The sequence below is a fragment of the Sceloporus occidentalis genome, unplaced genomic scaffold (assembly GCF_023333645.1).
Source record: "Sceloporus occidentalis isolate IW3139 unplaced genomic scaffold, rSceOcc1.0.p SCAF_3, whole genome shotgun sequence".
NCBI lineage: Eukaryota > Metazoa > Chordata > Lepidosauria > Squamata > Phrynosomatidae > Sceloporus > Sceloporus occidentalis.
In genome coordinates, this window is record NW_028316983.1 from 6,155,812 (window position 1) to 6,299,990 (window position 144,179).

General features: G+C 42.7%; 2 protein-coding genes across 5 annotated transcripts; one reads left to right on the plus strand and one right to left on the minus strand.

The window, feature by feature from the left end:
- The first annotated feature begins 39,353 nt into the window (after positions 1 to 39,353).
- On the plus strand, positions 39,354 to 45,912 carry FNDC11 (fibronectin type III domain containing 11). Of its 4 annotated transcripts, none has more exons than XM_089518453.1 (2): positions 39,354 to 39,487; positions 44,902 to 45,912. In XM_089518453.1, the coding sequence occupies exons 1-2, from the start codon at positions 39,379 to 39,381 to the stop codon at positions 45,837 to 45,839; spliced, it is 1,047 nt and encodes a 348-aa protein (XP_089374579.1). In that variant the 5' UTR covers positions 39,354 to 39,378; the 3' UTR covers positions 45,840 to 45,912. The 4 variants fall into 4 exon arrangements, with proteins under 4 accessions (XP_089374579.1, XP_089374580.1, XP_089374582.1 ...); XM_089518454.1 differs by having other exon boundaries at positions 39,377 to 39,487; positions 44,897 to 45,912; XM_089518456.1 differs by lacking the exon at positions 39,354 to 39,487 and adding an exon at positions 39,642 to 39,777 and having other exon boundaries at positions 44,897 to 45,912.
- A 5,231-nt stretch (positions 45,913 to 51,143) lies between these two features.
- On the minus strand, positions 51,144 to 98,289 carry HELZ2 (helicase with zinc finger 2). The gene is made up of 19 exons (XM_089513524.1): positions 97,292 to 98,289; positions 94,922 to 95,105; positions 93,847 to 93,954; positions 92,410 to 92,930; positions 89,764 to 90,414; positions 86,923 to 87,709; positions 82,821 to 82,896; positions 77,195 to 80,702; positions 75,983 to 76,068; positions 75,309 to 75,440; positions 69,811 to 69,969; positions 68,256 to 68,403; positions 67,046 to 67,162; positions 64,515 to 64,710; positions 62,731 to 62,865; positions 60,686 to 60,904; positions 57,974 to 58,130; positions 56,569 to 56,736; positions 51,144 to 55,611 (listed from the first exon to the last, which is right to left on the minus strand). Exons 1-19 carry the CDS (start codon positions 98,287 to 98,289, stop codon positions 55,490 to 55,492), a joined length of 8,472 nt encoding a protein of 2,823 aa, XP_089369650.1. The 3' UTR covers positions 51,144 to 55,489.
- Between the last annotated feature and the right edge of the window lie 45,890 nt (positions 98,290 to 144,179).

The following is a 144,179-nucleotide window of genomic DNA, read 5'->3' on the forward strand; positions in this document are numbered from 1 at the left end:
ATTAAATACAGAGAAATGTACGGTATTGCACTTAGGGTGGAAAAATGAAATGCACAGATATAGGATGGGGGACACCTGGCTGAATGAAACTATGTGTGAAAGGGATCTGGGAGTCCAAGTAGACCACAAGTTGAACATGAGTCAACAGTGGGATGCGGCAGCTAACAAGGCCAATGCGATTTTAGGCTGCATCAATAGAAGTATAGTGTCTAGATCAAGAGAAGTAATAGTGCCACTATATTCTGCCCTAGTCAGGCCGCACCTGGAATATTGTGTCCAGTTCTGGGCACCACAATTCAAAATGATGTTGAAAAATTGAGCATATCCACAGGAGGGTGACAGTGAAGGGTCTGGAAACTATGTCCTATGAGGAACGATTTAGGGAGCTGGGGATGTTTAGCCTGGAGAAGAGAAGGTTAAGAGATTATATGATAGCCCTGTGTAAGGCATTTGAAGGGGTATCATATTTAGGATGGAGCAAGCTTGTTATCTGCTGCTCCAGATGGGCCTGCAGATCTCTGGGATACCTTAGTGGTCTCCTATCCAAAGTCTAAACAGTCCCAATCCTGCTTTAATTCTGAAATCAGACAAGATTAGGTCTGTTTGGTTTGATTTAGCACTACGTCCAGCCTTGGTTCATTGTTGATGCCAAGAACTATCTAATCCCTTTAACCTGCCTTTGCTCTCCCTCTGTATTAGAAAATTAAGCTTCTAATGGAAAGAGGACATGTTACTTTAAGAGCTGAACTGTGAGAAGAAGTCAAGGGGTAAAACCTTTCCAAGCACTTTATCTTTAGGTAGGACCTATTGGTTGTTGCCTGTCGTATGGTTGCTGTTATTATTCAATGAAGAAAGTGTGACAACTCTATGTCTCCTGAGCAGTATAATTACAGAAGCAGTTGAAATCCTGTTTTCAGGTAAAAGCTGGATTCCAGAAGGTTAACATAAAACTGAAAATGTTGTTGTTGGGTGCCTTCAAATTGTTTCCAAGTTATGGCCACCCTAAGACAAACCTGTCATAGAGGTTTTCTTGGCAAGTTTCTTCAGAGGGGGGTTGCTGTTGCCATCCTATGAGGCTGAGAAAGTGTGACTTGCACAGGGTCACCTAGCCCAGGGTTTCTATGGCTGAGCTGGGATTCAAACCCAGGTCTTCTGGTGTCATAGTCCGACACAACCATTCCACTACACTGGCCTTAACTTGAAAGAGACTGAATAAAATGACTGAAATATTTATAAAGTATCAGACCTTTCTGCTTCCTCAGTGAGATAGAGAGCAAGACAGACAGACAATTTTCCAATAGACATCACTGTGGAAGCCAGAAGCTAAAATGTTTCATGCTTTTGATAAACTTCAGACTTCATAATATCCTTCTGGGATCCAGGTTCTTTCTGAAAGCAATTCTGTTAGATGCTTTTTTTTCCAACTAGGAAGAGGGAGTTATTTTATATTTCTTTACATTTATGAATTATGAATTATCCATGGCTGGAATCCTGTTGGGGCCTTATAGCTTCATAAGTGGACTTACATCTACAGGAATTAGAATTAGTTACATAATTTCTAGTTCCAATAGAGGGATGCTCTTATGTTACAACATAGGAGAGTTGGAAAAGTGCCCAACGGGCATTGATGTACATTGGTGTATGGTGCTCATTGATACGCAATGTGCATCAGCACATGTCATCCATCAACACGCATTGGGCTCTCTTGCCGGCATCCCATTGTGCATCTTGGCAATTCAGTAAAGGGATTTCTTAACACCTGTGCCACATAGCTAGGAATACGTAAAGTTACATAATGAAATAGGTCACATAGGTTTCCGGTACACATCTGGCTAAATCAATTGATAGATAAAATGTGTATATATAAATTTATCTCTGCCTAGCAATAGGGATACATAGGTATAACTCATTTAACCTTAAGGTGAGATTGACAGAAAGCAAACTTTATATACCCTGCTTCCAGCCGGGGACCAGGAGAGTTACCTTGGCAACAGGAGCAAGTTTGGGTAGCAACACATCAGTTCCAACCTGGTGGAAAAGCTCCTTCGAACTCACAAATCAGCTTCATCTTTCCTTGCATCCCACACAACTTGAGCAGACTCTTTCCTGGCATCATGTGGAACAACTCCACAACAAAACCAGGACTCTTTCCTACAGCTGGCGCTTGGTTCTGTCCATTATGTTCTTTTAACAGCTCCACAGCTGGCAAAAACTCCGCAAAGCACTCCCACCTGCTGGAAAGAAACTTCACCTTTTGAATTTCTGCTTACTAATCTTGGTATTAGAATCATAGAATCCTAGCATTGAAAGAGACCACAAGGACCATGAGGTCCAACCCCTTCTACTATGTAGCAGTGGCATCCCTGGGGTTGGTGTCACCCGGTGCAGTAACTCGTGGTCTCGACCTCCTCCCATTTCACACCATACTAAATCCCTAGTCATCCTTTTTTCCATTAATGTTACTTATGAGTAATTGCAATACCCATAAACACTACCAATGCCATGCTCATTGTTGTGACATAAAGAGCTAGCAAAATTAACATTATATCTTCAAATTACAATATCATATGCACAACCTAAATGTATTTACATATACATAGTGAAGATTTGGTTAAAAGGTGATTTTTTAAAGAAAATTTTAAAAGAATTAAAAAAATTAAAATTTTAAAATATTGGTGGCATAATGGTTAAATGCTTGTAGTGCAGCCACTCACAAGTCACAAGGTTGTGAGTTCAATCCCAGCCAGGGGCTCAGGGACAACTCAGCCTGGCATCCTTCGGTGGTTGCTAAAATGAGTACCCAACTTGTTGGGGGCAATTGGCTTACACATTGTAAACCACTTAGGGAGTGCTTAAGTGCACTGATAAGTGGTATAGAAATGTACTTGTTATTGTTATAATTTTTTGTAATTTAAAAATTTTGAATTTTGAAATCTTAATTTTAAAAATTCTGGGGCTTTTCTTCTCCCATTGAGCTTCACCTCACTCTCACCGTCTCTTAAAGTATTTTAAAGGGAAGCAGATGAATGCCAGAGCCCATTTCTGCCAAAAGGTAGGTGTTGGAGGAGAATTGGTGTCACCCTCCCTTATAGTGTCACCTAGTGTGGTCCACACACCCCTTGTGAGGCTACTGCTATGCAGGAATACACAACCAAAGCACTACTGACTGATTACCTTCCGGCCTCTATTGAAAAACCTCCAAAGAAGGAGACTCCAGCACTCTCCGAGGGAGTGTTTTCTTCTGCCAAACAGCTCTTGCTGTCGGGAAGTTCTTCCTAATGTTGAAGTGGAATCTCTTCTCCTGTAGTTTGCATCCATTGTTCCATGTCCTGTTCTCTGGAGCAGCAGAAAACACGTTTGCTTCATCCTCAATGTGACATCCCTTCAAATATTTAAACAGGGTTATCATATCACCTCTTAACTTCCTCTTCTCCAGGCTAAACATACCCAGCTCCCTAAATCTCTCCTCACAGGGCACAGTTTCCAGGCCTTTCATCATTTCGGTCGTCCTCCTCTGGACACGGTCCAGCTTGACAACACTGCAATAGCAATAGCAGCAATAGTACTTTACATTTCTACACCACTTCCTAGTGAATTCAGCACTCTCTAAGCACTTTCCAATGTGTAAGACAATTGCCCCCAACAAACTGTATACACATTTTACCAACCTATGAAAGAATGGAAAGCTGGTGCACCACCAGGGCTCCTTTTTGAATTGTGGGCCCAGAACTGGACACAATATTCCAGGTGAAGCCTGACCAAAGCAGAATAGAGTGGCACTATTAGTTCCTTCAGTCTACATTCTAGAATCCTATTGATGCTGCCTAGAATGATATTGGCTTTTTAGCTGTATGGATCACACTGTTCACTCACACAGTTGATGCATTGTTTTGGTCAACTGTATTACTAAGAATTGTATGTCACATCCAGCTGATCTCTTGGACAAAAACACTCCACTGATCTTAAGATGCAACCGTATTTTTTTAATTTTTGCAGCTAAACTCTTGCAGATTATTATCATAATGGTTAAAAGGCGCCTTGCTGAAAGAAAGAAACTTCTGTATAGTTTTAGGTCGGGGTGGGAATCATGTGCCCTCCTTGATGTAGCAAGACTACAAATCCTAGCAGCCTTAGCCACCATAGCCAATGGTAAGGAGTACGACTCCAAAAACATCTGGCAGGCCACATAATTCCAATTCCTGTTTTAGAGAGAATGAGGTAACCATTTAATGCCAGTAAAAGTATCTCATATTAATAAAAATTCTTTCCCTGCATTGGCAAGGATGTAATCAATAAGTTTGCCTTGGTTGATGTGTTCCTTCAGGTTGTTTCCAACTTATGGTGAGCCTAAGGTGAATGTATCACAGAGCTTTCTGGGGCTGAGAGTGTGTGACTTGCCCAAGGTAGCCCAGTGGGTTTCCATGGCTGAGCAGGGAATCAAACCCCGGTCTGCGAAATTGTGGTCCAACACTCAGACAACTACACCATGCTGACTTTCTAATCAAAAATGTACATTATTACCTTTAGGGCTCACATGTCCTAAAATAACAGCCTTCTGGCATCAAGTACTAAATCATGTAACTCAAATTACTAAACAACAAATAATGGTCATAATCCTGTTGGAAAGTTATGTCTTTGTAAGAGGATTTACATTTGCGGGAATTAGAAATGGGCAGTTTGGTAATGTGTGCATCCAGTGGAGGGCTGCTGTTGTGTTCCTATGTAACACAGCTGACAAAGTGACCACTTCACAATGGGACTGATGCATAATGAGACCAAGGCACTTAGCATTGCGTTGGTCTTGATGCGCATCACATCAGGCACCAATAAGCATGTACACTTTTGCTGCTGTCCTGTTACATATTCTCTTACACTAACTGAAGTTGGAGAGAAGGGCAATGGATATCCCTTTTGGTTTTTTAAACACTGACAGAAAAAATCTTGTAGTTATTAATAATGAAAAATGTTGATTGATTTAGCAACAACAACAACAGACATATTCTGTTGACAGCTGCAAAAGTGGAGTTGTAAAGTAGCTCATTGTGGTTATGTACTGCACATTGTACATTGCATTTGTTCACTGTGACCTGCACATTACACAGCAGCACCTACTCTTCAACATGTGTTGCACAATGTCACAATTTTGCATGGTTGTTGCATAGTGCTGGTGCAATCAAACTACATACACAGATATTCACGCTAATCTGAGGCATTATTGTAACCTACATTGTGCATAATTGAGCATTGCACAATGTGAGATGGTGTGCATGGCTGTGCAATGCACAACCATCTCACATTGTGCAATGCTCAGTTATGCACAATGTAGTGACAATTATGCACTCAGATTAGCACAAATATCTGTGTACATATGCAATGCACAACCAGACATAATGGCACTACATCTGGAACTCCACTTCTGCAACCTTGATCTGCATACAACTATTGCATGTTGATGTAAATGTTCAACATATAACAGGACTTATATCTGCCAAACTCTCTAGCTGCTTGTGTTTTTGGAGCAAGGGGGGGGGGGGGGAGAGGAATTGTTGTGGTTGTTGTTAATTTACTGTTTCCAGAAACACACTTTCTTGTGTATAGGTATCATGGGTTTTGCACAAAAGAATACCTTTTTTTGTGTAAAACCCCTAGGTGTGTTTCTGGAAACAGTAGGGATGTTGGGGGGCAAAAATTATCATTTCCACATTTAAAAAAAGGATTTCTGTGCAGAATAATCTCCTAAAGCACTTTACGATATGCAAATACAATGGAGGAAAGCTGTCTTGAAATTTTCTCATGCATTGGGGAGAAAACTAGAAATGTTTCATCCTTAAATGCAAGGAGGAAATGTTCAAAGACTGCCATCCTTTCTTTCTATATCCAGCCTCATTAAACTAGCTAGGGCATGCTGTGAGTATGCATAGCCAATGCCCCAATGATAAGCCATTATGGATGCACTCATAAGTATTTGCACACCAAGGGAAACTTGTATGTTCTTGCCACCAGTCCTGGCTCTAATCAAAAATGCCCTTTGTTCCAAGGCTGAATCAGATGCTTAGCCTATGCTCGTGCTTCCCCCTTGTGGGCTCTCAAATAACTCCTACAACTGAAACATCTATTTTGGCCCTCTTAAAAGACCACGCAAGAGACAGTGTGGTGTAGTGGTTTGAGCACTGGACTGCAGCTCTGGAGACCAAGTTTTGAATCTCTCTTTTGGCCATGAAAGGAGTTTTGGTGGCATAGTGGTTAAATGCCACTACTACAGCCACAAGGTTGTGAATAAGATTCTAGGGCTCCACGGTTGACTCAGCCTTCCATCACTTTGTATGTTGGTAAAATTAGTACCCAGCTTGTTGGAGGCAATTGGCTTAAAGATTGTAAACTGCTTGGAGAATGCTGAGTTCACTGATAAGTTGTATAGAAATGTAAATGAATATTGCTATATTGCTGTGAAACCCACTGGGGACTGAAACAGACAGACCTGAAGGAGTGGCTTCACACCACCCCTTTCATTGCCAGGTTGGGGCTGCGGCAACCGCATGCCATGCCCCCAACCCGGCATTTTCCCAATGCAAAAAGAAGTGGCAGATAGCCACTCCTTTTTGTGCCAGGAAAAAGGTGGCTTTGCCACAGCAATGGCGGTGGCAGCAGCAGTTTTCTGGCATTTCTGCAGCACGGCGCACAGAAATGCCATGCCACAGAAATGCCATTATGCCGCCCACTGTGTGGTCAGCAAGGCGGCACAATGCTGGCTTAGGGGCAGTATTGGGGCATGCACCATGCGTATGCCATGCCCCCACACCACCCTGAAGCCATCATTTTTTGCCAATCTATTTTGGCCCTGGGGGACCTTGGGCAAGTCACACATATTGTCAGCCTCAGGGAAAGGCAATGGCAAACCTCCTCTGAACAAAGCTGGCCAAGAAAACCCCATTATAGGGTTGCCGTAAGTCAGAAATAAATTGAAGGCACACAACGACAACAAAGGATGGCTCACTGATTAGAGCACAAACTTTTAGATGATAAGAAATTGGTTAAGCTGAGATTCTAAATCACAGTCTATGTTTAGAAATTTTACAAATTCATGGCTCCCTTGCAGAAACACCAAAAAAAATCCATCATTGAGTTGCAAAAATGTTGGTCCGGACACCAAAAAGAGTGCTTCAGTGTACATTGGACACTTCTGATGCACATCAAGCACTCCTGTTGTACCCTGGCACTTTCTAGCCAGAGTCCAGATATATCTTGGGAGGACTCTAATGCACATCACTCACTCCAGGTTCTGACAATGCACAATGCATACCCATACATTGCAGTGTCATGGCAGCCTCTGTTGTTGTGTGCCTTCAAATCATTTCTGACTTATATGACCCTAAGGCCAGCCTATCATGGGTTTTTCTTGGCAAGATTTGTTCAGAAGAGGTTTGCCATTGCTTTCCCTTAAGGCTGAGAGAATGTGACTTGCTCAAAGTCACCTGGTGGGTTTCATGGCCAAGCTGGCAATCAAATCCTGGTTACAGATGTTGCAAAACTACTCAATGCAGTTTTGCATTCACATAAGACCATTTATGAAGACCCATACAGAATGGCAGCCGTAGTAGTTTAAAGCATCACTGGATTTTTAGAGCTTGAATCATATTGTTATATCAACTAGAGCAGACCCACTGAATCAATTGGTTTTACATATCTGTTGATTCACTATTCAACAGGCAATTCTATGGGTTTAGTTGGGACCAAGCAAGAGAACTTGATCGTTTTTACTGCAAGATTCTTTTATGTTTGAAAACTGCTCCCTCGGAATGTGGTGGAGTCTCCTTCTATGGAGAATTCAAAGATATAGCTGTGTTAGTCTACAGAATCAGTACATAGAGAGATCTTGTAGCACCTTTGAGACTAACTGAGAGAAAGAAATTGACAGCATGAGATTTCTAAGGACTTTATCAGATTCACACACAAAGAAATCAGGGGATTCAAAAGGCATTATCCAAGGAAAGTTGCTAAGATTGGCCTGGTCCAGATGGGCCTATAGGGCGCCCTCGTCACATGCTAGGGATTGGCCAAGGGGGCTGCACCCACACGTGCCTCAGTCCTAGCATGTGATGAGGACATCAAAATGGTGGCACCCTGTACAGATGGGCACCACCATTTTGACACGACGTATGCCTATTGTCCACATGTCGCGGTGCCATAATGACATTGCGAGTGGCATCATTATGGCACTGCAAAAAGAACCCACTTTTCATGGGTTCTTTTTGCTCTGTGAGGAAGCCGCGCAGTTTGTCCGCTGCAGCTTCCTTGCGGAGCAAACCAGGGCCCCAGCAGACCGCCCTTTTTGGGCGCTCTGTACCGGGCCATTATCACACATAACACAATTAGTGAGGGCTTATCCTGGGAACAACCAAGGAATAACCAGCAACAAAAAGCTGCGATCGTGTGGTTTTCCCTGGATAATGCCCTCTGAATCCCCTGATTTCCCCCATGTGATAAAGTCCATAGACTTCAGTCTACTTCCTCAGATGCATTTGAAGGTCTTTCTTTGGAGGTCTTTAAACAGAGGCTAGATAGCCATTTATCAGGGATGCTTTGATTGCAAGTTCCGACATGGCAGGGAGTTGGACTGGATGACCCTTGGGGTCTCATCCAGCTCTAGGATTCTGTGATTCTATAAATTGAAAACACTAGCAAGAGGCTGGCTGATGATATATTTTATAGCAAAGTAGATAATGAGCAGAAGCTGGAACTAAAACTAGGAAGAAGACGTTCAACTTTTCAGTCCCCTAGTAACTCCCATCATCTCCCTACCTGTCTGAGGTTGATGGGGGTAGCAGACAAGCCCCTCTGGAGGGTGCTGTGCTGGAGAAGGCATGGTAGACTTCTCTTGGCCACTGGACTAATGGTTGCACTTTTTCTAGAGTCCCACAATAATGGCAAGGAAAGTCTGGAGAAGACCGGAATTTTCTTGGTGTATCGCACATGCATAGGCTCCCCAAAAGAAATGCCTGTACATTTTTGCCCAGTATGAAATGGAAGGATGCTGACCATGATCCTTTCCCGATTTTGAACCTGTTCCTCTCTTTTTTGGGCTACAATTTGCAGCAGCTCTCCTTGCCAAATGCAACTTGTTCTGGGAGTTGCAGTCCAAGAGAGAGAATGAGAGAGAGAGATAGGAAGGTGTCTAAGCTCTGCTACCTCATCTCCATTTTATCTTCATAACAAAGAGGAATGTGTCTAAACTCTGCTGTTTCATCTCTATTTTATCTTCATAACAGCCCTGTGAAGTAGATACGGGTGCAGGTTGGCAACCAGCCCAAGATCCAGAAATTCCTCCCCTTCCATATATGCCTATTAAGGATGCTTTTACCCTTCTATTTCCTTTCCAAAGAACTGGATGGAAACAGCTTGAACAACATGGTATGGCTCTAAAGGTAGGCGAACTTTACAGGAATCAGCAACCAAAGTAAGACAGGTGGGTGGATTGGTGGAGGAACTTGTTTAAAGTTTTGGATCCATCAAGGGAATGAGACTTTAATTGTCTCATTTGCTCTCGGCTTTAGTTGTTCTCTGAAGAGATAGCTAACTCATAGCACGCAGGCAGAGCAAAGAGCCAGACCATTAATCATGGATAGAAAAGGTGGGGGAGAAGGGAAGAACTCTGCTAAGGAACTGTTGTATCATCAACCCTCAATGTGAATCACCAGAGACCTTTGTTTTTATACAAATCTCCACAGTCAAACTTCTTGGAAGGACTATCCGTGCCCTCCAGGTGATCAAGCTGGTGGCTAATTCAAATCACAGAATCATAGAATTGAAAGAGACCCCAAGGGCCATCCAGTTCAGCCCCCTGCTATGCAGGCAGACACAATCAAAGCATCCCTGGCAGATGGCCATCCAGCTTCTGCTTAAAAACCTCCAAAGAAGGAGACTCCACTACACTCCGGAGGAGCATTTGCCACTGTCAAACATCTCTTACTGTCAGGAACTTCTTCCTAACTTTTAGGTGGAACAGGGACATAGCTAGGATTTTAGGAAGGGGGGTCCAGACTAAGTGCCACCATTATAATGGGGCTTGGGTGCAGCGGCGCAGTGGCACAGCAGCACGCACCATTCATTTTATCTAACAGAAGGGGGGGTCTGGACCCCAAGAACCCCCCCCCCTTGGCTACGTCCCTGGGTGGAATCTCTTCTCCTGTAGTTTGATCAGTTAACAAGATACTCATTCTACAATGTTGTAGAACACATTTAACTACTCATTAACGTTTTGAAAAATCTATTGCCTACAAGTATGTTTACACATGAGAATACAATCCTCCATGCGCTTGTCTCTGGAGCAGCAGAAAGCTTTATCCTCAAGATGGCATCCCTTCAGATATTTAAACATGACCATCACATCACATCTTCACCTTCTTTTCTCCAAGCTAAGCATACCCAACTCCCTAAGCCACTCTTCATAAGGCATGGCTCCCAAGCTTGCTTTATTCCCAAAAGGAAGGACAGGAATCGGGACAAATCCAGGATTCTGCCCACTGAACCAAACCCTCCCTGTTGAGCTGCCAAGATTGAGGCAGAGCTAGAAGAAGTGGCAATGACAGAGGCAGCCAGTCCATTCATTGCCATGGGGGCAGCAACTAAACTCTTGGTTTTGCATCAATTCCTCCTACAACTATTCTGGGTTGTAGGGTGTCACTATGTTACCCAAAATGCAAACAACGGGCAAGCTCACACCTTGGCAAGGGAGATCTTTGTTTATACAAGTTCCACCATCTTCCTCTGCTGACTCCCATTAACTTCCTCCACTGATCAAAGGGATTATGCTGATGTCTCTGGGTGATCTATTGTGGTGGGTGCCTTCCTCTTCCCTGGGGCTGGCTCCAACTGGTCTAGGACCAGATGTCCTGCTATTGGGCAATCCAGGGCATTCAGAGGACACCTTCCATCAGAGTCCTTTTTAAAAATATGAAGTTGATGTTAAATATACAAGGGTTTATTTTGGTTTCCAAACATGGGCTAACAACCAGGGGTATGAGGGGAGTTCAGGATGCACCAGGTGACACCCTGAAGGGGCATGACACCACTGCTCCCCAAACATCTGCCTCTTGGCAGAAATGGGCGGTGGCGTTCACCTGCATCCCTTTAAAACACTGGAGAGATGGTGTGAGTAGAGTGAGGCCGAGTGGTAAGAGAAAGGAGAGGCCTCAGGGTTGTTGTCTTTTTAAATTAAATTTAAAAATAAAAAAATGTTTTTAATTTTAACTTTTTAAGTCCTTTTAAAACTTTCTTAAGTAACATCCCATCTTAATAAATGTTCCCTTTAACCTCATGAAACAAAGTTCCTGTAAATACATTTAGGCTGTGTCTACAGTATAGTAATTTAAAGGCATAATTTTAATTGTATGTGTACCTTTAATTTAAACATACATCTTATTGCTATTTCCTACTTGTTTATGTCACAACTATTGCCATTGCATTCAGTGACATATGGGAATTATGATTTATGACTAACCTTAGTGCAAAAAACATTACTAAGGATTCTGTGTGGTGTGGTATGGGAGGAGGTCAAAGGAGAGGGATGACACCAGGACACAGCTCCCAGTGCCAAACCCCTGTTGGGAATCAGGTGCAGCACTTGCATGGGGCTTGTACAAGCCAGAGCAAATGGAGAAGCAGTTGCAAAGCTGAGAGCTGATGCACCATCCCATAGAGACACCAGCTGACCCTAACCGGCATGAGACACCATGTGCTCATTCACTCTCTGCCCTCAACAAAACCTGGAGGGCCTTTCTTTCCCACATTCAATATGTAGAGAGATCTTGTAGCACCTTTGAGACTAACTGAAATAAAGAAGTTGGCAGCATGGCCATTCGTGCTGCCAACTTTTTTATTTCAGTTAGTCTCAAAGGTGCTACAAGATCTCTCTACATACTGATTCTATAGACTAACAGGGCTATATCTTTAAATTGCCACATTCAGGCATCCTTCAAGAGCCAGAGCCAGAATGCCTTTTGCAACAGCTAGCGCACTTCCTTGAAAATAAGTGCATGCATCTTTGTTTAGGACCCTTGTAATTTCCTTGTGATCAACCTCTCATGTAATTGAGAGATAGAAGGCTTGCTTTGAGGGGGCTGATTTTTCATTGCACAGCACTATGACTTCTGCCACACTGCAAAAATAAAGCAGTTTGACACCACTTTACCTTCCATGGCTCAGTGCTATGGAAATTTGGGATTTTGGTGGAGGCACCAGAGCACCCTAACAAGGAAGTCAGAATAGCTCACAAAAGTATTAATCCCAGAATTCTATAGCATTTTGCCATGAAAGTTAAAGTAGTGTCAAACTGGATTATTTCCACAGTGTGACAGCAGCCTAAGTCCACTCTAATCAGGTTTCTACATGCTGCCATGTTCAATGAATTCTGAGTCCCAGTTTTTTCTGAACAGTTGCTTCCAACATAGTTATTTCAGGGATTCTCTCTCAAATCACTGATCTGAGAATTGTTTCTCTTATCATCCTATTGGACTTTTAAAAGGGAAGTGCTGTTAGAAATCAATGAGAACTTATATTCAGTATGTTAACACAGATCCTCCCTTTTCCCCATTGTAATTGCTCTGCTTCAAAAATCAAAGCTGCTCTAAATATTCAATCTTGGTGGTTTGAAGAACAGAGCATTTATCTCTATATTAAGCTAATGCCAGAGAGAGCTCAGTGGAGGAGGACATCAGGACACAAAATGTCTCCTAAGAATTAGTCTTAGGCACTACTCTTCAAGTATATCTTACTTCAGAAGATGTTTTAGATGCCCTGATCCTCCTCGTCCTGGGCTGTCATTCCCCAGTGACATTGCCAAGCATCTGAATCTTCCCATATCTTTGAAATAACTACAGTTGGCCCTTCGGATCCACAGGGGTTGAGGTGCAGGGAAAACATGGATTTGGAAAAATATGAATAATTATTAATTACCTCAGCATGTTTGTATTCCTGCCACTGGGGAGTGATGATCTGCAGATGATTAAATGATCAATGGAACAAGCTTGTTTTCTGCTGCTCCAGAGAATAGGACCAGGAGCAATGGATTCAAGCTACAGGAAAGGAGATTCCACCTAAACATTAGGAAGAACTTTCTGGCAGTAAGAGGTATTTGACAGTGGCACTCGCTCCCTCGGAAAGTGATGGAGTCTTCTTCTTTGGAGGTCTTTAAACAGAGGCTGGATGGTCATCTGTAAGGGATGCTTTGGTTGTGTGTTCCTGCGGTCTCTCCCAACTCTTATGATTCTGTGATTCTATTAATTTGCAGATCTGGTTGGCAAATCTAAAGGGCCAGCTGTAGTTACAAATAGCAAATCACTTGTTGTTTCCACAGACACTACGATTGTAATATGGTTAGCTGCCAATTGTAACCCATTGTGGGATACCACCACTCCTTTTGCAAAGTAACAGAATTTAATTATTTGGGATAGCATTCTGTTTGGGATTTTATCTTTTTAAATGGCAGCCAGTAGTTTCTAATAGTCTGGTGTTACTTGTTCTTTTTAAAAGTAACCAGAAATAACCAATAAGTAACTTTTAAATGAAAAAGGAAAGTGTGTGTGTGTTTTAGGTGCTTTACCAATACCTAAATGTCCTTTGGAGACCTTGGGATGCTAACTGTAACTAGTTACTTTTTGAAAATAACTTTCCAAGCACAGCTCTTGCTGTCACTCTGCTCCCTGCCACTCATTTTCCATGAGAGCAAAATGTTCTGCGTGGATTTATGTTGTTTATAAGAAGGTATATTTGAGGCAATAAATTAAAGTCTTAGCTTGGATGATGAGAGGAGGAATAAACAGCATTTCACAGAGAGCTGTAAATTAGGAAACAGGAGCTTTGTTGGAGGCTTGAGCTTAGCCTGGACTCAAAAGGGTTGCTTTTCAACTGGTTATGGGTTTCTCAAAACAGAGGCAGTCACCTAGACCAGTAAACCATTTTGGATTTCAGTTCCCAAAAGTCCCAGCCAACTTGGCCCAAGATGAGGATTCTGGAAGTTGAAGTCTGAAACATCTGGAAAACCAACACTTGAAAACCACTATCCTGAACTACTGTATGTAGTTGACTATAAGTCAACCTCATGTATAAGTTGAGGGTGGGTTTGGGGGGCAAAATTATGGATTTTGATATGACCCTTGGATAAGTCTAGGGTAAAACTTATGGACATGCAACAAAGGATCTAAATGATGAAGCAAAGGAAAACAATGCCAAAGAACCTACAATATTTTGGCAGGCATAACCATTTTGGCTCACACTAAAGGCTGGATGGAAGAGAGAGTAGAGGAAGCTCAGTGCTTTCAGGACAGATTGCACTCTTGCCTTTCACCAGGGGATGGTTCCCTTTTTAAGAAGAGTTCAAGTATAGTGTTTACATTGAGCCATGGATAAGTTGCCTTAGCTTTTTGGGGTCAGTTTTTTGACTAAAATTTCTAGACTTATACATGAATGAGTATATATAGTATTCATCTTCTACCTAGGTGGATCTCTCAAATCATGTTGCAGGAGTCGTCCTTTTTAAAAAAAAGAAAGTGTTCAATGCACATTTCTGGTTTTTTATTGATATATCTAGGTGTGGGCATCAATATTAAAATCACTCCACTGGCTGCCAGTTAGTTTCCAAGCAAAGTACAAAGTGTTGGTTATTACTATTAAAGCCCTACATGGTTTGGATCCAGGTTACCTACAGGTTCGCCTCCTCCCATATGCTCAGGTCCTCTGGAGGACATTTACTTCACCTGGGCAGAACTAGGTTGGTAACTGTAGCCCAGAGGACCTTCTCATCAGTTTGCCCCAAGACTGTGGAGAAATTCAACAGTTAAACATGCTCTCTGAATTTAAAACAGTATTAAAGATCTATCTATGAAAGTCAATGTGGCATAGTGGTTTGAATGGTGGACTACAACTCTGGAGACCAGAATTCGATTCCCAGCCTGGTCATGGAAACCCATGGAGTGACCGTGGGCAACTTACATGCTCTCAGCCTCAAGGGAAGGCAATGGCAAATCTTGCCAAGAAAACCCCATAATGGGGTCTCCGTAAGTTGGAAATGACTTGAAGCCACACAACAACAGCAAAGACCTGCCCCTTCCAGCAGAACTACCCAGTTGGTTTTAAATTATGAATTTTAAGTTGTTATATTTTTAATTTTGTGTTCTGATTATTTTAATTTGTTTCATGTTTTGGTGTTTTAACTTATGTGTTTAAATGGTTTTATGTGTTTTAATCTATACTGTACAACTAAGAAATGAAAGTTAATATTTAATGCAACTGCAGAGGCAAACAGCAGCCAAGAGAGGATGGATGCACATGTGTGCACAAAACATTTGGTTTCTCTAGGTACCTGACAGCAGTTGCATGTATGGCCACCTCGATGTCAGACTGCAGCTCCCATTATCCCTTGCCTATGCTGGTGAGGGCAGCTGGAATTTGCTGTCCAACCACATTTCGAATGCTGCATGATTCCCACCCTGGACAAACCACCACCACCCCAAGAACTGTTGTTCACAGCATGCCGCAAAGTTAACTTACAGATAAAAATACTTTCAGAACAATTCCACCTATCCTGTTCTTCTCTTGGTGTTTTCTTTAGCACCAACTTGCTTTGCTGTCCCATAAACTCAACTGACATGAACTACGAGGCCAGAGATTGCAAGAGACTTTTAATTTGGCTTTGGCTAGTTCTCCAACCCCAAGCTATTGATTTCCCATGAAGATGAATCCTGGCTGTCTGGACCTGTTTGACAAGTGGTACTTGGCTGTTTTGCTTACTCCTGGCATGTGGAAATAAAATGTTTTATTAAGTGTCAGATCAGAGCAAATGGGAACAGAGGCTGAATGGGCAAAGGGTAATCAATTGGTTCCTTTATACTTTGATCCCAAAGACAGAAACGATGACACGTGCTTAATTTTGATTGCAAAAGGTCAGGAGGAATTAATGTTCCCGGACAACGGAGCACTTTGCTGATGGGGGAAATCTTGCCTGATAAAAGAGTACTGTGGAGCTTGACAACTTCATATAAATTTATATTTGCATTTCTTTCTAGAGATTAATAGCCTTGTACATTCTGCTTGGCCAAGTGGCTCTCTGGTGCAAGAGCTATGGAGTCTTTTGTCTTGTGCACAATTTGCTGTTGTTATTGTGTGCCTTCAAGTCATTCCCAACTCATGGCGACCCTAAGGTGAGGGTTTTCCTGGCAAGATTTGTACAGAGAAGATTTGCCATTCCCTTCTCCTGAAGCTGAGAGAATGTGACCCAGTGGGTTTCATGGCTGAGCAGGAACTGAACCCTGGTCTCCAGAGTCGCAGCCCAACACTGAAACCACTATGCCACACTGGCTGCCTTCTTGTGCACAATATGGACCCTTTATTCCATATTGCTCAGAAAGATCTTTGACTCACCTTAACGTTCACTGTTCACTGTTCACTTCTTACAGAGATTTCACAGAATCACAGAATTGGAAGGAACAATTTGTCTAGTCTAGACAGACAAGGAGTGCATCAGCGCTGTAGAAATAATGCAGTTCAACAGCACTTTAAGTGCTGTAGCTCCATCCTATGGGCTCCTGAGATTTGTACTTTTACAAGTTCTTTAGCCTTCTCAAGCAGAGAGGCCATGGGCCTGAGCTTGCAAGACCTGAGCAGAGCAGTGGAGGACAGAGGAGAAGTCCAGAGGGTCACCATGAGCTGAAGTTGTCTTGAGGGCAGTGAAGAAGAAGAAGAAGAAGAAGAAGAAGAAGAAGAAGAAGAAGAAGAAGATGATGATGATGATGATAGAAGGCAACAGGAAAAGAGGAAGACCACATTCTCAACAGACAGATCCAATCTAGAAAGCCATGGCTATGAATCTGCAATACTTGAGCAGGGTGGTCACAAATAGACTTGGAGGACTTTCATTCATAGAGTCACCCTAAGTTGAAGTCGACTTCACATTAAACAACAAGAGTAGCCCCATTCAATCTGCTGCTGAATGCTGAATTATTTATTTGCAAAACAAAGTAAACTTTGTCATATAATGTGGGCCTAAATCCTATTCTTAATTCCAAGTGGAGCTGAGACATTGGGCTAAATGTCTCAACTCTAGTTGCAGCTAACAATAGGATTTAGGCCCATGTTATATGATAAAAATTACTTTATTTGGGAAATATTCTCAGACTTTTTCAGGGCCAAGGATGGGCAGGCACAATAGTTGGGGATGCCAGCACCTGATCTACTTCTTGTAACTGCTTTAAATTGAAACTTAGCTGATTATTGGTGTGATGTTTTGTATTTGCCCAGTGCCACCTGTTTTGGAGTATCTGGGGTGGAGTGTCTGGGGGGGGGGGGGAGGGAGGCAGGCAAATAGCAATGAGTGTTGAAGTAAGAAAGGATGAGATGCACCTCACAAGATGCTTACTCAGCCAGACAAAACATTGGTTTCTGGAGCATAGAGGAATCTGTTGCTTTTGAAGGATGCTCCCACATCCCACCAACATCCAGAAACATGCTTCAAACTGTCAGTTGCAAAGATAATGAGGATGTCTCTGGCACACCAGCAATATGTGTGGGAGCTCTGGCAGATATTTTCTCTCTGCAAACAGCTTACAAAACAGCTACCACTATCTCTGACTGCAAGCTGCAAGTTGAGGTCAACACGCAATATATGCAGGGCTCAATATCCACTCAACCCCAGCACTAAGCCGGATGAAACCCAAGAGGCTAAATTTCCTTTTGCAATACTGGGAGACATAGTTTTATTAGTGTACATATCCCCTGTGTTGTGTTGTATATATTAAATACACATGGCAGCTGAGGAAAGAAATACCACAAAATGAAAAAACAGCAACCAGTAAAGCAATAAATCAGAACAGGATAATAATAATTTTTTTAAAAGCAAAACTTGTCCAACTGAAGATAAATCAGAAATGAACCTCAGAGATGTAAACATTTCCACAGTGACCGGAAAACTGATTTACGGGTTTATTAAAAGCATAACCATAACTCCCCATATGAGCCTGCCTGGACCCTGAGAGCCACGAGGCAAGGTCTTCTTTCACTCCCACCATACGATATGAGAGCCATTTTTAAAAATCGGAAGGGATGTCATGTAGAAGATGGAGCGAGCTGCTCCAGAGACCAGGACCAAAGCTGTTGTGTTGTTATGTGCCTTCAAGTCATTTCCGACTTTAAGGTCTTTTTGGCAAAAAAGACCTTAACTGGGTCTTTTTGGTAAAATTTGTTCAAAGGTGGCTTTGCTTTTGCCTCCTCTGAAGCTGAGAGAGTGTTACTTGCCCAAGGTCTCCCAGTGGTTTCCATAGCCAACCAGAGAGTTGAACCCTGGTCCCAAGAGTCATTGTTTTGTCCCAAGAGCAATACTATGGACTTTGGGTGTAGTAAGGCCTCTGGCTCTCGGGATCACAGCCAGAACAAAAGACTTGTCCACAAGTTTCAAAAGCTTTACTGGTTATAAACACAAAACATGAAACTGATTTCTTCTCTCTCAATAGTCCTTCCTAAATACATTGTTCTCTTCTTGGTGGATTCTATCTTTCTTCTTCTGAGGACGATCTTTCTCCTTTTGTGGACTTATCTTTTTGTCAAAGGAAAATACTCTCTCCAGGTCTGACTTGGCTGAAATCTTACTACACACTGAAACTAACTAGAGGGAGACAGCATAAGACCCTGGGATTTCCCACAATCCTGGTCTTCCTTAAAGCTGTAGATCTCTATTTCCCCTCCTAAACTGATACATAGAAAAGCTAATATAATCTCAACTAAATATATGTCTCAAGAGCATCAAAGATGCTCTGGAGGCATGACAGTCATCATCCAGCATTCAAACTACTACTCCATGCTGGCTGTAATGGATTCAAACTACAAGAAAAGAGATTTCACCTAAACATTGCCAAGAACTTCTTGACTGTAAGAGCTGCTCAGCCGTGGAATCGACTGCCTCAGAGAGTAGTGGACCCTCCTTGTTTGAAGGCCTTTAAACAGAGGTTAGATGGGCATCTTCCAGGAGTGCTTTAATTTTGTATTTCTGCATGACAAGGGGGTTGAACTACATGGCTTTTCCAGTCCCTTCCAAGTACTCTATGATTCTATGTCTCTTCAACACATACAGTTTGCCTGATCTGTCCTGTCTCCCCCGCAAGTTGTCAGAGGAGATCACTGACATGTTTCAGTTAGCATTCAAAAGTACTATAAACTATGCACACATGCAAGAGATACAGACAGAGGATTCTCTACCTTTCTTTTGCTATGGAGATGGAGGAGGCGGAACAAGCATACCTCAAGCTAGCTCTCCGAAGAAGCTGTGGGTTGGAGGTGAAGGGCATCAGGCACATCCAGCAAGAGCTTTCGAACTGACTAATGTGCATTAAAAATAAAAGGAACCTGGTGGGCGCGTGGCTCAGGAATAGAAAGGAAAGCATCTCCCAAGTGGTTTGGAGGGAGAAAGGTGAAGCAGGCGGAGCTGGAGATGGCATGGCAGAGTGGCAGGTCTGCAACGGAAGCCATTTTAGGGAGCTGGGGGTGGTAAAAAGAGGTATTAAAAACAGCGTGAAAATTCTAAAATCTCCTTAATTTTGGCTGCAGGGGAAATTACTATTTTGGGTGCCCAAATCTTAAGAGAGGCACTGGAAGGTAAAATTAAATGCTAAAATGCTGCCTGGGATCTGGCATCATGAAGAGAGAGTGCAAATGTATGTTTGGGGAGTTTACAGCAGATGTGCAACACCACCATGTTAGCCAATTGCAACACAGCGTAATGGAATGCACAACCAAAGTCACCATGTGTCTATACGGTGGCAATGCACCTACATGACCATCCACATTCACACACTATGGTTAACCATGTGCAACATAAAATCACACACAAGGACCCTCCACAAGAACAACTCTGCCTTTGCAACCTTGAACCTAAATATGGCCATTCTGCTTCAGATAAAAATGCCCAACCAGTTATGGGGGGGGGGGGGATTATGATTGTATGAGACATGAACAAGATTGAAGCCATAGATGATCACTTCAACCAAGGCACATCCTTGTTACCACTAAGAATACCATCATGCAGCTATCCACAATCCAGTACTCTCTAAATGTGACAGATTAGAACTCCCTGAATCCCCTTGCCATTCAAGGAGTTGTAGTCCAAGACATTTGGAGAGCAATAGGTTTGAAGATATGGGTTATAATTCCATCAAGGCACAAGAAAAAAGAAGGGATCTAGATTTAGGCATCCACAATTGGATGAGCATTTCTCTCCTCCCTCTTCATGACAACTCCTCCAGCAAACTGAAAAATGGTACACAGAAGATCAGGACCACTGAATGCAGTGTTGGTTGGTGCCTCCCATGTCAATGGGGGCAGAAAATCCAATCTGGGTACTAGCCCAAAGGTTAAAGGTCAACATAGGTTTCTCAAAAACAAATCATGCCAGACTAATCTGATCTCTTTTTTTTTTTTTTTTTTTGATAGAGTTACAAGCTTGGTAGATGAAGAGAAAGCTGTGGATGTAGCCTATTTTTATTTCAGGAAGCCCTTCAGCAAAGTCCCCATAATACCCTTGCCAAAAAAAAAAAAGCTAGTAAACTATGGACTAGACAAGGCTACTGTTAGGTGGATTTGTAGTTGGTTGACACACCCAATTCAAAGGGTGCTCAGCAATAGCTCCTCTTCATCCTGGTGAGGAGTGACCAGTGGGGTGCCACACGGTTCTGTCCTGGACCCAGTGCTATTCAACATCTTTATCAATGACTTGGATGAAAGAATAGAGAACATGCTTATCAAATTTGCAAATGATGCCACATTTGGAGGGGTAGCTATTGCCTCAAAGGACAAAATCAAAATTTAACATGGAGAAATGAAAGGTACTATATTTAGGCCAAAAATAATTAGATACACAGATATAGGATGGAATGCACCTGGCTTGACAGCAGTACATGCAAAAGGGATCTGGGGGTCTTAGTATACCACAAATTGAACATGAGTCAACAGTATGATGTGACAGCTAAAAAAAGCCAATGTCATCCCAGACGGCATCAGTAGAAATATTGTGTCTAGATCAGGGGAAGTAATAGTGCCATTCTATTCTGCTTTGATGAGACCTCACCTGGAATACTGTGTCCAGTTCTGGGCACCACAATTCAAGAAGGATGTTGAGAAGCTGGAGCATGTCCAGAGGAGGGTGACAAAAATGCTTCAAGGTTTGGAAACTATTCCTTATGAGGAGCAGCTTAGGGAGCTGGGTATGTTTAGCCCTCTGTCTAGAATGACAGAAGGGGGTTGGAGTGAATGGTCATTGGGGTCCCTTCCAATTCTAGGATTCTGATTCTACGAGGAGCTTCCCAGTATGCTGAACCTGCTTTGGGAAGAGAGTTCAATACCTTGGATGGCTCATTTAATGTTCATGTTAAATCCCAGAGAGGTTTCCTTGCCACATTGATATGGACATCACCAGCCACCAGTGGCTGAAAGAGTGAGCTGAGGTGTGTGTGGGGGACGGGGGGGGGTCCTTAAAATCACACAGATGCAGCTTCCACCCATAAAAAGAGAGCCCTTCCATCCACTGATGACAAACTTTTGCAGCGCCATGTCATGAGAGCCAAGAAACTATTTCACCCTCTAATTCACTGGTTCTCAAACTTTGCTCCTCCAGTGTTTCAGACTTCAGTTCCCAGAATCCCTGGCCACTCGCCAAGCTGTCTGGGGTTTCTGGGAGCTGAAGTCCCAAAACTGTGACAAACCAAAAGTTTGAGAACCACTGAGTCCAGATCACATTAGCAGTATGACTTAAGTAAAAGAGCTGAGCTCTCCACGGCCGTTGTACTTGCACCTATATTGAGATGGATGTTGTGTATGTGGTATCTTGCATGAAAAGTCCATCAGCATTTTAGCTGAGCAGACCGAGCTGTGCTTGAAGAAAAATATGAAATGGAGATTAAAATTATGTACATATCTTCCCCCTACACACATTAAAAACTTGTGCATGGAAGCTTTCCTGGCCACTCTGTCAGAGACCTAAGGAACAGTCATCTTTTATGAAGATCAATTCTGGCTGATTTATTTGTTTCAATTATTTCAAATATCTATGCTTTCCAATCCCACTGAATTCTCAGAGCAGCTTAAGTGATACAAAAATAATATAAACACTTGTATGTTTGTTTATGTTTGCTTATGTGAGTTTAAAGCATTAATAAAATTTTAAATTTAAATAATAATAATAATAATAATAATAATTAATAATAATATAAACACTCATAAAAGAATAAAGACACAGGTGGGCAGCCCAATGCCTCAAGCCTAGGTAAAACTAGAATCAACTTTAATTCTAAAAGGCTTAGGATAAACAAATCAGGGTCACCTGGGTTTGAAAAGATGTCCAAAGGTGATGCCAGTCAACCTTTCTAAGAAATTTTGAATGCCATCACCAAAAGGAACCTGTCGCTGGTCTCTAACCAACCTAACTAACATTGGAAGGAAGGGTGAAAAGCATGTAAGGAACACCTTAACATACACATACAGTTGGGCCTCTTTATCCACGGATATTTTATCCACGGATTCAAGCACCCATGGCTTGAAAATATTCCCAAAAAGTATAAATTCCAAATAACAAACCTTGATTTTCCATTTTATATAAGGGACACCATTTTGCTATGCCATTATATTTAATGGGACTTGCGCATCCATGGATTTTGTTATCCACAGAGGGTCCTGGAACCAAAACCAAGCGGATAACAAGGACCCACTGTAGTTTGATGAAGAAAGTTGTGGAGGCCGGTTCCTGAAGACAAATGGGCTACTTCCTACTTTCTAGACTCAGTCTGTCCCCTGCCAGACCATTCCTGTTTAGTTCGTTATTTGTAAAGTCTATGAGGTTGCTTTAATGTCAACTTACCACTTAGCCATCTCTCCATTTTGTCTCTGGAGGACTCAACACAACATTCCATCCCTATAACGATATACAGGCACACAGTTCCCAACCTTTGGTCCTCCAGATGATTTGGACTTCAGCTCTCATACTTCCTCACTGTTGGCCAAGTTGGCTGGGGCTCCTGGGAGCTGAAGTCCAAAAGAAATGGAGGACCACACGTCATCTAGAGGAGTTAGACTTCAGCTGCCATGATTCCTGATGGCCAAGTTGGCTGGGGCTTCTGGAAGCTGAGGTCCAAAGCAAATGGAGGACCCTTTGTACCCAAAAGGTACCCTCAGCATTTTGACGGACCAGGTCAACAATTGTTGCCATAATTCTGTGCCTTCAAGTTGCTTCCAACTTATGGCAACTCCAAGGTGAACCTACCATGGGGCTTCCTTGGCAAGATATGTTCAGAGGGGGGTTTCCTTTGCCTTCATTTGAGGCTGAGAGAGTGTGACATGTCCAAGGTCACCTAGTGGGCTTCAGCAGTCAAGCAGGGACTTGAACTCAGCTCTCCAGAATCCTAGTCCAACACTCAAACCACCATGCCACACTAGCAACAGTAACAATCCATTAATTCCTGCACAAGAAAGATGATCAGCATTGTATTGAGGGTGGAATAGAGATGCTCTAGATCAGTGATTTCCAAATGTTGGCCTTGCGAATATTTTTTATTTCAGCTCCCAAAACCCCTGACTCTTGGCCAAGGTGGCTGGGGCTTCTGGTGAGCTGAAGTCCAAAACAGCTGAAGGACCCAAGTTTGAGAACCACTGCTCTAGATATTTCTGTGATTTTTTAAAAAGAAGGTAGCCATCAAGGCTACAATCTGGAAGGGAAGACCAGCATGATCAGACTCGAGACACCTTCCTCCTTTCCCATCAGCAACAGTAGACTTGGTGGCATAACCTAGGGAGTAGGCACCCCAAAAATAAACAAATACTGCCTCAGAGAGTAGTGGAGTCTCCTTCTTTGGAGGTTTTAATCAAAGTCTGGATGGCCATTTTTCAAGAATGCTTTGATTATGTATTCCTGCATGACTGGATGGCCTTTGGGGTCTCCTCCAATTCTATGATTCTATGTTTCTATGAAATGAGGAAAATTGTCTTCAAGCGCAGCACAGCACTGCCCTGTTAAGGCTTCTTTTCACATGATATAAGCTGAGAGGAGAACTCTGGAGAAAGGCATTTTGTCTTCCCAAAAGGAAATGGCATTGCTATCTGAAGAATTAACACATACATGGCGTCATAAAACTGTGAAGCCCAGGGAGTATTATTATCACTGTCTATCCTCCAGCAAATTGAATGCATGTCCAAACATTTTTTACCATTTGAGGGAGGAGTGATTCAGTGGAGGTACTTTGCTGGGAGGCCGGGATGTCTGGTTTCCCCATTAGGAGGCACGTAGTTCTGCTCCGATGTTCAGTCAAGAAGGTAATCACCTACGACCATGAATGCGCCTTCTGTAAAATGATATTAATTAGCTCTAAAGTGCAACTGGAAGCTTTTGCTTTCTAATGAGCTAACAAGGCCACCCATCGTGTAATTACTCCAGCTGAGTGAGTGCTTTGAGTCGCTGGGGAGATGAGAGCAGGCCAAGAACATCGTGCACCAGGGAGCCTTTCCCCAGACAGGTTTAAAGTCTGTGCCAGGGTTATTTTCCACCACAGGCATCAACCATAAAGATACACTGCAACACTCCCATATGCAAAACTCTGCTGGATCAAGATGAAAGAGCGTACTAGAATCAGAGTTGGAAGAGACCTCAAGGGCCACCCAATCCAGCCCCATTCTGCCATGCAGGAAGACATAATCCAAGGGTGGCTGACAGATGGCCATCCAGCCTTTCTTTAAAAACCTTCAAAGGATACTGTGGCACACTCCAAGGCAGCATCTTCCACTTTCCATCAGCTCTTACTGTCAAGAAGTTCTTCCCAGTGTTTAGGTGGAATCTCTTTTCCTATAGTTCGAATCCATTGCTCATGTCCTAATCTCTGGAGCAGCAGAAAACAAGCATGCTCCATCCTCAATATGATATTCCTTCAAATATTTAAACCTGGCTATCATGTTACTTCTTAACCTTCTCTCCCTCAGGCTAAACATACCTAGCTCCCTGAGTAGCTCCTGACCTAAGATATGGTTTCCAGACCTTTCACCATTTTGGTCACCATCCTCAGGACATGCTCTGGTTTGTCAATATCCCTCTTGAATTGTGGTGCCCAGAACTGGACACATTCCAGGTAACGTCTAACCAAAGTAGAATAGTGGTCCTATTACTTCTCTTGATCTAGATACTCTACTTCTATTGATGCAGCCTAGAACCACATTTACTTTTTTAGCTACTGCATCACACTGTTGACTCATGCTCAGCTTGTGGTCTACTAAGTATCCTAGGTTGCTTTCACACGTACTGTTGTCAAGCCAGGGGTCATCTATCCTAAATCTCTGCATTTCATTTTTTTCTGGGTTTAGCCCAATATTATCACACAGTGGCCACCAAACTGTATAAAGCAGCAGGATGTGGTCTGAGTGCAACTACATCTTTTATCTTACACTCCTCAGTAACAGTATGTTAAGGAAAAAGCAACATGGGACATACAGTGATTGAAATAAAACTTGTATGTGAGAGTCAGGGTGACTCAGCAGAAGCAAATTAAGAGCCACACAGGTGTAGAAGGTAATGTAATTAACAAGTCCTGAATGCCAAGGACAGAAATGCAAAGTGGATAATTGAACACACCTGAAAATTGTTAAGTGGTCAAGGCTGAGATGATGAAATCATTAATTCTGGGTAGAAACAAGAGAACCAATGAGAATGGATGTACACGCCCACTGGGTGGATACTGACAAGAGTGGGTGGTATGATCCAAGGACTATAATAGTGGCTATGAATCCTAATGTATTGTGTGGGTAGCAGTTGGGTAGTAGCAGTGAGGAGTATTGTTGTGTTGGATAGTTTTGGAGCTGTATATAGTAGAATAAAGTAGATCTTTTATATAAGACTACTGAGTTGTCTGGTGTCTTGGGTGAAGATACAAGAGCCAGCTGGATCCTGAAGAAGTGGGAAGACTTCTGTGGAAGCAAGAGTGAGAAGGCTTGGAGAGTTTGTCAGGGTCTTCAGCCTATTCTCTGTAACTCTGCTGCTTTTGAAGCAAAGCTTTAACCACTGACCAAAACTGGTCAGCGCCAGTGCGTAACAAGGTGGTGAGTTCGAGCCAGAGGTGAAGAGCTACAACTCCCATCATCCCTGACAAGGGTTACGGGCCCAGTTACTGCAGCACCCAGCATCCACAGAAGCTGAAAGTTCCAGAGAGTGGAATGCAGATCAGAGCAAGCTGTTTGCGCTGCACTGATAAGCTCCGTGAGTAACTCCTCCTGTGTTTTGATTAAGCCCGAAAGGGGTCAGCTGTGCATACTCAGAAGGACTGTGTCAATTGAGTCACTGCACAAATTAAAATGGAGATTTTGAAGTTTAGTAAATTGAATAGAAGCAACTACTCCACCTGGAAGATTTATGCCCAGTCTCTGTTAGTAAAAGAAAGTTTATGGGCCACTGTTCAAGCCGGGCTGCCAGCCGCAGCAACTGCAGCTACAAAAGAGAAAGATAACAAAGCCAAAGCCTGTCTTTTCCTAATGCTGGAAGAAGACTTGATTAATGATGTCAGAGATAAGGAAACCGCCAAAGATGTGTGGGACACTCTGCAGAGACTACACACTCCTTCTACTGCCTTTGCAAAAATGCTATGGTCTAAGAGAATTTATAGGCAGAAGATGGCAAAAGGCCAGTGTGTGGTAGAGCATTTGAAAACGATGCAAGACTTGTTTGTGCAGGCTGAGCTAAGAGGAGTTGAAATAAGCAGAGAACAGCAATGCTACATATTAATTGAATCATTAGACCCTTCTTGGGGGAACATTACTAACAGCCTTCAAAACTTACCTGAAGCAGAGCTGACTAGAGACTTAATTGTGGCCAGAATTCTGGAAGAAAACCAGAGGAGACAGTCTGAGAGAAATGACGCAGCAACTTCTAAGACTGTGCCAAATGAGCAAGCCAAGCCTGATGTGCGTGGGCTGGAGCAGGCAGCTTCTTCGAGGGAGCAACGGAGATGTTTTTACTGCAAGAAGATAGGACATCTACAGAGGCACTGCAAGCAGTTGGCTGCTGATAGAAGCAAGCAAGAAAGCAGATGGCAACCACGGCACGACCAGAGGCAGAAGCAATCCAAGCCACCATTTTTGAAGGACAATAGAAATAACAATAATGAGTTTGCCACCATGATAAAAGAAAAACGAAATGCAAACTCTAAATGGCTAGTAGATTCAGGAGCTTCGTCCTCCATGTGTAATAACATTAACTTAATTAGTGAAAGAAAGCCAGCAAATGTAAATGCTGTAGTTTTGGCTGATGGGAATGAGCTCAGTACTGTAAATCAAATGGGAACAGTTTACATTCCAGGGCTAAAAGAAAACTTTAATGATGTTTTGCATGTAAAAGAATTAGAAAACAACTTGTTATCAGTGAGCAGATTAACAGACAGAGACTACATAGTCACATTTGAAAAGAACTTGTGTAAAATAAACTTGAATGGGGAATTGTGTGGTATAGGTTTGAAAAAGGATAAGCTTTATTTCCTGGAAGAAAATGTTGATAATTACAAGGTTGAGAATGCTAACAATATTGATAATGTGCCAATGCACAAAGACTGCATACATGAGCTCCATAGAAAGTTTGGCCATGCAAGTTTTAAGTGTTTAAAGAATTTAATAAGCATGTGTCCAGATTTAAAAGTGGCAGAATGTAAAAATCATTTAGACTGTACTGTTTGTAATCAAGTGAAGGTCAGAGCTTTTCCAGTAGCTAAGAAATCTAAGAGAATTGCTCAAAGACCATTTCAATTTGTACATGCTGATGTAGCCCAAGCAAACTGTTTGTCATTAGGAGGAAGCAAATATTTCCTAGTAATTGTGGATAGATTTTCAAGATATGCTTTTGTAAGAATATTGAAGAATAAGTCTGATGCTGGGCAAAGTTTGAAAGCATGGGTAAGGATGATAGAGAGACAATTTGATAGCAAAGTAGGGACAATTGTTACAGATAGAGGTGGCGAATTTTTAAACAACCAGCTGTATAATTGGTTTCAGAAGGTGGGGATAAGGCATGAAACCACTAACCCTGCTTGTCCAAGTGAGGATGGTTTAGCAGAAAGGAAAATCCAAGACATTAAAAGGATATCTGCTTGCCTGATGGCAGATGCAGGAGTAGGTGACAGTTTCTGGGGTGAAGCTACTCTGACTGCCATACATATAAGTAATAGATTGTTTCATTCAGAGATTGAAGACATTCCCTACAGGGTCTTGTATGGGAGAGTGCCAAACTTTAAATATTTAAGAGTTTTTGGACAATATGCACATGTGTACATACCTGCTTGTTTTAGGAGAAAAGGAGAACCAAAAAGCAAAAGGCTTATGTTCCTAGGATACTCAGGGAACAGTTACAAATTTCATTTAGGAGGCAGAGAAGTATAGTACTCCAGGTCTGCAAATTTTGAGAGACATGCTGGCTGGGACAAGCTGCATGCCAATAAGGAAGTGTTCTTGAGATTAGGTAGCTCAAGTGAGCAAGAAGCCCAGACTGAACCAACTTCAGGAAACGGAGGGGTTTCAGTCAAGCCAGAAGCCTCTACTAGCAGTAGTGGTAGTACCTCAGATGGGGAGACACAAACAAGACCAGTAACCACTAGGATGACAGAAGACAAGAGATTTAGCAGAAAGACAGCATCTTCTAGTGCAGACAGTGATGAAGAGAGAGGCAGAACGACAGAATTCATACCCAGGCGTAGTCACAGAGTTAGAAAGTCACCAGATAGGTTTGTTGTGACACAGGCAAGAGCTTGTACAGTTATAGAAGAGCCTGAGAGTTTTGAAGAGTTGGAAACCTTTTCTAGGGAAGAACAGGAAAGGTGGTGTGAAGCAATGGATAGTGAATTTAGTTGCTTGGTGAACAAAAATGTGTTTGAAGTTGTGGATAGACCCAGAGATAAGAAAGTGATTGGTTGTAAATGGGTGTATAAGAGAAAGGAAATGCCTGATGGAAGCATTAAGTACAAAGCAAGATTGGTAGCTAAGGGTTTTGCACAACAGCAGTATGAGAATTTTGATAAGACTTACTCTCCAACAGCAAAGCCAGAAAGTTTGAGAATGGTGTTAGCTGTAGCAGCAAGGAGGAATTTAGTTGTAGAACATTTTGATTTTGAAACAGCTTATTTAAATGCAAATTTGGATGAAGAAACTTTTATGGAACAGCCACAAGGTTTTGAAGAGAATGGAAGTCAGAAGGTTTATAGATTGAAGAAGGCATTGTATGATTTAAAACAGAGTGCCAGAGCATGGAATTTGTGCATTAATGATGAGCTGGTTAAGCTAGGATACAAAAGAAGCGTGGCAGATGTTTGTGTTTATACAAAAGGAGATATAGTGCTAGTGATTTATGTGGATGACTTGTGCGTGGCAGCAAAGTCAAAACAGGACATTGAGTCAGTGAAGAGAGAATTGTCAGAAAAATTTGTTTTAAAAGACCTAGGTTTGTTGAAGTCTTATTTAGGCATTAATGTTGAATGGACACAAGAAGGACATTGTTTGTTAAGTCAGAGAAAGAAGATAGAAAACTTGATTGAAAAGTGTGGTCTACAGAATGCTAAAATAGTTAAAGCTCCAATGACAACTGGTTTCGTATCTGAGCCAACAACCAGAGATTTTGAGGACAAGACCTTTTTCAGGAGCATCATAGGATCTTTACAATTCATTTCTTGCCACACTAGGCCAGACATTTCGTATGCCGTTAACATTTTATCTAGAAGACTTTGTGATCCTAAGGTTGAGGATTGGACAGCTGTGAAACATTTATTAAGATATTTGAAAGGGACTATAGACAAAAAGCTAATCATCAGAAGCAGCAATGCAGATTTAGATTGTTTTGTAGACAGTTCGTTTGCATCAGAATCAGGAGACAAGAAGTCAGTGACAGGAATGATCATCAAGTATAGTGAAAGTCCCATAGTATGGAGAAGCAGAAAACAAACAAACGTAGCATTAAGCACATCTGAAGCAGAATTTGCAGCTTTGAACGAAATTGTGAACGAGGTACAATGGCTTGAACAACTGTTAAATGACTTGAACGAAAATTTCAGAGTACCTGTAGAAATTCAAGAAGATTCGCAATCATGTATAGCGATGGCTGAAACAGAAAGTTTGAAAAACAGAACCAAATATGTGGGTGTAAGATACCAAAATGTGAGAGACATGGTTCAAAAAGGAGAAATAGAATTGAGATACATAGAAACACAAAATAACATTGCAGATTTGTTTACAAAAGCTCTAACAGTAGAAAAACATGAAAGGTTGACACAAATGGTTGGAATGACATTGTAAGCCACATACAATATTTTATTTCGGAGGGGATTGTTAAGGAAAAAGCAACATGGGATATACAGTGATTGAAATAAAACTTGTATGTGAGAGTCAGGGTGACTCAGCAGAAGCAAATTAAGAGCCACACAGGTGTAGAAGGTAATGGAATTAACAAGTCCTGAATGCCAAGGACAGAAGTGCAAAGTGGATAATAGAACACACCTGAGAATTGTTAAGTGGTCAAGGCTGAGATGATGAAATCATTAATTCTGGGTAGAAACAAGAGAACCAATGAGAATGGATGTACACGCCCACTGGGTGGATACTGACAAGAGTGGGTGGTATGATCCAAGGACTATAATAATGGCTATGATTCCTAATGTATTGTGTGGGTAGCAGTTGGGTAGTAGCAGTGGGTAGTAGTAGTGAGGAGTATTGTTGTGTTGGAGTTGTGTTGGATAGTTTTGGAGCTGTATATAGTAGAATAAAGTAGATCTTTTATATAAGACTACTGAGTTGTCTGGTGTCTTGAGTGAAGATACAAGAGCCAGCTGGATCCCAAAGAAGTGGGAAGACTTCTGTGGAAGCAAGAGTGAGAAGGCTTGGAGAGTTTGTCAGGGTCTTCAGCCTATTCTCTGTAACTCTGCTGCTTTTGAAGCAAAGCTTTAACCACTGACCAAAACTGGTCAGCGCCAGTGCGTAACAAGGTGGTGAGTTCGAGCCAGAGGTGAAGAGCTACAACTCCCATCATCCCTGACATAGTATACAGAAACACAACACCTCTAATTTAAAAAGTGACATACAGCTATTGTGACTTGTGCCCACTGATGGCCCAAGTTAACCATAAATCTATTTAATCTTCTTTCAAAGCTGTCCATGTTGGCAGCCATCAAGACTTCCTTTGATCTGCCCCGAGTTTCCCATTGCTCAGTTTCAATGGGTGATGCCCTTGCTTTTGCTCCAGGTTCTAGCATTATGAAAGGGGGGAAACTCTCTCTCTTCTCCCCACCAACATTCTCTACATCTGAGTGGGCAATTTGTGGTCCTCCTGATGTGCAACATCCATCATTCCTAGCCAACACAGCTAATTTTCAGCAATGCTGGGAACTGCAGTCCAATGACACCTAGAAGGCTTCAAGTTGCCCAACCCTACCCTACCCAATGCTTCATTTAATACATCTCTATTGCATTGTTCTCTACATTCATGTCGGTTCCGACTTACGGCAACCTTAAGGCAAATCTATCATGAGGTTTTCTTGGCACAATTTGTTCAGAGGTTTGCCATTGCCTTCCTCTCAGGCTGAGAGCATGTAACTTGCCCAGGGTCACCCAGTGGGTTTCATGGTCATGCGGGGAACTGATCACTGGCCTCCAGAGTTGTAGCTCTGCACTCAAATCACTATGCCACACTAGCTCCTTATCTCCATTTTTTGCCATTCTTATGTCCCTTCCAACGTTTCTGACTTATGGTAAGTCTTATTTGATGGTGTGTTGTGTTTTGTTTTGTTTTGCAAGATGCATTCAGAGGGTTTGCTTTTTTGCCTTCCTCTGAGACTGAGAGAGTGTGACCTGGCTAAGGCCACCCAGTAGGTCTCCATGGATGAGCAGGAAGTCCAACCTCACTTTCCCACAGTCCTCCATGATCTCTCAAACCACTACACCACACTGGTTCTGACTACCTTTTTTTCCAAGGCAGGGATGGGCAAATTATGGCCGGCAGACTACCTGAGCCCCTTGAAGGACCCAAACTGCAGTCCATGAAATGTCAAAGAATCCAGAACCAACCTCCAAATTTTTCAGGCCATTTTTCTCTCCAATTTTTTTGCCCTTCCTGAATCACTCATACCCCAAATTTTTGTTGCACCCAAGGGGGGGCACAAATGCAGTGATTTACTGTGAAGTCAAAGGCTTTTGTGGCTGGCATCCATTGTTTTTTGTGATTTTGGGGGCTATGTGGCCATGTTCTAGAAGAGTTCTCTGAAGATGCCAGCCAGATGCTGGCAAAATGTCAGGAATAAACTTTTCTAGAACATGGCCACATAGCCCAAAAAACCCACAAAAGACTGGGTGGTTTACTTTACCTAAAAGCCACCTCCCAAAACCCCAAAATAGCAAAGGCGCCCCCAAATTGGCCAAAATAGCACCTGAAAGTGAGAAGATATAACAGTACAGCCTGCTATGGGGGGAAGAAAGGAATGGCCTCCACCCCTTCCATAGTTCAACTCCTTGTTCTAACATAAATGGACCCAGGCATTAGCATCTTTCCCCTCATCAGGACATGGCTCCAGTCCCTTGGTCATTAAAATTGTCCTTCTCTGTACTTTGCCAGTGTCCTTTTGCACAGTAATATCCTTTTGGAGCCCATTAAATGTGGACTGCTGCACCAAGTGTTGTTTGATACAATTGCAGCATATCCTGTGACAGAATACACTGTATGCTTCTGTATTTTGATGGAGGGATGTATTGTTCCCCCATTGCGTGATAACTCTTCTCACCCCTGGCACAATTGCATGGAGGGTCTCCATGTCACAAGCATCTGTTCCCGGTAGCGTTGGCATGGAGACTTTACACACAATTATGCGGAAGCGCATCATAAGCTGCATAAACTGTTACGGACGCCCACCTGGATCACTACCCCATGACGTGGTTTCTAGTCACTTTCTTGTGGGGGAAGCATTTGCATCGGCCTTAAAATTAAATATGTGTGTCACACAGAAGGAAAGAGAGAGAAGAATAAAGCAGAGGAAGTACATTTTAATGTTTTAAACAAGAAAATTTCCCAGCCATTCTTTTAAACTGCACTGCATTAAAAACTGCAATATATTAAAATTTGAACTTCCAAACTCCAGTTCCAAATCACTAAGGTTTGTGAGGACATTTTCCTTAGGCAATTCACTTACATCATAACCCAAGTCCTCCACTGTTGTTCCTGTTGTGTGTCTTCAAACTTATGGCTCACTGGGTGACTTTGGGCAAGTCACACTCTCTCAGCCTCAGAGGATGGCAATGGCAAACCCCCTCTGAAGAAACATGTCAATAAAACCCTATGACAGGTTCACCCAGGGTCCCCATAAGTCAAAAATGACACACAACAACAAAGGCTTGGCAAGTTTTCTTGGCAAGATTTGTTCAGAGAAGGTTTGCCATTGCCTTTCCCTGAAGCTGAGAGAATGTCACTTGCCCAAGGTCACCCAGTGGGTTTCATGGCCAAGCAGGGAATCATACCGAAGAATAAAACAATCTGTAGGATCACTGCTTGGATCTATTTTTCACCCGCGGTCATTTTCAACTGCAGCCACCAGATATTTTGGGGAAGCACTGAAGCCAGGTACAAAAGCAACAGCTCTTTCACATTTTAAGCCCCCCAAAAACTGGTAATAAAATGTATTCTTATTGTCTCTAATCATGGATGTGAGACTGAGCTGTCATGGTTAACAGTAATGATTTGAAAGAGAATTATTTCAAAGTGATGCATAGGTGGCACCTCTCTCCAGGCAAATTGGCACAAATAGATAAACATATTAAAAGTAATTGCTGGAAATGTAATAAAGCCGTTGGTTCTTTCTGCCGTTAATGGTGGGGGTGTAATAAGGCTAGAAAGTATTGGCATAAAATTGGGAAAAGGATAAATAAGAAACTGAAATCTGAAACAGAACTTAGACCAGAATTGTTTATTTTAAATAAAGTGAACCTCAGTAAAAAACCAGAGAGAGAATATAGTACCTTGATTTGCTATATGATTACTGCAGCATGAATATTGGTATTGGAAGTATTGGAAACAGATGGAATATCCCAAATGTTGAGGCGTGGGCAGAAAAACCATGGAATCTGGCCGTCTCAGATAAATTGATCAATTTATTGAAAGGAAATTCAATACAAAACTATTTGCAAACTTCACCACCTTTTATAAATTATGTTTAAATAAAGAACTGGAGATAATGTGATTATAGGTTTTAATGTTTAGATAGGAATACTTTTCTATGTAATTATAGATGGGGCTATTTTTTAAATAAACACTTTTTTCTTTTTATTCTTTTTAAATTATAGGAAATTGTAGAAAGGTTGGTTTATAATAAGTTGGGTTAATTATATAGGTTTAATTAGATCCTATATTTAACAATCACAGGAGTTGAGTGGGAAGTCTGCTTAGAAAGGTAAGAGGACTGGGATGGGTGGGAATGGGGTTTGGTATATAGTGATATATATGTTGTTGTTGTGGTATTAAGTCTACACTTTCTTTTTTCTGTATTTTTGTATGTTGTTGTCTTTTGCCAACTAAATTTTGACTTTTAAAAATAATTATTTAAAAAAAAATAACCACAGGCAGAACTCTCCTTTTCCATGCACCTAATCTCATTATATTGAATTAACCGACAATTATAATATTTTAAATCAATGCAAAATTTATTTGGATGGAGCAATGGGAATTGGGGACTCTCATTTAGGGCTGCCAGAAAGAAAACTGGAAATGGAGCCTGTACTTCTAATGACTGTGTAGCAGTATTGCTTGACACACAACCAGGTAACAAGCAACACCTGCTGAAATACCCTCTTGAACACAACCATTGAAGGTGCAGGTGCTAAAATGAGGATACAAACTGGATTTGAGAGCTAAAATTAATTTATTTCATAATGAATAGAACTACGTACATACTAAGACTGCACTGTGCATAGTACTGTAATTGGAATAATGAATAAATTAATCATAGGTCAAAAGGTGGGAAGCAGGAAATCAATTTTAATAGTTATAACTGTAATGTTAGTTTTGTATTCATGATAGTGTGTTATATGTGGGTTAGGTGCTGTTGCTTTTATTTTTGTTATGTTGTCTTATTCCTTGATGGTGATGGTGGCATTATTACTGTTACCCTATTTTTGTTTTTATGTGTATGATGTGAATTATTGTTACTGAGATATTGCCAAAATGGACAGATTGACGAGATTGATGTCTGATGGAAATCTAAAAAGCTTTGAAAAGGATTGGGAGTACGTGAGGTCATTTATGACGCATAAATGGGCCGATTTAGCAACAGATGGGTTTCAAGAATAGTCGGTGAGATAAGAGTAATTAACAATGAATAACGATGATTAAGATGAGGAAATAGTAGTCACTTTAACTACTGAATTAGGCATCACGGTAAGGAAAGCGGATTACTGGAAGAGATATAGACACATTTATTACAAATGAAATGCCAAGGAATGTAGAGAAGGAAGTAAATGGATGGAAAGATAAAGGAATGGATGAGTTTGATTAAATTTTATTGGATTGTTAATAAGGAAGGGAAATACAGACAGCACTACAAAGGAATATCGGATAGGGAGAAAAGGTTAAAGATGAGAAGATGGTTAAGTATGTAGACAGAAGGTAGGAAGGATGTAGAAAGGGGGTTAGAGAGGAGAATTGTAAGAGAAGGAAATAGAGAAGGTTTGATGGAAAGAGTATGAAAAAGAAGTTCTGGTAGGGAAGGAATTGGGGAAGTAAAGAGAGACTGAGTGAGAGAAGAGGAAGAGAAGAGCGAGGGAAATTCAAGAAGGTTGTGAACTTGTAGGGCTGTTTATTATTTTAAAGTAACAAAATGAGAAGAGATATTAGGTAAAGAACACGATTTTAGAAGGGCTGAAAATGGGTTAGGGTGGTACTGAATGATTGGTTTAAGGGGGAAATTTTATTGGATATGTGGGTTATAAGTAAAATATATGCCAGTGTCTGATGTTTAAATATGTTTCTCTGTAAAATTCAGGAATTTTGTTTCGTATGTTGTTTTGTAAGTTGTATAATAACCCAATAAGCATACATTAAAAAAGAGAATGGTTTTTAATCATGTAACATATTAACGAAGACGTATTTTTACAAAAGTACAGGGCCTGTCCCTGGTTTTCACTCTGGCAACCCTGCTCTCATTTCAAATGCTAAACATGTAAATCCATCGCTGAAAAATATTTCATATTTTGAAATAGATTTCAAATTTATGCCGAGGGTTTGTTCCAGCGACTGCTTCCTTTCTGAGTGGGCCTGATGCCATAAAAACACTGCATGAAAAGTGACTTCCTTTCTGAGTGGGCCCGATGCCATGAAAACACTGCATGAAAAGTGACTTCCTTTCTGAGTGGGCCCGATGCCATGAAAACACTGCATGAAAAGTGACTTCCTTTCTGAGTGGGCCCGATGCCATGAAAACACTGCATGAAAAGTGACTTCCTTTCTGAGTGGGCCCGATGCCATGAAAACACTGCATGAAAAGTGACTTCCTTTCTGAGTGGGCCCGATGCCATGAAAACACTGCATGAAAAGTGACTTCCTTTCTGAGTGGGCCCGATGCCAAGAAAACACTGCATGAAAAGTGACTTCCTTTCTGAGTGGGCCCGATGCCATGAAAACACTGCATGAAAAGTGACTTCCTTTCTGAGTGGGCCCGATGCCATGAAAACACTGCATGAAAAGTGACTTCCTTTCTGAGTGGGCCCGATGCCATGAAAACACTGCATGAAAAGTGACTTCCTTTCTGAGTGGGCCCGATGCCATGAAAACACTGCATGAAAAGTGACTTCCTTTCTGAGTGGGCCCGATGCCATGAAAACACTGCATGAAAAGTGACTTCCTTTCTGAGTGGGCCCGATGCCATGAAAACACTGCATGAAAAGTGACTTCCTTTCTGAGTGGGCCCGATGCCATGAAAACACTGCATGAAAAGTGACTTCCTTTCTGAGTGGGCCCGATGCCATGAAAACACTGCATGAAAAGTGACTTCCTTTCTGAGTGGGCCCGATGCCATGAAAACACTGCATGAAAAGTGACTTCCTTTCTGAGTGGGCCCGATGCCATGAAAACACTGCATGAAAAGTGACTTCCTTTCTGAGTGGGCCCGATGCCATGAAAACACTGCATGAAAAGTGACTTCCTTTCTGAGTGGGCCCGATGCCAAGAAAACACTGCATGAAAAGTGACTTCCTTTCTGAGTGGGCCCGATGCCATGAAAACACTGCATGAAAAGTGACTTCCTTTCTGAGTGGGCCCGATGCCATGAAAACACTGCATGAAAAGTGACTTCCTTTCTGAGTGGGCCCGATGCCATGAAAACACTGCATGAAAAGTGACTTCCTTTCTGAGTGGGCCCGATGCCATGAAAACACTGCATGAAAAGTGACTTCCTTTCTGAGTGGGCCCGATGCCATGAAAACACTGCATGAAAAGTGACTTCCTTTCTGAGTGGGCCCGATGCCATGAAAACACTGCATGAAAAGTGACTTCCTTTCTGAGTGGGCCCGATGCCATGAAAACACTGCATGAAAAGTGACTTCCTTTCTGAGTGGGCCCGATGCCATGAAAACACTGCATGAAAAGTGACTTCCTTTCTGAGTGGGCCCGATGCCATGAAAACACTGCATGAAAAGTTACTTGCTAAGATTCCTGGAAACAAATCCAGTTAAGAAGCTGATCTTGGAGAGGAAGGAGACGTCTTTGCTGCCCTCTTGCGGGAAAATGAATGGATTCACTACACTGTGAGACAGGAGCCAAAACTGTGTTTGCATCCTGCAAGCAGTGATTCCTGCACCGAAAAAGATTACAAGCAGTCTTGATATAGATTCAAAAGCCATACAACAGAAGTAACTACTGTAATTATCTTATCTGGAAGTACAGTGGTACCCCGGGATACGAATTGATCGCGTTACGAAATTTCCGGGGTACGAAAAAGTTAGATTGGAAAAAACTGTTCCGGGTAACGAAAGATTTTTCGGGTTAAGAAATTCATTTCAGCGCGAAATTTAAATGCGAAGCGCGGCTAGCGGCTTTCCAGCGCTAACGGAAAGCCTTTTCGGGTTGCGAAATGTATCGGGTTACGAACGGCGCCGCGGAACGAATTAATTTCGTAACCCGAGGTAGCACTGTACTCTGATACAAAATGATGGCTTCATCTGTCAAATATTACTGTGTCAACGCATTCTGGACTAACGGACAGAGAATTGTGAGCAGTATGAGAAAGGGAGGAGAAAATACAATCCATACCCTGTATCTTCACTCGCAGAGAGAAAGAACCAAATTTAGACATTAACAATATTTTTGCAATCTTTCTTAACATTAACAATACTTTTTAAAAGAACCGAGGGGTCAAAATGCTAAGATCAAACTGAGAAATGGGACAAGGAGGAAGGGCAGTGACTAGGAGGGCCCTGGCCCATCCATTTCTATTCTTAAAATTAGTCTTATTCTCATTTTGCCTCCTCTCTGTGGCAAACAAAGAGTGAACGTCTTTTAATGTTGTACTGTTGTTTTTGTATGCTTTCAAGTCGTTTCATGGCAAACATGTCACAGGGTTTTCTTGGCAAGATTGGTTCAAAGGAGGTTTGCCACTGCCTTCCTCTGAGGCTGAGAGAGTGTGGCTTGCCCAAAGTCACTCAGTGGCTTTCCATGGCCAAGCGGGGAATTCATTCTTACTATTATGGTTCTTATCATTCTTTTGATTCTCATTTTACCCCTGTCCCCCCATTGATTCTTATTCTTATAATCATTCTCATTTTGCCACACATACCCTGGCCTTGGCCATCCATCCATTCATATTCCTCTCATTATCTTTATCCTCATTTGGCTGCCCCCCCCCCCCGTGCCTGGCCCTGTCCATGCCCCTGCAATAACCAACCCACCTCACCCCCAGGCCCCCAATATCTCATCCTGAGACCCCACCCCACATATTCTCCCCCATTATAGCCTTGGAGTGGGGGGGGAGGCTGCCAACCCAGACATTTAAGCCTCCTTTCCCCTCCAGCCCCCCCAACCTCTCTCTCTTCCCTTTCCCTCCCTAGCCCTGTGTATGCCCCCCAATAAGACCTCATATCACCCCCAGCCCCCATACCTCCCCCATTATCTCCTTGGAGTGGGGGGGTCTGCCACCCTTCCAGACCCCCAACCTCTCTCCCTCCCCTTTCCCTGTATGTGCCCCCCAATATCCCATCCTGAGACCCGCCAGCCCCTCCAGGGCCTAGGCTCAGCCTCCCTAGTTCCAGCCCCCCGCCCCCCCCCCACAAGAGCAAGATGGCGGCGCCTGGGGCTCCAGAACGCCGCCGCGTGGAACAATGCGTCGCCATGGCGACGGGCGCGGCCTACTCGCAGCCCCGGAGCCTGGCCCTGGCCAAAGGGGCCAGAGCCAATGGCTGCCCCGGGACCAACCCTGCTCAGCCCCAGGTAGGACCTCCTCCTCCTCTTCCTCGGGAGGGAGCGAGAGAAGGGGAGCAGCGGGGCCGAGCGCCCTCCTCCCAGGCCCTGGCCCTCCGCCGCCTCCTCCTCCTCCTCCTCCTCCTCCGGGGCTTCCCAGGAGCCTCAGCCATCTTGACCTTGCAGCCAAAGCCCAAAAGGCCAGACCGTGGTTAAGAATCCCTGCCTCTGAGCCCAAGGGAAGACAGGCTGTCTTGGGAGAAGAAGAAAGAGTCCTACAGTGTGTCCTTGCCAGGGGATAGATGTGTGTGTCTGTATATGTGTGTGTGTGTGTATGTATATATATATATATATATATATATAGAGAGAGAGAGAGAGAGAGAGAGAGAGAGAGTGAGTACTGGCAAATCTACATCCACACTGCAGAAATAATCCAAGTTAATCTATTACTGGACTATTGCTGTAGCATGGATGCACGTGTGTGTGTGTGTGTGTGTGTGTGTAATTTATATCAACCTGGACTATTACTGCAGCATTGATGCAGGTTTATATATATATGCATCCAGACTGCAAAAATAATCCAGGTTAATATAAGTAGTATATATGTTATATATGCATCCACACTGCAGAAACAATCCACATTGATATAAATCTTTATGCCTGCACCCACACTACAGAAACCCACACTGCAGAAATAATCCAGGTTAGTAAACCTGCATCCATGCTGCAGTAATAATCCAGGTTAATAAAAATTACACACACACACACACACACACCTGCATCCACACTGCAGAAATAATCCAGGTTGATATAAATAATATATGATGGGTATGTTTATCCTGGATAAGAGAAGGTTAAGAGGCGATATGATAGCCCTGTTTAAATACTTGAAGGGATGTCATATTGAGGAGGGAGCAAGCTTGTTTTCTGATGCTCCAGAGACTGGGACCCGGAGCAATAGATACAAACTTCAGCAAAAGAGATTATCCATCTCAACATCAGGATACTCTCTACATGGGCACATACAATGCTTCATCCACAAGCGCACCACTGACATTGTTAGTGTGTATATTTGGGAATATTTAGACATATACATCACGGCATTTCTTGCAGATGGGGCCCCAGTCTAAACTTGAAATCATGTTTCACGTACAGCTTATACAAATTCCCTGAAGATAATTTTATACACAGTATTTTTAATACTTTTTGTGCATGGAAAAAAAGTGTGCGAACACTGAATCATCAGAAAGCAGTGGTGTCACTTTATTAGCCACTCATGTGGACAATTTTGGAGTTTGGAATAGTTCAAATTCTGGAATTTGGGGTAAGGGAAACTCAACCTGTATTAATTTTTTAAAACTAACATGGAGCATCTTCGCCCTAAATTTATCCGTAAGCAAGCTTTGGTGTTCTTAGCTCTTGCACAACAGCGATTAATATCAAGTGGCGAAGGGCCTGAACTATGAACCTGAAGGTACTTTACACAAAGGTTGCCATGATCTACAAAATGAAATTGTAATAGTGGCCCCTCTTTAAAGGTTATAAGGATAGTTTGCTGTTGTCACGTGCCATCAAATCCACTTTGATTTGACTCTGTGCCCACCAGCAGCCCATGGCACAGCATCTGAAAAACTGGGTATATATTCACAAAAACTTATGCTAAAATAAAAACCTGTTAGTCTTAAAGGTGCTGCCATATTTCTCCCTCCCCCCCCTTTGCTCCCTTCCTCCTTTTTATGCTGCAAGAAACTAACACAGCTAATTGTTTGAAAATTGTGAAAGGGAGACCTCCAAGGGACCCTGTTATTAGTAGCCCTGTTCAGGTCTTGCAAACTGGGAGCCAGGATTTCTTTAGTCCAAAACACACTGCAGAAATAATCCAGTCTGAGACCGCTTTAACTGCCCTGGCTCAGCGTTAGGGAATTCTGGGGACTATAGTTTTGTAACTGAATTCAAAGATATGGCCGTGTCAGTCTGTTGAATCAGTACGTAGGGAGATCTTGTCATACCTTTGAGACTAACTGAAAGAAAGAAATTGGCAGTATGAGCTTCCGTAGACATCTGAGGAAATAGACTGAAGTCTATGAAAGCTCATGCTGCCAATTTCTCCGTTTCAGTTAGTCTCAAAGGTGCTACAAGATCTCTCTATGTAGTTTTGTGAGACATTTAGCCTTCTCTGTTAGAGAGCTCTGGTGCTACAATAAACAATTCCCAGAATTCCCTAGCATTGAACCAGGGAAGTTAAAGCGTCGCAAACTGGATTTGTGAAGTCGAAGGCTTTCATGGCCGGCACCCACAAAAAACTATCAAACTAGATTATTTCTGCACCTATATAATAATAATAATAATAATAATAATATATATATATATATATATATGTAGGGTATATCCCACCTCAATCCTCAAAAAGGGAGAGGCAGGATACAAATAAATATTTTATTATTAATAATTAATTATTATTGTTATTATGTTTATCACACAGTTGTACATCATATATACAGGTGAAATTTGGGGGTACACATACAAAGTTATTTCCTCATTTCCACTTGCCTGCTTATATCATGAAGACTGGTTTACTAACGTATAGTATCATTATTTTATTTTTATGATTTTATTTTCTTATATCCTTTCTTTCTCATAACATAGGTACTCAAGCCAGATTTAAAGCAATACAATTTAAAAACAATACAACATTAAAATGTATAAATACAATTTTAAAAAAACATTTAAAAAGTTAAAATGGTTATGAATTAAAATAGATTGTATTAAAAATACAAACCTTAAAAATTTCATTAGGACAACATTCCTAGCCCTTATCAGTTAGCAAAGGCCTGCCGGCACAAGAATGTCTTCATCTGCCGCCGGAAGGACAGTACGGATGGGGCCATCCTGGCCTCTCTAGGGAGAGAGTTGCAAAGCTTGGGAGCAGCCAAACACACCTGAGAGGGTGGTAGAACAGAGAAAAGGGCCTCTCCGGATGATCTCAATACTCTAGTCGGCTCATACAGGGAGATACGGTCCTTCAAATAGCCTGGACCCAAGCTGTATAGCATCCAACATGTATACCAATTCCAAATTATCCTACCTTTGTATTTTTAAAAGGAAAAATTTCTCTAGACCTAATGGTTGAGGAGATGAGGAAAAAAGCTGAGAAAGACACTGAACGACTGCACAGTCTCTTTCCCCTGGTTTACTTTTTTTGTGGACATCATTTACAGATGTCTCTGGCTTTCCCTTCCTTCATTCCTCTTGCATGGCTTTGTAGTTAGCAGAAAGCAACTAGCAAAAGCTCAAGTAGACTGCTGTTGCATCTGTTTATATGGAATGAAGCCTAGCTAAGAGCAGTGGGGTATTGAGCATAAGTGCATAACATCTTTGAGTTAGTAATGCCCATGCAGAAAGCGACCACTTAGGTCATATTTTTCACTGACAGTAATGTTTTAATGTGAACATTTTTTGAGCTTCTATATCACTAGGATGAGAGCCAGTGTGGTGTAGTGGTTTGAGTGTTAATACTAGTAATCTGGAGACCAGGATTCAGGTCTCCGCTTGGTCATGGAAACCCACCTTGAGCAAGTCACACTCTCTCAGTCTCAGGGGAAATACCGAACAAACTCGCCAAGCAAATCTCTGAACAAATCTCGCTAAGCAAACCCTGTGAGCAATTTGCCTCATGGATCACCATAAGTCAGGATCAACTTGAAGGTTCTGCCGTGCAACACATACCCATGAATCCGCCTTCCATCATTTCTTGGTTCTTGGTCACCTCATACCCATCTATCATTCCCTGTCCACATTACTAGTTTTGCCCACTCTGCAGTTGTTCTTTTCCTTCAAGTCGCTTCCAACTTATGGTGATCCTAAAGCAAACCTATCATGGGATTTTCTTGACAGGTTTCTTCAGAGGTTTGCTTTTGCCGTCCTGAGGCTAAGAGAGTGTGACTTGCCCAAGGTCACTCAGTGAGTTTCTGTCGTCAAGCTGGGATACCCCACTCTGCTGTGTTACCTTCTGACTTTGCTGGGTTTGTTCACCTCAGTATTATACTCTGTGTCTAGCAATTAAATACAGCCTACATTATATGTGCACCTAGGGATATGATGATGGTGGAAGTGTTGATGATGTTCTGGAATGCCACAATGCCAGAAGAATTCATTCTTCATTTCCCTTGGTTCAGCTGCTGGATCCCCAATGGTCACTCTTTGTCTATTGGCAGAACAGCCTTTTCCCTTAAGAATCTCTGGTGTTGAACTGAACTTACTATACTTACTTCTTAGTGAGTGTATAGAATGCTTTGGGGGAGTCTCCAGTCTGATCTACAGTCGGCCCTTCTTATACACAGATTTTTTATACACGGATTCAAGCATACACGGTTTGAAAATGTTCCAAAAAAGTATAAATTTACCTTGATGTTCCATTTTTTATTAGGGACACCATTTTGCTATGCCATTATACTTAATGGGACTTGAGCATACACGGATTTTGTTATACACGGGGGATCTTGGAACCAAACCCCAGCATATAACAAGGATCCACTGTACATGTATTATCTCAGGGTTACAGCTTAACATTAAGAAAAAAATGGTTATAGGAAATTTGCATAACTTTAAACCTGGTGATAAAGACATCAAAATAGGGGAAGGTTTTCTATAGCTTGGTTTAATCATTGCCGGAACTGTTCAGATCATATCGCATAGGAAACTTTTTGGCCATTCAGGTGCTTTGGAATCCCTCTCTCATATCTTACCATTGGCTTTGATGGCAAGTGTTTCTGGGGACTGTAGTTGAAAAACCCAGGAAGGTCAAATGTTCTCCATTCCTGTCATATAGAGAATCAGAAGGATGAATGATTTAAGGGCAAAGAATGGGAGAACCACTGGGCCATGGGCCAAATCCCCATCCCATCCTGAGATCCCAAGGCCCTGCCCTTTCTACCTTAGTGATGAGAGTGGAATCCTGCTGTTAGTGCCAACAATTCTGATCTGAACAGTGCTTGCAAGAGCCATTCCTTCAACCATTGGCTGAGTCTCTCTATGGCAATCACTTCAAGTGACACACAAAGCAAGGATATGACTCATCAGGCAGTTGCAGGAGACAAAGACCAAACATAGGAAGTGAGCAGGGACCTGGTAAAGCAGGAGGTATGGGCTGGAGTCAACTACTAGAACTTGTGTGGACTAGGGAAATAGGATTCCATTAGGGAATAGTCAAGACGAATTTCAGGAAAAGAAGGTGAGCAGGAGGAATTTGTGGTGAGAGGCTGCAAGGGAAGGGCAGAGCAGGAACTTCAGAGCAAAGGAACATGAGGTTTCCCTGTTTAGCTGAAATTGACTCCAAGCTTCAGACAATAAAGTAAGTGGGAATTAGAGTTCACCTTCATGACCACCTTGCAACTGACTGGCTTTCCTTTGGTCTTTTTTCCCCTTTATTTTTTTCCCCAGCCCAGGCATGAGAAACATTGGAACTATTGACGTTTATTTGAACAAGTTAGGATCCAACCTCCAGACAGTGGTGTACAGTGATGAGGAGCAGGAGAATGAAGCTTGGAGGAGGTACGTGGAAAGAAAGAACGTCGTGCTGGAATTCCTGAACTCCGACTTAAGCCTCCACCTGCTCAAACGCCACCACAAGCGGATTGAGCTTCTCAAAAAATGCTCCTATTACATTGAAATCCTGCCGAAGCACTTGGCACTGGGGGATCAAAACCATCTGATGCTGCCCACCACCATGTTTCAACTGATAGACCCCTGGAGGTTCCAGAGGATGAAGAAAGTGGGGACCATCCAAACCAAAATCCAGCTGCTGCTTCTGTCTGACCTGTTAGAAGAGCTGGAGAAGGGTCGGGAGGAGCTGGTCCACTTCCTGGAGACCTATGACATGATGACTTTCCTCTCCAGGTGGGACACTATTAGACAAAGGGTGGCGAGTCTCTCTGAGCAGATGGATTATTTCCTTGCTGTGTTGGTACCTGGAAGGTTATACGTCAAGCACCGTCTGATATCAGATGTTGGGATTACCAAAATCCCACACATCAGACTCGTCCTTAGCACAAAAATGCCAGTGATGTTTGATCGACGGGAGTCGGTGGCCCACGAAGACTGGGTGAGTCTCAAATGGTTTGTTACTAGCCAGCAGCCACAATTCGAACAGTACGAGCTCCGCTTTAAGCTGCTGGAGCCCAGAACGCCCCAAGAGCGAGTCCACTGTGGAATCATGCCCGTCACCTCAAACACATGTGAAATCCACAACCTCCTGCCTGACCGTTTGTATAGGTTCAGCGTCAAAAGAGCAGAGACTTACACACTTGTTTATGAACAATGGCATGATTCTGTACTGCTTAAGACCAAACCGTACCTTGAAGAAGAAATGGAGTGCCATGTCTGAACCCTGACTTTCCCATCTTAGCAATTCACAAGGAATGTAAAATGAGTCAAATTAAAAACTTATTTTTAATGTTTTTGGCATCACCGCATGAGCTTTTTCTTGTCTTATTGTGGAAATTGGACAGAAAGGTGCCAAAAGAAACACTGCAGTCAGTAGGCCAAGCAAAGCTGAAGTCCTGTTTGACCTGTTGGCATTTCTTCCTGTGAGAAATTGTTGGAAGGCCCATTCTCACTGAGGGCAAAACTTCAATTAAAGATTTCATTATCAAAAGCACATGGTGGGCAATTGGGTTAAGTTTAAAACTGGACATTAAATTGACAACAAGAGTTTTAGAAAGTACTAAACTAATGGGCATAAGGTAGAGAACGTAAATATCTCTTCTCTCAGATAGAATATAAATGGCAGACACCAAATTCCCAGTTGACCAATATTTAATATGTTGGGTCCATTATCAATGTCAGAGTGGAAAGGAGTGTTCATTCTGTCCTGGTATCTCCATAAGAAGCGAAATACAGACAGAACACCAATAAATTTAATACATTTAATGGGTATCTTATCATGTAGAAAACAAGGTCTTATCATTCTAATTAAATATGTGAATTGGTGATATGCATCAGTATATGCCACCCACAGGTACAGTTGACCCTTGGTATCTGCTGTGGATACCAAAATCCATGGATGCTCAAGTCCCATTGCCCTCAATGGTGGCATGGTCATGCCACCATTGGGGACAATGTGATTCCCCCCCCCAGCCGCCCAAAGTCCACCTGGCTGCCCTCACCATGGCAGAGGGCTGCCTACTCCTCTTCTTCCTCCCCCGACGCCAATGCCCCTTCCTCCTATTCTTTCTCCTCCCTCATCATCTTCAACCTTCCTCCCCCCCCCCTCGCTGCGGCAGCCTCTGACAGAATTGGAGAAATTCAGCACAGAATAATTAAAAATCTAGTACAGGAATACCTTGCTAATCTAAATGAATATGAGTCTCCAGGACCAGATGAACTACACCCAAGGGTATTAAAAGAACTGGCAAATGTAATATCAGAGCCGTTGGCAATAATCTTTGAGAACTCCTGGAAAACAGGAGAAGTCCCAGCAGACTGGAGGAGGGCAAACGTTCCCATCTTCAAAAAGGGGAAGAAAGAGGATCCAAACAATTATCGTCCGGTTAGTCTGACATCAATACCAGGAAAGATTCTGGAGCAGATCATTAAACAGAGAGTCTGTGAACATCTAGAAAGCAATGCCATAATCACAAAGAGTCAACATGAGTTTCAGAGAATCAAATCATGCCAGAAAAACCTTATCTCTGATGAAGGGAATGCTGTGGATATAGTATATCTTGATTTCAGTAAGACCTTTGACAAAGTTCCCCATGACATTTTTGCAAACAAGCTAGTACAGTGGAACCTCGCCTTATGTGGAGGATCCATTCCACCCGCCCACCCCCCACGTAAGGTGAATTCCGCCTATGCTTGAGGTAACTATTCCATGGATTTGTAATTGATTGACTGGCTGAACCCAAAGGGTGCTCAACAATGGCTACTTTTCATCCTGGGGAGAAGTGACCAGTGGGGTCCCACAGGGCTCTGTCCTGGGCCCAGTGCTATTCAACATCTTTATCAGTGACTTGGATGACAGAATTGGGGGCATACTTATCAAATGTGCAGATGACACCAAATTAGGAGGAATAGCTAATACTCCAGAGGACAGGATCAAAATTGAAAATGACCTGAATAAACTAGAAAGCTAGGCCAAAGCTAACAAAATGAAATTCAACAGAGAGAAATATAAGGTACCGTACTTAGGGCGGAAAAACGAAATGCACAGATATAGGATGGGGACACCTGGCTGAACAAAACTACGTGTGAAAGGGATCTAGGAGTCCAAGTAGACCACAAGTTGAACATGAGTGAACAGTGTGATGTGGCAGCAAAAAAGGCTAATGCAATATTAGGCTGCATCAATAAAGGATAGTGTCTAGATCAAGGGAAGTAATAGTGCCACTCTATTCTAGTTTGGTCAGGCCCCACCTGGAATATCGTGTCCAGTTCTGGGCACCACAATTCAAAAAGGACATTGAGAAATGAGCATGTCCAAGGGAAGGCAACTAAAATGGTGAAAGGTCTGGAAACCATGTCCTATGAGGAACGACTTAGGGAGCTGGGGATGTTTAGTCTGGAGAAGAAAAGTTTAAGAGGTGATATGATAGCCCTGTTTAAATATTTGAACATCCAAAATCCATGGATGCTCAAGTCCATGGATTTTGCAAGTTTGTTTTCTGGTGTTCCAGAGACTAGGACCTGGAACAATGGATACAAGCTGCAGGAAAAGAGATTCCACCTCAATATTAGAAGGAACTTCCTGACAGTAAGGGCTATTCAACAGTGCAACAAACTCCTTCGGAATGTAGTGGAGTCTCCCTCCTTGGAGGTCTTTAAGCAGAGGCTGGATGGCCATCTGTTGGGGATGCTTTGACTGAGAGTTTCTGCATGGGAGGGGGTTGGACTGGATGGCCTTTGTTGTCTCTTCCAATTCTATGATTCCCCCGCCACCACTGCTTCCTCCTCCTCTGCGTCCCCCCCCCCCCCCCCCAAATTTGGGCTTGCCATCTACAGATGCTGGAATCTGCAGATGGCAAGTCCACGGATACTGAGGGCCAACTGTGTAATGCATTATTTTCCAATGAAGATTAATCTTACTGGGCTCTTGGTGCTATTGTTGTGTGCCTTCAATGTGTTTCCAAATGATGGTGACCCTAAAGTGAACCTATCATTGGCTTTATAGAATCATAGAGTTGGAAGAGACTGCAAGTGCCATCCAGTCCAACTCCCTGCCATGCAGGAAATCACAATCAAAGCATCCCCAACAGATGGCCATCTAGCCTCTGTTTGAAGACCTCCAAAGAAAGAGACTCCATCACTCTCCGAGGGAGTGTGTTCCACAAATCAGTTAAGATTGGGGTTGATTTACTCACAGTCTCTCTTCCATAGCGCTCAGTTTATTGCTTTTTTTTTCAGAGAGCCAAACTGGCAAATATTTCTTCTTATCCACAACATCAAAAGTAGAGATATGAGCTGGCTGTGAAAGATTTTGATAGCATTTCATCTTTGCTTTCCTGACCACTGGGGCACTAACATCCCTGGGGAAGTGCTGTTTGACAAGGTGATTAAAAGGATAGGATTTTACTGAAGGCCAGCATGGTATAGTGGTTTGAGCATGAGACTACAATTCTGGAGACAGTTTAAATCCCTGCTCACCCATGGCAACCCACTGGGTGACCTTGGGCAAGTCACACTCTCTGAGCCTCAGAGGATGGCAATGGCAAAGCCTCTTGGAAGAAACTTGCCAAGAAACTCCCATGATAGGTTCCCCTTAGGGTCGCCATAAATCAGAAATGACTTAAAAGTACACAGTAACAAGGATTTGACAGCCCATCAAAAGGCAACAGCTATGCCATCCCTTGCACTATCTACATAGAATCACAGAGTTGGAAGAGACCACAAGGGCCATCCAGCCCAAGTCCCTGCCATGCAGGAACTCACAATCAAAGCATCCCTGACAGATGGTGATCCAGCCTGTTTAAAGACCTCCAAAGGAGGAGACTCCACCACACTCTAAGGAAATATAGATTGTAAGCCTGAGGGCAGGGAACCGTCTAATTAAAAAGATTGTATGTACAGTGCTGTGTAAATTTACAGCGCTTTATAAATAAAGGTTAATAATAATAATAATAACAACAACAACAACACTGTCAAACAGCTCTTGCTGTCAGGACGTTTCTCCTAATGTTGAGGTGGGATCTTTTCCTGTACCTTTCATCCATTGTTCTGGGTCCTAGTATCTGGAGCAGCAGAAAACAAACTTGCTTCATCTTCACTGTGACACCCCTTCAAATATTTAAACCGGGCTATCATATCACTAACCATTTCTTCTCCAGGCTAAACATACCCAGCTCCCTAAGTCCTTCTCATAGGGCTTCATAGTTTCCAGAGCCATCACCATTTTGGTCACCCTCCTTTGGACATGCTCCAGCTTCTCAACATCCTTTTTGAATTGTGGTTCCCAGAACTGGACATAGTAGTCCAGGTGAGTATTCATTACCAAAGCAGAACAGAGTGGCACTATTCTGGTTTTCTTGGTAAGATTTGTTGAGAGGTTTGCCATTGCCTTCCCATGAAGCTGAGAGTATGTGATCTGCCCAAGGTCACCCACTGAGTTTCAGGGCCAAGCGGGGAATTGAACCCCTGTCACAGTCCCAACACTCAAACTACTACACCACATTAGCTTTCGGTGACCAGAGTCATTTCTGCTAGGTAGTCTCTGCTCTATCATCCCTGGATTTTTTGAGATTCTTAAGAGGGAAGTGTTACAAAGTGTGCTAATACATTGTCACTTGACAGATGTGTGACATCGTTATGAGATTATGTTTTGGAGGCTACTGAGTGGACCAGAAAGCCAAGAACTGTAACAGTGAATACGTACGTTGAAGGAGGTTAGCCTCAAGGAACAACACTTAGTAAAATATTGCTCAACTTCAATTTAATGCACTGCCTAATAGGTGGTTTCAAACCACATCTAAACGCCAGTGTATCAATGTGCCTGTGTATGTTAAGCTAATTTGTAGTACAGTAGTCTTATGGTATATTGACATGTAATGGTAATTCTCAAGATTTGTCTATAGGAACTGCAGGGAACGTTTAATATTTACTGAAAGAACTTAAAGCAAACTTCCTCCAGTAAATGGCCATCTACAGGTACAGTTGACCCTTGGTATCTGCTGTGGATACCCAAAGCCACAGATGCTCAAGTCCCATTGCCACTGTGATTTTGCCCCCCTGCCGGCTGCCCAAAGTCCACCTCGCTGCCCTCACCGTGGCAGGGGACTGCCTACTCCTCCTCTTCCAATAAAAGTGTAAATATTGAAAACAACATAGAACATTTCATTCCAGAGCTAACATTTTACAAATGTATTGTTCACCAGGTTTTTGACATTTAATGTAACATGTGTCTACCCAGAAAGACCTCTTAGCTGCAAGTACTTATTTGCATTTTGGACTTTGGAATTTGCACCTGTACTTTCCATAGGGCTTTCAGTTTGCAGGTTTAGCTTTGGAAGAGAAAAGATAGTGATGGCACAGCTTGACGTAGTAGAAATGATTGCGTCTGCCAAGAGATTCCTTAGCCTCCTGTGAGTTAAATTCACTTCCACCACTATAGAAAATAATGCATTGTGACTGTAGGTGGCATAAGCTGATGTATATCCTAAATTTGAACATGGATGTTCAAGTCCCATTAAATATAATATAATAATAATAAAATCTTTATTTATATTTCCCGCCTCTTCCCATGGATTGAGGCGGGAGCACAACAGATAAAATCAGCATTAGAATAATTACATTTTTATAAACTCACAGGTTCCTACAATATATCAATTAATCAATTATAAAAACAAATATAAAAATGTTGTTACAATCTATGTGCATATCATCCACAGGAGGTAAGTATTTTCAGGGTTCAGTCATAGTAAATCAGGTGGATAAGCCTAATTAGTACAGTATAGTATAGTAAAATGGTGCCCCTTATATAAAATGGTAAAATTAAGGTTTGCTTTTTTTGAATTTATATTTAATATTTTCAAACTGTGGCTCGTTGAATCCATGGATACGGAGGGCTGACCCACCCTTTTTGCAAGAGCAGCATTGTTTTGCAAGTGCTTCATAGCGCTTAATTGTTCCTCAGAAGCACCTACAAACAGGTGGGTCACTAAATTCTATACAGTAAGAATCAAATTGGACAAGGCAATGCAGGCCTCATTCTGCTGCATGCTTAAGACCATCCCTCCCCCCCCCCCAGCATAATCAGACTTCAGAAACAATTTTAATTTTATATAATACAAACAGCTTCACAGTATTTAATTAAGAAGAATGGTTCATATGAATATGGTAAATATTTTTAAGCAGTTCCAAATGGCAAAAAAACAACTGGATATACTAAATCTCCATAATTCATAATGATGTGAAGTCAATGTATTGTCCCACTGTAGAGATGATTACTGAATGAACAGTCAACATTTCTGAAAAATTTATTGATTCAACAGGTCTGCTCTAGTTGAGATTAACTAAATGTCCAGAGATTCCATTTTTATTTGCTTCTGTACCTCCCTATGAAAATGGTCCCCAAGACAACATACATATAAATCTGGTTTTTAAAAAATCCCACTATAGTCAAATACATTAAACAAATATCATTAAAAATACTCATTAATTCAAGACTGCTTTTAAAGACACATATTGTATTAAAAAGCTGATCAGAGCTCTAACATTTTGGTCCATTTCACAAATCAATATTCAACCCGGCACAGTCCCACAGGAGACTCTCACAAAATGACAATCTTGCAGTGTGGCATCTGTAGAGAAACTCCTGCTGGACGAATGTGGCCCCCATTCATAATTAGACATTATTGCACTAAAATCCCATTTTAAGAAACATTATAAAAAAGAAATATCTTGTCTACAGATAATACAAAGTTTTTAATGATCTGAATTGCACATTTTCCTCTAGAAGAAAAAGAAGAAGTTGATTGTATCTGGATAAATGGCTATTTTTCATAGAAAGTATGCTTATTCAAACAGCATATTTTCCTGTATTCTTGGGTTAGAGTAAGGCATGAGAAAAATTAGGTTTTTGGACAAGAACAACTCAGTGGCTGTTTTACTTTGGGGATTATGGGAGCTGTACTCCCAAAAGGCTTTTTGCAAATATAGTGGAAGCATGTGGAGGCAGCTAGGTGAAGAAAAATCTAATTTTCAAGGCAGTCTTAAGAATCTGTAGATTCTGTTGCATAAGGAAACAGCAAGTCAGCACAGGGGTGCTATTGTGTCTCCACAATGACATGCTCTTCCTTTATGCACCAGCATCAGCCAGTAGGAATGCAAGACAAGCTCTTCTGTCCTAAACTGTTTCTCTGTTCCAGACTGAAATTATCCATGCAGCATCAGGGGTGTGGAGAGAAAGCAGCTTTGTTTGCAATTTTAAAAATATAAAACTTTCCAATGTAAGATTACTGAGGTGAACCACAGGAAAAGAACTACTTCCTTCCCCTTCCATTGCTATCGAGATCCCTGACAATAGGTTTTCATTACAGGAGAAGGTCTCCCCTGCTGACCCAGAGCTAAAATAAAAACCAAAGGTTTCTTCATGGAACAATACATTCAAATTGTACATACACCAGGTTGTACAGTTCTAAGACACTTCACTCCCATGCCCATTAGAAAAAAGCAATTCCATCTATTACAATAAATCAGATGTGCTACAATTTTAAGACAAAACAGGACAGAACATCTGTGTAGAACATCTTGATGCACATATTCCCACAATCTGGCGATGAGGAAGAAGTCCAGCAGCATCATCTTGTGTTGGCTTTGCACAGTTCGAAACGGACACCACAGAGATGACCATCCACTGGAACAGTTGATTCAGCTACTACTGCTACACAATAGTAGCCGAATCCCATACAGATCGAGTCTTCAAAGGATGCTAACTCTACATCCCTATGCATCAAGTTTCATTAAGGTTTTCGTTTTAAGGCAGGTACTTGCGATACTGAGAACTAGAATCATTTTTAAAATGGAAGTCCTCTTTCCTCTCAGACTCCACAGCACTCAACCTGTGGAGGAACTGTACTAGCTACACAAAAGTGTGAAAGACTGTTGCCCAGCTTTTTGCACCCTGGAGCCCTCCAGATGCATTGGGACTACAACACCCATCATCCCCAGCCAGCTGGGCTCTGACAGACCTGGAGTCTGCCACAGTGGCACAGTGTGTAAGCCCATGTCCAGGTAAGCTGTAATGTAGGTGTAATGACATAACAATTGTCCTAGAGGCTAACTTTCACAAAGCAAAAGCCATCTTGCAAAATGGCATTGCTTTTCCTGGCACACAGCTGCTACTTCTCCACATACTAGGTCAAGTTTCTTACAAGGTGCACCATGTGTATATTTAGAGTTGCTGGTAAAACCGAAAAATGTGGAACAAGGAACAGCAAAGCTTTTGGCAGATTTGTGATTCTCTTGTCAGCATTTTTTTAAAAAAAGGTTGTAAAAAATTCTTAGTAAGAGGAAATGCTTTCAAGTAATCTTTTTTTAAAAAATGGAAGCTGTTAAAATATATATACACACACACATATATTCATGTAAAAGAGTTCTCTGGGCTGCCAGGGATAATTGCCAACTGGTGCTCTCATTATAAAAATTCATGTTTGGTCTCAAATAGATCTATTTACAGGTTTTCAGGGCCATGCCTGAAAACGTTTCTGTTTGTTATCCAAAAGGAACAAAAGCAGACCACCCGTCTCCAAGTGAAGGTAGAAGATCCCTGAAATTCCACTTAGTGGTGGCACATTTTCTTTGGTTCTTTTCTTTGCAAACACCTTCTGAGGTCCTTCCTTTGGATTTGTACATCATTCACTTGGTCACCAAAAGCAAAACAAAGATGCATTTCCCAAAGCAGTCAGTTGGGGATTCCAGAGAACAGCCTACCCTTTTGGCCTCCATAATGAAAGATGGCATTAAAAAGAACTCATCCAGAAAAGGAACTATAGAACAGTGGTGTCACTTCAAAGGTGAAGGAGGTGCAGATTACACTGGGTGACACTGTCAAAGTGGCTGACACTGAAATGTCTGTCTATAAAATTTTTGTGCAGTTACAACCAGTAAGGGGAGAAGCGGGAAGAGCAGCAAAGTCTCTTTGCGGAGGGTGAACAGAGGGGGAATTAACCCCGAACACAGAAAGAGAGAGAGTAAGTGTGTTGTCCTTGTGGCAGGTGGTGCTTCATTTGGATGATGCCATGCATAGTCAACCTGTGAAAAATATTACTAAGGATTCTGTATGCTATGACACAAGGCAAGGTCCATGGAGAGTGACACCATGAGTCACTGCCCTAGTGATGCCACTGCTACATACATTCATTGGGGGGTTATGATCTACAACATGGCGGTGAACAAACATCACTGTAAACTTGCCCCTGAAAAACCCAAAGGTCTGGAGATAGCATTGCTCCTACACTCCTAATCTCTGGGCCTTTGGGGTGCTTTTGCTTTTAGAGTCAAGGAAGAAGGAAGCATTATGGAGAGTCAGACTGGCGTTGGATGTGTGTTGCTCTTCTGGGCTCTTGCAAATTCATGCTTCTCTTGTCACATGTGATGCTTGCCCATGCACTGGTCCAGAGCAGTGCTACTCAAAGTGGTGGTCAATGGACCAGTGCCAATTCCTGAGCCATTGGCTGGTGGTTGACCAAGAGCTTCCAGGAAAGAAAAAAAGAACTGAAGCCAATGGGAACAAATATGGCACTAGTCTCTGGGACATTGGGGGAAAATAATGGCTGGTCCCCTGCATCCAATAACTTAAGAATTGATCTAGAGGGCTAGGACAATCACCAAATTAAGTTTGGGAGATCCTTTGTGCCCTTTCAACAGTTCAGAGACCAAACAGTTAATGGTTCGTGGGTTCTCTTCCTAGCAGCATTTGAATATGGAGGTTTTGGCACACAGTGCTAAGTCCTGTTTGCAGTAGGGTAGAAAAATGTTGGGAATACTGATTTAGGTCATTGATAAGAACAGGTACATTTTGCAATCAGTGGGCACCAGTTCATATTAGCGGGCAGCAGACTTCTGCCGAATCTGAATAGCAGCCGCTGTGGTGTAGCATCCTTGCTTCCTGTAATGTTCTACAAGTCTTCGCCATAAAGAATTGCTCTCCAGGAGGTAACGGTTTCCTACGAGCAGAAGAGAAATAGGGTAGTAAAAACAATGAAGAACGGCATCAAGACTGCTCACTATCTATTTTGTTTTGCTTTTTCTTTTCTGTGTACTCTCACCCCACATCTGCCCTTGATGATAATCCCAGTGGTTCTGCTTGGGCCAGGCAACCAGGCACAAGGCAGGGTGGGACAAAGAGGAAATGCCAGCCAGCAGTTGGGTCAAATCTAGAGGCACCAACCACAAATACCAGCTGTAGCAAGGGACTCTCTTACAATCTGCAGCATGCCCAAACTTATTTGTACCAGAGCAACTAACTGCTGATCGAGCACACTGAGTGAGCAACTCTACAACGGAGCTTGGTTTGTGTTGTTGTGTGCCTTCAAGTCATTTCCAATTTATAGGATCCCATAGGCGACCCTGTCATGGGGTTTTCTTGGCAAGATTTGTTCAGAGAGGGTTTGCCATTGCCTTCCTCTGAAGCAATGGGAGCGGGTCTTGCCCAAAGTCACCAAAGTTTCATGGCCAAACAGGGATTTGAAACTTGGTCTCCTGGAATACTCTTCCAATACTCAAACCAATACACCACACTGTCTGTTAGAACATGTTGCAGATCATAATAGAAGGGCTGTTCGACAGTGGAACACACTCCCTCAGAGTGTGATGGAGTCTCCCTCCTTTGAAGTCTTTAAACAGAGGCTGGATGGCCATCTGTTAGGGATGCTTTGATTGGGAATTCCTGCATGGTAGGGGGCTAGATTGGATGGCCCTTGTGGTCTCTTCCAACTCTATGATTCTATGATTCCTTTTTATGAACTATGGTTCCCAGAGTGGTCCAACTTGCTCTGCTGGTTGGAAAATTCTGAGAGCTGCAGTCTCAAAAGGGGGGGGGGATTTTCTCTGAGCTTTGCTCTTCAGTTGCACACTTCCAACCACCTGCCTGTTTATTCAGCATGCACACCACAGTCACTTACCAATGATACAGAGCCCCTCCTGTGCCCGAGTGATGGCGACATTGATCTGGTTTCGGTCAGACACAAACCCCAAGTATTTTTTCAGCCAGCTTTTGGTGGGCTTTTTGTCAATTTCTGACTGGGCACATGAGCGGACGGTGGACACAATCACATACTTCCATTCACTGCCTGGAGGCCAGAAATTGCAACAGAGTTAATGCATCAAAGTCAACTGGGCACTTGCCAGGGCAAATGAGCCTTTACTCTCTGACACGTTATAAGAGATTCCAGCTCAACATTAGGAGGAACTTCCTGACAGTAATGGCTGTTCGACAGTGGAACACACTCCCTTGGAGTGTAGTGGAGTCTCCTTCCTTAGAGGTCTTCAAACAGAGGCTGGATGGCCATCTGTCAGGGATGCTTTGATTGTGATTTCCTGCATGGCAGGGGGTTGGACTGGATTGCCCTTGTGGTCTCTTCCAACTCTACGATTCTATGATTCTATGCTCCATCCCAACATTACAAGGCACCTACTGCGTTTGGCAGCCTTCAGCCTGATGATGCCATTCCCACTCTTTTAAATACATATCCGAAAAGAAGAATTTCAAACCACTTCTTTATGAGCTGCTGTCCTCAACAACCAATGCTCAACATGTTCTCAACATTTCCAGCTGACCTAATTCAGCATTAAGAGATTCCCAGAAACCGCTTTCATGCTCTGTTACAAACTAAACACATTGATTACATGGAAATCTGCTCCACTGTGATTTATTAGGATAACTAATGCTCCTTCTAAACAGGCGTTCAAACAACCAGGGGAAGTTGGAAAGTCTTAAAAGCATCCAGCAAACCCCTTTCTCTGTCCACTCCCCTTGCAGCTTAAGATAACAAATAACCCAAATATGGTACAGTCATTCTAACCAAAAGCAGCTCCTTGCAAAAATAAAAAGGGAGGTCACAAGCCAAATTCCCACCCATCCCTTTTGCAATTAAACTTAATTATAGTTTTTTGTGGATTTTTCGAGCTATGTGGCCATGTTCCAGAAAAGTTTCTTCCCGACATTTCGCCAGTATCTGTGGCTGGCATCTTCAGGGAAGATGCCTCTGAAGATGCCAGCCACAGATGCTGGCAAAATGTCAGGAAGAACCTTTTCTGGAACATGGCCACATAGCCTGAAAAACCCACAAAAAACTATGGAAGCCTTTGACTAAACTTAATTCTGTTGCAGTTGTACTGCTTCTTTTGCAGTTGAGTAGAGGCAGAAGATTAGCTGCAAGAGATTACAGAGGGATCCTTGGAGAAGAATTTAGCATAGATATCTTTTTCGCTGCAAGGTGTGCAATAGCAACCTCACAGGTCAACAATGGTCAAGTCTCACTGCTTAACAAAAATGCAGAGCCTAGCCTTACAAAGTTTACAACTCACCTTGACTTTTCATGATGGTGCAAACTGTTACCGTTTGCAGCCCCACCAGGGAGAGACGCTTCTTGATCTCGACTACCTGGGCATTGTAAGGGGTCAGGATGGCAATCTCCTCAGGCTTAGTGGTCCTGTCCAATGTCAGCTGCTTCGCTATCCTCACCTGAAAAAGTTAGCAAGGACAACATCTTTTTATATATTTCATCACATACACAGCAGGAACAAGACACAGAGTCAAAGATGGGCTATGCAGGTAACAATCTGCTTGATTCTCTAATGGCTGGATTCATCAGGGACAGTGAACAGGATTCCTTCCTTCCTTCATACCAAATTTATTTCTCCTGTTCCTTTTTGGCTTAAATGTCAAATCACTCAGGGCAGGTAACAACAATTCAAACCAATACTAAAATGTAAAGCAATGACAAAGTCACAACACTGTACTACTAGGAGGAGGCTACAGTAGATGAATCGCTGTATAAAACAAGAAAAGTTTTCCGCACACAGTGCAAGGCCAGCCAAGAGGGTGTTGCTAATTTAGCCTTCCAAGGTAAAGAACTGGATACTTTATGTTCAGCTACTGATCCTAATTATGAAGGTATGCTTTGTATGATACAGGGATGAAAATTGTGTAGTCCTCAGATGCTGTCAAACTGCAACCCCAAGCAGCCTCAAGTCAGCATAGACAATGGCCCGGAACAGACGGGCCTTTGCGGCGCCCTCATCATGTGCGAGGGTTGCCTGGTGGGCGGAGTGCCCACATGCCCTGCAACCCTCACACCTGATGAGGGCGTAACAACGGCAGCGCCCTGTTTACATGGGAGCCACCATTGTTACATAAGTGCCACGCGGCGTCTGCATGCACCACGCGGCACTTACGTAATGAGGGATACTCAACCTGAAGTTATTGATCATCCAATAGGCTGAAGTGCTGCACATGGAGACACTGATGCATTAGGGTAAAATCTATCACCCTAGTTCTATCTTCATATTAGGAAACCCACAACCCACTGAGAGGGATCTCACACCAGGGGGCAGGAAGGGTGCACACCTAAATGCAATGTATCTCTGTAAGCCAAGCACACAGAGATTCACCACACTCTGAAGCTGTTTCCTCCACACACAATGTCTGTTATCAAAAGTATGACATATCTGGTCTAGATTTGTTGCCCAACGCAAATAAAACCATTGGCAGAATACACACAGTTCCTCAAAGGACCACCATAGCACACTGAACACCCTGATCTCATCTGAATTTGGAAGGGTTAGCCCTAAGTAGTACATGGATGGAAGATCAACAGGGAATACCCAAGTTTTCCTGCAATACAGGAAGCTCCCTTTTATCTGATGAGTTGGAACCAAAGGATACCAAACAATCAAACTGGTTAAAAAGCTGAACCCAGTTTATTTTAAGCTTGCAAAGGCAAGGATGATGAGTTAGAGATCAAACGGCTATCAAAAAAAGTGAAACTGGTTGAAAAGTAGAATCCACTTTATTTAATTCAATAAAAATGTACACACACACACACACACACACGGAATCCAGTAAAGGCAAGGCTGATGGGTTAGGGGCCAGAGGACTACCAAGAAGTGGAACTGGTTGAAAAGCAGAATCTAGTCTTTTATAAGCTTACAGGCAAGGCTGATAAGTTAGGGTCCAGAGAACTACCAAAAAGTGGAACTGGTTAAAAAGCAAAGCCCAGCCTTTTAAAAAACTTATAAAGGCAAGGCTGAACACTAGATGGCATCAAGACAACTGAGAGAGCCAAATCAGCAGTCTGTGGTCAAAAGAGCAAGCCAGGGGTCGAAAGTGTGGTACATAGCTATAATTTAGATCTGTCAAAACAGCAAGGCATTGAAAAGTAAGGCATTCGAAAGGCAGGGGCTTCCCGCATCTATGACAGGAGTGAACAACTGTCGGAGGCAAAGGGGCTGCATTACACCTTGGGGATCTGCACCCCTGCAAAACCCAACCAACTTTTTTGCACTCTAGTGGGCATTTCTGCCACGTTTTAGGTCCAGGAGAAGCTTTTTTAACAACTGAAAGTGTAACAGGAAGGCTCTTCCTAGTCAAGTGCTTTTTTAACAAAAGGCCTCTCTTGGCCTTAAATGGGCCAAAAGCAGGGTAAAAATGCACCCAGAAGGTACTTGGGGGAATTTATTTTACCACTGGAGAGCCCTAGGGGCCTCAGGCTGCCCTGTGTCTATCTTACTACTACTACTACTACTGCTAATAATAATAATAATAATAATAATAAATTTTATTTTTATACCGCTTTTCCAAAAGATCAAAGTGGTGTACACAAAATTTAAAACCAGTTACAAACACATCATAAAATAGATAAAACCAATAACACAATACAATATACAAATCTAAAACAATCATTCAAAAGGGTGAGCCAGGAAGTTGATGGGATCAAAGTACACTAGTTCATTTTCCAGAGGGGAAGGCTTGACAGAAGAGGAAAGTTTTTGGCCTCTTTTTGAATGTTTCTAGAGGGGTGATCAGGCGGACCTTAGACTCTAGGGCAGTGATTCCCAAACTTTGATCTTCCAGATGTTTTTCACTTCAGCTTCCAGAATTCCTGACTGTTGGACAAGCTGCCTAGGGCTTCTGGGAGTTGAAGTCCAGAACAGCTGCAGGAACAAAGTTTGAGAACCCCTGCTCTAGTGGGAAACTCTGGCATGAAAGCATGAGGAGAGAAAGAGGCACCGACTCACCACTTGCTCTGCTTCTTGAAAGTTGGCCTTGGAGTTCTCGTTTCCTTCCTCCGTGGTGACCATGAGGCTGTTCTCCTTTCCTTCTATGTGCCCAAAGATGATGGCGCAGGAGGGCCGGCCTCTGTGGAAGAGGGTGCTGGTGCGACGGATGAGTTGGGGGCAGGTCTTCAGTTTGTTGTAGTAAAAAGCCTCCGAGGGGAATGCACAAATGTCTCGATGCTGAGGGGACCAAAAAAGAGGGACATCTCAACAAATAGTTTTTTGTGGGTTTTCCGGGCTATGTGGCCATGTTCCAGAAAAGTTTCTTCCTGATGTTTCGCCAGCATCTGTGGCTGGCATCTTCAGAGAATGCTTTTCCAGACAAAGCATTCTCTGAAGATGCCAGCCACAGATGCTAGCGAAACATCAAGAAGAAACTTTTCTGGAACATGGCCACATAGCCCGGAAAACCCACAAAAAACTATGGATGCCGGCCATGAAAGCCTTCGACTTTACATCTCAACAAATCCTTCCATAGTGACATTGGCTTAGAAGCAGAACCTGGAGTTTATTTTTTTAAAAATGGACTACAGGTCCCAAAATCCCCCCATGACCATGCTGACTGGGCAATTCTGGGAAGTGTAATCCATAAAGGAAACTTTGCCATGGTCTGCTCAGAATCACAGGGGACACTGGGTTTACAGCAGGTGTGCATATACTCAAGTCATCCTCCTTCCAATTTTAGGTCTCTGTATCTGCACACTTCAGTCAAATCTACCAGATGCTTAACACATCTGGGCAGAAACACATTCTTTCAATTTGATTTGTGCTCAGGACTGCAAACTTTTAACTCATCAGCTTTCTGCTTTGCTGCTGCTCCGACATACAATACTTGCCACTTCCCCTTGTATGCTGTGTTATGCAAAAGTTATATTCTGTTTTCTTCATTTTAAAAATAATGAGAGTGGCTTTACAAAAGTTTGACAAAATATAGGTTGAGTCTCCATTATCTAAAATGCTTTTGGGACCAAAAAAAAGTGTTTTGGATTCTGAATTTTTTCAGATTTTAGAATATTTGTATATACATAATGAGATATCTTGGACATGGGCTCTAAGTCTAAACATGAAATTCATTTATGTTTCATGTACACCTTATACACATAGACTGAAGGTAATTTTATACATAATATTCTTAATAGCTTTTGTGCATGAAACAAAGTTTGTGTATACTGAAAGTCAGAAAGCAAAGGTGTCACTATCTCAGCCGATTCTGGAGACAATTCTGGATTCTGGAGTATTTTGGATCTCAGGATAGAATCACAGAATGGAATAGATAAAGGGGACTCAGCCTGTACACACAAAACAATTTGTAAAAGTTCAGATTAAATCCAGTAAATAAAATTATATAATTCCATTTATGAAAGGAACGGACATAACTAACAGTGTCATCAGAGTTTAGAAGTAATGCATTAAATATAACACTTTAGTTTCTGCAAGGATAAGATGATAAGAATGTCTCTTTTGCAGAATAATAAAAAAAAACCTTCATGGATTTTAGGCAACAATTTTAATTTGTGAAAATTAGCACAGTAACAACAAGAGCATGCTAGTAACATAAAATAACACAGCAGCAAAGAAAATGTGTTGTTTTACAATAGATGTCTAAGCTCTGTGGGATAGAGACTTCAAGAAATAAGACGGTTTTAAGGAATTAGAAAAAAACATGGAAAAATTACACATGACAAAGTATGTAAGTCTCTAACCATCCCATGTTGAGTGAAAATCAGGCAGAGAGGGCATTATATATTTTTACTTCCAGCCTTTGCATGAAAATGTATTCAAAAGCAGACAGAAATAATGTAAATTATTAAGTAAACAGAAGCAGTAAAAATGTCATACTAAACGATGAAAGAATGGCCAAATAAAACCAACACACAGCTCAGAGACAGCTGAACTAGTAGATAATTTATTACATATTACATTCCTGCCAAGGAACTCAAAGGCAGGCCCCTTACCCCTATTTTATGCCCACAATAACCCAGCTGTTCTGTCTCCAAAGTGCTTACCATGCGATACTGGATGTCCAGCATCAAGGCCTTGCCCTTGTAGCGCTCAAAGAGTGATGTCTCCATGCCCAGGGCCCTGCAGAAGTCATTGTGGACAACTGGTCTCAACTGCTGGTGGTCTCCCAGCAAGACTACCTGGAAGAAATAACCAACAAGACTCACGTTTCAGCCTCCCTCCTGCTTTAAACCAAAAGGCTTGATTCTTTTAATCAAATCTTTTAAAGCAGTATTATATTTATTTATATCCTGCCCTCTTCCCTGTTTGGGACTCAAGGCAGCTTAGTTAAAACAAACGTCGTTAAAAATTCACAGCACACGAAAGTTAAAAATCCAATCCAAATTAAAACAACCTAAAACCCATTAATCATGCCCCAAACGAGCAGCCAATAATAAAAACTAGTAATGGGGGAAATTGAAAAGAGATTTAAAGCAGTGCTTTAAACTGCCACTGGCACCAAAAAGGACAGGCAATTTCCCAAACCATCCAATTCATTGTGTCTCACTATGGCATCGCTTGGGATGGTGTCACTCCCATCGACCTTGTTCTCTACCAGAGCATACAGAATCCTTAGTAATATTTCTCAGAGAATAGCATCCTTAGTAATATTTCTCAGGAAGGAGGCTGTGTATGCCACCCTCCAAATGAAGCCCCACTCTTCATTTGGACAACTCTCTATGTTTAAAGTGGGTCACTGTTGTGGTTATTCACTCTCACTCTGCATCAACGCAAGAGATGTTTAGCTGCTATTCCCACCCCTTCCCTCACTGGTTATAACTGCACAAAAATTTTATAGACAGACATTTTGGTGCCACCCTTTCTGATGGTGTCACCTGGTGCAATCCACACCTACTGCACCCCCCTAGCCATACCACTGGTGCCTTAGCTTTGAGGATGCTGTGTGTCTGGCACTGAGCATACAACCAGCATGAAGCACCTATTGGTTGGCCACCTCTGGTTGTGGTGGCACATGCATGCAGCAGGCAAATGGGTGGTTGCCACTGCCACTATTACGTTCACACCGAAAAGCCTTAGATACCTTCTTGATGAGCCCCCAAACTGTCAAATACCTAGGGTCCCTTGCTTAGGCAGTTTCCCTTAATAACGACCTAGCCAAAGTGATTAGTGCCATCAGATACACTGAACTGTGGCTCTTTTATGTTATCTGGTACAGCAGGAAAGGACAGGGTGGATGGGATAGATGTCCTGCACAGGCCCCAATCAGCAAATGTAGTGGCTGATGACTTCCAAGTCAGTGAGGCAAGTCTGCTTCTAGTTTCAGTGTGAACTTCTAAGGAGCTAAACCTATTTTAGGTATGTGTTTTGGTATTCTGGATAGCTAAAAGCCAGCATAGTATCGTGGTCTAAGCAATGGACTAGGCCATCGGGAGACCACGGTTCAAATCCCCACTCAGCCATGGAAATCCACTGGGTCACACTCTCGCAGCCTCAAGGGAAGGCAAGGGTTAATCTTCTCTTAAGAAATCTTGCCAAGAAAACCCCATATTTTCACCTTAGTGTTGCCAGAAGTCATAAAGGACTAGAAGGCACACAACAGCAACAACATCTTGGATAATTTCTTTGAAGTTTACAGTACATTCTGGAAGAGATTCACTGTCATGCACAGTGGCATTGAACCTACTGCCCACCATGAACTACAAAGCTTCCGTTTCAGGCCAAAATAATTCCTAAAGGGGAGAAACCCTAAGCTGAGTACCATGCACCCTTCTCTTGCAGAGTCCCACTTGTCATCACTACTCTCCAAAATCCCACCAGTCCTGCTCACCTTCTCAATCGTTTTGTAGTTCACCAGTGGGATGAGGGTTTCTGGCTCGGTGGACATGGCACACTCATCAACAAGCACCTGTCTGACGTTCAAGCTGTCCTTCAAGGAGCCACTGCTGGCAGCAGAACATGTGCACAGGATGACGTCATGGCGCTCCAGTTCATACCTCCGGGCCTTGCCCAGCAACCGTTTGTACCTGAAAGGCCACATGGGGGTCACTCTTACTCTCATAAGAAGATCCCCAGACACTATTCCAGTGGATGGGCAAACCTTTTGGAGATACCACACTTCCACCCTGCAAATCTTATTTAGCATCTTCTCTGGCCCATGAATGCAAACATCCCCCAACAAGCTTTTGAGTACATTTGCCTGAAGTCTGGAAACGTGGTTTTAAAAACAGTTGGATCCTACACCCTATAACCCAAACTGCCCTTTATGATGCTTCCATAGGACTGGAACACACACAGCTGCAGAATTCAGGACAGTGATGTAAGAGCCAAACCCTTCAAGAACTAATGCATGGATCTCTTCCATAATCATCTATCCCATCATGACAGCTTGGAAATGCAGTTGATGTATGAATCATTGGGCCCCACTGATTCCTAATGACTCTTCAACTGAGTACAGTAGCACACATTTTCCCTGCTGCTTAACCAGGCAGCTGTTGAGATGGGCCAACTAATTATTATTTAAATTTATTAATGTATTTAAAGCTTTGCTGTCCTGTCCTTTACTCAGAGATGTTCTCAGAGTGGCTTACAAATAGTTAGCTTAACAGTTAAAAACCAAAGTGTTAACTAATACAGTATGACCCCCAGGTTTGTGAATTCAGTATAAACTGTTTCACTTACTCATGTCTGAAAATATGTTCTCTCTAAGCATTTCTAGGGCCTCCAATGTGATTCTATGGTCAGCTTCTAGCCCTAGCATACTACAGAATCATGGAGGACCTAGAAATGCAGTTGAGAGCTATTCTCTCTAGGCATATCTGGGTCCTGCAGTGTGAGTCAATGCTTGGGCTGGGAGTTATTTGTCTCACTGAACATAATAGGCTTCCCTATTATTCGTGGTTTCAGGATCAATGAGGGGTCTTGGAACGTAACTCCTGTGGATACAGGGTCATATTGTACCTAATTATATTCCTGCTATCACAGGGCCATAGCAACAGATCCAAATAACACTGGGGAATTCTGAAAACACACCTTAGTGATGGTGTCCTAGTTTGAAACTATGGCCCAGTACATATACCACCAAGAAGCGGCATCCAGGTAGCAATTCTAGGGTTAGGGACCGTGCACCAACCACAGTTCCTAACCCTAGAATGTCACGGCAGCGGTGTAATAGCAGCCTCCTGTCCATATGGGGGCCGCCATTGTGATATAAGCGACGCACAGTGTATAGATGTCACTGCGCCTCGCTTACAGCACATGTGCACCAACGGCACATTCATGACGTGAGCATGGCTTCCCAAGAAAAACCCGGGTTTTCCAGGTTCTTTTTGGGGCGGAGGGAAACCGCACAGTTTGGCTGCTGTGACGTCCCTTTGCAGGAAAACCGGACGCTTCCAGCCTGCCCTTTCGGGGCAGTATGTACTGGGCCTATATAATCTAGTTTCAGGCTTATGGAATGCATTCAAACTCAGGAAATGGTAACTTTGTTTAAATCACCATTACTAGGGAAAAAACCAAAATCAAGATAGGGCTTAAGAATCTGGCCTGTTCTAAAAGCATCACTCACACAAATCACAGTGCTCTTTGAGCAGATATTACAGGAAATTTCAGTTTATTTTAAACTTCAGCTGGTGGATCCCATTTTAGAGGAATCCACTCTTTGCAGTCTAAACTGCAAAGGATCTATCCAAGGTGTTGAACTTGATCTTCAAAGTACAATGAGTACAGTATGACCCCATATCCATGGGGGATCCATTCCCATGGGTACTGTAGGTAAGTGAAACTATGGTTAACTATGAATGCTATATTTTCAGCAGAAGATGACCATAGAGTCATGCTGGAAGATCTCCAGATAAAGAGGGGATCTCTCTAGGCATCTGGAGGTCCTCCATGTGACTCTCATGGTTACCTTTCAATAGAAGCTGACCACAGTCATGCTGGAGGACCTCCAGATGCACAGGAGACCTTTTTCCCCCAATGTGGATAAGTGGAACCACAATTACCAGTTCTGCAGATACATGAGTTGTACTTTGCCTTGAATAGTGCTTTCAGCATATGGATTAAAACCCAGAGCAGATTCACTACCTTATTGACATGGAACTCATCAGCCACTACTGGCTCAAGATTTATACAAGCTTACTCAGATAGTGGTAAGCTACAATATGTCCCATACAGAGTTTAAGCGGGCAGGGGAATCCTAGCTACTGCCATGCAGCTTTTCTGAGCTCTGGTTACATCCAAGAAAGGCCAAAAGTCATTGGCTTTGAAAGATGGGATATGAAGTCTCCTTGGAACAGATTTAATGACAAAAATCAAGGTTCCCCCACATAAAGCTCAACAAACATTTTGAACTGAACTCACTTCTCAACTTCTTCCTCTGTTATCTCCTCGCTCCTTTTCACACGGTCATCGAACACACAGATCTCACCAGAATGGGGATTTGAACGTTCACGCATCAGATAGTGTAAAGTTATCCTCCTGTGCAGAAATAATTTTTCTTTTCAAAACTAAATATTTACAGAACTTTTTATACATTAACAATAATCCTTTAATTTTATGAGAACAGGTTTGAGGTAACCCTTGAGTTCAAGTGCTCCTCTGCCTCCTTCCTCCTCCATCCCAGTGTATTCAGTTTAATTAGTTCCCTCCTAGTTTGCACCAAGCATAATTTCATGCTAGATCCAAACCAGAATTCTACGGATTGAGCTTGCTTTCCTATATCCAAATCAAGAATGCCAACCAGCTTGGAGCCATGGTTACAATTCTGGTTTCCAGGACAAGTACAGGCAACAGTTTGCCAGTTCACATGCAACAATAGTTTATGATTTGCAATAGACTAGTAAAGAACTAATCATGTTGCAAGCAAAAGAAAACACACAAAACCCAGATTCATCCAGGACCATTCTTGCAGAGCCAAACTATTGCTCAGCATAAGGTTGGGGAAGCTTTGCCAAAGAGCCAGATTCAATTTCAGACATGCTCTTGAGGGCTGTATTTCAATAGCAGGTAACGCCAAAGGTTGGATTTTTCAACTTTCAGAAGTGCTGTAATTGCATATTCCTGAAGGACGGGGGGTTGGACTATATGGTTCTAGTGGCTCCTTCCAACTCCAAGATTCTTTGATACTATGAAAAGAGTGGGACTGGAAATATTAGCATATTTTAGCTTTAACCTCTAACCACCAAGTTTTAGGACAGGTATTTCAGCCTTTTAGAATAGGGGGAAATGTGCCAAAGCTACAAAACTACCCCAACAATTGTGTCACGAGAAAGAGAATTAGGCAACTGAGGAAGCTCAAGGGGACCAGTCTGTGATCTCAGGAAGACAGGATTCAGCCCCAGGGGCTGAGGTTCCCCACCCTTAGTTTAACATTACAGTGAACCCGCCATTTTGGTGGGCTAGCCATCTGCAGATCACCTTGCCCTATATTAGCCAATGGCAGTGCACGCCCATGGAAGACACAAAATTTAACATGCATCTTCCAAACTACAGAAAAGAATGAGACCAATCTTTAAAATCAGAAGTCATCAAAAAGTGAATCCATGAAGCAAAGAAATCATTAGGGTCCCACCTGATCTCTGGTTTGGATTTGGATTCCCGCTGGGCTTTCCGGGAGATGTGCAAACTGCTGCCAGGATAGGGGAATTCCATAGATTCTACCATTTCTCCATATACTCGCAGAGGCCTCAACTGAGATCCCTTCATCTTCATCAGCATCTCTGAAGAGGAAGCGAAACTGTTACTCTGAAAACAACCCTACTGCAAGATTGCTACAGGCACAAGACTGTTCCTTTCCATACAATAAAGTGAACTCCAACCTGTGAGTATTTACTCTATAGTTTGCAATGTTAAATGAAACAGAGTGAGCCATTTCTCTGGATTCAGTCATTTCTATGCAGCAGAATAAGTCAATGGCAGCAATACAGAGTGGTACCAGCCGCACAGGGACTTCAGCTGGTAGTCCAAAATATTACTGCCATCTTCTTCATTGTCATCGTCATCGTCACTTTCACAGTCTACTACTACTACTACTACTAATAATACATTTTATTTATAGACCGCTATTCCGCAATGATCATAGCGGTGTACAGTACAAAAATGCAATACAATACAATCTCTCTCCCTCAAGAAGGTGGCTGAAGGGAGGTCTTTTTTTCTTCCAGGCAGGCCTGGTGGAGCTAGCCTGCCTCTCTCTCCCTCCAGATGGAGGCTGAAGGGAGGTTTTACCGACTGGAGTTTTGATCCATCAATGATTCTGATTCAATTGAGGAATCTAGGAATTAATAAGGTTTCATTGGCTAATGTTGTATATTCCAAGCAGTGTCACTTTTTGAATCTGTGGCAAATTTAATTCAGTTGTTTTATCAGTCTATTTAGATTTGCTCCTATAGCACTTCTTACCACTGGTACCACCACTGATTTTTACTCTCAGAAGTGCTGAACCTCCCTTTGTTGGTCGTAATAAATCCTAATATTTATACTCTTTTGTGCTGCTGCCACACTGCAGAATTAATGCAGTTTGACTCCACATTTGACACTGTCATGGCTCTATCCTATGCAATCCTGAGATTTGTATTTGTATTTTGTTGTGCCACCAGAGCTCTCTGATAGAGAAGGCTAAATATCTCACAGCACTACAAATCCCATAATTCCATAGCATTGAGCCACGGCAGTTAAAGCAATGTCAAACTACATTTAATTCCACAGTGCTGATGCTGCCTTCATGTCCAAAACATGCTGTCCCTTGGGTGTGCCACACCTAAATATAATCCAAGTTTCCTTTTTCTCAACCACAGTTATGTTTGGCATATTATGCTCTGTTTCTCAGTTTGAAATTATAACAATAGCAGGAGTAGTAATAATTGTTAGTTTTGTTATTAGTATTACTAGATTCATTTATACCTCTTCTTTCCCCACTAGGACTCAAAACAGTTTACAAAAATGGAAACAAATGACAATTAAACCATAGAAACAGAAATACAACCATGTGCAAGGTTATTTTTAAAAATGCAACCCCTGTACAGTAGCAAAGCAGCCAATGTACACTTGATGGTACAAGACTTGATTGGACTCAACAAAGATAAAATACCTGCAAGACTTGATTGGACTCAACAAAGATAAAATACCTGCAACAACATCAACAGACTTGTTTGAGGGCCCACAGTATAGGATGTGGGTCTTTGCTTTGTCTGTGTCATCCAGAGTGGGCTCCTTCTCTTGGTGTTCTAGATTCAGCCGGTGGAACCAGTAGACAATATGAGCACCAACCACAGTTTTCCCAGTCCCTGGATAAAAGAAGGGGGAAAGAGATACGTAGTTATAGTAAATTTATCATAATCCAAGAAAATAGTGTTCATTCTGTCCTGCTAAGAACTGCTAAAATTTAATCTGTTTGGCTGTTAATATCATGTATTCTCATTCATAAGAATAAAGCAAGAGCCCTTTTGGATCTGACTAAAAGCCTTTCTAGTCCACCATTCTGTTCACACAGCAGCCATTTCATTTCCTAGAGGAAGTCCATGAACAAGACATGAGTACAATTGCATCCTCCATCTCATAAGCCACAATGATATTCAAAGCCACAATAAAGCTGCGGTCTAATACAGATCTGGAGCCAATCCCACTGAACGCAGCAGTTCTAAGTAGAATTCAAAGACAATGATGTTTATCACACTATACTCTTAAAGTGCTACTATTCCACTTTGACTCCTCTAGCTGCCTCCTGTTGCATTCTGGTATTGGCAGTTTTAAGGAGGGGTATTTAGAATTCTCAGGCAGAGAAGTTCTCTGCCTGAGAATTCTAAATACCCCTCCTTAAAACTGCCAATACCAGAATGCAACAGGAGGCAGCTAGAGCAGTCAAAGTGGAATAGTAGCACTTTAAGAGTATAGTGTGATAAACATCATAGGTGTGTTAGCCTGGAAAAATCAATATACAAAGGAACATTGTAGCACCTTCAAGACTAACTGAAAGAAAGAAGCTGGTAGCATGAGCTTTTGTAAACTTGAGCCTACTTCCTCAGATGCATGGAGGGAGGACCCAGAGATATACCTGCAATGCACTCTACATGGGACAACCTTCCAGCTCCAAGCTGTCTTGGATGAAGCCGATTATCTAGACCCATTTCAAACTGGTTTCAGGGCAGGATACAGAGTTGAGACTGCCATGGTCGCCTTAGTCGATGATCTCCATTTGGACATCGACAGGGGAAGTGTGACCCTGCTGGTACTCTTGGACATCTCAGCGGCATTCGATACCGTAGACCATGGTAACCTTCTGGAATGCCTGAGGGAGTTAGGTATTGGGGGTGCTGCACTCCAGTGGCTCCGTTCCTACCTCTCGTGTAGATTCCAGATGGTGAGGCTGGAGGACAGTTGCTCTTCCAAGAGAGAGCTGACATCTGGTGTCCTTCAGGGCACCATTCTGTCCCCCATGCTTTTCAACATTTACATGAAGCTGCTGGGAGGGATCATCCGGAGACATGGGGCACGGTGTTAGTACGCTGATGACACCCAAATTTATTTCTCTATGTCCCCAACTATTGCAGTGACTAGGGATGGCATCTTTCCTCTGGATGCCTGTCTTGGATTGGTAATGGGCTGGATGAGGGAAAACAAACTCAGACTGAATCCAGAGAAAATGGAGGTACTTGCGATAGGTGCCCCAAGTCCAGGGATGGAGTTTTGTCACCCAGTCCTGGATGGGGTCACACTTCCCCTAAAGGACGAGGTTTGCAGTTTGGGAGTACTCCTGGATCCGTCCTTACAATTGACATCCCAAATATATGCGACAGCCAATAGTGCTTGGTATCAGTTTGGGTCGATACGCCAACTGCGTCCCTACCTGGACTGAAAGGGCCTTGAAACAGTAGTACTTGCACTGGTAATCTCTTGGTTAGATTTCTGCAATGCGCTCTACTTGGGGCTACCCTTGTACCAAATTCAGAAGCTTCAATTTGTTCAAAATGCAGCAGCCAGATTGGTCTCCGGAGCATCTCGGTTTGACCATACAACACCAATAATGAAATCTCTTCACTGGCTGCCAATTAGCTTCCGGGTGCAATACAAGGTGTTGATTATTACCTTTAAAGCCCTACATGGCTCAGGCCCGAGTTACTTGTGGGAGTGCTTCTCCCTACATAACTCGCCCCGCACTCTCAGAACATCTGGGAAGTTCTTACTAGAATATTATGATACCAGGTTAATGACAACTTCACATAAGGCATTCACTGCCGCAGCCCCAAGATTATGGGATGACCTACCAGAAGAGATCCATCTCATTACTACCTTAGAGGCCTTTAAGAAGGCACTCAAAACGGATCTCTTCCGGCGGGCTTATCCACTGAATTCCATATAAAAAAGGTTATGACGACTGCTCTTCCTTGACTCTGATTGTTAGCTAATGGACGAATTGTAATTTTTAGAGAACTAATAGGAATTCTTGGTAAATTCAGTGTTAGTATTTTATTGTTGTATTGATTGTAAATTGTACTAAGTGTCTTTTAAGGTTGTAATCCTGCCTCGATCCGTGGGAGAGGCGGGAGGTATAAATAAACTATATTATTATTATTATTATTATTATTATTATTATTATTATTATTATTTGTGCCACGTCTGGAAGCTCCTATTGATACAAAACATGGCAGCCAGACTGGTCGCTGGAAAATCCAAGTTCGACTATATTACACCTATTTACAAAGTGTTGGTTATCATCTATAAAGCCCTACATGGCCTGGGTCCAGTCTACTTGAAGGAATGCCTCCTCCCATACAATCCTTCCCATACACTCTGATCCTCCGGGAAAAACCTCTTACAATCTAGAAAGACCAGACTGGCGGTCCTTCTCTGCCACCGCTCCAAAAACCTGGAATGACTTGCCGGAAGAGATTCACCAATTATCCTCGCTCGAGGCTTTTAAAAAGGCAACAAAAACCTTTCTCTTCCGGTAGGGCTTCCCCGATTGATAACATCCAGAACCAATTGAATCCTCCTCCTCCTCCTCTTATTATTTTTCTCATTCGTGGATTGTTTATTAATTTCGATGTATTGTTATGTATATTTCAATCATGTTTTATTGTTTAATTTTATACTTGGGAGGGAGGGTTGGGCCAGGGTCTTGTGGGGCTTATTGTTTTTATTGTTGTGTATTGTACAAACTTTGTTGTTACCCGCATCGATCCCCAAAATGGAAGAGGAAGGATATAGATAAATAAATATATTATTATTATTATTATTATTATTATTATTATTATATAAGCAGGCTATCATGTGAGCATAACAATACAAATACAAAACTTTGTTGTATGGAGATGAGGTGACAAGTGCAGTTTTAATTATGGACATTGCGGGACAAAGGCAGGAGAAAAGGATGTCACCCAAAGCCAAAGCCATATGAATGAGTACTGGAATGGAGTGTGGGAACCAGAAAGGAGATGTGATGAATTGGCCTTCATGAGGCTTGGGAATTAGCTAGTGTTATAATGTGTGTAGTGTGTCAGGAAACCACATTCTCTGTTCAACCCACTGCTGATGGACTGGAATCTGTGGATACACTGTCATGCCCTGCTTCCAAAACATGGACATGGATAGTTTTTGTGGGTTTTTTTGGGCTATGTGGCCATGTTCTAGAAGAGTTTGTTCCTGACATTTCAACTGCATCTGTAACTAGCATCTTCAGAGAATGCTGGCATGGAAGTGAGTGGGGTGTACACACACACACACACACACACAGTGTGACTCTGAGTAAGGAGGAGTGATTTCCATGTTAATCTGTGTATTGTTCTGTTGTGAATGGCAAATTTAGTAGAAAAGTTTGGCTACCAGTTCTGAAAAACACTAAAATCAAGACCCAGCAAATGCACATGAAAACCACCCAAGGTCAGGGGTTTTCCCAGCAAACAATAGATCACTAATTAAATAGACACAAGTCCTCTTTGCACAGCCTTCCACCCTGAGGCTTTGCCATTCACAACAGAATAATACACAGATTAACATGGAAATCACTCCTCCCTACAGTGGGTCACACATATATATCCATCCCACTCACTTCTCTGAAGATGCCAACCACAGATGCAGGTGAAACGTCAGGAACAAACTCTTCTAGAACATGGCCACTTAGCCTGAAAAATCCACAAAAAAGTATGGATGCCAACCAGGAAAGTCTTCAACTTCACATGGACAGGGACTCTGACTCAGAGACTGAGGCAGTGGACACTGCTGCTGAACCAGAACAGAAGAAGCTTCCAGAGCCACATCTCGGATACATACCAGAGTGCAGTACCAGATCTGGCAGAGTCCTGCCCATTCAGATAAAGAAGACTACTCACCCCTACCCACCTTCACTGTGGAGTCAACAAAGGAATAGTTTGAGAAGATCTCAGAGGATTTATAGGAAGCAAAATTTAATTAGGCAGCAGCCGCATTGAGCTACTGATCTATAAATTCCCAGCCCTATGCCCGCAGGAGTTGTCAGAGATTACCTGACCTACCTGGCTCACCACTGTGTTCCTGGGCTCTGTGCTTGACCTGGACTGTGTTGTTGATTCTGGATACCATTTCCCTGACTTGGACATTGCTGAATTCTCTTGCCAGACCTGACACTTGTGAATGAACTCTGTGACTTAAGGCTTTTGTGTATTATGGGGCTGTGCACACCGGCCATAAAGGCTGGCCTGGGGGCAGAGTCAGGGGTGGCGTCCTCATGACCCATGCCCCGACTCTGCCCTCATGGCACCATGATGCTGCATGCTGCACCACAAGACACATGGCATCACGGTGCTCCTCTCGTGCTGCATCCACATGATGCAGTACCTAAGGAGCACTGTAAAGCCATGGTGCCACAGCTATCACGCCCTTTGCAGGTTGCAAAAAGGAGCTGCTTTTTGTGGCTCATTTTGGTGCCCTGGAAAGGACAGTGTGGTTGCCGCAGCCCCGATCTGGGGAAGTTAGAGGCAGCTGCAGGCTGCCCCTTCAGGGACAGTCTGCACAGCCCCTAAATAAATTAAGTCCTGAATTGTAAGTTGGTCTGTTACTTTGCTTGCTCATTAGCTGGTGCTGCTGGTCTATGCTATCAGCTGTGTAACAATTAGCCTTTTGCTGGTTTCCTGAGCTATGTCTGGGATATATATTCCAATTCTGCAATATTTCTTTCCAATTTTCCTTTGTAGTTTTTTTTGATGAAGGACCACTGTTCTGAGGTCCAAGATGGAATGCCCACAAAGACTGAAGTGTCATGCAACTTGTTTTTTTGTTTTTCCACACAAGTAAATGTGTATATGATTTTAAGCAGATATGTTTAGTCTATGAAGGTCCCAAAAGTTTCCTGTTTTTATTAACTGCTGTCAAGCCAACTTTGGCTTATGGCAACCCTGTGAATGAGAAACCTTCAAATCACCAATAGCAACAGCCCTCCTTCGAGCTTGCAGATGCAGGGCCATGACTTCTTTGATCAAGTCTATCCAGTCTATCAGTAAAAAGCATACTGACTGTTGTGTATGTAAAAATGAAATTGACTGAGCTTCTTTATTAATCAGGAAGCTTTTAAAATGTTCAAATGAAGTAAGTTAGAAAACAATTGGGACAAATTTCATAACTGCACCATGTCTCCCAAATTCTGTTAGCTCACCTGGTGGGCCTTGGATGAGTGTATATGGATTTGTCAGAGCTTGCAAAACAGCTTGATGTTGGCTGGGGTTGAGCCGCCTGGAGCTTTCTGGAAGATCAAAACTTCTGCGTGCCAAGAGACTGGATTTAACTGCTACACAAGTTTAAAACAAAAACAAAAAAAGTTATCAAATAGATATTGCAACAGGCTTTTCAAGACTAACCTGTGTTCACACATTCAAATGTGAAACAAAATAGAAAAGAATTGTTATAAGCCTCAGGAGTTGATCCTGTCATTCTGTAGCAACATAGAGCAGAGCTAGGGAACTATATGGCATTCCTGATGTTCTTGGACTGCAGCTCCCAGTGGCCACAGGCCCATTGTCAATGGCAAAGAACAATGGGAGGTGTAGTTCAACAATATTTGGATAGTTACCTGTATCCCAGACTGGTCTCAGAGCATTAGGACTAGCATTCAAGAAACACTAGTCAGTCAGCTCTATGAACCTAACTGCATATATTTGGAAACAACTGCTCTTTAGGAAGAAAAATACAATTTCTTTGTTTTTAAATGATGCATAAACTTATTATATTAGAACAGGGTTGGAGTAGATGGTCTTGGAGTGTCTTCCATCTCTATGATTCTATAACTATTGTAAGTTTCAATGCCACAGCCTACAATTTGTTTCCACTTACGTTTTTTGGGAATCTGATGGCCAAGAGCTATTCCCTTGGTAAGCTGAGTTGCATGTTCCAGTTGCCAAATTGCCTTCTCCTTCCGTCTGTGGAGAAAAGAAGTGGAGAGGGGTAAAGAAACCACTTTGAAGAAACAAGACAACACAAAGAGTGGTGCAATGCTGGCATTCAATGAAACTTTACTGATTGATCAGTCAAAGTTTGGGGTGATTGCCATCAAATTTTGGAGTGTGGACAAACTTATTCACCTATACCATTCTTCCAGTGCCACACTGCAGAATTAATGCAGTTTGATACCACTTCATGGCTCCATCTTACAGAGTCTTGGGATCTATAGTTTGTTGTGACACAGGGCTCTATGACAGAGAAGGCTAAATACCACAAACTTACAAATCCCAGAGTTCCATGGCATTCAGCGAAGAGGTGTCAAACTGCATTAATTTTGCAGTATATATGCAGCTAGTTTGTTTGTTTGTAAGGGATTTATCTCTCAAAATGGGATTCAAGGCAATTGTGATTGGAGGTTCCAGACATTGTTGACAACAGCTAACTATTATTTATCCAGACCATTTCAAAATTGAGGGAAGGACTTAATGATACAAATGGTATACTCCTAAGTGTTCTGTCAGTGAACACTGCAATAATTTATATATTTTCATGTTTTCCCCACCATTTATATATCACTTTTCACTTTAATAATGCCAAAACAGTTACCTCTTCTGTCTAAGAGAGCAATGAAATCGCAACAGGAGAATAAAAGGCAGGGTTACATCCATACTGTGGAGAGCAAATCATCGGAACAACTATCTTGCTATGAACTTTTTATTATCTAAGGGTATTACTGCACTATATATTACTTGCATACCATTTTTAATTGGCATGGTATCCTACAAAAGCTTAGGGGTTGTAGTTTGGTGAATTTTCTGGCAACAGGCATTATTTTGTGGCTCCCCAACAGAGAATCCTTAGGCACCTTGCACCCATATACTGGAAGGAAGGCAGGATATAAGTAAATGAAATAATAATGAGTCTCTCACCAAACCACAGATCCCAGGGTTCTGTAGGATGGAGCTATGACAAACAAACATACTATCAAACTGTTACTGCTGTGTAGTGCGGAAACCCCCAATGTGGAACAAAATGAAAAATTTAATATGGAAAGGGGGAAATGGGGAAGAATGAAGCTGAAATATGATTCTGAACCAGACTTACACATCAGGCAGCAACTTTGGGATGAGCTCCACAGTGAACCTGGAAGACTCCTGGGTGACCTCAACAGGGATGTTTTCCATGGACATGAAATGGATGGAGAAACGCACCATCGCTTCACCACGCTGATCAGATTTGTCATTGCTTTCAAATTCCTCTGTACACCCATGAGCCACCCAAGTGTAAGTAGCTGGGTCCACCAGCAATTTGCCATCCTTGCAGTTTTGTTTGGTCAAGCTCAGCTGTTGGAAGTTGTGGCTAAGGATCTCCACGCTATTCTGGATTCCATTAGGCTTCAGGTCTGAAAGACGGATGCAGAGGTAGCAGTAGCTGAAATCCACTTCAATGGCACACTCTTTCAGGAACTCCTTAGTGAAGGAGATGGTCCCCTGGAGCTGGCCTTTCTTCGTTCTTTTCTTCTCCCAGATGATCTTGACATCCTGCAGGACAATGGAGTCATTCTCAGCCACAGCACATGAAGCTGCTTCCATGTCAGAAAGCGGCAGCCAGATTTTGCGATACTCAGAGGCATCCTTATATTTCTCCTTCGATGATTGGGTAGCAAATTGGGAGAAGCATTCAATGGGTTTTTCTGAGTGCTCTAGACACACATCAAAGCCAGGAGTGATGGTCCACAGCTGCACAAATGGCACCAGGAAACCCCGCTGGACATCTGTGGTGAGCTGGAGGTGCAAGACATCCCCACCACTGAGTTCCACTGACAGTTCCACATAATGCAAGCACTTGCTCCTCTTAATTCTCCCTGTATGTCTCAGCTGCATAATATGACCCTCCTCAAGGAGGAAGAGCACCTTTTCATATTCTTGGTTTCTGACAGCAGCAAGAACATCACACCAGACTGCTGCATTAAAGACGGTGACCCTCTTGTCCTGAAGCAAGGATGACGTCAAGATGTGCTTCTTTAAGGTCACCATGGAGTAGACCCTTCTCCTCCATGCCAGCTTTATACTCCCCTGTTCCTCAATGAAAAATGGCTGTGCCACAAGCTGGAGAGCTCTATAGTTAATGAGCTGAAGGTCAGGAAGGGTCTCCTTGTTAAAAGGAAACAAGACTTTGAAGTTCTTGGCCATCTCTTCAACGTTCATAACAAAGGCCATCTTCTGCTGGACCTGACATTTCAACTGAGCTGCCATCTCCAGGGAGTGGGCCTTCTTTTCATATGCAGCTGCCATTGCATTCTTCCGGTTGAAATCATAGCAAAGGAACTCAATATCCTCTGGAGAATACTGTACCGGCTCCTTCAGGATCAGAGAGAGGATGTGTCGCTGGAGCACGACATCTATGTAACGCCGGATGGGAGAGGTGGCCCAGGTGTAAGAGTCCACATGCAAGGAATAATGACCTACTTTGGACTGAACAGATGAGTTGGAACGTAAAAAATAAGAGCGACTCAGAAGTTTCCGGAATTCCAGGTTCACAGGGGCCAGTTTGGGATGAATGTCATCTGTTGCAATCAGGTCAAGCATCTTGGGAATGTCACCGACACTAGCAGCAGACTTCAAATGTTCCCATGTTGAAGCCAAGAGTACAAAATTATTACTGGTCTCCATGTGGACTTCAGTAGTTGGACCACCGAGATGGTGTGAGAGGTGGTTGGACAATGGGATTATGTCTCTGAATTTGTTTCTCATCTGAGTCATTTGTTGGGGGTTGGGCTCCATCTGGCAACGCAGAGGGATGATACTTCTGGTGGAATCCTGGCTGGTGAGGAACTCTCCCACAGAACTGTTGAACAAGATCATAAGCTCCTGTACCATCTGGTGGGAACATCTCTGACCCAGAGGACAGTCTTCATCCAGTTGCTCATAGTAACAGTCTTCATGGAGTCTGGCCTTCCGGTGGACTTGGGAGAAATGATAAGCAACTGCAATACAATCCTTCAGGGTGTCGAAGTGAAGTGATGGTGCCTCTGTCCTGTAATAAGTCTTAATTATGTCTTCAGCCTCGTCATAGGTCAGCTGGAGATCTGAACGGATTGTGGACAGAGTAAAGTAAAGTTTTGTCATCTGGTCATTCTTTTTATCCACTAAGACAAAAAGAGAGATCACATGGCGCTCTTTCTGTGGAAGGAGACTGCAGAGGTCTTGGCTGAGCTCAGGTGGAAACATGGACACTGGCTCCTTCCCAGGAACATAATAACTAGTTCCCCGGTTCTTGGCTTCTGTGTCTAGAGCACTGCCTTTGGGGATGACAGAGGCCATGTCAGCAATGTGGATTCCAATCTCATATTTCTCACCTAGATCTCTAATACTGATGGCATCATCCAGATCTCTAGCACCTGGGGGGTCAACCGTGAAGGTTCGGTAGGTCCGACAGTCTTTCCGATTGGCTTTCACAGAAGTGGTTTTATTGGAAGTGAATTTGGCCACCTCCTTGAACACTGCATCCGGGTATTTTTGAGGCAGGCTGCACTCAATGTCAAGGATCTGTAGTCCTTCTTCCAGTGTTGAAGCCACAGGAAGGACCTGCATAACAATCCCCAAAGGAAAGTAAAACCCCTCCCGCCACTTGATGACCTGGACCACAAAGAGGCATTTCTTCTTGTCCTCTTGGGTTATCGTCTTGCGACTCTTCAGCTTGATCTTCCCTTCTTGGTCTACCCGGCGGATGGGAATGATGTTTCGTTCATCTTTCAACCCCGGAACAAAGATTTTGGTGACTGAACGGTCAATGGGGATCATGACACGTAGATCATAATCATCCACTGAGCAGATAAAGATACGGTTCCTATCAGCTGCCTTCATCACACCCACCACTTTCCCATGGAGACTTCCTTCGGGTGTAGCCTTGTTCTGCAGGATCTCCACCAAGACTTGGTCACCAGAGAAAGCCATCCCACAGTTAACCCGGCCTTTGATCTGGATGTTCAGGGCAGGAGAGTCGTCCAGAGAGAAGGCAGAAGCTCGATCAAAACTCTCCTTCGTGAACTCGCAACGCTTGTAGATGTTGGGACACTTACGCAGATACTCCATCATGGTCTGTGGGGAGTAGCTAGTGTACTCCTGCCTACTGCCTTTGAGGTCAGACTCCTCGGACCTCACGTTTATCAGGCCTTCATCTGAGACAGTCACCACCAAATTGTTGCTCTCATCCAGAAGCTCCTGCAATATGGGATCATCAATATTCAAGCTTTCTGCCTCAGAGAACCATGAGTCTGTATCACTCCCATCTTCCTCAGACTTCGGGCTCTCCCTGTTCCAAGTGGCCTGGTCACACACAGCCTGTCTTATCTCCTCCAGGGTAAGAGTTTCAGGAGCCATGGTTCTGTGGTCAATGCACTCCCTGATGAAGCCTTTCCAGACCTTGCTGCATCGTCCGTAGGAACACAAAGCCACTGCATCCCCAACAACGATGACCTGGGACTGGGCCCTCGTCATGATGGTGTTCAACACACGTGAGTCATTGAAGAAGTCCAGGTTGGAGGAACTGATAACGCTGAGGCTTTCCCTGCTATGCACAGTGCTGATGATAATAACACGGAATGTTTTCCCTGTTAAAATAGCAAGGGAGAAAAAAGTTACAGCTTAGACCACACAGGGCTACCAGGACTGTTTTGTGACCCCTTAAGTCTTTCCCAAGTTCTCCAGTGCCTTTAAAAAGGATTAAAAATTACACCATCATTGCTGCAAGCCTACAAGAAAGCAAATTCATCTTTACAATAGCGTGTTGCTGTTTTTTGTTGCCATCCCCCCTGCTGATCCTATCATGAGTGTTGGACTAGGATTCTGGGAGACCAGGGTTCAAATCCCTGCTCAGACAAGGAAACCCACTGAATACCTTGAGCAAGCCACACTCTCTCAGTTTAAGAAGAGGGCAATGGTAATCCCTCTGTGAATAAATCTTGCAAAGAAAACCTGAAGATGGGTTCCCATTAGTTGGACTCTAAGGTGCATACCAACAACATCCCACTCCCGTCTTCACTTTTGGAGACCGATGACAACCCTTGGCAGGTCCTTGGGGCAGAAAATGGCCCCAAATTTCCAGAGCTTGCATGCCCCTTTTACAGACCAACAGCTCCCCCATGAAGCAACATGGCAGAGCTGGCTGAATGAGACTTGCCCATAATTTCTCTAAATAAAATGTGGAGAAAAGGCTGCCTGTAGAATGAAAGGAATTTGTCTCAAAAAGATATCTGGCACTGTTGTGTTTGCAAGCCAAGGAATCATTTTTAAATTCCTAGCTGCCAGAGAAAGATTTTTCAGTTTGATAAACCCAGATAGGTGAGGTAGGGCAATTGTCAAATTCCTTAAGGGTTAGCATCTATTTTTCAGGTGCCCAGCTGGGCAAACACTAGAATCTTTCCAACCTTGTATCCACATTTTTAAGCTGTTGATGTCCTTTCTGTAAAAGAGTTGTCAGAAGCTGCCCAAAACAGAGTAGAACAGCCTGTGTCAGATAGCAGGGCAGCAGCAATGGCTTTATCCCAAAGGCAATTGTGAGAGAGAGGAAAGGAGAAAACAGGTGAGTAACAAATAAGGCAAGTTCCCAAGTGAGCACCACTTCCTTCAAAACATATACACCTCACTGGTGATGATGATGAATATTAATGTGATTCTGGACCTTTTGTTCTAGGCTTCCAGTACCGTAATTTAAATCTGTCACCACAAAACAAAGGCTATACTGTATGTGAATGCATGTGCAATATGAACAATTAAATTTCTTCACCAATTACAGGTTGAGTCTCCCGTATCTGGAATTCTGAAATCCAAAAGCCTCCAAAACCGCCCACATGAGTGGCCAAGACAGCAACAGCTTTGCTTGCTGATAGTTCAGTGCACACAAACTTTGTTTCATGCATAAAAGTATTAAAAACATTGTGTATAAAATTACCTTCAGGTTATTTAGATAAATGAATTTCATGTTTAGGCTTGGATCCCATGTCCAAGATATCTCATTATGTATATGCAAATATTCCAAAATCCAAAAATAAATAAATAAATAAATAATCTGAAATGCAGAACGTTTCTGGTCCCAAGCATTTGGGATACAGGAGACTCGACCAGGATGTAAGAAGCCAACCAGGATATGGGATGAAAAGAACCCTGACTCACATGGTTCTTGTGATCAAAAACTCTGCAAAGTAATGCAAAAGAAAAATAAAACCATCTTGACACACAGTCAGCCCTTCGTATCCATGGGGGTTCCACTGCAGACCTCCCCCCTCCCCGGTGGATGGCAAATCCTGTGGTACCTCTAGTCCTGTTGCCAATAGTGGCATGACGTGCACACAACTGCGTTAGTGCGGCCACATGCACATGTCACCATTGAGAATGGGGCAGCACTATCCACAGATGCTCCAATCCGCAGATAGGAAGGGCCAATTGTACTTGAGGGGGAAAAGGCTAACGACAGAACCCTACAATCTGGTGCCTCCCAGATGCGTTCAGACTACAATTCCCATCATCCCTGGCTGAAGGTTAGGGGAGTTGCAGCTCAACATGTCTGACAAGCACCAGGTGGGAGGGAATTGGATTATGGGACAGTGGTTTCCCTCCTTCCCTTTCCTCAGTGCTTTTCATAAAATACTAAAACATCTATGGTAGAAATAACACCATGTCCCTTCTTTGGATGAAAACACCATAGCGGATACCTGGGCAAATATACCAACCTGGCAGGTTTTCATCGCTCTCCACTGTCACATCTCCCAAGGACTTCTTCCTTAGCTCCTGCCTTAATGCCTTCACCTGGAGACAGAAAATGAAGCCAATGGTCAATAAACCAATGGTCATTGGAAGGCCTTGTGCAAATGTTGAAAACAGAGTTCCTGCATGGCAGGAGGTTGGACTGGATGGTCCTTATGGTTTCTTCCAACTCTACAATTCTATGATTCTAAGAGCATTATGCTGGAAGTGAAGTGGGAGGCGGGAAATACAAGACAATATTTCTCATACTGATCATTATCCTTCTTTCAATAGCTCATTCTTCCCCAATCTCCAGGTAGGCTCCAGATGCATTCTAGGATGTAAATTTTTTCCCCAGATTCCATTTTCCTCTCATCTTTGTTTCATATCAGGCTACAAAACTAAGAGTCTCAACAGTGATTTCATAGTCTAAGTACAGCCATAAAGCACTTGTTTTATATCAGTGCTATTAATAATGGTAGTTTATGGACCAGTGCACATCCACAAGCTGTTGATTACTAGTCTGCAGCAACCTTCCAGCAAAGAAAGAAAGAGTTGTAACCAATGGGCACAGATACAGTACCAGTCCCACACAAATTAAGAAGAAAAACTACCAGTCTCCCACATCAAATAATGTCACTTACTGGGAGAAAGGTGGGATATTAATTTATTTATTAAATGGGATAACCTGACTGCTGAATACTGTGGCATCAGTTCTGTACCTTGCCAGTGTGTCTGCTCACTCTCCCATTGGGCAATGTCTAAGACAGAGTTTCTCTTTCTGCAGTCCCAGTGAATCAAATGGTACATTTAAGGCACTGATGCATAATTGTCTGTCATCCAAGAATCAGGAACTGCAGGGCTGGACTCCTGCTGGTTAGTTCCAACTACAGAAGGACCACTGAATCAAATGTTCAATCATGTGTTGACACACAGGTGATCAAATTAATTCAATGGCTCTACTCTAGTTATGCCTAACAATAGGATTCTTGGTGTTGGTGCTAACTGCATTTGAGTTGATCTCAACATATGGCAATCCTGTAGAGAACATATCTCCAAGATTCCTTGTGGTTCACTGCTCTATTTAGGTTCGGACCTCCTTAATAGAGTCCATCCATCTACCATGTGGCCTCCCTCTCTTTCTACTTCCCTCCACCTTTCCCAGCATTATTGTTTTTTCACGCCTTCTCATGATGTGGCCCTAGTACAACAACCTCTACTTTATCATCTTGGCTTCCAGGAAGATTTCCAGCTTGTCCTGTTTAAGGACCCATTTGCTTGTCTTTTTGGCTATCCATGGTATCCTCAGCACTATGCTCCAGCACCACATCTCAAATGAACTGGTTTTCTCTTTATATGCTTTCTTAACTGTACAGCTCTCACATCTGTACATAGTAATAAGGAAGACAATGGCTTGGGCAATTCAAATTCTTGTACTTGTATATCTTTACTCTTTATAGCTGCCTTCGCCATTCTTAGTCTTCTAATTTCTTGACTGCAGTCCCTGTTCTAATCAACGTTTGATCCCAGGTAGAACTCTTTTACTATTTCTATTTCCTCATTGTTTAGGTTGAATTTGTGTTGGTACTAACCCATGTAAAATGGGTTGAACTCTTTTTAATGCAACCATGAATTGATGGTGCCTGTTGCACAACAGTAAAAAATAAATAAATACGCATACATTTGCAAGGGAATTTATACAGGTATATGACATCAACAGGATTATAGGTAATGTGTTTTATTCCTGAACTGAAATTCACATTTTATATATACATGTGTTTGTGTGCATCCCCCACTTTGTGCATTTATTTGCCCTATTTAACCAATTTATGTGTGCATGTATAAACACACGTATCCCTTATCCGGAATTTCAAAATCCAAAGTACCATATATGCTCAAATATAAGTTGACCTCATGCATAAGTCGAGAGCAGGCTTTGGGGTCAACATTATGGATTTTACCATGGCCCATGGATATGTCAAGGGTAAAACTTGGAGGCTCCTTCGGTTTATATGTGTGCATATGGTAAAAAAGACTCCCATTGGGGCTTTTTCCTTCATCGTTTCAGCTTTCGTTTCAGCCAGATTTGCAGGTGGAAAGGGGACTCTTAAACAAACAGCAAAGCAATCAATCACTTAAGACTCTTTCTGCTTGGCTCCAGAGAGAAATAAACTCCTCTCTGCACCAAATGGGGAAATCTGAAAAGAGCTGCTATCACATTACCACAATGACCCATAAATAAGTCGACCTGGGATTTGGGGGTCAATTTTTGGGCATAAATTTTTAGACTTATAGACGAGTATATAGGGTATTCCAAAATCCAACATTTCTTGAGCTACGACACAAGTAGCATAATATGTGCCTGTACTGTACTTCTGAGGCTATAGAGACATGGCTGGAGAGAGATGTTAGGATCTTGAAATGGCTTAAATCCATGCCTCCTGCCAATTCACAGATCCTCAGTCTCTCTCCAGTTTCATTATGTCTCATGATGTGTATGCAAATACAGGGATTCCAAAATCTGAAAATATCAAAAATGCAGAACACTTCAGGTCAAAAGCATTTCAGATAAGAGATACTCAACATGTGTGTCTGTCTGTCTGTCTGTCTGTCTATCTATCTATCTATCTATTCTCTACTATGCACCTTTATTTGCAAAATTTACCCAATTTATGTCTGTGTGTGTGCGCACGTATTTCCCCAATTTGTGCGTTTATTTGCACAATATAACCTATTTTTTTATTTATGCATAATTGGAATTATATGAACCAACTGAATTAGATGAACCAACTATTTTTCATTTCATTCCAATTATGCACATATTAAAAATATGGCACATTATTTTGGGTACACTTGAGTTCTTGGAAATTCGGCCCTCAGAGAAACTTGAGGTGTATATTTTCTTGTAACCGTTCTTAAGTGGTGCAAAAATGCTGCTTTTATCTAGTAGACAACAAAATTTCTTCACTACTCTAGACATATTGGAATATTATTCCCATCATTCTTAGCCAATATGGCATGCTGTGGTCTAAATTCATCCAAACAAGGCAGCTGGAGAGAGACCTCTGATGCAAAATCTTAAAATTCTAGTCGCTTTCATATGGGAGAACCCACTTTGTTGAAGTTTACAGCTGAACTCTACTGATTACTACCAGCTAAAGAAAACCCACTGAATCAGCAGTTGATTGGCACATGAACAAGAAAAAACCCACTGATTCAAAGAGCTTAATTGGGACTAGACAGAGAAAATGTTGACTCAACTGTAATGGAGTGCTGGAGGATATCATGGATTGCCAAAAAAAGACAAATGGGTCCTAGAGTAAATCAAGAATGAGCTTTCACTAGAAACCATAATGACTAAATTGAGGCTATTGTATTTTGGAGACATCATGGGAAGGCATGGTTCACTGGAAAAGATGATAATGCTGGGAAAAGTAAAGGCAATAGGGGAAGTGCCACAGCTGTTCTGAGTTTGCAAGACCTAAGCAGGATTGTTAATAGTAGATGCTCTTGTAGGTCTCTCACTCATAGGATTTTGCCATAAGCAAAAGCCAACTTAGCAGTAATCAACCAAACGAAGTACTGTATATGCTCATGTATAAGTCTAGAAATTTAGGTTTAAAAATTGACTCAAAAAACCTGACTTATCCATGGGTTAATGTAAGTACTGTACTTTAATTCTTTTTTTTTAAAGGGAACCATCCCCTGGTGAAAGGCAAGAGTATAATCTGTCGTGGAAGCATTGACCCTACTTTCTGCTTTCTCATCCATGAAGCCTTTAGTATGGGCATAAACAGTTGTGCCTGTTGAATTTGTTCTTTGGCATTGTTTTCTTTCCTTCATCCTTTACATCCTTTGTTACATGCCCCTAAGTTTTACCCTCAACTTATCCATGGGTCATATCAAAATCAATCATTTTGGCCCCAAAACCAGTCCTTGACTTATACATGAGGTCGACTTATACTCGAGTATATACAGTAGTTAACAATATTCAAGTTTTGTTGGGATGAAATAGGATTCAGACTTGTGACCAAAGCAAACTCCTGTCATTGCCCACAACAACTGAGCCCCATGGACTTGTTAATTTACCTGCATGCCATGGGAGACCACACAGATTCTCTTGAGATCCCGTTCTCCCCATTCATCTGGCCATCTCTGTTTGATCTCTTCCAATTTCTCAATGATTTCCCTAATCTCCAAGTTGTTAAGCCAAGATGTCATAGACATGTCCCTCTCAGGGGAGCCAGCGACATGGCAGAACATGAGCGGGTAGGATTCTGGGTGAGGAGGCACATTGCCCTTGGCGCAGATGGCATCTCCCTTGCCAACGTAGAAGTGCCTGGAGACAAAGTCAATGATGCTGGGAGTAGAGCGGTAGTTCTCATTGAAGATGATTCTGCTCCTCAGGGCCACCTCATGTTTCTCCTTCTTGTAGTACCGGAAGAGGCGGTTGAGTAATGTGTGATCAGCCCACTGCTCACCCTCCCGTAGACAGGAAAGTTTTGGGGTGACCTGCATGTGGTCCCCTGCTAGGATGATGCGGGTCTCCAAAGTAGCAAGGGAGAGAGGGACCAGAGCTTCGCACTCCAACATCTGGGCAGCCTCATCAATCAAGATGTGGCTGAAATAGCCAGCAGTTAGCCCAAGTTCCAGGGAGAGCATACAAGTGGTGATAATAATGCGGTACTGGTCCAGTTCTTTCTTAGTGGGGAGGCGAAAGGAATCCCGGTTTGGGGAAAGGCAGCAATACCGCAGCGTGATTGGGTCTGTGGATTTCACACAGTGGCCACTGTATTTGATCTGTAATGGAATGGCCTCAGGATGTCCTGATGTGACATAGTCATGGAAATAATCATGGATGTAGATATCAGCAGCACTGTGGGGGAAAAGGAGTTTATTTGTGGTATCCAGCCTTTATATGTTTTTTTGTTCTGAGTTAAAACTGAAGGAATGCTTTACAATTATTATTTTATACCTTGACTAGGTGAAATGTGGACCCTGGGGGCACATATGGCCCCAAAGGACCTAACTCTGTGCTGACCACTTGTTGTTTTGTGTCTTCAAGTTATTACCAACTTATGGTGACCCTAAAGTGAACCTATCACAGGGTTTTCTTGACCAGATTTGTTCAGAGGGGGCTTCCTTGGAGGCTGAGAGTGTGACTTGTTTCCATGAATCACCAGGGATTCGAACCCTTGTCTCCACACTCCACGCTCAAAGCACTTCAGTCAAACTTCAGTCACACTTTTTACCTGTTTACCTATAGGGATTTAAAAAAAAAAAAGCATGGCCTTTGTGGGCCTACAACAGGTCAAGGGTTGAAAATGGGGCAAAATGGCTAATCAAAGCCTCTAGAGGTTGCAATTGGCAGTTTGTATGGCTGGTCCTTAGCACCTCCAGTTAAAAGGGAGCAGGTGATATGGCAGACCCTTCTGTACGCAAAACCTTGCAATGCTGCTGGGGCCAGATAATGTATATAATATTCACTCAAGGGGTGAGTACTTATGCAACCAACACAGGCCAGTTTGTTATTGTTGGTGACTTGGGTCCGGTACAGATGGGCAGGAAGTGATGGCGAGATGCAGCCCCTTTCTGCCCTGGATAGTTGCTGCTGCAACCATACAGGCACAGCAACGATCCGCTCTGAAAAGGAGCCACAAAAAGCAGCTACTTTCACGCTGCTGCCAAGGCACCATTAGCGCCCAGGAATGGCGCGGTAAAGTTTCTTCTGCACTGCCCCATTTAGAGGCAGCGCACAAGGCACGTCATCGGTGCACATGATGTGTGGCCATGGGCATGTCCAAAATGGTGCTGGGAGAGCATGGAGCATGCCGATGCTCCACGCTCCCCAGCCCTAATTTTGGCCCCAGCCTGCTGCAAAGTGGTGGTCTGTACTGGGCCTTGGTTTCTGTAGAACAATTTTAAAAATGCCCACCTTCACACTGTTGAATATTCTGTATAAGTCAAGTAATCAGAATATCAATGAAATCTATTCACGTTCCATGTAGTAACACAATAAAATATGAAAAATCAAAAAGGAGTGAATGCTTCTACAAGGCATTACAACATCACACTAAAGGAGGAGATAATCTGCTCGGGTAAAAAGCAGTTTCCTATGTTCTTATACCTTTGGGGCAGGAATGGGAGAAATGTGGTCTTCCAGATGTGGTTGGACTAGAACACTCATAATGATTGGTTTTGCTGGCTAGGGCAGATGGGAATGGCAGTCCAAATGTATCTGAATTCCACATATTCTTCACCCCAACCCCCTCCCCTTTACTACTACAATAATAAAAGAAAAAGAAAACTATTCCTTGGACACAGGCTGAATGACCACAACACAGCTTATCTATTGGGTTTTTTAAACGTTGTGGTTTGTGTGTGCCTTCAAATAGTTTCCAACTTATGGTGACCCTAAGGCAAACCTATCACAGGGTTTTCTGCGGCTGAGAGTGTGTGACTTACCCATACTCAACCAGTGGGTTTCCATGGCCGAGTGGAGGAATCGAATTCTGATCTCCAGAGTCATTATCACTACACAGTGTTGGCATTTGATGTTTTTAACTGGCATTATTTTTTTTATAATGTAACTGCTTTTTAATTCTTGTATGTTATGGATTTTTAACTAGGTTTGTTTTAACTGTTGTAAACTGCCTTAAGTTCCAAACTGTGAAAAAGATGGGCTAACAAGAAGACAACAGCACTGTTGTTCCCCTACCTCTAACAACAACAACATGTTCCTCTGGAGAACACATAGCTCTTCAGATATTGGACCCCAACCCCACGATCCTTCACCTGTGGATATTCTGGCTAGGGCTAATGGGAGCTGTAGCTCCAGCAGCATCTGCGAGTTTCACACATTCCCCAACCCTAAACCTCCCCAATAGTAACTATATATATAAGAACAACAATTCCCTCAACTCAGCTGACCTGTTGGTGTGGGTGCAGATCAGCACTCGTGTTCCTGGCTGCTTGATGATCTCCAGGGTTGCCATGGCCAAGGTAAAGGTCTTCCCAGTTCCAAAAGGTCCATAGATCAAGAGAGGAGGCACTTGCCGGATCCTACCAGCCACTTGTCCAATGATGAAGGAGAGGGCTTGGTTCTGCTTGGCATTCCCACGGTGCAGCAATGGCAACAGACCCTGCCTGGGGGGTTGTGGGATAGAACATGTGGCCACATCCGGTAGGACCAGCCGCACATCACAGAGCTTGTCGACAGCATGATGCCACTTCCGGAAAAAAAGCTGATTGATCTGGAACTGGACCTCCACCTGGAGGGACATGTCTGCTTTGAGGCCAAGCTCAAAGCAGCAGCGCCGAGGCAGAAGAAGCCAAATGCTTCTGTCAGTGATGTTGCTACTCTCCACGGAGACTTCAAAGACACGGTTGTTAGTGGGTGGGTCTGGGGCCAGGAAGGCAGTATTGACAGAGCGGTGTAGAAGGCGGCCTTCCTCAGAGTCCTGGGTCAGAGAGTAAGGGGTGGTGATTTCAGCATAGAGTTCCCCTTGGGGAGCACACTTCATCCCCATGAGAGGGATTGCCATCATCTGTCGAAGGGAAAGGACCACTTGCAAGCTGAGCCTATGTCAGAAGAGAAGAGATAATAATAATAATAAATTTTATTTGTATACCATTTTTCCCTAGATCAAAACGGTTTACAGACTTTAAAACTATTAAAAACATCTCATAAAAATATATAAAAACAAGTAATACAATTATACAAACACAATCATTCATAGGGTAAGGCAGAGAATCGATGGCATCAAGAGCGCTCAACTTCATTCCTCGGGGGGAGGGAAGGCTTGGCAAAAAAGAAAGGTTTTAAGCCTCTTTTAAAATGTTTCTAGGGGGGTCATGAGACGGAGCTCCTCGGGGAGACTGTTCCAAATCCGCGGGGCAGCCACTGAAAAGGCCGTCTGGGATGTGGAGACATATTTGGAAGATGGAATCTCCAACAGATTCTTCCCGGATGTTCTGAGTGTTCGGGGCGGATTGTGTGGGGAGATGTGGTCCCTCAAGTAACTCGGGCCCAAGCCATGTAGGGCTTTATAGGTAATAACCAACACCTTGTATTGTGCTTGGAAGCAAATGGGCAGCCAATGAAGATTTTTCAGAATGGGTGTTATATGGTCAAACCTAGATGCCCTGGTGACCAATCTGGCTGCCATATTTTGTACTAACTGTAGCTTACGAGCTTGGTACAAGGGTAGCCCCATGTAGAGCGCATTACAGAAATCTAAGCAAGAGGTTACCAGAGCATGTACCACGGTTTCAAGGTCCCTTTGGCCCAGGTAGGGTTGCAGCTGGCGTATCAACCGAAGTTGATAGCAAGCACTTCTGCCCGTCGCATCTACTTGAGATGTCAAATGCAGGGATGAGTCCAGAAGTACTCCTAAGCTGCGAACTTCGTCCTTCAGGGGAAGTGTGACCCCATTCAGGACAGGTGGATAAATTTCCTGACCCAGGAGTCAGCAAAAGAGATGGAAGGAGCAAAGATGGAGGGAAAGAAAAAAGATGCAGAACTGAGTCAGCCTTATCCAAAATACTTGGGACCATGTTTTCGATATTGGATTTTTTAGAATATTTGCATATATGTAACAAGATATCTGGGAGTCTAGCCCCAAGTCTAAAAAGTTCATTCCTCTTTCCTATACACATTATACACATAGCCTGAGGGTAATTTTATACGTAATATTTTTGGTAATTGTGTACATGAAACAAATAACTTTATCAGACAAGCCCCTTTTAGAACGCAACAAGCCCATTCCAGGGCCTGTCCGATAAAGTTCAAAGTCTGTGTTCATGAACCATTAGAAAGCAAAGGTGTCACTAGCTCAGAAGTTTTAAATAAAATAAATAAAATAAAATTTTTATTTTTATACCGCTCCTTCCAAAGATCAGGGCGGTTCACAGTAAAATAGCAACAATACAAAAACCAACATACATTAGTATAAAAATACATACAATAAAAATAACAATAACTAAAAGCCCCGTTAGCCGATCCTCTTGCTCTTAAAGAGGGATGGAGGTCTGGATGGACTTTACTCGGGGAATGCAGACTGAAATAGAAAGGTTTTCAAGTCCCTTCTAAATTGAACTTTGGACATTTTGGATTTTGGAATTCTGTACAGGAGAAACTCAACCTCTGATCGAAAATGCATGGAGACCAGAGACATTCATGTCCATCCCTCCTACAACACAATTACACTTTATATCATGGAATAGCCTGAAGGAGACCAAATATGGTGAAAATGTCCCCCATATCACCCAGAGGGCTTTTTGAGACATAGCATTTAATTTTCATTTCTGGGGGGGGGGGGGGGAGGCTTAAGGCCACAAAAAAGACTATGGGGTAACATGCGCTCCTCACGGTGTACTTTTTCCACCCCCAATTTACATTAAACAAGAGGCAAAATGTGGCCCTCCTGGCCTAGAATGTTCAAGCAGGCTTTCAATGTGTAATTATTTCCAGGGAAGATGAGAGTATGTTGAAGCTTTTGTATGCTTTTTAATGATTTGATACTGTTTCAAACTATCCTTTTAATGTGATGAATTTAATTCTCTTTTAATACTCACTTAGCAATCAGCGCTCGTTGCGCCTCCTCCTCCCTGAACAGGAAGTTGTGCATTTGCTCACGATAGTTCAATGGGGTGATCGGCTGGCCCTGAGCATCCCGCTGGAAATCCAGCGCCAGCGATGGGGCCTTGTACTTGGCCAGCAGCTCCAACTCGTCGGCGGTCCGCTCCACGCCAGGCACCACCACACGGTTGCCGCTGTGCCAGCGCTCAAAGTCCACAAAATGGCTGCTATGTTCCGTGGTCAGTTCCATACGCCAGGAGGAAGTTTCTTTTTGGCCAACCTTAGCCTGGAGTTTTCGGACCAAGACGGGGCGGCTTCCAACGTCGAACACTAGCCACTGTTCATAGACGCCAAAAGTGTGACACTCCATGAACACCCCTACTTCGACCGCAGCTCCTGGCCGAGTCTTGAATCTCTTTCCTGAGGCATAAGTAAGGCCCAAATTGTGTCCATCTGCTGCTAGGGAAAACGTTGCCCCTGGGACTCTTCTCAGCAAGGCCACGTGAACCAGTGGCTTCTGAAATTGGAGCAAAATAGCATGAGCAGCTTGGAAATGTGATTTTGTTGACTACAATGCCCAAAGTTCCTTGCCAGCCAATATAGCCACAGCCATGGCAACTCCTACCAATCTCTACAAATCACCCATGTATCTACCAAAATATATCACCCTGAAGTCCAGGCACACTACACAATTATAGCGCTATGCTTCTACTTCAACTGTCATGATTCAGTTTTATGGAATCATAGGATTTGGAATTGAGGAAAGCATGTTTAGAATTCTAAGCCAGAGAGTTCTAGTGCTAACCAAACTACAAACTCCAAGATTTCATATAATATTGCCAGAACTGTTAAAGTAAAAGATAGCACTATTAGAATTCAAAGATACAGCCCTGTTAGTCTGTAGAATCAGTATGTAGAGAGATCTTGTAGCACCTTTTGAGAATAACTGAAAGAAAGCAGTTGGCAGCATGAGCTTTTGTAGACTTAAGTCTGAAGACAAATGCATCTGAGGAAGTAGACTTAAATCTATGAAAGCTCATGCTGCCAACTTCTTTCTTTTAGTTAGTCTTACAGATCAAAAACCTAGAAACTGGTGATTAGGAAAGTGACTTTTTCTGGATTATGATTCCCAGCCACCACAGCTATGGTAGCAGAGTCCCCAAAAACACCACAGTTCTGCTGCAAAAAGCTCTTTCCTTGGATCCTAAAGAACCATCCCCGGACCATGTACAGTATCATGGATAAACACAGCAAGCAGTCTGCTCTAATATAAGGTAGCATCCTATGCATAATACACACAGAAAGCAAAATTTTCTTCCCTAGATTCATGCCACTGTGTGCAGAGCCATACCCATCATTTGCAAGAATCCAAAGAGAGGCTCCAGGATTCTGCTTTGCTCTTTTGGGAGCCATTTCCTCATCTTCAAGCTTACCTGGGAATGAACTGTGAAAAGCCAGCGGTAGCACATCTTCTTATCCTCTGACTGCACCCGCAGTGGCTGCTGACAGGTGACTATCACACCATCCACTTCCTCTGAAATCTGGTGAAAGAAGCAACATGTTGAGGCCAGGCAAGACGACCGATGTAACTAATTCTTTGCACCAAACTGTCCCTCTATGTATGGCTTCGTCTGACAAATCCAGGGCCAGTGGGGAAGTAAATTCACTCTGGATCTTTATCTGAACTTCAAAGAAGCTATGTAAGATGTTGAAGACTATCCCTCAAATAGCTTCAGCACCTTAAATACCTCCTGTTAAAGTTCAGCATAAAAAAAAACAAAGTGGATTCACCATGTCACTGAGATGGAAGGCACCACTGATTATATTTGTTTCATATTCCACACTTGCCAAATTATTCTGTAATTTCAAGACCAGGATATTGGACAAGAGGCTCTATCTAGATTTTGGGATGCCTTCTAGACTATGATACTAGCTATGCACCCTCACCCCATACGCGCATATGTTTATGTACTGCAGACAGACATCTTTGTCACTCTGCTTAAACAGCAACTTAGGGGAGAGAAACAGTCAGGGATTTTACAATTTAACATTTAGAATATTCTAAAATTTCAAATTCAGTTCAAGCCAGGAGTTGGCAACTGCCAGAGGGCCACATTTGCCCCCAGTTAAACTTGGAATGCCACCTTCTCCACAATTTTGCACATGGTCACAATCTTACCATGAGATGCCCTGGTGGTGCAGTGGTTAAATGCCTGTACTACAGCCACTCACTCAAAACCATAAGGTTGCGAGCTCAGTACCAGCAAAAGGTACTTGACTCAGGCTTGCATCTTTCCAAGGTCGGTAAAATGAGTACCCAGATTGTTGGGGGCAATTAGCTGACAATTGTAAACCGCGGAGACACTGTTAGTTCAGTATGAAGCGGTATATAAATGAAGCTGTTTGTTTTGTCTTACCCCCCTCTCCAATTTTGTTCTCGTTTTACAAAAATACCAGACTTCCTACATTCAGCCAGAAGTTTTTCCTCTTTAGTGGCCAACAACGTACAATTAAGACTTCGTTGTGGCTTTCTTGGTACTCCGCAACAAGCCGGTCCTGGTAAGAGAGGAGACCATCTTGCTTAGCAGACATCTTGTTCGTCTCTGCCACTTTGGCTCTCTGGATCCACTCCTCCAGCTCTTCAATGGAATGGGCCTTGGCACAGTTTTCTCCGTATTCACACAGATCAGCTCTGGAGAGAGAAACCCACCCCAATGCAGTTATTCATGGGTAGGAAGCTTAAGGGTTTTGAGTCACAAGTGGTATTCACATCAGTTCTGCCAGTGAAAGATAGAGGACTACACAGGAACAGGAAGATAATAAAAGTGAATGACTGGCTACATAGATGGTATTCACCAGTGGTTCCCAAACTTTGGTTCTCCAGGTGTTTTGGATTTCAGCTCCCCGAATTTCTGATTGTTGGCCAAGCTGGACATCAACTTCTGGGAGTCAATGTCCAAAACACCCAGAAGAACAAAGTTTGGGAACCACTGATATAGACAGAAGAAGTTTGTCTTCTGGGACCACAGTATTCACTTCATTAGAGGATTACTGGCTACAGATGGGCTGCACCTCACAAATTCTGGGCAGAAATTAGCAAGATGAAATTCAGTAGTGTGCAAAATGTCATGTAAAATTCTACATTTGGGCTACAAAAACCAAATGCAGAAGCATACCCTTAAAAAGACATTTCAGACTAATGACTCAATTTATCAGCTGGAAAAATATCACTCCTCTAAGACCAGTGTTAGCTTTTAAACAGTTTCATCAGTACCCCCCCCCCCAAAAAAAAAAAAAAAACAGCATAAAAAGGTGATCCAAACATGACTCCCAAAAGAATTGGGAGTGTCAGAATAAAACTTCCAATCATCATCATCATCATCATCATAAAATATTTTTTTATATCCCGCCTCTCCCTTCCGGGATCTAGGTGAGTAACAACAGTCCAATAAAACAGATATACAGACAATAATAAAATTTCCCTAATCCCCTTTACCCTACCTCCTCCTGCTAAAATTGCACATAAACATTAAGATACAATACAATATCCCCAGTACAGTGTATTTAGTTACAAATTTTGTAACTAAGGATCGACACAGGTCGAATTATTCCAAGAGACCATCAGGAGAGGTGGTGAAAGAGTGAATGGATCAATTTGGTTAATTCAGCTGGAGGTTAGTCTAGAAAGGCCCACTGGAAGAGACCCACCTTTATCGCCTTTTTCAATGCCTCCAAAGATGTAATATGGCAGATCTCTTCCGGCAGGTCATTCCATATTTTAGGAGCGGCAGCTGAAAAGGTCCTCTGGGATGTCACCACCCTATTTTTGGTGCCGACATGGCACTTTTGGACCATCTGTTTTGGGCCTCACTTTCCCCCGTATCCTTACTAAACAACCAAGCAAAAGCAAAGCATATGCTTTCTCAGAAACTAACAGTTTCCCACAAGTGTGTTCACCTGAAACAAGGCTTGTGCACCTTACACTTCTCATTGACAAGGCTGGGAATACTAAAAGCCTTTGAGAGAAGACGTCCACATATTGTACATGACTTGTTATTACAGAAAAGAGCAAGTTTTCACCAGCCCAGCTCTTAAGTGTGCCAAATTGTTAGGAAACTGGCTTGGATAACAGGGATGGAAAATAATCTCTGCACAGGATTTTCTATCAATGAACACAAGTACACTCATCCCTCCATATTTGCAGATTTGATTATTCACGGATTTGATTAATATGTCTCTCTAGGAATCTCGAAGTCATCCAGTGCAACTCTATGGTCAACTTGAACTAAAAGCTGTACTGAAAGACCTAGAGATTCCTAGAGAGAATACTCTACCAGGCGTTTGTAGCTCCTCCAGTGCAGTTCTATAGTCAGTGTCTGTCGGATGTTGACCACAGAGTTGAATTGGAGGACCTAGGGATTCCTAGAGAGGTGTCCTCTCAGGTAAAAACATGATGTTTTTGTTATTTGCAGTTTTCCCATATTTACAAGGGTTTTGTGCCATTAACCCAAATTTTTATTCCAAATAAGGACCCTGTTGTCTATGAATGAGAGCCAGCTTGGTGTAGTGGTTTCAGTGCTGGACTAGGACTCTGGGAGGCAAAGGCTCAAATCTCCAGTTGGCTATGGAAGCCCCAGTGGATGACCTTGCGCAAATCACACTTTCTCAGCTTTTGAAAAAGGTAATGACAATGCCCCTCTGAAAAAAATCTTGCTAAGAAGACACCATGATAGACTGATCTGAGAGTTTGCCATAAAGTCAGAAACAACTTAAAGGTACACAACAACATGACTATGAATGATTCTGGTGAGCCCTGATCTTGAAAAACTTTCAATTCCTATGAAAGCAGAAATAAGTTACAGGAACTGTCTAACTTACTGGCTGCAAAGCACAAAGCCCTTTGGGTTGTATGGAGGGGCACGATGAGTCCACTCAACTATGGAGTCTGTGGTGATCAGCTGTGCATGCTCCAAGGAGGAACAGTGGTTCTCAAAGCTCTCCTGAGAGTCACACGTCACCAGGCACACTCGGCAATAGAACCGGACTTTGGGCCGCGAATCTTCTTCTACTGGTTTACAGTCCACAGGTGTGTACAGGAGGTCTATGCGTGCCAGGCCATGGCTCTGCTCTGCCTCCCAGACTGCCAGTTCCACATCACTGTGAGCACAGTAGCACCGACGAAGAGTGCGATTGCATGGCTTGCCTGCAGAGATGTATTCACAGTAAATGAATTTTTTCATGGCTCCAGGACGGGGGCGGATTTCCGTGTACTGCTCCTTCATCTTGCCATTGGTGACCACGTGGACCAAAAGTGCTTCCCAGTGCTTCTCGCAAGTCCGGACAGAATCCTTAGTGGAAATCCTTTGGGGAGTCCGGTAAAAACAGGTTTTGCAGATTTCCTGGAAATGGCCTCCAAATTCACTACGGATCTTCTCTGAGATGCTGGGACTAGGAGGCTTGGTGAGGCTGCTTGATAAGCTGCTGCTCTGAGCCCTCTGCAAGAGCATCTTGAGAATGTGCCTCTCCATGTTGTTTTTCCGTTCAAAGGTCCACACGATCACCTCCTCCTGGCTCCAAGCAAATGTGCAAAGGTTCCTGTGCTTTGTGCAACCCAAACCAGGGACGTAGTGCCTGCAGATGTCATAATGGGCTGGGCTTGGGAAGTTGGGACGCCTGCCGACCTTCCGCCACAGTTTCGCAGGTTCTCCCTTGCACCTGGCTAGGAGGATATCCATCATGCAGTGGTGCTCCACCTCCTTCAGTTGGTAGGTAATCTCGTTCTCCTGCAGACTGCATTTTGAGCAGGCCAGATACAAAGACAGCTGCTCTCGGAGGCCGTCCAGCGGCGTCTGAACCACCCCATTTTGATGGCGCATGGTCACAAAAGATCTGGTAAAACTCGCTCAGAGGGAGAACAAGGACTCCTCTGGATGTAGATGAGGATTATTGCATATGCACAGCAAGTGCCTCCTTTACCAAAGTCCTGGAAATCACAAAATCAAGGTCAATAAGAGATCTGAAATCCAACATTATATGTCTCTATAAAACTATTCATTAAAGCAAGTGTTGAATGAGACCCTCCACCCTCAGATCACACTTCTGTAGGCCCTGTAGGTACCTGCCAATTTTGCCAAAGCCATCCCCCACCAATTTTTTTCAGCATAATTTGTGAGCAAAAATAACACCAAAAATAATTCAAATCTCATCTGTCTCCCAAGCAGCTTTGGCATCAATAGGGAATTTTATCAAAGCATCTCATTCTCAGTGCACCCTCATCTCATTTCAAATACGCAAACATTTCCAGGAATGGCACAGTTACCCCACTGCAGCAAAACAAAAAGAAACCAAAATAACCTGCACAGTTTTTATTGATATAAGCTTTCATGATTAATTTAGGCCCTATACAGACTGGTCAAAATAAAGCTGTTTTGGGTCACTTTGGAGGTATGCTGTTTAAATGATATATGCATCCTAAGAGTCTGGAAGCCACGCCAAAGCCATGCTCCAGTCCTAAGGACTGGAGCACAGCTTTGATGCAGCTTCCAGACTTTTAGGATGCATGCATAATTTAAGCAGCATACCTCCAAAGTGACCCAAAGCAGCTTTATTTTGGCAGTCTGTATGGGGCCTAAGCTTCAGTCTACAAAAGCTTATGCCATAATTTATTAAACAGTGCTAGTCTTCAAGGTGTCACAGACCTCTTTGTACAGTTACTGGACTGATAAAGCAGATTTAGCCTATGAAGGAAAGTGCCAGAGAGATTGCATTGGGTGGAGTTGCTGGCTATCAAGAAGAGCTTTCAAGAAGAGAATTTTAAAGACCAGAGAATAATAATAATAATAATAATAATTATTATTATTATTATTATTAACCTTTATTTATAAAGCACTGTAAATTTACACAGCGCTGTACATGCAATCTTTTTAGCTAGACGGATCCCTGCCCCTCGGGCTTACAATCTAAAAAGACATGACACAGAAGGAGAAGGGAGTGGTGGAGGGAAAGGGTAAGAGGTCCAGCAGTTCCTCTCTACCTCCGAGGCCTGGACCAAGGCAGATGGACTGGAGGGAGGGCTTGGCTTCATAATGGTTGGTTAATCTTCTTCCAGGGAGGCCTCTTGGAGCTAGCCTGCCTCTCTAGTAGGATAATACATATAAAGTACATAGCAATACAGGAAATGGTTCGATAAAACAGGCACCAAAAGAACATCAAATACCATGCAACAATTATGCAATGCCTGGGAAAGCTTCTCTGAACAGGACGGTCTTCAACTCCGTTTTGAATATGGTTAAAGAAGTGATGGCTCTTGCTTGTGGGGGAAGAAGGTTCCAGGAGTGAGGGGCAGCGAGTGAAAAGGGGCGAATCCAAGATGGAGCAGAGGAAATCCTGGGCTGGAACAGCAGACCTTGACTACCAGAGCAGAGGGCCCTGGTTGGAAGGTGAGGAGAAAGAAGTTCTGATAAGTAAGGAGGGGCCAGCCCATGGAGGGCTTTAAACGTCGCCAGCAGGAGCTTGTACTGAATACGGAAAGGGAGGGGGAGCCAGTGAAGGGATGCCAAGACAGGAGAGATGTGGTCAGAGAGGTGGGTGGAAGTGATAATGCGTGCAGCTGAATGCTGGACAGAGATTAAAGGACGGAGGTGAGAAAGAGGAAGCCCAGCCAGGAGGATGTTACAGTAAGCAAGTCGTGAGATCACTAGGGAATGGACCAGGATCTTGGCAGTAGAGGCGGAGAGATATGGTCAGATTTTGGCAATATTGTACAAAAAGAATCTACAAGCCTTGGCTGTGATCTGGATCTGAGGGATACACGACAGAGAAGAGTCAAAGATAAAACCAAGACTGCGGGCTTGCTGGACTGGTTGAATAGAAATGTTGTCCACAGAGACAGAAAAGGAGTGTTGAAGGGTGGGCTTAGGAGAAAAGACAAGAAGCTCCGTCTTGGACATGTTGAGCTTCAAACGCCGATGGCGCATCCACTGCGAGACAGCTGTGAGACATGATGAAACTTGCTGTTCAAGCCTCCGAGAAAGGTCAGGGGTGGAAAGATACAGCTGGGTGTCATCGGCATAGAGATGGTAGGAAAAACCAAAAGAGCTAATGAGTTTTCCTAAGGACAGTGTGTAGAGAGAAAACAGAAGGGGACCCAGAACAGAGCCCTGGGGAACTCCCAACAGATAAGGGAACAGGAGATGAAGTCTGACCACCTATCAGCCATGTGTCATGCTTGAAGATTCTGGGTCACATAACCCCATCCTTTCTTAAATTCACCCACACGCCTGATTATTTTACTAAATCAAAATTGTGTTTTGTTTCTTTCAAAGAACTGCTTTCCCCTTTTTCTTCTACCTGTGCTAAGCAAACCAGCTTCTAAAATTGCACCTGAATGACAGAAGCAATATGCTAAAAGCAGAGGAGAAAATGAGAAGCATGGACATTTTTTTGAATGAGTCAATGGGGTTCAACAGATTGCCCCAAAAGGGTGGTCTGGAGCCACTAGTTTTTGTTCCCGAGGGATGCCACAGCAGCCAAACTATGTGGTGTTCCTCTGCACCAAAAAGAAGCCAGAAAAAACTGGCTTATATCACCTCTTAACCTTCTCTTCTCCAGGCTAAACATCCCCAGCTCCCTAAGTTGTTCCTCATAAGACCTTTCCAGACCTTTCACCATTTTAGTCGCCCACCTTTGGACAAGCTCCAGTTTCTCAATGTCCTTTTTGAATTGTGGTGCCCAGAACTGGACACAATATTCCAGGTGAGTCCTGACCAAAGCAGAATAGAGTGGCACTATTACATCCCTTGTTCTAGACACTATACTTATATTGATGCAGCCTAAAATTGCGTTGGCCTTGTTAGCTGCCGCATCACACTGTTGACTCATGTTCAACTTGTGGTCTACTTGGACTCCCAGATCCCTTTCACACGTAGTTTCATTCAGCCAGGTGTCCCCAATCCTATATTTGTGCATTTTATTTTTCCGCCCTAAGTGCAATACCTTACATTTCTCCGTGTTGAATTTCATTTTGTTAGTTTTGCCCCATCTTTCTAGTCTATTCAGGTCATTTTGAATGTTGTTCCTGTCCTCTGGAGTATTAGCTACTCCTCCTAATTTGGTGTCATCTGCAAATTTGATAAGTATGCTCCCAATTCTGTCATCCAGGTCATTGATAAAGATGTTGAATAACACTGGGCCCAGGACAGAACCCACTGGACACCCCACTGGTCACTTCCCTCCAGGATGAAAAGGCACTATGATGATGGTGATGCTAGACAAATGATCCTGGCAAACCAACAAAACACTGGGGAAAAAGTCAGCACCAACCTCAGTTACAGTATCCCAAATAACAGAGATATTTGGTAATACCTCAATTACAGTATCCCAAATAACAGAGGTATTTAGTATTTGATACAGATATTTGGTAACACCTCAATTAAAGTATCCAAATGATACTAACAAAACTCCTTGTATATTTACAGAATTATATTACAAACTTAGGTATAGGTTTTTTAAAAAACCATCTTTCCCCAACATTTTTTTAAAAAATTAAATTTAAATTTATTTATTTTTTAATGTTTTGGGGTATCATCACATGAAAAATCTTTTGGGGTTTGTAATATAATTTTGTAACTATACCGGGAGTTTTGTTAGTATCGTTTCCTTGCTCTGCGGTCCAAACACAGCTGGGGCTTCAAGAGCAGAACAATGGCTTTTTGGTTGACTCATAAAAACAAAGTTGACTCATCCGCCCCTGTTTGCAGACTGCTGGATAAGAGCCACTAAACATTTACTCAAAGGCAGCCCTCTTGAGAAACATTTCTCAGCTTTAAACTTTAAAACCACTCCAGCCTAACCAATTGTAATGGAGTAATTAATAAATGAAGACGCATAACTGGTTGAATAGGAACCCTAGTGGGTTTTTTCATGTTGGCTAGGAGTCTGCTGCTCTTGTGTGCTATCAAGTTGTTTTAATTTGTAAGCCACTTTGTGTCTCCATTTTGGGGAAAAAGCAGTATGATGATAATGATGATGGTTGTGGTGGTAATGATGATGACGATGACAACAAGAATGCAATAGAATGGTATTCTTGCTGGGTCAGGAAAAAACCCTCTGATTAAAACATTCAGTGGAAGTTTTTTAACCTTTCTGTATATAAAGACTTTGGACAAGTCACACACTCTCAGCTCTAGAAAATCCCATGATAAGTCCACCTTTGTTGTTGTTGTTGTTGTTGTTGTTGTTGTGTGCCTTCAAGTCATTTCCAACTTATGGTGACCCAAAGGCGAACCTATATGAAACTATGTATGAAAATGATTATACATGGTTGGTACGATAAGATATTGATATGATATAATATTGACAAGATGTCTTAAACAATAAAAATTATATGCAAAGCAGTCACTGTAACTGATGGTTATCCAGCCTCTGTTTAACAACCTCCAAATGAGGAGACTCTGGGGCTCAACAGACCATGAAAGGTGAAAACTACAGATCGTATGTTCAAACGATGTGTCTTTGCGGACAATTTAGTCATCTTCTTGGATAACCCAACAGAAAGTGTAGAGAGGCTGATTGAAATATTAGAAGAATTCAGAGAACTAGCGGGATTTCAAATGAAGAAAAACAAAAGTGGAATGCTGACAAAGAACATCTCAAAAAAAGAAGAAGAGCTAAAGCAAAAAACAGAAATCATAATAGGAAGAAGGTCAATTATCTAGGAGTAATACAGTGCGCCCACGCCATACGTAAACGCACTATACAGCATACGCTGAAAGCTGCGCGGAAGTGCGTGGGGTGCAAGGGGCGGCACGTCCCATTTAGATTAATGGAGTGTGTGCCCATGGTGCATGCGCGCCGCCACGCTGCCACCACATGCACAAGCCCCATTACTTTCAATGGGGCTCGAGCATAGCGCACTGTAATTACAAAAAGAAACTCAGAACTGTATGAAAATAATTATACACCCGCATGGAAGAAGATAAAAGAAGATTTAAATAAACAGAAATCATCAGAACTCTCATTAATGGGAAGAATAGCAACTATTCACACGAATATGCTGCCAAGGTATTCATGTGAATAGTTGGTATTCATGTGCCAAATGATTGTTTCAAATGATTCCACTCATCATCAAGAAAAGATGCTTTAACATATGGAAGAAAGATCTAGCTGACTTCATTTGGCAGAGAAAGAAGCCTCATGTTAAACTGTCTATATGACAAGATGGAAAAAGGAGGGTTTGGTCTCCCAAATCTGCAGCTATACTATAATGATGTGCATTCACTTGGATAAGAGATTGGATAATATAAGAAATAAGGGAATCTTAGAACTAGAGAGTGACTTCGGTTGGCCTTCATTCGTGTGTTATGATAAAATAAAGGCAAATAAAGAGTTTGACTCACATTATTATATAAGGAAAGCTTTACAACAAGTGTGGATGAGATATAAAAGACAATTGTATACTAAAATCCCAACAATTAAAAAAGGACATTGAGAAACTGGAGCCATGTGTCCAAAGGAGGGCGACTAAAATGGTGAAGGGTCTGAAAACCATGTCCTATGAGGAACGAGTTAAGGAGCTGGGGATGTTTAGCCTGGAGAAAAGAAGGTTAAGAGGTGATATGATAGTCCTGTTTAAATATTTGAAGGGATGTCATGATGAGGAGGGAGCAAGCTTGTTTTCTGTTGCTCCGGAGACTAGGACCCAGAGCAATGGATGCAAGCTGCAGGAAAAGAGATTCCAGCTCAACATTAGGAGGAACTTCCTGAGAGTAAGGGCTGTTCAACAGTGGAACGCACTCCTTCCTCGGAGTGCAGTGGAGTCTCCCTCCTTGGAGGTCTTTAAACAGAGGCTGGATGGCCATCTGTCGGGGATGCTTTGATTGTGATTTCCTGCATGGCAGAATGGGGTTGGACTGGATGGCCATTGCAGTCTCTTCCGACTCTATGATTCTATGATTCATGGATCTCTATGCAAGAAGTGAAAATTTATTCAATGGTAAACGGCTTACGTATGAAGATGTTCTAACCAAAACAAATGAAGGATATAGGATAAAACTTAGAGAAGAACTATATGAAAAAGGACTAGAAATACACAGGTTCCCCTATAGACAGCTAGCAGAAAAGTTAAAAAAATATATGAAAATTTACAGAATAGAAATTGAGACAAAAGAATTAGAGAGAATTCTGCAAATAGGAGAGAAACATACAACAACCAAGATTTACAAACTGTTACTAGACTATGATCTGAAAGAAGAAATGATCAAAACAAGCATGATAAAATGGATGCAGAATATAGGGAATTCAATACCAATAACAAGCTGGGAGAAAGCAAGGAAAGAAAATCTTAAATTTACGAAATGCAACAACCTTAAAGAAAACTATGATCAAGTATTCCTCAAGTGGTATATGACTCCATCTAAATTAGTAAAGATACAGAGGAATAACAAGAGGAAATGGGGAGAAATGATAAAATTATGGGAGGTATAGAAATAATAAGGACAGAGTTAAATTTAATAGCAAATGTAAAATAAACAAAGAAGAGACAATGATGAGAAGAGATCAAAGATGAAACTCTTCCAAATAAAAGGTTGCAGGAAATAACTCAATGAAGTGATGAGACTCAAACTGGTGCAAGCTTGAGGAAGAATAACCAATGTGTTGTATTATTAGGAAGTCAATGTGTATGTAAAGTGACTGTAAAAATATAGGAAGAAGAGGGGGCTGGATGGGAACAGGGGAAGTAAGAATGAAGATTGTATGTGAGAGATTTTTCTTTTAATCGGTATTAAAAAAAAATTTAAATCAATAAAAAAATCCAGACCACCCCTTTGGAGTGACCTGCAGCTGCCCCTTTCCTTGCCAGATTGGTGCATTGCATGTAACTACATGCCACTGCCACGATCTGGCCATGGTGCAATTAGAAGTTGCAAAAAGCACCAAGTAGCCTTTTTGCACCTCAAAAGGGCACCTTAGCTGCTGTAGCTTTTTCCCACTTCTTTGTTGCAGTGCATGTTAGCACTGCACCGAAGATGCAGCATGATGCCACCCACCATTCTGGTCAGGTGGGTGGCATAGGAGTGGAGTCATGGCAGCTGGCATGCAGACACCATGCTCCCACTCTGCCCCAGTGCCAGCCTATAACGCCTGTCTATCCCTCTCTGAGGCAGCATCTTCCACTGCTGAACAGCTCTTACCAGCAAGAAATTCCTCCTAATGTTGAGGTGGAATTGCTTTTCCTGTAGTATGAAGCTGTTGCTCCGTGTCCTAGTCTCTGGAGCAATAGAAAAGAAGCTTGCTCCATCCTCAATATGAGATCCCTTCAAATATTTAAACATGACTACCATGTCAACCTTTAACCTTCTCTTCTCCAAGCTAAACAAACTCATCTTCCTAAAATGTTTCTTATAAGGCTTTATGGTTTCTAGACCTTTCACCATTTTGGTCACCCTCCTCTGGACACCCTTCAGCTTGTCCATATCCCTCTTGAATTGTGGTGCCCAGAACTAGACACAATATTCCAGGTGAGGTCTGACCAAAGCAGAGTAGAGGGGCGCTATTACTTCACTTGATCTAGACACTACACTCCTATTGATGCAGCCTAGAATTGCATTGGCTCTTTTAGCTGCTGTGTCACACTGTTGGTTCATGCTCAGCTTGTAGTCCCCTAAGACTCCTAGATCCCTTTTGCATGTGCTGCCATAAATCCTATATCTGTGCACTGCATTTTTAATGCCCATTTCATGGTTGTGTAAAAGAGGGAATTTCAGCAGGCGGTTGTGTGGTCACACAAAAAACGCCTACTAAAATTCCTTCTTCTTCACATCATGAAAGGGACAGGAGCCTAGTCCCATATTTTGCATGGCAAATTACTCAACTATGAAGGTCTGTGGGTGACGTGAAGCCATTGCTCTCCCTTTCTGACTAATCTGCCTAGGGATGTTGGGAGGATAAAATGGACAGGAAAACCATGCATACTGCCTTTGGGGAGGAAAGGGAAGCAATATATTTAATAAAACAATATTTCTGAAAGTTACTCATCCCCAAAACATAGGTGTATGCATACTCTTCCAGTTTTAAACCAACGGGTGGTTAAATCTCATAGGTATTAATGGAATCAGAATAGTCACACTCAAGGCTGTGTCCTAAGCAAACTGATTCGAGACTGATAAGAAATGAACTCTAGACATTTGCAAACAAACCCAAGCTGTTCTTTGGGGTAGAAGCCTTTCATGAGGTTTAACTCAACTAGCCTAGATTGCCCCCCCCCCCAAAAAAAGGATGTTATTTTCCAAATCAAGGAAGTTTGTAGTCTTGCCGCTTAGTCACAGCAGCCCATCAATGTTGACTTCTCAGTTAGACTACTGCAATGCGCTCTGTGTGGGGCTGCCCTTGATGATCTCAGACACTACAGCTAATGCAAAATGCAGCAACAAGATGATTTACTGTAGTATCATGAAGACAACCCATGACACCTTTCTAAAATACTTGGGAGCTCAATACATGAAAGGAGTGTACCTCCCTTGGATACCAGCCCACAGACTCAGATTTACTGAAGGAGCCTTCCTTGGTGTCCTACCTTGCAGGAGGACATGTGAGGAATGCCTCACATGTGAGGAATGCCTTAATTTTCTTCCAGTGCCACGTCAAAACCTGACCTTTTATTAAAGCCTTTCAAAGGTACTTTGACTCTAGTTTGTGTAAAAGAAAAATACAACAATACCTCTGTGTGTGTTGTTGCTGCTGCTGCTGTTGTTGTCTATACCTAGGGGAATATTAAGAACATTTCCTTTTGTGGCTTCACTTTTCTTTCATTTTTATTACACCAACTGGGTTAAAACAGAAAGTTTTTAAAGCATGGACTCTGGCGTTGTATAATTTTAAAGTGGTTTTTTTTAACATTTTTATCTTTTTAATTATATTTTATACTTTTAACATGGAACCTGTTTTAGAATTATAATAATTTAATTCTATTTTAATGTACTATTTTTGTATGCTTTTAATTGTACTGTTTTTTAATGCTGTGAGCTGCCCTGAGTCCCAGATTTGGGAAAAGGTGAGATATGAATAAATATAATTAATATAATAATAACAACAACAATAATTTGCACATGCTTTTAACTGTATTAGCCTAAGCTATTTTAACTTCAGGTGAAGGTAATGGCAAATCTCCTCTGAACAAAAACTGCCAAGAAAACCCCATGATAAGGACGCCATAAATCGGAAATAACTTGAAGGCACACAACACTTACAGGGATATCGTTTAAACAATAGAGTTGTAAACTTTGTCCGAATGCCCTGCCTCTGTGCCTTTAATATGCAGTTGGGAATTTAAGATACTGGACCAGCTTGGTATACTGGTTTGAGTGCTGGATTAGGACTTTGGAGACCATGGTTCAAATCCCCACTTGGCCACAGAAACCCACTGGATGACCTTGGGCAAGTCACACTCTCTCAGCCTCACAGGAAGGCAATGACAAAACCCCTCTGAACAAATCTTGCCAAGAAAACCTTAGGAGAGAGAATCAGTGCAGTGCAGTGGACTAGGGCTCCCGAAGACCTTCATTCGAATCCCCACTAGGCTATGAAAACCCGCTGGCTTTCCATGGGCAAGTCACACTCTCTCTGCCTCGGAAGAAGACGGGGCAAAACCCCTCTGAACAAATCGCACTAAGAAATCCCCAAGATAGGTGCACCGTATGTAAGAAATGACTTTTAAGCCACACCACAACACTTCTGAAACAACAACAGAAATTTTATTGTAATTTGTTCAAAACATTTTTGACTGTGAGCCCTCTTGGGTCCCTTCTGGGAGAAAGGAGCCTACAAACAATATAAACTAACTAACTAACCAATTCAGGTATTTATCATCTGCACCTCCAAGTCTAAAGCCCTGTCATGGCATTTGCCTAGATACATCATCCCTGACTAAACCTTTCCCAGTCTTTTGGGTCTGTGTGTGTGTGTGTGTGTGTTGAGTGCCTTCAAGTCATTTCCAACTTATGGCAACCCTAAAGCAAACCTGTTGTTGTTGTTATATTTATATTTATTTTGCTTTTTCCCAAAATTTGGATTCAAAGCTGCTTACAGTCTAAAAGCACAGTACAATTAAAACTTACAAAGGTGATCATTAAAATAGCATTAAACTATTACAGTATTAAAACAGGTCATTTGTTTTAAAATAGAATACAGTTTAAAAAGATAAAAGCACTTAAAACCCATACACTTTAAAACAATACAATACCCCCAGGCCTTTCTTTAACAACTTTCTGTTTTAAAAGCTTGCCTGAACAAAAAGATCTGAGCCTGCAGCGGAAGGACAACAAAGAACCCATCAAGGGGTTTTCTTTGCAAGATTTGTCCAGAGGAGGTTTGCCATTGCCTTGCCATGAAGCTGAGAGAATGTGACTTATTGCCCAAGGTCACCCAGTGGGAACCTTTCTATTTATTCTCCATTTTCAGTTGTTAAGTTGGAAGTTTTTTGAGACAGAGATGTCAGAAAAGATACTACATGGTGCAGAACTTGTAACATGGCAAAATCCAGGATTCCCTGCAACCCAAATTGGGCTATTATTATGGCAATTATAAAGAGAAAAAGTATGGGGAACTGAGGTGTAGTTTAAACCAGAGCTTAAGAAAGTTCCTCTTTCGCACCACAGTTCCCATCACCACCAGCACTAGCAAGGCAATATGGGCCTTGGATGGCACTAGTGGTCCTGGGTATATTACTTCAAACAAAAGGAACTTTACTAAGCTCTAAATATAATAGCATAGCATTCTCCTCGGTCTCCTTCCCAGCGCCCAGACCAGATGTTATAACATCTCCCAATCTGATAAAATCCGGCTTTTCATTTAAGTTTCGTTTCGCTTAAGTTTCCTTTTCCTGATGCTGGCGAATGCGGTGCTTTCCTGGGCAGCCAGCATGCAAAATGCCAAAAAGATGACACAACAATCGTCTGTTTCCAAAATAATTGTACAGGTCGAGTCTCTTTTATCCAAAATGCTTGGGACCAGAGATGTTTTAGATTTCAATTTATTTATTTATTTACTATTTTGGAATACATGTATTTGCATATATGTATATAATGAGGGGATGCGACCTAAGTCTCAATGCAAAATACATTTATGTTTCATATACATGCTAACACATGGCCTGAAGGTAATTATATAAACAAATATTTTAACAGTGTTGTGGGTGACAACAGTTTGTGTACCTTGACCCATCAGAAAGCAAAGGTGTCACTATCTCAACCATCCTACTGGGTGGCCTTGGGCAAGTCACACTCTCTCAGCCTCAGAGGATGGCCAAGGCAAACCCCTCTGAAGAAGCTTGCCAAGGAAACCCCACAATAGGGCCTTAGGGTCGCCATGAGCTGGAAACAACTTGAAGGCACACAACAACAACATCAAGCAGGAAATAGAGCAATCTAGTTGTCTCCCACTCTGGAGTACACAAACCAATGAAATCTAATGATAAGAAAAGAGAGTAGAGAGAATTTTCTGATTCAATACAATCCAACAATGGAACAGCCAGATATCATAGGGATTTTACTTGAGCAATTGAATATAACTGCAGGACTGAAAATGGGTTCACACAGGAAGACTCTGATGCAGCTATGTACTGCATCCTGTATTTCATATATTTAAATTAACTTATTTCTATACATTTTTAGCTTTGTAATCTGCCATGAGTCCTAGGGCTGGGAGCAAAGTGGTGATTAAGGTGGGTTACAAACCGCCGCTTTGCGGCGGTCTCCCGGCACTGCTGTTTGCTCCACGAGGGAGCCACAGCAGCCAAACCACGCGGCTCCCGCACGGAGCAAAAAAGAAGCTCCAAAATGGAGCTTCTTCCTGTGGCGCGGTTATGACGCTGCGAGGCGCCAATGGCACCCTCGCGACGTCATAAGTGCCGCGCGACATGCAGACGCACAGCATCCGCTACGTCAATATGGCGGCGGCCGTGTGGAACGGCCGCCGCCATATTCTCCGTATTGACTATGTATTAGGGTTAGGGGGGTGCAGAAGCACCGCCCTTTCATAATCCTAATACATAGTCAATACGTATTTTATGGCGGTTTGTAACCCGCCATTGTAAGTTATAGCAGTAAGATTAACAGAGACTGATTGTGGAAGTACTTTGCTGCTCAGCCACAGGTATCTCATCAGAGCCATTTCTTCGGCTGCATCTGCACTGCAGAAATAATGCAGTTTGACACCAGTTTAACTGACAGGGCTCAATGCTATAGAATTCTGGGAACCATGACAGTTAAAGCGGTATCAAAGTGCATTAATTCTGCGCAGTGTGTAAAGCAGCAGTGGTCAAGGCAGACCTATACATTCACTCTGCAAGGAGACTAGCTCCTCCGTAAACAGATACCCTTTCACTATAGAATTTCCTTAGGTAAAACAAAGCCTTCCTTTAAAAGTTCTCTATCGCACTCCTTTTCACGTGCCTTAGCTTGGCCTGGCCCTTCCATAGCATATTTCTTTCCTTCTGAAACAATGTAAAATTCATGTAAGAAGTGGAGAAAACAAATGAAACTGAATGATGTAGAAATGTATACATGGGGGAGAATGATATCGTATTTGCAAAGATCAAAATGTATAATTAATTTAGGCTTTTAGCAGCTTTATATATTGACAGGAAAAATTTAGGTTTGCAAAAATGATGTGTGTGCTAGAAATGACTTAAAACATTATGCGAGACTTATTGTTTCTTTTGATGTAAATATGACAAAGTTCTGATTGCGTTTTTTACTGTCATTTAAAAGTTTTTTAAAGGATTTGGGGAAAGGGAGGGAAACTTACCTGCAACCTCACAGGCAGAAGGTGCGAGTGAAATCTCTAGCAATGTCCTTTTACACTGCTAAAGAGTCAAGATTCAAATCAACACGTGGGGATAAGAGAGATAAGAAAGATGGTCTCAAGGGGTCCTATCCAGCCCAGGCAAAAGCAGGAGGGGACCCGGAGAACGCTCACACTTTCATCGACACCTTACACACATAGCCTGAAGGTAATTTTATACACAATATTTTTAATAATTTTGCGCATGAAACAAACCTTGTGTACACTGAACCCTCAGAAAGCAAAGGCATCATTACATCAGTCACCCAGGTGGGCAATTCGGGAGAGCAATAGGCCCTTGGCATCTGCTGAGTTTGGATCCAGGACCCCCGTGGATACCAAAATCCATGGATTCGCAAATCCCACTAAATACAATGATGTAGTACAATGGTGTCCCATATATAAAAGGGAAGAATCTGTGGACCTAGAGGGCTGACTGTATTTTGGAATTCTGGAAATGGGGGGGCCAACCTGTACTCCTTGACTTTTGGAATATGTTCCTGACTACTGAAAGTGAATTGAAAAGGGAATTCAACTGACTATGACTGTCCCACTGACTATAGTACATTAGGTTCCCTTATCAGTTGACCCTTTCCTTTTCTCACTGACATCCTGTTGATTCGGCTGAATTTTGGCAGCGGAACCATGATGGCAATTAAAAATAAAATAAAGGTCAAAATTCTCTATCACGGTCTATGTTATGTACCTTCACATATACTTAATGATATAGCAGAGGAACTAAGAAGCCCTTCTAGTGAACTGCAAAGATACACATCAGGGCATTGGCAAGAATATCCCAATATGCGTCAGACAGAGTTGGCTGGTTTAAACCAAATGACTTTTTTTAAAAAACAACCATGCCTGATTTTTAAAAATTGATCATGATGATGATGATGGTTTTAAGTCTGGCTATTATTAAAGTGGACCATTGGTATCCACTGGAGTTCGGTTCCAGAACCTACTATGCATATCAAAATCCATGAATGCTCAAGTCCCATTATATACAATGGCATAGTATCCCTTCTATAAAATGGCAAAAGCAAGGTTTGCTTTTTGGAATTTCTATATTTTTAAAGTATTTTCAAGCCCTGGATACTTAAGTCCATAGATAAAAACAAAATATCTTTCAATTAATGTCGTTTCAGTCAAACCAACGTGATTTTAAAGAATAATTATCATTTAAGCTAACAGCCATAATATCTGAACTGCATCTTGCTACTTAATGTTCTGATTTAGTCCTATAGACTTTTGCATATAGGCCACTAACTTGTCAATATCATTCCCCAAGTTTTCTTGAAAGATGTAAAACATGTCAAAGCGTATTAATGTTAATGTTAGAAAGCTTTAACACACGGTTGATCAAGCTTTCTAATACATAAGATAATGTTTCACAATATTAATATAATAAAGAGGATGCACATTTATTTGTATTAAGGGATCTTGCAGCACTTTTGAGACAAACTGAAAGATAGAGGTTGGAGGTAGCAAGAGCTTTCCTAGACTTGAGCCTACTCCTTTAGATGCGTTTGGTGGAGCAGAAAGTTTGAATCTTTTCATTAAAACAAACAACAACAAAAAACTGGTTTTAACAACAAAAAAGGTTTGGGGGCTTAACCTGGGTTTCCCCCCCACCAATCCTGGGATGCCCCTTGTGCACTCCTGCCCTTTTCTTGTATACAAGAAACTCATCTGTTGAAGTGCAGCCTCTGTTCTGGCCATGCGCCAACACTAGCGCATTGAGCAAAACGTCTGAAATGTAATTCTGAAAATATGAATATCAGAATAAATCTCAGCGGCTGCCATTTCATTCTGTGAGTTTCCTACAAGCCAGAAACAGGATTTGGGAGTAATGCATTACATCTTGCATGGGGAGCCTTTGGCCCTCCAGATGTTTCATATTGCAAATCCCATAGTCCTTTTCATGCTGGCTTCTAGGAGATAAAGTCCAAAATGTCTGGAAAGTCAAAAATTCACCATGTTTGAAACATGAAGGCCCTGTCCTTTTGTCCTTCTAGAAATCATATCATATGCTTAACAACCCTGGCAGAAATAACTGTTGATCCCACAAACGATAGAATCCTATAATCTGGAAAGAACCATAAAAGCCATCATCCACTCTCTATGCAGGGATACACAACTAAAGCACTCCATCCAACCTCTGTTTAAAAAGCAACGATGACACTGTTTTAACTGTTTCACAACTGGAATCTAGGATTGTTTTTAGACTGGTTTGGGGAGTTTTTAAATAGTATTTTAATGTGTGCATTGTATTGTTTGTATCTTTGTATTGTTTGTATCTTTGTATTGTTTTAATTTGTTTTTATTTGTCCATCACCTTAGGAGCCGTTGAGATGAATTGGGACAAATGCTGGACATAGTAAAGAAGATGCAAAGTTGCAGACTAGTAACTATTTTAGTATCTTGTAGGCAATAATATCAGTCAACCAAAAGATACAAATTTACACATGCCAGAGTCTATTTTGGGAGATGAATGGAATGAGAACCTGATTAGCATAATGCTCTGGAGTCAACCAAGGGCTATGAAGACCTGGGTTCAAATTCTCCCTTGGCCACAAAACTCGCTGGGTGACTTGTCTGCCTACAACCTACGTCTCAATGTTTTTCTAAGTATATAATGGGGAACCAGCTCCTATATGTTGCCACAGATTATTCACACAATGGGATGATAATATGCTACAACTACACTGTAGAGATGCCAGCCACTGATGCTGGCGAAACGTCAGGAAGAAACTCTTCTAGAACATGGCCACATGGCCTGAAAAACCCACAAAAGAACCTCTCTAATAATTACAACCTGTTATTGTTGTGTGCCTTCAAGTTGTTCCTGATTTACGGAGACCCTAAAGCAAACCTATTCTGGGGGTTTTCTTGGCAGGATTTGTTCAGAGGAGGTTTGCCATTGCCTTCCTCTGAGGCTGAGAGAGTGTGACTTCTTGCCCAAGGTCTCTTAATGGATTTCCATGGCTGAGTGGGAATTGAACGCTGGTGTTCAAAGCGACAGTCCAGCAGTCAAACCACCACACCATGTTGGATATTAATACAAAACAATAACAAAATTAGTTTAAAAGGGGGGGAACCAATGATTTAAATGGTTTAAACCAAAAACCTGCCCCCCCAACCCTCTAAATGAAAAGGTTTGAGGAGGTCTGGTAATCCACAGTCCTTTTCAAGTGGGTTTCATGGCCGAGAAGGGAATTGAACCCTGATGCCAAGAGTCATAGTCCAACATTCAAACCACTACACCATGCACCAATGTCATCAAATATTGTGTGTGTTTTTTGTCAACTGTTTAATGAATTTTATGGTTGTGTTGTGTGCATTTAAATGCCTTACGTGAAAGTATTAATGAAATTAACAGCAATAATAATAATGATTCAAAAGTGGGTATTTTTTTTAAAGCGCTTGTATGATCAGATGTACTAAAAATCTTCTGACTGTCACAAGAGTCTTTGCAACTGATGCTGCCACAAACCAATCAAACTATGCACCTGGTTGAAAATAATAGCAACACCTGGCAATTCAGCCCATCCCTCAACAGATGGGCCACCTGGCAACCCTGAATTAGCACTAGGTTCCAGAGGTATCATACACACACACACACACACACACACACACACAAAAGCCAACAAGACTAAGCCTTCTGGGACTTGAACACAAAACAAAGACTGAACAAATCACTTCACTGCGAACAAAGCTTCCGCAGATCAGAAGCGCAATTTCAAAAGCGTAATTTCATCAGATGTGCAGAGGACCAACAAAAGAAACCTTGAGTAAGAGTAGGACAAAAACACATACATCACGAACAGGCCTTAGGAAGTTCTCTTTTTGGAGGGATGGACTCCAACTCCCAGCATCTGGCTGGAGGATTCTGAGAGTTGGAGTCCCCCCAGCAAAAGGCCATTGTTTTCAAAGTTGTGGTTGCAAAGTTATTTGTCGGTTTATTTCATTTATATGCCACTTTTCTCCCGGGGTGCGATCCAAGGCAGCTTCCAGAGAAAACTAAATTGAAAACATTTTCAATCCAGTTTTAAAAAGCACTTAAAATCCCCACACTGGATCACTATAGCATCATTTTGCACATCATGAAAAACAGATAAAGACAAGGAAATGATGACTAAATAAATAAAATCCAAGCGTGCATCTGTGTGCAACTACAGCCTGTGTGTGTGTGTGTGTGAGTGAGAGAGAGAGAGAGAGAGAGAGAGAGAGAGAGAGAGACTGTTGTTGTTTTTATGTGCATTCAAATGCTCTTTCAGACCCATGGGTGACCTTGGGCAAGTCACACTCTCTCAGCCTCAGAGGAAGGCAAGGGGCAAACCTCCTCTGAACAAATCTAGCCAAGAAAACCCTGAGAGGGTGGCAAAGGTCTATTACAACAACAACAACAACAACAACCTGGCCTCCCTCCAATTCTTGGAGCCAGAAAAGCAACAGAAGGACATACATCCCATTCATAAGAACAAAAGGGAAACCTAAAGAAAAGACTTTCACCCCAAAGCCAATCAGTTTGTTCTTATATCTATGTCAAGCCTGATTGTTGTTCTTAGTCTCAAAGGTGCTACAAGATCTCCCTAGATACTGATTCTACAGACTAACACAGCTATATCTTTGAATTCTACTTTGTTGTTACTATTGTTGTGTGCCTTCAAGTCATTTCTGACTTATGAAAACCTGAAAGCATGGGGTTTTCTTGGTGAGATTTGTTCAGAGGGGGTTTGCCATGGCCATCCCCCAAGGCTGAGAGAGTGTGACATACCCAGGGTCACACAGTGGGTTTTCCACGGCTGAGTCAGAATTTGAACCCTGTTCTCCAGTGTCAACATTCAGATCACGCTGACCCTAACCCTGACCATTATCAAAGGGTTTCCCATTGCCTTCTTCTTAGGATGAGGGTGATCTGCCCTGGGTTCCCTGAGTGGGTTTCCAGGAATCAATGGGGATTTAACTCTCATTTGTTGTTGTTGTTGTTGTGTGCCTTCCAGTCATTTCTGACTTCTGGAGACCAATCAGTTTATTCTTATATTTATGTCAAGCCTGATCCTTGTTGTTAGTCTCAAAGGTGCAACAAGATGTCTCTAGAATAGATACTGATTCTACAGACTAAAACTGCTATAGCTTTGATTTCTACCTTGTTGTTATTGTTGTGTGTCTTCAAATCATTTCTGACTTATGGAAACCCTAAAGCAAACCTATCCTGGGGTTTTCTTGGCAAGATTTGTTCAGAGTGGCTTTGCCATTGCCTTCCTGATGGGTTCCCATAGCCAAGCCAGGATTCGAACCCTGGTCCCCAGAGTTGCAGTCCAACGCTTAAATCACTATGCTACACTGGCTCTCTCTTTTTGTTGCTACCTGCCAAGAATACACAACAGCCAGATGAATATATGCAACAACAACAACAAAAATTGGTAGGTGAAAGACATACCCACAACTGAGGAATGGCGAAGAAGACTATGTAAAAGGATGCAAGTGGATAAATTAACTCATCAGTGAAAGCAACCAGATAAAATTCACAGATCAATGATGTGCGCGGATATTGTACATTTTAAAGGAAACTGGGTGGAAACAGCAGTTAAACGTGCGGAAGAGTAAGGGATGAAACGGTGCATGTTTTTGTTGCTGTGTGCCTTCAAGTCATTTCTGACTCACAGTGACCCGAAGGGGGACCTATACCCGGGTTTTCTTGGGACGTTTTCAGACAAGGGAAATTGGAAGTATCATCCAATGGCAATCCGAAGGCAATCCTGGGGTTTCACGTTATTGTGTGATAGATTACCACACGCAATTTCGGGCAATGGGAAGTCAGTCCGAATGCAATCCTGGGGTTTCATGTTATTGCGTGAGAGGTGATCAAATGCAATTTCGGTCAATGGCATGCTATTTTCTGGCAATGGGAAGTCAGTCCGAACGCAATTCAAATTCATGTAAATTTGCTGAACCAGGGAATTCACGTAAATGCCTTCTGGCCCCGCTTTGTTTTCATTCGAAATGAAGAGAAATTCCTCCCGTGTGATAAACTCCTTGGCCAGATTTGTTCCGAGGATATTTGCCATTCCCTGCCCTTGAGGCTGAGAGAGTGTGACTTGCTCAAGGTCACCCAGTAGGTTTCATGGCTGAGCTGGGATTCGAACCCTGGTCTCCTGGTCTCCAGACTCATAGTCCAACACACAACTCCTAAGCTACACTGGCTGACAGACTGTATGATGATAAAAACATTGTTAAAATCCCTCTCTGATGAAACTTGCCAAGAAAACCCCAGCATGGGCTCGGTTTAGGGTTGCCATAAGTCAGAAACACAACAACAACAACAACAACAACAGGCTGCCTCTGAGGCTGAGAGAGTGTGGCTTGCCTGAGTCTCCAGGACTGGGCAGGGATTTGAACCCAGATCTCCCAGCCTGGCAAGCTCTTCCCTCAAGATTTCCCCCCTAAAATCTCCAAACGCGTGTCTTAATGTCGTCTGAATGGAAAGACCCGCGTCAGCCACCCTCTCTCCATCCCAGACCCAACTTCTCCTTCCCACGTGCGCAGAAAAGAACAAACCCAGGCTCTGCAAAAGCCGCCCCCCTTTGACACGTGTCAGGGGCACTGCACGTGAGCATGCATCCCCCATCCCCAGCGAGCCCCCCGCCGCCCTTTCCTTGCTTACCTCCCAGATCGCCTTCCGAAGGGGCTCCTGGCGCCTCTGAGTTCGAGTCCTGCGCTCAGCCTAAAGAAGGCAGGCTGCAGGAGGCGGAGGGAGCCTTCAAAGCCCGGCCCCGGTTTCGTTTCCCGGCTCAGCGGCTCGGAAGTTGCATCAGGCCAGAGCCAGCCCCGAGGAGGAGCAGCAGCCAGGCGCCCTCCGCCCAGGAGCCGCCCCCGGCCTTCGGGAGACCGCCCTCCAGCCGCCCAGCTCCAGGCAGAAGGAAGGGAGGAAGGGAGGGAGGGACAGCAGCAGCAGCAGCATCATCCCAGAGCCCCAAGGCCGGGTCCAGGCAGAGCATCCCAGAGCCAGCCCCTGGCCTTCGAGTGGCTTGGGCTGGGATCCAGAGAGAGCATCCCAAATCCACCAAGCACTGATCCGGTGGGGAGGGTGTGGTTGGCAACCTGGCAGAGTGGAACAGCATCCCTTCTCCACAAAGCAGGGATGGGGGAGGCATATTGTTGGCCATGTTGCAAACCATCACGGCTTTTTGGATTTGCTCCATGGTCAACAAAGTACAATAGCATCCCAAATCCACAAAGCAGTGACCCAGGGGCAGCTGTGATGTCGACCATGTTGCAAAGTACAATAGCATCCCAAATCTATGAAGCAGTGATCCGGGGGAGCCATGCTGACCATGTTTTGTTGTTGTTGTTGTCTGCATCCAAGTCATTTTTTACTTTGATGACCCTGCAGAGATCCTATCATAGGATTTTCTTGGCAAATTTCTTCAGAGGGGGGTTGCCATGGCCATATTCTGAGGCAGAGAGAGTGTGACTTGCCCAAAGTCACCCAGTGGGTTTCCATGGCTGAGCCAGGATTCGAACTCTGGTCTCTAGAGTCTTAGTCCAACTCTGAAACCACTACACCACACTGGCTCTCCCCATGTAGCTGGCCATGTAGCCAAGGACAATAGTGTCCCAATTCACAAAACAGTGAGCTTAGTAAAGGTATTTGTGATTTGGATCTGGGATGCTACTACCCCAATAGAAGTAGAGTCTCTAGATCAAGAGAAGTAATAGTGCCATCTATTCTGGTCCAGTCAGGCCTCCCCTGGAAGACTGCGTCCAGTTCTGGGCAACACAGTTCAAGAGGGATGTTGACAAATTGGAGTATATCCAAAGGAGGGCCACCAAAATGGTGGAGGGTCTGGAAACCATGCCTTATAGAGAGAGACTTAGGAATCTGGGTCTGTTCAGCCTGGAGAAGAGAAGGTTAAGAGGTGATATGATAGCCTTGTTTAAATGTTTGAAGAGATGTCATATTGAGGAGGGAGCAAGCTTGTTTCCTGCTGCCCCAGAGACTAGAACATGGAACAATGGATGCAAAGAGATTCCAGCTCAACATTAGGAGGAACTTCCTGACAGTAAGGGCTGTTCGACAGTGAAACACACTCCTTCCTCGGAGTGTAGCGGAGTCTCCTTCTTTGGAGGTCTTTAAACAGAGTCTGGATGGCCATCTGTCAGGGTTGCTATAATTGTGAGTTCCTGCATGGCAGAATGGGGTTGGGCTGGATGGCCCCTGTGGTCTCTTCCCACTATGATTCTGTGAGACCTTGGATGAGACGTCTCCAGGACTTTCTATCCTCCACTGCTCTGCTCAGGTCTTGCAGATTCAGGCCCCTGGCCTCCCTGACTGAGTCTATCCATCTGGCATGAGGTCTTCCTCTCTTTCTGCTGCCTCCTACCTTTCCTAGCATTATGGTCTTTTCTAACAATCCATGACTTCCCCCAATGTGGCCAAAGTACAATATCCTCGGATTTGTCATCTTGGCTTCCAGAGAGATTTCTGGCTTGATCTATTCAAGGACCCATTGGTTTGTCTTTCTGGCTGTCCACAGTACCCTCAGCACTCCTCTCCAGTTTGTTGTTGTCGTTGTTAACTGCCCTCCAGTCACCCCAACTCATGGTGATCTTGTGGATGAGACATCTCCAAGACCCCCTGTCCTCCATTGCTCTGCTCAGGTCCTGTATGCTCAAACCCATGACCTCTTTAATAGAGTCTATCTGTTTGGCCTTTGGTCTTCCTCTCTTTCTACTTCCTTCCATCTTTCCTAGCATTATTGTCTTTTCTAATTAGTCATCGTGCCTTCTCATGATGTGTCCAAAGTATGATACCCTCAACTGGATCATCAAGGCTTCCAGGAAGATTTCAGGCTTGGTCTGTTCAAGGACTCATTGGTTTGTCTTTTTCACTGTCCATGGTATCCGCAGCACTCTTTTCCAGCACCATATCTCAAATGAGTTGATTGTTTTTTCTCTCTCCACTTTCTTCACCATCCAGCTCTCACACCCAAACATTTTTCCTGTTTGGTTTGTAACATCTTGCCTGACGAAGAAGCCCATGGATCTTGCAACAAGTATATTGTGCATTTCAGTTGGCCAATAAAGATATCGCTGGTGGATTTTTGTTTGGGTTCGTTAAAATGGCCAACACAGCTATCCCTGCATGTTTATCCATGCCTAATGGCAGGAAACATGATGGCATGAGCAATCCTGACTTTAGTGTTCAGTTGGATATCTTTACACTTTAGGATCTTGTCTAGTTCTTTCAAGCTGCCCTTCCTAGCCCTCATCGCCTCCTGATTGTACATGGCAATTTGCAAGAAAAAGAACAGGAAGCAACAGTGCTCTGCCCTCAGGCTTACAATCTAGTGAAGACATGACACAAAAGGAAAAGGGGGAGGTAGTAGTGGAGGAGGGGGAGACTTCTAGCACTCTGCAGACAGTTGGTTATTCTGTGCTTGTCAAGTTGATCCTTATCATGGTTTTCTTGGCAAGATTTAATCAAAGGAGGTTGGCCATTGCCTTTCTCTTGAGGAGGAGAGAGTGTGAGTTGCCCAAGGAGTTTCCATGCCTAAGGGAAGATTGAAGCCTCCCAGGGACCTTGACCAATGCTCAAACCATCCCCATTGTTATTGGTATGAGTTTTCCAGATGGCTCTGACTTACACAGAGTTTGCTCCCTCTTCAATGTTTCTCAGAGTATCTAATATAAGAGACCAGCAATTATTTTTTGGTTCCAATGTGCCAGAGAATGGCACTGCATTTGTGCTCATTGGCTAGAAGTATTATTTATTCTTTCCTAGAAACTTGCCAGAGACTTGCCAATGGCTCAGGGACCAGCATTGGGCCAGAGACCACCCCATCCACCAGCAAAGGTCATAGAATCCTAGAGCTGGAAAAGACCCCAAGGGCCACCCGGTCCAACCCCATTCTGCCATGCAGCAAGACACAGTCAAAGCACTCCTGACAGATGGTTTAAAAACCTTCAGAAAAGGAGATCCCACCACATTCATGTCTAGCTATTACTATGTGGAAGTTCCTACTAATGTTGAGATGGAATCTCTTTTCCTGTAGCTTGAATCCATTGCTCTGGGATCCTGTTCTCTGGAGGAGCAGAAAACAAGCTTGCTCCATCCTCAATATGACCCCCCTTCACATACTTAAACAGGGCTATCATATCACCTCTTAATCTTGTCTTCTCCAGGCTGAACACATCCAACTCCCTAAGTTGCTCCTCACAAGGCATGGCTTCCAGACTCTTCACCGCTTTGGTCACCCTCCTCCTTGACATCCTTTTTGAATTGTGGTGCCCAGAACTGGACACAGTATTGTAAGTGAGGCCTAACCAAAGCAGAATAGAGTGGCACTATTATTTCCCTTGATCTCTAGACACTATAGTTCTATTAATGCAGCCTAGAATTGCATTGGCCTTTTTAGCTGCTGCATCACACTGTTGACTCATGTGCAACTTGGGGTCTGCTAGGACTTCTGGATTCCTTTCAGATGTACTGCTGTCACACCAGGCATCCCCCATCCTATAACTGTGTATTACATTTTTTTTCCTCCCTAAGTATACATGGTCAACATGCCATCCCTTCAGATCAAGTTGACCAGAGGTCTTCCTTTTGTAGGACATGTCCTACATTTCAACCTTACATCCAGCAGACCAGGAGGAATTGCAAAATGTCCTCTGTTTTGAGCCATAAATCCTGTCCTTGTGTCATCTGGTGCCTCTAGCTCAGTGATTCCCAAACTAGGTCTATCAGCTGTTTTGGACTTCAGCTCCCAGCATTCCTGACTGTTGGCCAAGCTGGTTGGGGCTTCTGGGAACTGAAGTCCAAAACACCTGGAGGACCAGAGTTTGGGAATCCTTGCTCTAGCAGAACAGATTTATTACTACCCTGGCTGCTGGAAAGGGCTGGAAAGACTGAACGTGTTTTTTCTGATAGAAGTGTAGAAAGGAAAGAAGGATCTGAGTTGATGAAGCAAGAGAAAGTGGAGGGGGTGAAAGTGTGTAGAAGAAGCAGGAAAGATAAGAAAGCAAATGGGAAAATGAAAGCAGTATAATAATTTCAATGTAGATTCAGTCCAGATTTTGTTGCTAGTAAAGTGCAATATTAAGCATTTGTCTTGCTCAGAGTTGTATACAGTAAGTACAAGCCAACAAGGCATTTTAACAAAGATAAATTAATCAGCAAAAATATGGTTGAGTACATATATATGTACTCATATATATATGTAATATAGTAGTAAATCAACCATATGAAATGAATTTATATTTATATTACTGTTTTTAGCTGTTATTGGGTAGTCTCCCACATTTTTCCATTTTCCAGGGTCCTGTCCTCCTTTGCAGTTAGGACATCCAGTCACCCTATTTCACCCTATCTAAAGGCTGGCATTGTATTTAATTCTTCTCCAAGCTAAGCATCTTCAGCAACCTAAACCATCCCCCATCGGTCTTGGTTTCCATAATCTCTTGGTCACCCTTCTCTGGACATATTCCACTTTGTTAATCTCCTTCTTGAACAGAAATGGACACAGTATTCCAGGTGAGATCTGACCCAAACAGAACAGTGGGGCTTAGCTTAGTCTCAAAAATCATCACAAGCCCCCTTGTTTGTTTGTTTGTTTTCCTTCCTATCCGTATTTTTATACTGCACAAATTAATGCTGCAATGTTTTAACAGTAGTTCATAGTAGCAGAGTTTATTTGCTAATTTCCAGGCTCTGGAACGACCTGCCAGACGAGATCCGTCAATTAACATCTTTGGACAGCTTCAAAAAGGCTGTCAAGACGGATCTCTTCAGGCAGGCCTTCCCAGACTGAAATATCCCAGCCTCAGGATCTCAGGATCTCCCCCCTCCTCAGTAATGTCTCCAAAGCCCCCTTTTCTTTAGAACTGAAGTTGCAGTGGTTTATTGGTTGATATTATTTTGTTTAATTTATTGTTGTTTTAACTAGTTATTGTGGTTTTAATTTAGATATGCAGTTTAATAACTTTTTTAAGGGGGGAGGGAATATATTGTTTTTATGCTGTATGTTATTTTAATGTTGTAAACTGCCCGGATTGGTTCGCCACAGGGCGGTATATAAATAAAATTTATTATTATTTATTACTAATTCCATGGTAGGCAAAGACCTGGAGTGTGGATACATAATAAATAACACACTTGCTAAAACTTTGCTTCTAATAAATGTGCAAGTTACAACACTTTTTTTGTTTGTTTGTTTGTTTGCTCTGGGAGGCTGTCTTCATTCCCAAATCTTTCCTTTCAGTTGCATCAGATTTCTGAGCTAATCCCACAGCATTCCTTGCAACACTTTGAAAATGGCCTGGAGAAATGGAAACTGAAACCAATGACAAAAGGAGAGGAAACTGATCAGTCTGTGCTGGTTTCCCTTTACAGAATTAAATTGGGGAGACAGTAGGAAGATAAGCTTTCTTCTGTGAGGAGAAAGAGAACAGAACACTGTTGACTTTAAATGTGTTTAAATAAATGTTGGCAGTCAGACTCTGTTGCAATGGGTCCTGATTACATCAGAAACTGGAAAGCAAAGGAACTGTTATCTATGCATGGAATGCCTATGTGTCTGTTGGGGGCATCTCAGTGACACCCGTTGGCCACTGTAGTTACTGGTCACTGGACCTTTGGACTCATCAACTGGCATTAGAAAGTGTCCTATATCTTTGGGGCAGTGAATGCACTGCCCAGATTTATCCCAGATTTTAAAGGGGCTGTACAGACTGCCCCTTTTAGAGCCAGATCCGGGTCTGCAGCAACTGCACATTGTAGCCCTAATCTTGCTTTTCCATGGTGCAAAAAGGAGCCAGAACGATGCCTCAGCTGCCAGCACCACAGCTTTTCGGCACTCCTTTGGCACTGCGTCATGTAGACATAGTGCCAGAGGAGCACCATGATGCCGCAAGCCGTGTGGTGCAGTGCGTGGCGTCACACCAGCCTGGGTGGTGGAGTGGAGGTGTGCGTCATATGGACACCGTGCCCCAACTCTACCCCTAGGCCGGTCTTAATGGGTGGTCTGTACAGTTTCAATAGAAATTAATTAATCCTCTGCCATCCCTCTTTTTCAGCTGCTTTCAAAATGTCACAGTTCACCTCTCCTTCTCATACTTCCCCACTTTGTCCTTAGCTTACTTCAGTCATTGCAAACTCAACTTGCATTCAGTTAAGTCAACAACCAAGAGATGAGAAGACAGGAGAGATAATATCTTGCCCTTCCCAGTAAAGGTTGGGCAAAAGCAACCTGCTGCAGCCTCTCCTGGTTTGTCTGCTCTTCTTCATTAACTTTGACTGTCTTTTTTAAAAATATATATATTTCTGTATATACTTATATATACCTATATCTTCCTATTCCTTTTTAAAGTAACTTATTACCTGAATTCCCAACCCTTAGAGACAAGTGGTTTATATTATGTTTCCTTATTCTCCTCTCCTTAATTATCCATCATTATACTACCTTATTGCATTTATTTTTCAGATTTTTCTTCTCTCTTTCCCCTTTCCTTTCCCCTTTCCCTTCTTTTCATCCTTTAATTTTCATTGTCATTCTTAATGTTTCAACAGCTAGTATTTTATACCCTATCATATTACTTTCCGATTTATAATTCTTTTGTTTTTATCCAACCACATCTAACTTTACTTATTTCTATTTCACACATCCAGTGCCTTCAAACTCATGTTTTAGGAGGCATTTTGGAGCCTCATGTTTTAAAACTTTGCCCGTCTTGACCACACTGGTGTTACCTGGCCACACATGTCCCAGTTTCCACCTGTGAAATGATGGAGGGTATAGAAAAGCACAGGGGGGGAAAGGAGGGGAGGGGAAGACCTACACACTTACAAAACATTTCTGTGGGGGGGAGTGCAGAAAGAAATGCCTGTTTATTCTGGGAAGAGGAAGCCCCAGGCTGTAAACAGGTTGCAAGTTACAACACACAGTTGTGCTAGGAGGGACTTGCAGAATAGTGTTAAGAAACAACATGCTGAGAAATGGTCCAAATACCAGTGTACTTTCAGGAGTGATGGAGAGGCATTCTGTGCATATTCAAAGCACTTTGGCATTAATGTTATAATTCCACACTGAGTAACAGTCTATAAAAGAAGTCACTATCTTAGCTCCCCATCTGGACAATTTTGGAGTATTCTGGATTTCAGAATTCCAGATAAGGGAGACTCACCCTGTAACAACAAGAACAATAACTAGTATTATTATTATTATTATTATTGCTGGCATTCAAGGGCAAACCATTCTAGGCTTGAAGAGGGACAAGTGATTGAATCAGCAGCTATATTTGTGATTTCGTAAGAAGCTGCAGCCAGGGATTATTTGCAGGAGTGATTGATATGATGAGAGCAAAGGCCACATTGCCCTAAGCCAGACCTTGTTGCAAAGCCACCTAAGTTTCGGTTTCCATTTCTTGCTGCCTAGCACAATTTCCCAGCCATAATTTCTCATGGGTTTCCACTGCTGACATAGCCATCCTTCTCTCTGACTCTTCTTCTCACAGTCTGTTTTTTGCCTCTCTGTTGCAACCAAGTCAAAGGAAGAAGCAGAGAAATGCAAACAACTCAGTACATCTGAGAAACTGGATTGTACACTACTAAAACAGGCTAAAATTAAATCTGTTCGCCTTCAAGGCGCTCCCAAATGTCCACTTTTTCCCTTCCTCCTATTGCTTCCTTTTTTTTGTGCAGAAAGTTCTGTTTGGATCAAAAGGTCTCCTCCTGAATGATGAATTAAATCATCCATGCAACCCATTGGGTGACCTTGGGCAAGTCACATCCTCTCAGCCTTCGGAGAAGGCAATGGTAAACCTCCTCTGAACAAAACTTGCCAAGAAAACCCCATGATAGGTTCACTGTAGGGTTGCTATACGTTGGAAATTACTTGAAGGCACACAACAACAATCTGGCCTACTGGTTTGAGCTATGATCATGGAGGCAAGGGCTCAATTCTCCATTCAGCCTTGGAAACCCAAGGGGAGACCTTGGGTGAGTTACACATTCTCAGCCCCAGAAAATCCCGTGACAGGTTTGCCTTATGGTCACCATAAGTCAGAAATGACTTGAAGGCACATAACAACAACAAAACATCTGAGTTTTTAAATTGTTTTTTCCCCTCCTGTGTCAGTGGGGTGGTGAATCCACTCTGTATTTTCATCCAAATTTTAAAGGTGTTGAACACTATCCCCAACAAAGATTCAGCAACTAATGGGTTTTAATCCCATCAAGTTCAGACTGAACCCCGGAGTGGATGCATGGTCCCTTCAGAACATGAGCTGCCAATTTACAATTAATGGTTGTGAATAAAGTTTCCATTTATGTATATATATAGATTGAGTGCTCACAGTGATTGACATGAGTCTGGGCTGACCATGAGCTACCTTGCAAGGTGACAGACAGACTGTCCTTTGTGGGCAGTTTTTCAATAGAGGTTCAGTGACAACCTCTCAGAGGTACTTTAGTGCTGGATTCTTGCACTACCAAGAGTGTCCAACGCCAGGATGGATCTTCCAGGATGGATCCTCTTAAAAAGGACTGACTCAATTGTCATAGATTCATAGAATCCTAGAGTTGGAAGAGACCCCAAGGGCCATCCATGCAGGAAGACACAATCAAAGCATCCCTGACCAATGGCCATCCAGCCTCTGTCTAAAGACCTCCAAAGAAGGAGACTCCACTACACTCCGAGGAAGGAGCGTGTTCCACTGTCGAACAGCCCTTACTGTCAGGAAGTTCTTCCTAATGCTGAGGTGGAATCTCTTCTCCTGAAGTGTGAATCCATTGCTCTGTGTCCTAGGGTGCAACTACAGTGTAGAAATAATGCAGTTTGACACCACCTTTAAGTTCTGAAGCTCCATCCTATGGAACACTCAAATTTGTAGTTTTACACAATCTTTAACCTTCTGTGCCAAAGAGTGCTTGTGTCTCACAATACTACAAATCCCAGGATTTTGTAGGCAGTTACAGTGGGGTTAAACTGTATTATGTCTGCAGCGCAGATGAACCCCTAGTCTCTGAAGTAGCAGAAAACAAGTCAGCTCCCTCCTCAATATGACATCCCTTCAAGTATTTAAACAGGGCTATCATATCTAGGGGTTGCCATAACCCTCCTGCTGGCAAGACATTCCCAGTTTTTCACCACTAGGGGGCGTCCCTGCACGGTTTCCTCCTTGACTCAGGTTTGTCCTGGGTTTTGCCAATCTGGGGACTTTCACACCAAAATGGGTACTTTTCAGAGCCTTTGGTGTGATTTTGGTGGTTGGTTTTAATGGTAATTTTGAGAGTTGAAATAAGTTCCAATTATTTTTATTCGATTAGGGCTACGTTTTATTGCCATATTAACATTACAGGGACTTTTCAGGGATTTTGACTGAATATTTGGTGAGATATGGGGGGGGGGATTTGGTGAGTTTTGGCCAAACGTTTGGGGGATTATCTTCGAGGCTTGTTGGCAACAATTGTTGCCAGACTCAGGAAGAGGAGCTCCTCCTCTGTTTGTTCCCCAGGTGGACCAGTCCCAGCAAGGCAGCAGGGGGGAGAGGGCCAATTCCTTTGGCACCGAGGTGAGGATGATGATGAGGAGGAGGAGGAGGAGGAAGAGGTGCGTGGCCATTTTCAATATTTATTTTGCCCCTGTGTATTTTTTTCTAACTTTGACTGCCAGGGCTTAATGCTCTGGAATTCTGGTGTCTGTGAGGCATTTGGCCTTCTCTGTCAGAGAGCTCTGGTGCCACAATAAACTACAATTCCCAGGATTCCATAGCACTGAGCCCTGGCAGTCAAAGCAGTGTGTTTTGGACACAGACATCCTCCTTTTGTGAATTAATGAATGAATCCAGTCCCTATCCTTTATATCTCTCTCACAGACTGCAGGAATAATAACCCACTTTGAGACTGCTTTAACTCAATGCTAGGGAATCCTGGGAATGCTAGTGTTTGAGAGACATTGAGACTTCTCTGTCAGAGATGGCTCTGAGGCCACAATAGACTACAATTCCCAGGATTCCTCAGCACTGAGCAGTCTCACACTGGACCATTTCCTCAGTGTGGATGCACCTGGTGAGGCATTCTGGGCACTGCAGTTCAACTACGTTTGGAGGGTTATGTGACTCCCTGTCAGAGATAGCTCTGGGGCCACAGTGTACTACAATTCCCAGCATTCCCCAGCACTAACCCAGGACATTTAAATCATTCTCAAACTGGATTATTCCCTTAATGTGGAACTCTGGGCATTTCAGCCCAGCTATGTTTTATTTCTGCAGTGTATTTTGGACCAGAGACAAGGTGACGAGACATCCTCCTCCTTTTCCAGGACATGTCCTCTTCTATCAAATTTCAAAATGTCCTCCATTTTGATCATGCCTAAGAAACATGCATTTATATTAACATTTTTTTAAAAATCATCAATTTTTTTGTGTGTCCTCCAATTATTAAAGCTGTGTCCTACATTTGAAAATGCTGTCCCACATTTGTCCTACATTTGTCCCGGTTTGGAGGTCCTAGTTTATGGCAACCCTAATCATATCACCTCTTAACCTTCTCTCTCCTGTCTTCTCAGTGTGATGCGGCAGCTAAAAAGGCCAATGCAATTTTAGGCTGCATCAATAGAAGTATAGTGTCTAGATCAAGAGAAGTAATAGTGCCACTGTATTCTGCTCTGGTCAGGTTCCACCTGGAATATTGTGTCCAGTTCTGGGCACCACAATTCAAAAAGGACATTGAGAAACTGGAGCGTGTCCAAAGGAGGGCGACAAAAATGGTGAAGGGTCTGGAAACCATGCCCTATGAGGAACGACTTAGGGAGCTGGGGATGTTTAGCCTGGAGAAGAGAAGGTTAAGAGGTGATATGATAGCCCTGTTTAAATATTTGAAAGGATGTCATATTGAGGAGGGAGCAAGCTTGTTTTCTGCTGCTCCAGAGAACAGGACCTGGAACAATGGATGCAAGCTACAGGAAAAGAGATTCCACCTCAACATTAGGAGGAACTTCCTGACAGTGGAACGCACTCCTTCAGAGGGTGATAGAGACTCCTTCCTTGGAGGTCTTTAAACAGAGGCTGGATGCCCATCTGTCAGGGATGCTTTGATTTGGATTTCCTGCATGGCAGGGGGTTGGACTGGATGGCCCTTGCGGTCTCTTCCAACTCTACGATTCTATGATTCTATGATTCTTCTCCAGGCTAAACATCCCCAGCTCCCTGAGTCGTTCCTCATAGGGCATGGTTTCCAGACCCTTCACCATTTTTGTCACCCTCCTTTGGACACGCTCCAGTTTCTCAATGTCCTTTCTGAATTGTGGGGCCCAGAACTGGACACAATATTCCAGGTGGGGCCTGACCAGAGCAGAATAGAGTGGCACTATTACTTCTCTTGATCTAGACACTATACTTCTGCTGAAGCCTAGAATCACATTGGCTTTTTTAGCTGCTACATGACACGGTTGATTTATGTTCAGCTTGTGGTCTACTAAGACCGGGATGATTGCTTATAGGGAGGGAAAACCTGCCTAGTCTTGAAGTAGCAGCAAACGCTAGACAATAATTAAATAAGTTGTATAAAAGGTAATTGGGAATTATGTTAGAAGATTTTTACATTCTCTTTCCCCCTCCTTAGATAGATAGGGATTTCCTGCATGCAAAATTCTCCTCTCTCATTCAAACTAACTTTGTGACTTAGGTCACTCCCCCTCTGGGACTAACAGACATTTGTTCAAAGATTTCTCCTGACCTGTTGGGTCCTCCATCTTCCTTCTCCATCAACTATCTTTGGAAACACAGTGAGGTAAAGATTTCTTTTTATGTGAACTATTCATAAACTAGATTAGGATATAGCCTTTTTGTATATATAGATTAAAGCCATTAGTAAACTTTTGTTTGAACTGCAAGCTACTTGTGTTGTTTTTGGAGTCAGTCTCAGTCCTTAGGGAAGCATGGTTGGACAAAGGCACCTGCTACTCTACTGATTTAAAGCTAGGCTCTAAAAGGCTTGGCTTTGACATTTTTTTGACAGGGAACTGTCCAATTAAAAAGATTGTATGTACAGCGCTGTGTAAATTTACAGCGCTTTATAAATAAAGGTTAATAATAATAATAATAGTTTTGATATTTAAACATTTTAATTTCTTTTCCAAAGGCTTCATGAAGCCTTAGGAAACTTAAATTACCCTACAAATTATTGGTAGGGAAGGCCCAAAAGTAAGGTCCTGATAGAATATAGGCGGCAATTATCCAAAACATGAACGAAGAAGAAACCGATGCAACAATATTGACTGAAAGACCATTACTCAAGGTCAAATCATTGTTTGGGGATGCAGAGTTATAAAAACCAATGTTTGAGGTCAAAGTATATCTGGGGAATGTTGGATTATAGGGCTTCATTGCTTTATTACTCATTCTCTAAAGTGTTCTTACGCTTTTTGCTTGCCAGTTAACATATGACAGTTAGTGGACAGCGAATACTGTGCAAGGTATGAACATTGAAGGAAAAACAGACACACTTGGCAAATGTTGAGTTAGAGGTTTTCTAAATGATGTGAGTCAAAATCCTGTCTAGGCTAAAATATATAGTCCTGATTTTTAGCTTCTTTGGTATGTTTCAGTCTCATGGGATTTAATTTTAGGAGACATTAAACTATCAGGGTTAAAGTATGTGGAGATATCTTGTAGCACCTTTGAGACCAACTGAAAGAAAAGTGGGGTTAAATTTATGGCACACTAGATAAGGACCTAATACCCCAAAGCCACCAGATCCCTTATTATCTTGGAAGCTAAGCAGAGTCAGCCCTAATTAGAACCTGGATGATGATGGTGGTGGTGGTGGTGATGATGATGATGATGATGGATGGGAGACCACCATCAAATATCAGGGCCTGTAGGCTGTATTTCAGAGGATGGAACGGGCAAAACCACCTCTAAGGTTTCCTTGCTTAAGAAAACCCTCTGAAATTAATGGGTTGCTGCACAAATAATGTTAAAGATGGAGGTCATGTTTTATAACCTGTTTTTTTAAATTGGGTAACGTCTTTGATAACTCCATGCCTGTACTAAAACTGTTAAATAGATAAGATAGCAAAGCTGATCTTTATAATAAGAAGAAATGCTGGGGAAATGTTACCATAGTTGTTATTGGTTTTTGGAAGTATTTGTAATTTATCGAGAAATCTGTTTATTTCATTAAAGGAAAGACATCAATCATGTGATTCTTGTATGTATCTTTATTATGAATACAAAGCTTCAGTCTCAGGGGTTTTGTTGTGCTGCTGTGTGCCTTCAAGTTGTTTCTGATTTATGGTGACCATTAAAGTGAGCCTATCATGGAGTTTTCTTGGCAGGATTTACTCAGAAGAGTTTTGCCATTGCTTTTCCCTGAGGCTGAGAGAGTGTGACCCACCCAAGGTCACCCAGTGAGTTTCATGGCTGAGTGGGGAATTGTACCTTGGTCCCCAGAATCACAGTCCAACACTACATTACACCACACTGGTTCATTTACACTTTATTTAATAGTGCTGCAGGACTAAAGTCCCAGCAGTCTGATCCAGCATAGCCAATAGTGAAGAACACTGGGAGTTGCACTCCAACATCATATGGGCTGCAGCAAGAAAACCCAAAACAAAACCAAGAAGCCAATGCAATTTGAGGCTAGATAAATAGGTCCCAGATCGAGAAAAGTAATATGCCACTCTAGTCTGCCTTGGTCAGACCTCACCTGGAATACAGCATCCAGGCTTGGTCTCCACCATTTAATAGACACCAGCCACCCGGGAGAAGAGAGCGCGCCCGTGTGAGGGACTTCACCTGTGCCTGCGCGGTGTTTGAAGGGGGGAGGAGCCGGTGGGAGCGGTGACCTCAAAGGCCGGCCTGCCGGCCTCCCCAGGAAGACGCCAGCCAGCCGGGAGAGGAAGAGCGCACCCGCGCAAGGACATTTGGCTGTGTTTGCATGGAATTTAGGAATTTTTTGTAGTCAGACATTCATTAGATCTATAATAATTGCAAAGTACCTTTAAAACATCGTAAATATCAGGGGAACTCCTGCTAATTTGGTAGGAAGATTAAATCAAAGTGAAGGCAATAACATCTTCTTAATCTGTTTTGGTCCCTGTAACTACCATCTATTGATTGAATAACAATCAATTTTAATCTATGGCACTATTTAAAGTGATTATTTCAGGGCCTTCTTATTTTTCCATCTACTGACTTATTTACTGCCTTTTATTGGGATATATTAAGATGGCAAACCTACCAGAGATACAACATTATAAGAACAATGCAGAGGAGATTATAGCTATGAGGAATGATGGTACTGATATTGATATCAACATTGGTGTAAACACTAATATTGCTCAGGGAATACTGATAAGAGTTGTGTGGGGCATGGGGAGCTATAGCGTTAACAGGCTGACTAATACATCTAAAGGAAGACGGGATCGATGCTTAATACCTATCCCGTCTTCCAGTCACCCTGTTAGCCCGAAAGAACCAAGGACGTCCCAAACATACCACAGACCCTTACCTTGCTCCTGTGTAATGCTAGGTTGGTGAAAAATAAATCCCATATCTTATACGATCTATTGGATGGGAAGAATGCCGACCTAGCTTGTATTACAGAGACCTGGCTGGGGGAGGATAGTTGTGTGACCTGGGCTAAAGCTCTCCCAGCTGGGTATGTAGTGAAGGAGCAGGTTAGGGAAAGTGGGCGAGGGGGAGGAGTGGCAGTGATCCACAAAAGCCATATCACTTTGACCAGGAACCCGGTTCCGAAACTGAGACACATCGAGTGTATTTACCTGACCTTAAAGACCAAGGATAGTCTGGGGATTCTGTTGGTCTACCGTCCACCCCGTGCGCTAACAGACTCCCTGGCCGAGCTGACACAGCTGGTCTCGGAGCTGGTGTTGGAGTCCCCCAGACTTCTTATTCTGGGGGACCTCAACATCCCCTTCGAGGCCAGCTTATCAGATCTAACAGGTGCGGCTTGTCAGTTCATGGATTCCATGACAGCCATGGGCCTGTCCCAGTTGGTCCAGGGTCCAACACACTGTGCTGGTAATACACTCAATGTGGTCTTTAGTACGGACCGAGAACAGCCGTGGCTGGAAGTAAACGACATCTGCCCCCTGTCATGGACGGACCATTTCCTGGTCAGGATTGGACTGAATGCCACAACTCAAAAACCCCTCGGGGGTGGTAGGCCTTTTAGAATGGTCCATCCTCGAAGGCTGATGGAACCCAAAAGGTTCCAAGATGCCCTAGAGGGGATTATGTTTGGGAACGATGGCGATCTTGTTGAGACCCTGGTTAATAATTGGAATAAGAACCTTACTGGGGTAATAGACAGCATCGCTCCTGAGCGTCGTTACCAGCCTGCTCCAAACAAAAAACCATGGTATACACTAGAGTTACGCCAGATGAAGCGGGCTGTGCAACGACTAGAGCACAACTGGCGGAAACATCAGCGCTTATCTGACAAGGCACTCCATGAGAAATGTTACGTTCATACGGAGTGGCAATCGATGCAGCACGGAATTCGTTCTGTGCTGCACGGATTGCATCGGCAGAGTCTCGTCCAGCAGAGCTGTTCAGGGTGATCAGGGAATTAACACAACTACCGGCCACCCTGAACCCTTTACTTGAATCAACTATAGCCTGCTGTGATGCTTTTAATGACTATTTTGCTGATAAAATCTCTCAGATAAGGGCGGATCTTGACACTGGTCTTTTGACAGAACCTATAGCAGAGGTATCCAGTGACTCTGGAAACAAGGTTATTCTGGATCGTTTTGAGTTTGTAAATACCAAGGATGTGGACAAGCTCCTTGGTAGCGTGAAAAGGATGACGTGTTCTCTTGATCCTTGCCCTTCTTGGCTGACCGTTCAGGGAGGAGATGCTATAAAATCTTCATTACATCATATAGTTAATGCATCTCTTCAGGAGGGGATTTTTCCATTGGCCTTAAAACAGGCAATAGTGAAACCACTCTTAAAGAAACCCTCCCTTGATCCCCTGCAGATGTGTAACTATAGACCGGTCTCTTTATTACCATTCTTGGGCAAGGTGATCAAGAGGACAGTCCCCTTTCAGCTCCAAGCCGTCTTGGATGAAACTGATTATCTAGACCCATTTCAAACGGGCTTCAGAGCGGGATACAGAGTTGAGACTGCCATGGTCACCTTAGTCGATGATCTTCGTCTGGGCATCGACAGGGGAAGTGTGACCCTGCTGGAGCTTTTGGACATCTCAGCGGCCTTCGATACCATCGACCATGGTATCCTTCTGGAACGCCTGAGAGAGTTAGGTATTGGGGGCACTGTGCTTCAGTGGTTCCGGTCCTACCTCTCGGGAGGGAAGATTCCAGATGGTGCGGCTGGGGGACAGCTGCTCTCGCAAAAGAGAGTTGACATCTGGCATCCCCCAAGGCGCCATTCTGTCCCCCATGCTATTTAATATTTACATGAAGCCGCTGGGACAGATCATCCAGAGACATGGAGCTCGGTGTTATCAGTACGCTGATGACACCCAGATCTATCTCTCCATGTCTCTGACTGATACAGTGACTAAGGATGGCACCTCTCCTCTGGATGCCTGCTTGAAGTCAGTAATGGGCTGGATGAGGGAAAACAAACTCAAGCTGAATCCAGAGAAAACAGAGGTACTCGTGATAGGTGCCCCAAGCCCAGACAGGGAAATTTGCCATCCTGTCCTGGATGGGGTTACGCTTCCCCTAAAGGACAAAGTCTGCAGTTTGAGAGTACTCCTGGATCCATCTCTGCAGTTATCATCTCAAGTAGATGCGATGGCCAGGAGTGCTTCGTACCAGCTTTGGCTGATACGCCAACTGCGTCCCTGTCTGGACTGAAAAGACCTTGAAACTATAGTACATGCACTGGTAACCTCTCGTTTGGACTTCTGTAATGCGCTCTACATGGGGCTGCCTTTGTACCAGGTTCAGAAACTTCAGCTAGTTCAAAATGCGGCAGCCAGAACCACCAGGTCAGACCATATAACATATAACTAAGATCTTTACACTGGCTGCCTATTAGCTTCCGGGCTCAATACAAAGTGATGGTTATGACCTATAAAGCCCTATATAAAGCCCGAGTTACTTGAGGGAATGCCTCTCTCCATATAGTCCGCCCCGTACACTCAGAACATCAGGGAAAAATTTACTAGTACATCCTAAGGTGAGATTGGCAGAAACTCACAAGAGAGCATTTACATCGGCTGCACCAATATACTGGAATAAACTTCCAGAAGAGCTTCGGATGAACTCCACATTGGATGCCTTTAAAAAGGCTTTAAAGACCTACCTCTTCCGGTTAGCATATCCTCCGGACTCATCATAGAGAAAGTTTCCTCTGATAGAAATGGCTACCTACGATCGATAGATTCCATGTATGTGTTTGTTTTTATATGCTGCTTGGCTTTTACTGATATTTAACCATATAGATATGTTGTGATATGTGTTTTTATGATTTATGTTTTTAAAGACCCTGTGAACCGCTTTGATTATTCCGGAAGAGCAGTATATAAATAAAGTATATTATTATTATTATTATTATTATTATTATTGATAATGATGAACTAGAATGTGTCCAGAGGAGGACAAACAAGATGGCAGCCAAGTCCACACTGTCAGGAAAATCCAGCTTACCTTTGAGTTACCCTGATCTGCAACAACCATGGGCTTGACTACGACAAATTGTAGTGCTTTGATTGTGAGTTCCTGCATGGCAGGGTGTTGGACTGGATGGCCATTGGGGACTCTCCCAACTCTACAATTTTATGATTCTATGATCTACACACTCCAAGGTGTGTTGGGAGAACTGCCAACGTCATTATCTTTTTCAAACACATCCATGTCTGATAACATGGATGTGTCCGCTCCATGTGTTTTTTCTCTGCTCCCCTCCGTCATGTGTGCAAAATCACGTACAGTGGACTCTCCACATTTGCTGGGGTTAGGGGCAAATGATCCGCATGAAAGTGGGAAAACTGGAAATGAAAAAACAGGTTTTTTACCTGAAGAAAAACACCTTGCTAGGAGTTTCTAGGTCCTCCAGGGCAATTCTGTGGTCAAGGTCTGGCAGAAGTTGACCATGAAATCATAGAATCATAGAGCTAGAAGAGACCTCAAGGGCCATCCAGTCCAAACCCCTTCCATGCAGAAACTCTCTATCAAAGTGTACCCGACAGATGGCCATCCAGCCTCTGTTTAAAGACCTCCAAGGAAGGAGACTTCATCACTCTCCGAGGGAATGTGAGGACGTTACTCCTAATGTTTAGGTGGAATCTCTTTTCCTCTAGCTTGCATCTGGGCCCTGTTCTCTGGAGCAGCAGAAAACAAGCTTGCTCCCTCCTCAATATGACATCTCTTCAAATATTTAAACAGGGCTATCATATCACCTCTTAACCTTCTCTTCTCCAGGCTAAACATCCCCAGCTCCCTAAATCATTCCTCATAGGGCATGGTTTCACTGGATTGCACTGGAGGACCTACCAATGCCTAGAGAAGTGTTCTCTCTAGGAATCTCTAGGTCTTCCAGTATGACTTTTGTCAGAAGTTGATAAGGAACCTCTGCTCTGCTCAGGTCCTGCAAATTTATGCCCATGATGTCCCTAATACAGTCCATCCATCTACGAGTTACACAAGAGTTACACTGCATCTATGAGTACATCTTCATGAGTTACACTGGAGGACCCAGAGATTCCTAGAGCGAACATATTAATCAAATCTGCAAAAGTCAAAGCCACAAAGGTGGAGGCACAAATGTATCCAGACTCACACTGACATCGCTATCGAGCACAGTCCACACACCTGTGACTATCTAAATTTTCTGCTATAAACCAGGGGAAACTCTCTCTTCCCCCCCTCCAGATTAAAGCCCTGAGGATATGAAAACATCCGGATTTGGACTGAATGGTTCCATACCTTATTTGGATGGTTCACTGTGAAAACTAGGTGAGACCATTTTATTTGGCCCATGTAGATACTCCTCAGCTAGAATGGTTGAAGCTGGGTGTGTTTAACCTGGAGAAGACTGAAAGGTGATACGATCTGTTGTTCTAAACTGCCTTTGAGTTGATCCCAGTTCTTGGTCACCCTGTGCATGAGACATCTTCAATTGCTCTGTCTTCCACTGCTCTGCTCAGGTCCTGCAAATTCATATCCGTGGCGCCCCTAATAGAGTCCATCCATCTAGGATGCGGCCCTCCTCTCTTTCTACATCCCTCCACTTTTCCTAGCATTATTGTCTTTTCCAATGAGCTGTGCTTTCTCATGTCATACAGGTGATATGATAGGCATCTTTAAATATCTGAAGGGCTGTCACGTAAATGATTGAGCTTCTTGCTGCTGTAAAAGGAAGATCTTCTCAACAGTAATGGTGGAAGATCCTTTCTCAGATGGTGCTGGATGCTCCTTTCAACACTCTGTTCTGAAACAGAGATCAGAGATTAGATGACTGCCTCTTAGGGGTGCTTTGACATCATATTCCTGAACTGGCCGAGGGTTGGACTAGGTGCCCTTTGGGGATACCATCCAATTTTAGGGTTCCATGGAGAGCTGCATGATACCAACCCTTGTCCTAGAGAGCATTAACAAGCTACCTGAACCCCCCCAAATCATGATCCATTATGAGATACCGCAACTGAAACAGAGTATGACAGGAGTCTAATTTTGACAGTAGACCAGAGTACTTCAGAATTTGGCAGACTCTCCTTTGTTGGCAGTTTTTAAGCAGGGGTTAGGTATCCCCCACCAGCCAGGCTGCATTAGTTGTGGATTCCTGCAATGGTAAGAGGTTGGATTAGCTGACCCTTGGAGTGAAATATGTGTATAGGAGAACTGTGTGCACTGTTTAGTTCTGGTACTCTGAGCACATTGGTGGCTTCTTAATTTGTCTCTTTTGGACGCACAGTGGTCCCCCCACATTCACTGGGGTTAGGGGTGAAAGACCCTTGTGATTGTGGAAAAAACACAAATAAAAAACACACACACAATTCTTTTAACTCTAGGAATCTCCAGGTCCTTCAGTGCAACTCTATGGCCAACATCTGCCAGAGGTTGATCATCATGCTGGAGGACTTACAAATGCCCAGAGAAGTGTTTTCTCTAGGAACCTCTAGGTTCACCAGCACAACTCTATGGTCAGCTTCTGGCAGAGTTGTGCTGGAGGGCTTAGAGGTTCCTAAAGAGAACATATTGATCAAAATGGCAAATAATCAAATCTGGAAAAGTCAACGCTGCAAATGTGGAGGGCCAACTGGAGTTCCAGTTGCTGGATCTTGGCGTTCTAGTAAAAACAACAGAGTAGATAGTCTACACAAATACTGTTCTAGGGTATTTCCAAGAGGTCATGCTTCAGATGTTTGCCCATTCAGCTCCATTTCTTTTTCTGCTTTTAAGTCCAGGCAAATAGAAAATGGCCTTTGCCCATCTCATTGTTGTTGTTGTTATTGTATGCCTTCAAATGATTCTGACTTATGGCAACGCTAAGGCAAAACGATCAGAGGGTTTTCTTGGCAAGATTAGAACAGGGAAAACTTTAGGACAGATGCGGTCATTTTCTCTTCCAAAAAAATAATTCTGCAACCCTAAATGATATTTTCCTTTAGCCCCAGCCTTTCTAGCACTGCTGTAACTTACAACTTCTGTTGTGTCCTTAGAAATATATTCTAGGCATCCCAAGAAAAGAGTCAGGCAAAGCAGCCAAGGTAAAGCAAACACATGAAATCCAAAACATATTTGCTCCTAAGCATTTCAGACAAGGGCACTCAACCTGTGTAAAAAAGGTTTTTTGGTAGTTGGAGAAGCGAGATTTTTGTATTAAGGATTAGACCGTCGTAAGGAAAGCTGGAACTCAGTGTAAATATTTGTTTCACTGATTGTTTTCTTTTTCTTGTTTGTTCTTTCTACTTTGTTTCTTGCTCTCTTTGCTTTTGTTAATTGTTTAATTTGCATGTTTTTGATGCAGCTTAATTCCTTTTAATAAAAAGGGTTTTTTTTTAAAAAATAGATGCAATAGTAGACACTTAAAACATTGGAGGGGGAGGCAGACCCCTGGGACTCAAATCTGAACAAAATCTGCCTGTACAGAGTTTGAAAATAATTACTACCATTTATTCAAATTTCAGAGAAAGGAAACAGAAGCCTATTTATTTCTCATTCAGATCATTTCAAATATTCAATTAATTTGCATCCTGTCCCAAATTATTAATTCCTCTTCACTTGTAATTAATTTGCAGTGGTGTGATCAAGGCTTTTTAAAATGGCTGTTCCCTTTCTCTGGTCCCCAAGTTTACATCTGAAGACAGCAGAGAAAAGGATAGCTGTTCTGGCCTGCTAGAAAATCCCAAAAGTCACAGGAGGACAGGGTTAGTGATACAGTGACTCTCCAGATTTTGTCAGACTACAGTTCCCATCATCCTTGACCACTGGCTATGATGACTGGGGCTGATGGCAGTTAAAGACCAGATGACATAGAATCATAGAATAATAGAGTTGGAAGAGACCACTAGGACCATCCAGTCCAACCCCAATCTGCCATGCAGGAAATCCAAATCAAAGCATCCCCAACAGATGGCCATCCAGCCTCCGTTAGAAGACCTCCAAGGAAAGAGACTCCACTACACTCCGAGGAAGGAGTTTGTTCCACTGTCCAACAGCCCTTACTGTCATGAAGTCCCTCCTAATGTTGAGGTGGAATCTCTTTTCCTGTAGCTTGCATCCATTGTTCTGGGTTCTGTTCTCTGGAGCAGCAGAAAACAAGTTAATTCCCTTCTCAACATGACATCCCTTCAAATATTTAAACAGGGCTATCATATCACCTCTTAACCTTCTCTTCTCCAGGCTGAACATCCCCAGCTCCCTAAGATGTTCCTCATAGGACTTCATGGTTTCCAGACCCTTCACCATTTTAGTCACCCTCCTTTGGACACATGGCTCCAGTTTCTCAATGTCCTTTTTGAATTGTGGCGCCCAGAACTGGACACAGTATTCCAGGTGGGGCCTGACCAGAGCAGAATAGAGTGGCACTATTACTGTACTTCTCTTGATCTAGACACTATACTCCTATTGATGCAGCCTAAAATTGCATTGACCTTTTTAGCTACTGCAATTGGGTAGTAGTTGGTATGATTTGACTTTTCCTCTCCTGCATCATGTTCTTTGATATTTTGCTGAACCTTCAACCTAAAGTTTTGGATACCTCAAGTTTGCTGATTTGTGACATTTTAAATTAAATCTAAAACTTCCTTTGAGTATTCCTTGCCTAAGAAAAACTTATGAAATTCATGAGGTTGCTCAGTTTATCTAATTCCGACATCTCTACTAAATTAGATAAATTGACTCATGAAATATGAAAAAGTAGAAAAATATGCAAAGGATTGGGAACTGTTAATGAAACATATAAATAACCTGTGGGTTATAATGATATCATTTGTTTTGTTTTGTTTTTATTAATTGATGCATTATAAAATATAATTATGGCCAGTATTAATCCTTTGGTAGAACTAGGCTGTGTTTTTTCCTAGTATAATTTAGGAACAGTTTGAAAGAACTGGTTGGAACACTAAATATTGCAAGTATACGAAGTTAGGCATAGAAAATAATTTATAGAGATGGATCTGATAGTGGAAGATGTGGATGGAAATTAAGTAGATGCTTATCTTTAGTTTTTTGCTGTTTTGTTTTTTTAAAGATATGTTTTAAAAATGCTTAATAAAATAATATTTTTTTTAAATGAAATTCATGGGGTTGCTATAAGTTGGCACACGAGTTGAAGTGTGTACACACAGACACACACACACTTAAATCAGCCTCATTTAACTTTTGGATTGTTTCCCACTTGTGACATCTACTGGCAGCCAAAAGAAGAGTCTCACGTTGTTGCAAGGCCAGGAGTTAATTTAATACACTTTGGACGGCCATCTTGGTAGTGTTTGAGTGGTGGACTAGAACTCTGAAAGACCAGGGTTCAAATCCCAGCTCAGCTGCAGAAACCCCTTGTATCTGTAAACAAGTCACACTCTCTCAGCCTCAGGGGAAGGCCTGGGCAATCCCCCTCTGAATAAATCATGCCAAGAAAACTGTAAGACGGTTGCTGTGAGAGTTGACCTGAAAGCATATAACAGCATTTCTCTGTAGCCAAAATATACTTTTCTAATAAAGCCACCTTTACTTGCACTCAGCTGTGGGAGCCCTGCAAGTTTTGACAAACACAAGGGTCTAGTTCCTCTCGGCACCATCATGTATTTACCAGGAACCAGTGCAGATGCTGGAAGCCAGCGTTGGGTATTGGTGGGAGCATTGGATCATGTATAACCCCAAGAACAGGGTTCAAATTTCAATTTGGCCATGGAAACCCATGGGGTGACCTTGGGCAAGTCACACTCTCTCAGCCTCAGAGGATGGCCATGGCAAACTGCCTCTGAAGAAACTTGCCAAGAAAAACCCATGATAGGTTGCCATAAGTTGGAAATGACTTGAAGGCACACAACAAAAAATGCAGATAGGAAAGGAAAGCTCTTGCACCCATCCTCATTCTCCCATCCTTACAGGAGGAATAATGGCAGTCTGCCTTCAAATTGGAGTTGAAGGCTGGCTGTGTTTCAGCAGCCGCCTGGGATCTCTGTAAGGGCTTTCAAAACCTTGGGGTTTACATCCGCACTCTTACATCCGCACTCTTCAGTTCACTTCAAATACAACTGCAAGACAATGTCAATATCTATACTACCCTCTCTCGGCCAATTTGGCAAAATCTGACTCCAAACATCTTTACACAAAAAGATTAACCGCTCCTTTTCCAAACGTTTCCCCATGCCTTTCCTAAAACATTCATCAAAATGACCAACCATGTAATCCAAAGGAGTTTTACCTCCCTCAGCCATCCTTAGACACAAAACAACAAAAGACCAAAGTCTCTTCACAAGCACTATTTCAACAGGCACAAACACTATAGGATTAGGATTTAAAAGTACACACTGGACAGATTGCAAAACCCACAAATCTCAGACACTACTCAACGGATAAATTCCACACATTTTATACCCACGTTTTACTCTTTACTGGAACTCAACAGTCTTTATTGGAGCCTCCACCACAACCAGACAGAATGAAACAAAATATCACAACCATAATTTTTACTCACAATAGACCAATGCTCTCCTCCAACTCTCCACCAGCACCTAACTTCTAGCTATTTAAAACAAAATACCACAGAAGGGAAAGGTTTGCCACCACACAAAAGGTAAAACAATTTATTGGCACTTGGAGATCAGTAGATTAACTACCCCAGCACAACTGAGCATGTGCCTTATACTTCCACACTGATCCCACACTTTGGCAATCAATACTTACACCACAATCTACCTCCTTTCAGTTCCCAGTTCCTTGCTTATGTTCCCTAGGGGCCCGGTTCCTGAGTTTTGGCAAGAAGGCTTCTCTGGGCAGAACCTTTGCTACTGGCTCAGCTAACACAGGGAGGGGGTCCTTTCTCCCACTCGCATCCAAAGATTTGGACCGGTCAACGAGGCTCCCTTTTTAGTGTACTTTTCCCTATATTTTATACTTTACCTGTTCCTGAAGAGATGATTTGTTCTTTTTCTATTTTTTTCCCTTTCCTTTTCCCCCCAGTGAATTTTCAAATTACTAAGTGGTCTCCTTGGCTAGACTCTGACTCCACCACTTGAGCCAATCTTTATCTTATCCCTCTTCAATTAAAGGTATTGAAGTGCGTGCAGGGCCTTGATAAGAATCTACCCATAGTAGAAACATGTGCAGCCAGGAAAGAGTTAATTTCTCCCACTCTTTGCCAATTCCTGCTTGCCTTTACTCCTGGCTGGCTCGCCAAATATGTAACAGAAATTTCAGGAAACTTAAAAATCTAGGATTGGCAGAGCAAGGAATTCGCAAGAGGACCTAGTAATTGAAAATCCATAAGTTTATTTCCAGTTGTCGACAAAGGAAAACAATGAACTCAGTGGAATTCAAGTTCCAAAAGCTGAGACCCCGAACAAGACAAAATGGCTCTTTTTATATTATTCAAGACAAAGAAGCTTCTTCAATACACCTGATTGGCTAATTACAATTTAAACATACAGAATTCTTACAATCAGAACAGAAATACATGCATACATTAAAACTGCATCATCACTCCTTACCCCCTCCTGTAGGAATTTAGTAGCTTTCCTCCTAACCTTGCTTCTGAATGTCAACTATGTGTCCTTATCTCAGTAGTTTATGTTATGTCTTTTTACTGGTGCCAGCTTCCATCCAGGTCAAGATGCACTCATTATTCCTTTGCTCTAGTTTTTCTAAACTCCAAGCCTTTATTTCAAAAACCATCTCTCTGGCTGACAAAGGTGACTCCATCTTTCTATAGCTTTTTATTTCAACAAGGAATTTCCACCACAATACCACTTAAACTGCTATGGCTTCATTCTATGGCAACCCAGGATTTCTACTTTACTGAGGATTTAGCATTTTTTCCCACAGAGCTCTAACGTAGGGAGAGTAAGTATGTAAAGAGATCTTGTAGCACCTTTGAGACCAACTGAAAGAAACTGTTAGCATGAGCTGTCGTAGACCTAAATCTACTTCCTCAGATGCATTTGGAGTTAAGTCTACAAAAGCTCATGCTGCCAACTTCTTTCTTTCAGTTAGCCTCAAAAGGTACTGCAAGACATCTTTACATACTGATTTTACAGGCTGACATGGCTATATCTTTGAAGTCCACCAGTAGGGAGAGTGAGTTAGAGCAGTGTTTACTATCAAGTAAGAGAGTTCATGAACAGAGAGTGGGGAGAGGCAGAGATTAGGGGTCTGCACTACACAGTTGTAAGCTGTTTGATCCCTTTAATTGTCTTGGGGCTCCATTCTCTGAATTCCTGAGAGTTGTGGTTTGGGGAGACACTCAGCATTCTCCC

Coding starts and splice junctions, on each gene's coding strand:
- HELZ2 (XM_089513524.1), bottom strand. CDS start 98,289: ATGCGCCATCAAAATGGGGTGGTTCAGACGCCGCTGGACGGCCTCCGA. Junction 60,905..62,730: donor TGGACATCCAGTATCGCATG/GTAAGCACTTTG, acceptor TGGTCCCCTCAG/CATCGAGACATTTGTGCATT. Junction 56,737..57,973: donor CACCATCATGAAAAGTCAAG/GTGAGTTGTAAA, acceptor TCTGGCCTCCAG/GCAGTGAATGGAAGTATGTG.
- FNDC11 (XM_089518453.1), top strand. CDS start 39,379: ATGCGTCGCCATGGCGACGGGCGCGGCCTACTCGCAGCCCCGGAGCCT. Junction 39,488..44,901: donor CCAACCCTGCTCAGCCCCAG/GTAGGACCTCCT, acceptor TCCCCAGCCCAG/GCATGAGAAACATTGGAACT.